The following is a 144,179-nucleotide window of genomic DNA, read 5'->3' on the forward strand; positions in this document are numbered from 1 at the left end:
GAGACCTATAAGGGAAATATACAATCAGATCAGAAATATTTGTGTAAATGCAAATATCCACCCCGGGCAGCAATAAATACTGAGTGTTTCAGTGTTAAGTAAATTGAACTAAACCAATAGAAATGCTTATTGCGTTCAAAAACTAATACAACTTACTGGTATATTTAAATATGATATGTAAAAAAACTTACATCAACACTTGAATACTAAATTTTTATCACTATAACAGATTCAATATTGTATGTCAACAAATAATATATTTTTTATTAGATATAATTATAATATCAGAATTGAAGAATTATTTAAAAATTAAGTAAACATACTTACATTTTGCTAATTCCACATTAAAAATTGTCTTTCAACACATTTCAATATATACAAACACAATTTACTAGTTAATAAATAAGATTCTTACATTAAATGGAATGTTTGACTACCACATACAAATTCTACGTCAATTTACTGAGAATAAACGACTATACCCACAAACCTTAGGTAGGTAGGTAGGTACAAACCTACCTACATTCTCACTTTGGTCGTATCTTCTCATAGAAAAATACTTGTGCTACACTATTCGTCTCTCTGAGTAATACTTTTTTCTTAATAAAATTGAAATGTTCCAATGTGAACTCGTATAAATCATTTTCCATTTTCCAAACGGTTGATTGTTGTATTTTTTCTATTGTCCGTTGCGATGGGTCTATCTTTGAGCTTGTCTGTCTCAGATGTGACTTATTACTGCTTAGATAATGTTCAGTGGCTCCTTTGAACAAGCGCGGTAGACTTGCTTCAAGGACTGATATAAAGTCTAGCATTTCCTCAGTAACTCCTACTACTAAATAGTGGTTGACGAGATTGTGTTTCGCTTGCTGTAGTGCCCAGGGACTGCCTGGTTTCCTGTAATTATTAAATTGAAGATTCTTAGATGTGATAATGATTAGATTTATCTTAGAATATGTTCAATGGTGTGATTGAAAGGTTTTCTCCATATTAACTAAGAAACTATAAATTTTAAATAAAAATATAAATTTTAAATTCATCATTCATTCATTTAAACTCTGAAGTTTGAATGTGAAAAATAATTATACATATAATCATAAATTTTTATCTTTTCGATACCATAGTCTGGTTACACAACAAACAGACATTAATCGAATTTTTAATATGGTTTACCTTTAAGATCCAAAATAATCGTACCATTTTTTGCAACAGATCTATATCTTGTCCCTGACAGATAATATTGTTATCTCAAAGTCAAATGCTCATCATTGTTAGATTATATACAAAATACAAGCTGCCCGGTAAACGTTCTTTTGCCACTAAACGCTATTAAAAAATTGGGGTTTGTGATAGAAGGGTGAAAAATTAAAAAATATATATTTTGGGATGGGTCACCCTTAAGACTTAGGGGTTTAAAAAAATAGTTAACGGCCGATTCTCAGATCTACCAAGTATGCACAAATATTTTTATAACAATCGGTCAAGCCGTTTCAGAGGAGTTTGGCCCCTCGCAATGTGACATGAGAATTTTATATATTAGATTATAGTTAATAATGTAAAACAGAAGTGGAGAACTATTATTTACATTAGGTAACTTGAATTAACTTAATTACTAACTTCATTATTTTAATTAACTGCTGGCTTTGAAACACACGGGCCGAGGACGGGCAGCAGCGTCTTCGGTGCGACAAAGCCCTGCGGTCACCAACCCGCCTGCCCAGCGTGGTGACTATGGGCATGGGCAACACACATGAGTTCACGAATTTTTGGCGCGAACTTGTGAAGGCCTATGTCCAGCAGTGGACTGCAATAGGCTAGAATGATGATGATGATGATGAACTTGAGTTATATCATTACCAGCACTCGGCAGCGTGTCCACAGAAGAAAGGAACCTGCAGCCACATGTTGTTTGGATCACAGTCCGGCTGGCTCTTCTCCACACACTCATCGAATGTCTACAAATAATACCTAAATTGAATATTTTTGTACATAAAAAAAAATAAGTGAGCTTTAGACTACACGACTGAAGTAAAAATTCTTTAGCAATAGGCCTGCACTGTGTCTTAGATATAGGAAACGTAACTAAGCGAGAAAGAGAGGAAGAAAATATGTGCTCGCACCACTCTTTTGCTGCGTTCGCCTTATCCGATCACACTTTTCGTAACGTTCTCGTCAGCTTACTCCCCAAGTCAAGCGTGCATAAAGAAGTTTTACTTCAAAAATGTAATATAAGAATGTATTAAGATAGTTCCATCCTAATGCAAATGCATATAAAATTCAACTACAACACCTAACGACGTGTTGGCGCAGCGGTCAGAGCACTGTCGCCTCACACTCAATGACCCCTAGTAGGATTTTTCTCAATACAGAAACACAAACCACGGCATACATCTGTAAAGGCTGTATAAGAAATGTTTGGCATTTGCGCGGATCGAACCCGGCACCGCGAACGCAACAGCCAGGGCTGTTAATGCTGCTAACGTGTCAACAATACGTGTATTAGGCAACAGATTGTTTTATATAAATAACTAGCGACTAGCTATTAGTATTCCTCCACTATATTATGCATTTATTATACATATAAACCTTCCTCTAGAATCACTCTATTTACTAAAGGAAACCGCATCAAAATGCGTTGCGTACTTTTAAAGATCTAAGCATACAGACAGCAGGAAGCGACTTTGTTTTATACTATGTAATGATAACCATAGATGCGACATGCAATACGTACCATTTTATCGCCATGTTTTTTCCGTACAAGATGTGGACGGAAGTTATCTCCATGTCTTAGAAAATAATAATACGACACTAATCTATCTAGAGGTTTTCTTATTAGATTAATAAAAATTGGTTTCGAAGATGTGCCCAACCTGTAAAAGAAAATATCGTAGTTATTGACTTCCAAAGTTACATGCTAATGTTGACCTCCTGGTAATTATTATATGCTGCCCGGAATCTTTACTAATGCCAAATGAAACAAGTCGCATTTCAAATGAAAAAAGGAAAAATATATATATATAAATAAAATATTTTATGGTTGGTGCACATAATTTTAAATTTAATCTATATTTGAACAAAGCTTTTCAGATGTGTCTATTATTATTTGACTCAATTCTTTTATATGTTTTTTATGCCTAATCAAATCTAAATTCTAAAAAAAGTTGGCTCATTATTAAATACATATATATCCTAAATCATTGTTTAATTAATTTAATATACTTTGCAGAAGCTACAAGTTTAAGCCGACCTAAAAACGAATTTCCCCTTAAAAACATCTGTATGGCCAATATGTATGTCATGTGCGGGAATCGAACATGCAACTGTCAGCACAACTACCACAACCAGTGCTGTCGCGCAACGTGTATCGACAATATAACTGAACAAGCCTAGTAATTTTATAACATAATAATGGAAAATTTCCAAGTACTTCTGTACTTTATTAACATTTATAACAATGTTATAAATTATTCAACATAAGGTTTAAACAGCAAATAGGAATCAATTAATGCCTATTAAATCTATAAAATTTAGTTATTCCACATATCAATAATAATCAGAAATCATTTATAGCACAGTTTTCTGTAAATGATTAACATTTTAATTTTTTTATTTTATCTTTATCAATACATTGAAATATGTTTTACTGTAATGATAATATGTGAAGCAAGAGGATTAGAAAAATATATGAAAAAGTTACACTATACTTATAATTGAGAGCAAAGTAATGATTGAAATAACAATTAAACATTAAATTAACAAAATACAAGGAACTTTATTGTTAACATTTTGAATATTTAATATTTAATTAAATAAACTTTATTGTTGTAATTATAAATATCTAATATCAATCATTACTCATAGTAGGGAATATATCTGCCACTTGCAGTGGAACAGAGAAGTGGAATAAGCTTTGATTCTTCTCCTGCATGGAGATAGAGGCTTATTGTATAATCGTAAGAAAGTTTAAGAATCAAACAAAATAACACGAAATGGAACTAATTTGGAAATGTTAACATGCTTCGACCATCCAAGGAAAAACGGCCGATGCTAGTTCGTAGTTTCTAGTATTTGGCATAATACTTAGCCTTCTGTGAGCCATGTGGTTAGAATAGTATAAATTTATTGATATATTTTTCTAATCTATACTAATATTATAAAGCTGAAGACTGTTTGTTTGTTTGCTTGAACACGCTATTCTCAAGAACTACTGGTCTGATTCGAAAAATTCTTTTAGTGGTAGATAGCCCATTTATGGAGGAAGGCTATAGGCTATATTTTAGTACTCTTTTTTTTCTTAAATTAATGTGGGTGAAACTGCAGGGCACATCAAGTCAATTATACAATCAAGGTAAACTATGAGATCAATTCTTGGGTAACTATATAGAAAATAGAAATCAATAAAGTAATAAATAATTTCTCTTAATTAGATTTGGAGCAATTTTTGTGTTATATTGTATTTTTATTCTCTTTAAGGAAACTGAGAAATTTTGTAAGACTATAAGGTTCTTTAATTGACTATATTTTATTGTTTTATGTTTAGTTTTGTGTTTATGTTTTCTGCTACATTTATTTATATAATATTGACTGTTTTAATTACTAGTAGAAGTTTTATTGATTAGTGCAGGGGTTCCCAAACTTATTTTGTCTACTGCCCACTGAGAGAATAAATTATTTTATAGTACCCCTTTGAGCAAGATTTTAATGAATATTAGTTGATGTTCACAAGTTGTAGTAGTGGGTCCTTATAGATTAAATGACAAATCCTCTACACAAAGGCACCATTTTTTTTCTAGGTCTCTTAGTACTGCAGCACCCACAAGGGGGCATTATCGCCCACTTTGGGAAACACTGGATTAGTGCATTGGTTGTTGCACTAGTGTTTGAAAATGTAACAGAAATTGTATGTCACTAAATAAAAATGAAACTGTATAAACTTTTTTACAATCACACTAAAGCTTATTAATATAGTTGTTATGGTTCTAAATATAGACGCTCACCTCTCGAAATTGAGGAATGCCATATGGCCGTGGTAGAGAGCCGGCTTCAACTCCTGCCACCTGGTCACGTTCTGAGCGAACTTGTACTGGTTGCTCAGTGACATGACGTGCATGTTCGCGGTTATATTGATATGCAGCACTTTAAAGCGATTTTTCTTACACAAATCGTAAGCTACTCCGACAAAACTTGTAGACCCAGTTTTCGGCACTCTATTGTATATAACCACTAAGTCATCGTCATCTTTTACCGCGTCTTTTGGATAGAATTGCCGAGATTCCGAATGCGATTGGACTAGTTTGTACTCTGGAAAGAAAACAATTTTTCATACCACCGATTTCTCTTACGCGCTATTAATTAATTTCGTTCTCATACTAACCTAGTTTGCGATAAGATTCCTCTAATCGTGCTATTTCTGACTGGAAATATAGAACTACAATAACAATGACACAGAGACTTGAAAATAGCCATAATTTATGAACATTCAACATATCGTCGATAAAACATACGGTACTACACTGTTTACGCTACACTGATATTAGTAGTACTGACATAATTTAAATATGAGTTCATTATAAATATAAACATTCCCACTACTTGGGACACCCACACTAGAAAATAACGTAGTTTTGAAGTGAAATCAGTTCGAGTCAATCGCCATGACCATGTTTGTTGACAGCATCAGTGTCATTACAGATACAGAATTACAGATTACATGAACACTGACAGGTACGTTTAGTTATACGAAATCAACAGTTCGCGTTTTATAAGTTTGTAATATTTTACATTAAGGTTCATTAATGTAATACAAACACACAATTGAGTAAAATGAACTCTAATATTTTGAAATGAAGAAACCAATTAAATTATTGTAATTCACAATAGTTGTAAACGCGGCGTTGGCGCAACGGTCACAGCCATGGATTGTACTTGTTGCGCTGGCGTTTGCGGGTTCGGTCCCCGCACATGTCAAATATTTGTATTGGCCATACAGGTGTTTGCCATGGTTTGGGCGTTTGTGCAGTCCTTGTGGGTCTCACCACCGTGCCTCGGAGAGCACGTTAAGCTGTCGGTCCCGGTTGTTATCATGTACACCTGATAACGATCGTTACTCATAGTAGGGAATATATCCGCCAACTCGCATTGGAGCAGCGTGGTGGATTAAGCTCTTTGATCTTTCTCCTACATGGGAAGAGGCCTATGCCCAGTAGTGTTATATTACAGGCAGAAGCGTGTATTACCTGTTGGCTTAATTCACTGGTAGTGATTCTTAACACTTAATTTAAGTTGAAATCGCTAACAACTATTACTTTCACAGTATTTCTCAAGTTTTTCGTCAATTTTAGTTTTGTACAATATGTATTTTAAATTAAAAGTTTAAATTTATTTGTACCTTACAGAAATAGATTGCGTAAACTAATGACGCAAAACACTCAACATATAGATCATCCTTAAAATGACCAACTAGAAATGTAAGAGATACCAGAGAAAAAAACTTTCAACGCTTTCGTTTAACACGTGCAATTGTATTAGTGTATACGGGTTATTTTTTTCATAGCTAGACTGTCATTTTTAGTTTTGAGTGTAGACTTTAATTATATATTTTAACTTGTGACCTGCCCTGGATTCGCGTGGTAATTGTTTATGTCCATAACGCCACCAAAAACATTTATATTCTTATAAGGGTATATCACAATTTGTGATTCACAAACATATAAAATTTAAAATAGACAAGTGTTTATAGACATAGCGTTTTTTTTTATATATAGAAAATGAATATATACTTAATAATATAATTGAATAGAAAAAAAATACTTACAATAAACTCAAAATATACTAACCTACTGGACAAGTAGACTAAAGTACAATCTATGATTAAAAAAATCCAATATTATGCATACAAACTTATTTTTGTAGTGTTTATGTAGCAAAGAAAACAATATTCAACTACTTACAACATTCGTTTTGTTGTTGTTCGATACTAGGCTACGTGATATAAAATTTGTGTTTAGAGTCAAACTTCTCTGATATAGAAACTTGGACTAAATTAAAACTGTCTGTTCATATTTTTAAACAACCCTTTTCATTTGTAAAATTCTTTATGGTACTACGATTTATAAAGTTTTGTTCGTTCGTTAAGCCTTAGTAAAAACTATGTAGTTTTGCTATACATTCTTAAAGTAATTTGATTGAATTAAACATCCGACTGGTCTGCTTAGATCTTTTGGAATCTGTCTAAATTAGATACAAATAAATACATAAACGACTCACACTCAACGGATTATAATCGAGAGTTTGAAATTATACACAACATAAGCACACAAACGCCTAGATCAACATTTGTATGGCCTATAAACACGTTTGTAATAAGCAAGGATCGAATCGAAAGCGCAAAAGCCAACCGTTACCGCTGTACCAACGCGTCGTAAACATGTTAGTTCATAAATAAATGTACATTTAATAGAGTCCAATACGTGCTTTAATACATTTAGATTAACCCTAAGGCCTAGGTATGTTTATTGAAAGACTTCAAGAATGGACGAGGCTCTCAATTCAACTGTATTTTTTATGTGTTATCTCATAACTTCTTACTGGGTGTAACGATTTTTATGAAGTTATTATTTATTAAAGTTAGTTTTTATTGTTTGCGAACAAATATAATGGCATCGTTACAAAAGGCTATATTACTAGTAGAAACCATGCTATCGATAATGTAATTTAATAATATATTAAAACTCAACGTGAGAGTATAAGCACATTGTATAAAATGTGATACAATTTATAAAAGTATAATGGAAGCCGCAGTTCCGACAGATAAATAAATAATAGCAGTTCACGCTTCGAAATAATCAATACGTGACGGCCATGCTTTATTAGATTTACGTATTACGAATTTATTGCTACAGTGTGATTTTATTTTATATAAAATAAATTTTTATTTGTATATGATAGTTTTTATTTTTTAAATTAATCAATTATTTTTGTTCAATAGGTAGCTAAGTATTTAGGTACAGCCAGCCTTATTTATGTCAAATATTAAAAAAAAAATTGATTTTTTATTAATTCAGTAATAAAAGGCTACTAAATTAACAATAAGTTAATTAACAGTATGAAAGTTTGAAAGGAAGAATGAATGTTTGTATATTGGATGAGTGTTTGTGTGGCACGTAGACAGCTCCAGATTAACATACAGGCTAATTTTTATCCCGACATGCTCACCGAATCTGAAATTAAGCGGCATTACAAATTATAAAGATTAATTATTGCAAACCTTCGATTAGAAAACTAATTTATTTTTGCCACACGTAGTCTGTGAAAAATAGTAATAGTCCTAAAAAAATATTTTAATATAAAGTTCTTTCTTATTTGTTAACTTATATCCACATGCCTATATTTATTTACGTAGTATAAAAAATCTGCTTATTCATAGGAATCACCCTTGATCCAATCATTATCTAAACACTGAATGAAACAGTTTCAAATCCCAAGGTAATTCAATTACTTACTCGACAAGCTATATCGAACATTTAGTTTTCGACGTGTCTTCATAGCGAACGCGTGAACAGCGCGCGCGAAATATTTGTGCTATCTGTCGACCGTACACGCTATTATTATCTGTACCCACTGACATTCATTTTCGCGCCAAAATGTGGGTCATTTCACGCCCTATTTAAGTCCGTTCGGAAATAAAATGTTTTGTTGATAGATCAGTGATGTACTCGTACACGCGATGTCGTTAATATGGTATTTATATTAATTTTTGATTACTTTGCACTTCCATTTTTTTTAAATAGAATATAATATACATTTTTTTTTCAGTTTGGCTTTTAAATTTGAATATGTATTTATTTTTTTTAGTCACGATAAATACCTAAATATTTTTTATGAACATGTATACTTTTAAAGTTTTTTTATTTTTATTTTTTATAAATAAACTGAAGGAAACAAAAGTATCGAAGGTACATATGAAGGAGGTTTAGAACTTAATTGCCACAGCGTCTGTATAAAAAGTATAGAATGGGGTTGTATTTAACTTTTTTTAGAATTGTTTGGTCTCTACAACCCGCAAACGTAATTACAAGTCTTTAATGAAATAAAAATAATTAGTAAAATAAAATCAACAAAATAACTTTGTACATATTTACATTAATATTAAAACTTTTTTAACAAAACAAACATTTTGCTCACCTTAAAATGATTTTATATAAACTAGACCGCGAAGAAAAATATTATTGAAGTAATTGTCTGAACATTTATTCAACACTTCGAATTCGCGCATTGTGAGATATAGGTACCTACTTTCATTTAAAACGTACCTACCCACTGATTATATATTTTGAAATAAGTTTACCTATAATGACACAAATAGTCCGTTAATAAAACACCGGAAGGCGCGTTACACGTGTACTGCGAGTACTGTCACCCTCAGTTTAGGGGATATGAATGAAAGGACGACCGAAATAGAACGTCATAATCATTCACTGCTCCATCCTTCAAATATCGGGAAATTGATTGCGACAGCCGAATTACTTTTGAGAGACGAAGTTACTAGAATTTGACTATAGTCTTTTCGCGTTAAGAAAATAGTGAATCATTACTGTCACTTAGCTTAACGACAACCATTGAAACCAGTGTAATCGTAGTGGTCAATTTGAGCACGGCGTGTAAGAAATTATTACATTCTTCGTAATGTTTAGGCTGTCTTTAAAATTATTAAATCTGCATTATTATTGCGCAACTTAGGCTTATTTGGTAGGTTGTATGTATTACTAAGACATTAATGTTTATAATTTAAAATTTGTTGACTAGTTACACATCGCGTAGGAATATAAACTTTTGAAAATTTATAAGCAGCAATGAACTGTATACAATTACACACGCTATTTTCCGATGAAGCATAGCTTCTTCGTTGCAAATCTTAAAATTGTAGTTAAATCATCGAACTTTAATCCGCCAAAAGGCACTAGTCGCTAATTGATTGAACTCCACATCTTTTTCGGGAGATTTAATATCCGTATTTATAGTAAGGCCACTGAAATAACTATAACTTTACTATTTAGCTTCTTTTGCCCAAAAGACGCGGAAATAATGCTCAAACTACTGCTTCGCTAATGTCAAAACTCCTAAAACATTACGATGCTGAAAAACTAATAGTGTTACTGAAACACATCTGTCTATCACTCGATTCCTTATCCGGCCAAGTGTATATAAACGAACGCAATCCACAGATTTGTCCAGTTCATCCCAAACAGTTGTAAAGATGCTACGGTTATTTTTAATTCTCTACATATTTCGACAACTTACGATACTGTTGTAAACAAACTTTTAAAAATATTAAAGATAAATTATACTGATTAATTGGAAAGTTAAAATTTGGGATCTTATATCGATTTTCAAATAAAGTAGAAAAGAAATGGAAGTGGATCGTATTCTTTATATTTTCGGAAGCTTTTCGCGTAAGCGTCAAGAGAGAAGGAAATCACTGGAGCCTTCATCAATCAGCGCCGGTAACAGCCCGCTGAAATGTAAGAATTCAAGGCCAGCCAGTCAGAACCTTTCAGTTGCCAGGACCTCAGTCTATGAGAAAATTAAGCTGAAAGATTGGGAATGTGGAATATGCAGGCGGGAGTTGGTGGAGCCGAGACTTCTTGGTTGTCTCCACAGCTTCTGTACGAGGTGTCTCCAGGATTTGAACCATGCAGATGAGATCCAAGTCTGGGAAGACATTGATGGGGGTAAGTGGCTTCTTTCGTATTTGTTTCTTATCATGTAATGTAATGCAATACTGTATTGTTTATCAATAATTCTTTACTCAAAAATATAATATGTTTATTTCTTTATTATTGATATTTGAAAATACTAAACGTGATTTATTTAAAATAAGATATTTACGTTGCCTATAAATAAAAGAGGCTATCAAAAATCACGTTGCGACTAAAAGAGAAAGGAGGATACTATCTGATGTTTAAAAGTATCGAACAGATTAATAATTATGATATTGTTAATTTTCTTTTTCATCAACAAACTCCACTTTATCCGTTAAATATTTCTATTCGATACCATTAAAGGCAAAAATTTTAGTTTGTCAGTTGACTGTTGGTGTGAAACTGACCAAAGCGCTTATTTTAACTCCTACTGATAAAATATTTGTAAATCTAATATGTATATAAAATTCTCGTGTCGCGGTGTTTGTAGTTAAAATCCTCCGAAACGGCTTGACCGATTCCTATGAAATTTTGTGTGCATATTGGATAGGTCTGAGAATCGAACAACATCTATTTTTCATCCCCCTAAATGTTAAGGGTAGTCCACTCCTATTTTTTTTTAAATAAATTTTTATTTTTTTATTTTTTTATGATACAACATAAAAAAATACACACAAACACCAACCCCTATTTTTAAATAGCGTTTAACGGCAAGACAACGTTTGCCGAGTCAGCTAGTAACTTATAATAAGTGATATAAAGTTTCACATTGATCGATTAAACACACCCTATTAGACATTTTAATTAAATTTAGTTAAAAATCTTGCAAAACATTCCCATTTATTGTTTGAAGAGCCTACAAAATATTACTTGAATTATATACCCCTTTGAAAAAGTACTTATTTACCAATTCTAATGGTTACTAGCTTTTTAAAAGACAAATGAGTCCATATTGTAGGGTGCCGTTCAACACTCCAAAATATACCCAGGTGCCTATGATAGTCAGTATGATAGTCATAAAAGTAAAATTTAAACTTTATGACGACTTCCTAATTGTCTCCAAGATAGTTCCGGCGATTTAAGTAAAACTACTTACCAAAAGAACATCAAACGACTAAGAACAAGAAGCATTCAAATTAAAAGCACATTGAAAACAGTCAAAATGCTTAAGAAATTCAGCGTCAGATAAAAATATTTCAAACTAAGAGTTTATCCGCCAACCCCCATTGGAGCAGCGTGGTGGATTAAGCTCTGATCCTTCTCCTACATGGGAAAGAGACCTATGCCCAGCAGTGGAATATTACAGGCTGAAGCGAAACAAGAGTTTGATTTATAATAAAAATTATAAATTAAAAATTAAAAACAAAATCTTTGGAAAATGTTTAACAAAATTTTAGACACGAGCTTCTCGATCACACTCTTCGAACTGCTGGATCAATCTTTACCAAATATAACCAAGAACAACCGAACAAGAAGTTTTTCTTCAGTGGTTCGCTACAAAATCAGTCCATCCGTTCGTAAGCTACGATGCCATAAATATACACACAGATATTGGCGTCAAACTTACAACAACCCATTTTATGCATCGGGGGTTATAAAATATTTGGGTATCTGGTAATCGCTGACTGTTATCAAAGAGTTATATTTTTTAATACGATTTTAAACAGAAGATCAATAAATTAGCTATAAAATTACTCAACATTGTTATAAACTAAAATGGTTTAGTCTGTTGTCTGTTCATTCAGTGTCTGGTAGAGCCATAAAACTTTAAGTATCTGTTAATAGGTCGATTACAACGTGTGGTAAAGGCCTCTATAAAACGCCTCTTTGATTGTTGTTAAAATATCGTAATAAAGAATTAGGAATGACCTGTATTTTCAAATTCAAGCGATTTTGCTATAATAAAATTTTGGAAATGGGTCTATTAGTGTGAATAATTTAAAAGAAAACTTTTCCTTTCGCAATGGGTAAGGAACAAAATTCACTGGTCAGCTACACGGCCGTTACAGAGTACAGTAGTAGAGACCATAAAAAATTAAACAAAAAAATTTACATTTGATTGAAACATTTTACAAGAAACCGGCCATACAAACATACAAATTCTCTGTTACATTTAGAGTACATAAATATAAGATTTATAGCTAACATGAGGCGATTATTTACGTTGATTTAACCTACTGTGCTGTATACTGTACTGTACCTACCTACAACATATTTATCACCCTATATTATTGTGTGGCTGTGTGGCTACGGCACCAAAGAATATAGACATCCCCTCACTTACCGTGGGTGTCGTAAGAGGCGACTAAGGGATAACAAGGTTCCACTACTGGTGGTGCTAAAGTGCTCTTAAGTTAACTAGTGCTGTGTTCCTGAGGTGAGTAAGGTGACCAAAGCTCCTTGGAATGGCCGGGATAGGGATGACAATTGGCAACGCGCTTACGATGCTTCTGGTGTTGCAGACGTCTATACGCTACGGTAACCGTTTACCATTAGGTGAGTCGTACGTTTGTTTACCGACCGATCAAAGCAGATATGTGATATTTTAACTGAGGTAGGGCACAGCAGGAATTTCCTGCTCAAAATATGGAGCAGCCCGACTGGGGTAGTACCTCGACCTTAGAGAAGATCACAGCTAAATAATACTGTTTTCAAGCAGTATTGTGTTCCTGTTAGTGAGTAAGGTGACCAGAGCTCCTGGGGGGATTGGGGATTGGGTGGGCAACGCGCTTGTGATGCTTCTGGTGTTGTGTTAGGTGTCTATAAGCTACGGTAATCGCTTACCATCAGGGGAGCCGTACGCTTGTTTGCCGACCTAGTAACATAAAAAAAAAATATTTATCTTTACACTGTTTATACTTTTTTGTCTAAGTGTTCGTCCTTGAGACAATCTCTAAGTCTCTGAGTCTTAAAGAATACGGAAAGTTTGATCTTAGTATTTACAGAGCAATATTTTGAAAATTCGAGCTTTATAATATACCTTACTTGATGATCATCCTTAACAGAGATTATACATAAGGGTATATAATATAATAATCCATATAGGATGTTCAGTCTAAACTGAATCTTTTTATGTAATTAAGCCCTTTGCATAAGTAAATCTTGTAATTAATACCACTTTTTAATAATCTTTATTTAAATAATGCTTATTATTATTATTATATTATGATTACTTAATATTTGATAGAAAGGTGAAAGAAAAATAATTTTTATGATGATCAATTATTTGAAACAAAGTTGTTATTGCAAATTTTGTTGTATAATTATGTAATCGTAATAAAGCCAGTCATGATTTTGATTTAAAACGAAAGCCCGTATAGCGTAAAGTATGACTCTGTATAAAGATAACCTATGAATAACATGAACTAGAGAACTTGTGATGATAGATACCTATAACATGCTCGAATGATTTAATTATTTAAAATTAAAATTCTATGTTAAGCCAACAAATTTTAGAAGGGTTTTTGCGTCTCCCACATAGAAAAACAATTAATTTAATGAACTTATATTATTTTACAGAAGGGTAAAGAATCTTCATATACTTAGTTATAAAATAATTCAATCAGTCAATGCTAGCGATATTTAAAGAAGCCTTAGAGAGGCTATTCTGTGGCCTCTATTTAACAGGATTACTTCGGAATCATTTCACGACATACTAATAAATAGGTTAAAATAGTCAATGAGGTTTAACCTTAATGTTATGTATTTAAAATATCTTAATTATTTTCACGGCTAAGCTCACAATATAAATGTCAGCTGATACAAAAAAATTCTTTCATATCCAAAAGTTTGAATAAAAAAATGATAGGTAGTTTACATTTTTTGAATTTTCAAAAAAATGTATATATTCTGTATTATACGTACTGATAACACTCTGGTGTAGTTGTGTGTGCACCGTGTGCCTACACCGGAGATTGCGATTTCGATTCCCGTTCGGGATGGGTATGTATTTCTATTTGTACAAATATTCCTATCTGGTCTGACTGTCTTTCCTTGTGGGTCTTCTCAGCGTGTCTTGGAGAGCACTCTCAGCAGTCGGTCCCGGTTGTTATCATGGACTTGATAGCGATTGTTACTCATAGTATGGAATATAACCGCCAACCCACAGTAAGGCCCCCACTACCTACTACTAAAGCCTTCTACGTGGAGAAAGAAGCCTATGCCCAGAAGTGGGATGTTACAGGCTAAATTATTATCTCTTCTATGAATTATGAAGAATTTCACAAAAATAAACATCATTTTTTCGGATATCCGTTGTATAAGGTCCTATAAACCCTTCAGCCTGTAATATCCCACTACTGGGAATAGGCCTCTTTCCCCATGTAGGAGAAGGATCAGAGCTTAATCAGATCAGATCAGATCAGAGCTTAATAAATAAGGTCCTATACGGGTACATAAAGTTTGTCTTTATTTTCAATCAATGTAGAATCTAGAATAAGATAATTTCTAAAAAAGGTAAATAATTGCCAACTTATTATGAAAACATTGTCAAAACATTTTAATATTTTTGACTTATTTAGCTATAATTTTTTTTTCGCTTAGATTAATTTATTAACCTTTATTTTTTTTAATTGTTGTTTAGGCAACACAGGGGAAATAGTTATTCATAAATAGAAATGTGATTATTTATATAGTACACGTAATTGCGTTTGTATACTATCTCATTGATGCCCGGAACAAGTTTAATGCAATCTAAATATAACCGTGCCACCCGGCTCGCCGCTACGCGATACGGATAGAGGTGACAGTCGTTACCCATACATTAGGAATTCTAAACATTTTTAAATATCATATCAAAAATCTGTTTTTTTTATCTTTTTTTAGGTTTCAATTAGAAACTTTTAATGTATATACTGTTTGGATAACGTTTATCATCATCATCATCATTATCACCAATTAAATTCAGTATTGGGAAATGTTTAAAAGTCTTATGAACTAATAAAGGGTCAAAAACGTGCCTAACCTAAACTTTACCTCATTCACTTATCATCTATTTGTGGACTATGTTCTGAATTATTAGGAAAGCTTATTGTTTTGAAACAATTACGCCTTTTGTACTTATCTCCCGTTTTAATTTTTGTAATTTTGCACACTCTTGGTATACAATAAAGAGTTTTTATTATTATTATTATTACTAGCTGACCCCGCAAACGTTGTTTTGCCATATATTTTACTAACCTTCTCAATCCCCCCCCCCCGCCTTATAACTTAGGGGTATGAAAAATAGATGTTGTTCGATTCTCAGACCTACCCAATATGCACACAAAATTTCATGAGAATCGGTCAAGCCGTTTCGGAGGAGTTTAACTACAAACACCGCGACACGAGAATTTTATATATTAGGTTACATAACGTGATAAAATCAATAATGGAAAACGCAGAAACGCATCAAAATCACAGAACCAATAAACCATCAATATGCCGTATTTCTAGTACATATTTATAAATAAACCTTTTAAAAAGGAAGGTCGGTAAGCTGAAGTAAAACCGACAGCGGTTTGTATTACAAAAGTTGTGCAATGCGTGAATCGATTTAAGAATTGTTGACATACATATTTATTCTTTCATCTTGACTTGAAATGTCAAATAGTGTACAGTTGTTTGGCAGTTCGGTCTTTAAAGTTTTCCGGGAGGTCGGGAAATGTGTCCGGTGGTGGGAATTCCGGGAGGTGGAAAATTATGACATCGTGGTGGTATCGTGGTGCGTGCATTGGGGGTTCGATTCCACTTGGGGTAGATAATTGTATTTGTACAATTTGTAAGTTAACAAAGGCTATCCCAGTAATTTCACGCCGATACCTATCAAATATCTTCGTTTATAATTTTAAATGTTTCCTTTAGCAATGTAAATAACGTGTAAATCATTATATACGGTCGAATTGAGTAACCTCCTCCTTTTTTGAAGTCGTTTAAAAATTGTATTTTTATCATGAAAATACATTCTCTAATCTGAATTGAAACGGCTAAAAATCATATCTTTTCCCCATACATGAAAACTTTTCCTTTGTTTGATTTCCACCTATTTTGTACCTATAATAGTTTAACTCTCCTAGAAGCTAAAGTTACATTAACACAATTAGACATGCAACCATCATTAAAAATAATAATAGTTCGCGGTAGAGAAATAAAAATTAACAATAACAATCGTTATGATATAAAACAGAATACGATTTCTGTTATTATAACAGTTCCGTGAAACGCAGTAAACGTTCAAAGAGATCCGATCGATTCAAATATTAACTCATGCTTGTAAAAGTGAATTTGTTTATTTTTAAATGATCTTAAATGAGTAAGCGCGTAATATTGGAAGACTTGTTAAATTTAAAATTGGAAAAAAAAACTCAATGACTGTAAATTTAGAGATGTTATGTAGATTTTTCCTTAAAGATGTGTTGTTATTATTCTATATTTAGGCATTATTTATCAAGTAAAAGGGAATTTTAGGTATTTTTGACTTAGGTACATGAGTAATTTTGGTGATGTGCAACCTAGATACCAACAGATAGAATAACAATAATTGTGTTCGCAGGTAAACGAAGAAAAATCGACTTCAATTATATCGACAAGTAATACAACGTAGGTAGACAAAAAAAATGTCAAGTAAATACGCATTATCAAAGATTACTCCAAAAGTTGTAATCAGATCTCGATGAAATTTAAATATGACCACATGATAAACATCGGCTTTCGATTAAATTAAAAACCATCAAAATCGGTACACCCAGTAAAAACTTATGCGGATTTTCGAGAGTTTCCCTCGATTTCTCCTTTCCAACAAAAAAGAATGATCGAAATCGGTACATAAACGACTGAGTTATCCCCGACAATACATAAAAAAAACATACGGTCGAATTGAGTAACATCCTCCTTTTTTTAAGTCGGTTAAAAATAAATAAATAAAAGACTCACAATCAACGTCTCTCACTGGGATTTACTTCTGTGTCGGGGGTCCGGAAACACACAATACACAAGCACAAACACCCAGACGCGTGAGCGACGATCGAACGTCGTCAAAAATTGAAGAAAAAATGATATTCGACTCCAATATTAATTATAAAATACCCCCAAAAATATTAAATTACTGTATTTTATTGATTTTAGATATTTGTTGTTTTTAAACATATGTATATAAAGATTGCACATGTGCCTAGTTACCATGATATACTTTTAGTCGATACTTAAGACCATTTACTTTTATTATTATTCTTGAATTTAAAGGCTTTTAGTTGTGGAGCCCGGGAAACACTGTCGATTTCGGAAATGTCATCAATCAATCGTCAATGCTATGTGACTTGAGATTGCAAGCTAGATTGAGTATTACAGATAAAAATAGGAAATAGTCAGGCTTTCGTTGTTAAGTCACAACCTGAAAAAGACCATTTACACTGCTTGCGTTCCTGCGGAGCGATCGGTCGATTGTCAAGTGTCTAGAATCATCTTCCCTTCCATTTGTAACTTAATTTTTAATTAGCTGTACCCGTGACTTCGTTCGCGTGGGAGATTGTATCTGGGCATTCGAAATTTTTTTTATGGCGTGATCCCCGTGGAATTAATCTTTATTTTATTTTGCATAGATATTATAGACGTATACATGTTATGATGTACAGATTTAGTGAGACTACTCCGCTTAAAAACATGAATGGTAATAATTTCACCTTTGAATAAAAAAGAGATCTTCTAACATAAGTTCGGTTACATTTAGGGCTCGTTTGACAGCTGGAGGAAAAATGGGCTATTAGGGCCTGTTCCTCTTCAATCAATAAACTACAACACATACATTATATTTCCGAATAGACATATCTCACAAATATAGGTCGATAATCGATAGTAAAAAAGAATAATATGTCAAATACTATCTGTTAGATACCGTTACCCGTTAAATAAAGTTATCCAAAAATGGTGAAACAGGCTCTTAATTAAAATAAGTGATCAATTTTAAAGGTATGATAACCAATAGTATTTTCTTAAAAATTAATGCGCGAAAGAATGCTTATTCTCATCTATTTAAACAAATATAATAACTAAAACAATTTTAACATTAAGACCTGCTAATATGTGCTAATTGTGTTCAGTGAGTCAATCAGCCGAGGTCGGTTTATTTAAAGACTTCGCATCGGATGTAATGAGTAAGCGGCACTCGACACTTCCGTTAGCTAATATAATAATTACTGAAGTATGATTTATGATTACAAATCGAAATTGATCTTTCACATTTTTAATCATTTAGAAAAAAAACAATCATTCTGTTGTAGGTACTGTTTTCGAGAAATTATGATACAATTCGATTTCGATTCGATTGCCTCTCGGACCTATACGAATATTTCGTAATTCGTTTTATGTAAATACTAGCAACCCACCCCAGCTTCGCAGGGGTGCAATGCTTAATAGAAATTAAATATTTGCAATGTAAGCGCAAAAAATGTTTTTATTTACGACATCGCATTAGAAACCTCTAAAACTATCAGTGTTCCTGTACTATATTATGCATTCATTATACATATTTAAACCTTCCTCTAGAATTTCTCAATTACCTTCTAAAGAAAACCGCAACAAAATCCGTTGCGTGGTTTTAAAGATCACACGTACAGCGGATACAGACAGCGGGAAGCAACTTTGTTTTATACTATGTAGTGATTTGTTTCAGGTTTTGATTAAATGATTGTAGGTACTTCCAACGTATCTCGAAGAACACGTTAAGCTTTCAGTCTCATTTGTTACAGTAGATAAGATGATCCCGCAATCGTCCTTCAAAATCAAAAAATCACAATACATTTATTCAAATAGGCTTCAAAAGCACATTTGAATCGTCAGCTTACAAATTAAAATATTAATTATCGTTAAAATTTCGATTTCGTTTCATGTTCAGGAAATTTTATTTTCCAACTTATAGTAAACCAGCGCTGGGATAAATCACACACGCCTCAAATTTTTATTCGACCTAACATTTAAATCAAATAGGTATTGCGCAATTCGTAGTCTTTTTTTTTTTTTTTTTTTTTTTTTTTTTTTTTTTTTTGTTGTATACAGTAATAAAATTACAAACCCATTAATAAATGTCGATATCCTGTTTCGATTAATATTCCAACTCCTGGCAGAAAGTATTTCATAAATAATCTATTGTAATAATATGACGGTATATATTCAGGGTCTAGTCACCATGATCCAGGAGGATCCGGCGGAGGATCAGCCGGTTCAGGTTACGAGAGCGACGTACATCATTCTGACTCTGAAACGAGCCTTGAAAAACCTCGCAAATATGGAATCATCACTAGGAAGGTGAGTTTTATAAATAACGAACAAGACCAGGTTTATAAGCAGTAGAATATAAGTTACAAGAATCTCCAGAAATTTTAACTGTTCCTATTTCTACATTTCTAGTTTGTGTAGCAAATAATCTTTATACCTATATCGAGATATTTAGGCCCAGTTACACTTCCTTCTAAGTACAATAATTCTAAACACGCGGTTTTATTTATTTAACTATTGTTTTTAAACAAAATAAAATAAATTAATTAAATTAAATATCTTTCGTGTACTTAAATTAAAAATTAAAATTAAAATCATCAGGCATTGTAATGGACCCGCGTGATCCAGACTATTCTGATCTGATAGTACCTATAACCGACTACGCTATTTCCCTACAGGTATCAGGCAGAAGCTGTCATTTCATTCTATGTCCGATATGCGGATCTGACACCCAGCTGCCCCTGGGCGGAGTGTCCGCACTTCCGCTCAATTACGTACTGCTGAGAAAGATGGCGAATCGCGACAGTGACAACTCGGTATTGTGTGACCTATGCTGCAAAGATAATAAGGTAAGTTACATTAATCTGAACATACATATAGGGGAGCGAGGGGCTTGTTGTAACATTTTTCATGAAAACTAATATATCTTGAAATCTATTGATTATATTGCTACTAAATAAAGATGAATGGATGCTGTAACTCTTCCTCTACCCAATAAAGTAAAAATAATACCATAACTATTAGTCATTATTCAATTATTATCTAGAAGAAGTGCGGTGTTACAACTTACCTCGTGCTTGGGGCAAGTTGTAACATCTACCGGGGCAAGTAGTAACGACAAAAAAAAACGACACTAATACCTGTAATCATTTATTCTTTGTTTATTTTTAACAAAATTGACACCTTTTTAAAGTAGGTATTATGTAATTCTTATCAAAAATCAACTCAAATAGACTTTTAAGTAATCAACGCTTAAAAATTAAACACTACTTATAATCATCATTGCACTTTTATATCACAGTAAGTAATTAAATTATTTATATCTAAGGTATGCTTCGTAATTATCTCTTTTTAATATCTATCTAACAAAGTATTGTACTTATATAAGAATTAACATTTGGTAGGTTTCATTATAATTAAATTCAGTCTTCATCTGAGCAACAATCAATACAAATAAAAGAAATAGTGCTTCCTGTAACACATCCTACATGTGCCCACATCTTACAAATGATACACTCTACCCAATCTTCTTTATTTGAATCTGTGTAAGCTTCACCACATACCAGGCAATATGTATCTATAAAGAGATACGTGACATAATCCGAAAGTCTGACTAGCTTTCCGAATACCGCATTTTTTTTTCTAAAACTTTAGCTGCCGCTAACTCGTACACTTCTTGGCTTTGTGTTGCCCGCTCTGACTTTCTTTTATACACCCTCATTCTAGAAGAACATAACTTGGGGCATATTGTAACACGTTACATCAAGCCTGGAATTTTGTTACAACTAGCCCCGGGTTTTTGTTACAACTAACCTCAAGGTATGATTTTTAACATTTATCAACATAACTATTTAAACAATTTAGCAACCTTAAAAACTGTTACACATTATCAAAGATAGATAAATTTGTAAGTAAATAAGATATAGAAAGTCTGAAATTAGTCGATATTAATAATGCAAACCAAAATTTGACGACAGTACAATTTTATATTACCTGGCAAAAATGATGCGCGTGCACAATTTCGCTCATTGCGCCGGCTGGCGGGACACTGGCTATGGCAACATGATGCAGCGCAGTTTATAGGTTAAATCGAGTCAAAGAAATGCGTTGATAAAGTTTAAGATCCTAGTGAAAAGAGCCTGTTACTACTTACCCCGGTTATAACAAGCCCCTCTCTCCCCTAAATAAAATTTAAGTGTCTGTTAGTGATATCAAAATAAGAATTATAAGATTTATTAAACGCTTCACACTCAACGGATTCCCCAGTAGGATTTTCGCCTGTGTTGGGGGTCCGGAAACACACACAATACACAAACACAACGCCCAGACCACGACTAACATCTATCATCAAAATAGTTGTGTATTTCAAATGCATATAGTTAATCATCCGATATTAAAACACAAAGACGATTTTAAAATTTTGATCTGTCTGTCTGTCTGTTTGGACTAATCTTCGGAACGGCTGAACCGATTACTATGGGACTTCACGATAAAAGACGTTGTTGAGCAACTTATTGGCACTTTTTATCACGAAATAGCCCAAAGATTGGGATTTATGCGGGAAAAACCGTCTTTACCGCACCCGAGTACCTACCTTCCAGATAAATATGAAAGAACCAAACGTTTTCTATTAAATACGACAATTTTTGCCAGTTTTCTACATCTATACCACTATTATAAAGCTGAAAAGTTTATTTGTTTGTTTAAGCGCGCTAATCTAAGGAACGACTGGTTCGAATTGAAAAATTATTTTTGTGTTGGATAGCCGCCCATTTACCATATAGTTTTGACTAAAAAAATTTTCGAATTCCTTCTATGATGTTAATGTTGACAGTTAAGAAAAAAATACCCTTTGATCTTATAAACACCTTTTTTTACAAATATAGTTTTAAAATTTTAGAAAATTTGCATAATATTTAGGATCAGTAAAACGAAAAAATATATAATAATTTTGTCATTACCAATAAATCAATAATATCACATTAATTTTGAGGAATATCCTCGAAAATTACATTGAACAAATATGACCAAGTCCTTCTAATCTAGGTAAAAACCAAATCGTGACAATTGACAAACATCGGTAGCTCAAAATACCGAACCACACGTGCGAGCAACCGACGCGCGACCAATTGCTTTCCGAACCACAAGCGATTTCAGAAAAATGCCATTTACACTGTAACGCTACATTTACGAACTATTCCGTGTCTTTGTAAATCTAATTTACGAAAATGTTTCTGTCTTTTCTATTTTTATTGGCCACTTACCCTTGACACATCTGTTTGTCGAATATAAAGAGGATGACTGTGTGCCCTTGCGTTGTTTTCATATTTGTTTGTTGTTGTTTATAATTAGATCATCTAAATTTACTCTTTCCTATTATTATTTTTTTTTACAATTGTCTGTTACAGTTTTTTTTATCAAAATAATTTTATGTATTTACGCCACGTAACGCCAACGGCCACAGTATTGGGTTGTGGCTGTTACGCTGGCGGTTGCGGGTTCGATCCCCGCACATGACAAACATTTGTATTGGCCATACAGGTGTTAGGCGTGTTTTGGGTGTTTGTGCAATCCTTGTGGGTCTCCCCACCACCGGTCCCGGTTGTTATGTACACCTAATAGCGATCGTTACTCATAGTAGGGAATTATCCGCCTACCCGCATTGGAGCAGCGTGGTGGATTAAGCTCTGATTCTTCTCCTACATGGGGAAAGAGGTCTATGCCCAGCCGTGGGATATTAAAGGCTGAAGCGAACTTTATCTATTTAATGTCATTTTTTAGTGTATGTATATGTATCCGCGTGGAACAGAGGCGCGCGCAATGCTTGATCATTATTTTGCTGCGATGTTATTTAAAACTGCGATATCTTCTGAGTACTCATTGAAATCGAATTATGTAAAAGGCTATTTTGTTTTAAATTAAATACTTGTAATGAATAACGTATTTATTTAGATAAGGATTAATATCATGTTTATAAAAACATCTTCGCAAATAAATAATGCATTATTTTAGAACGAACTTGGTTAGCATAAAAAAGGTTATGCGCGCGGTAGGTGCGCCAACCTTAAAAGATAGATAAATGCTGTCGCGAACTTTTTTTAGAACTTTTAAAGAGGATCAATTCTGTCATACATGATTTTTGCGAAACTATTTTCACAGCGCACGCAGCGGAAGCTCTCAAAAGGAAAAAAGAATCCCCGATTTTGAAACATTCTTCATTGGTGCTCCGCTCCTTTTGGTCTTAGCGTGATGATACATAGCCTATAACCTTCCTCGGTAAATGAGCTATCTAACACTAAAAGAATTATTCAAATCGGACTAGTAGTTTCTGAGATTAGCGCGTTCAAACGAACAAACAAACTCTTCAGCTTTATAATATTAGTATAGATTTCTTACAGTCACAAATATTTTTATTTTATTGAGATAGGATTAACTTTAAGATATTTTTTCTACCAAGAGTAACGAAGACGCCTTCATCGAACATCGATTGTCAATTTTGCTAGTTGATGCATCACTAATAAATTAATATCTTCCATAACGTCAGGCAGAGAACCGTTGCACCCAGTGCCTGGTCAGCGTGTGTATGTCGTGTGGAGAGACTCACACGAGACAGAAGGGAAACGCGACTCATTTGCTACAGCCGCTGGGACCCATTTTAAGGTTTTGCGGCCAACATCCCAAGATTGAACTCAGTGTTTACTGCGCTACTTGCCAGCAGGTACCGTTTAATAATCATGTATTCAAAATAGAGAATTAAGAAGATTATTCAATTTACTATACACTTATTATTGCAGAACTATTTTGCCGTGATCTTCTTATAAGGTCAAGGTACTAGTTGCCCCAAGCGGAAAATTCCCTGCTGTGCCTTACTTCAGGTAAAATGTTGTTCATGTCCACCTCGGCCAGGTGGTTTGCAGAGACTGCTGCCTGATATCCCACAGCGGGCACGCCGTGGCCAGCGCGGCGCGCGCGGCGGCGGAGCGCGCCAGCGCGCTGCGCGACGCGTGCGAGCGCGCGCGGCACGTGCCCGGCAACGTGCAGCGCGCGCTGCGCATACTGGAGGTGCACGCCGCGGAGGTGGACGTGAGCACTTGCCTTATCGTGTCTCGGACATCTATCTAATTATGTTGGGAAATAGGCACATGCAATACCAGATGATAAATGGCCGTAGTGTATAGTGTAAGGTTATGTCATCGGAGATAATTATGAAACGACTTGATCTATTCAAATCTGATTTATTATTGCTCCCAATCTCAAACATTACGCATTTTATATAGGAACTTATTTAAACACTATTACGCTACTGTTACATATAACATCTATATAACATTTACTTACACATTACAATGGACAGCTGCAAGAAGATTGAGAGTGTGCTGTCGACTGTTTCTCTCCCAGAACCTTTGATCATTTTACTCACCACAGAAACACAATACTACTTGATTTACAAGGTTACTATAAATGTCTGAAATACCAGAAGCAATGAGCATCACTGATCCTATTCTGTCCCGCCACCAAAATCTCTATCTACCTTTATTCAATACAGGAATACAATTCTTTTTTGAGTAAGTAGTCAGACTGCACCAAAAATAGAGCAAGATATTTTGCTGTTGAATCATTGCCACTTACGCCAGTGGTCTTATAAAATTAGTTTTAAACAGGTAAAATCTAAACCTCAACCTTTTCTTCATAATTGGCCTTTATGATTTATATTTCATTCTTGTTTTTGAAGTGCTAACTTCTTATGGGAGGGTAAACCACTTCACTTAACGCGTTACGGTGTCAGTCTGTCTGGCTTCCTTTTCTCTCACGCATAGGCGATAGGCACGTTCCTCCTCTCTCATTCTAACCCACAGACCTAGCCGTATTTCAGACAGGCGCTTCCCTCTCTACTTTATCACTTCTGTCGGGCGTCCCGAGACGCACACTTTATTTTATTTTAATTTTTTTCCGTGCTCTGTACCATCCTTAGTACATAGATAAATAAATAAAAAGTGACCCGCACGCCACTGACTTAACTGAGGTAGGGCACAGCAGGAATTTCCTGCTCAAAATATGGAGCAGCCCGACTGGGGTAGTATCTCTACCTTACAAAAGATCACAGCAAAATAATACTGTTTCAAGCAGTATTGTGTTCCTGTTGGTGAGTAAGGTGACCAGAGCTCCTGGGGGGATTGGGGACTGGGTCGGCAACGCGCTTGCGATGCTTCTGGTGTTGCAGGCGTCTATAAGCTACGGTAATCGCTTACCATCAGGTGAGCCGTACGCTTGTTTGCCGACCTGGTGACATAAAAAAAAAACTCCCCGCGCAGACGCAGGCGGCCCGCGTGGAGGGCGAGATCCGCTCGTGGTCGGAGCAGTACCGGCGCGCGGTGGAGGCGCACGCGCGCGCGCTGGCCGCCGCCTGCTCGCGCGCGCGCGCCGCCCAGCGCCGCCGCGCGCGCGCGCAGGCCGCGCAGCTGGAGCGCCGCGCCGGGGACGCGCGCGCGGCCGTGGGCTTCGCGGACGAGGTGCGTGTCGGGGGCGCGGTGACTGACCACCACAGCTGTTCCCTTTACGTTTGTTACCCACCCAGCTGCTGGCGTCGGGCAAGGAGGACGAGCTGCTGTCGCTGAGCGCGCCGGTGCTGCGGCGCCTGGAGCGGCTCACGGAGCTGCAGCCGCTGGCGGAGCCCCCGCGCTGCGAGCTGCGCTTCGCCCCCGCGGCGCCCGCCCCCGACCGCCCCACCCTGGTGGGCCGGCTGTTCACCTTGGCGCCCGACCCCGACCACTGCGTGCTGGATACTGAAGGTGACTCACACCCGCCTCCGATCGCCCCACCCTGGTGGGCCACCTGTTCACCTTAGCGTCCGACCCCGACCACTGCGTATTAGATACTGAAATTAGACGCTCCTTTTCAATGGGTCAGAACCGTAGCTATTGAAACAATTAATCTTCTATAAAACTAGCTCTTCATTATGACACTGAATCAGGGATTAACTCCTTCATGTAGAAGATTTTTTTTTAATACAATTAATTTGGTAAATATATTTAAAAAAATCATATTTTTATTATTTTTTTTATTATTAAAAAAAAAAAAAAAAAAAAAAAAAAAATAATAAAAAAATGATTTTTTTAAATATATTTACCAAATTAATTGTATTAAAAAAAAAAAAAAAAAAAAAATGCACGAAACATGATTTAAAAAAATCATATGTTTCGTGCTTAATTTTTTGTCGATTTTCAAAGGCATTCTCGTATTTATAGGATTACAAGATCTTCATGTGAACATTCAACACACAGTAATATTAGAGCTAAGAGACAGCAACTCGGAAAAAATTTGGTACAGCGGAGAGAACGTAAGTACCGAATTTGAAAAATTAAATTCTGTATATAGTATTATTTTGAAATTATTTTGAAATGTGCATAAAACGTTAACTGTCAATTATATTACTCCGAAATGTACTTCGAACTCCAACGTCAAACGATTGATGGCAGTTGACGGTAAAAACTACGATTTTCTTAAAACCGCATTAGCATGACTTGAGTATATATTTAATTATTGAGTATATAATTATTGAGTATGACGCCGCGTTGCGTATGCGCAACGGTTAAGCCATGGATGGATGGATGTAGGGGAACACCGGGCAAGATGGGGTAGTTAAGGTTTAAAGCTCCAGAAATCGTAGGGGTTCATGGTTTCATAATCATATTTATTCTTAATCAGGCTTGTAGTTATCAATCTTACATATTAAATTTAAATCAGGAACACAGCACCATAGAATTGTTAATAATATAACAAAATGTCAAATATGACATATCACCCCATCATGCCCGATAGGTCGGGTAAGATGGGGTGGGCCTAATGGGCAAGATGGGGTATAGCCATTCTCTCGACTATTCAGGAGTGCAGAACTCGCAAATGAATGTTGCTTCGGCATCATTATCATCCACTCCTGCGCAGCCATAATGTAACCATTTACCACAAGAAGAATAAGCAATCCAACCTTTCTTGGAGTCGAAAAATAACCCTGTAGAATATAGGCATGGAGTGTTTTCGGTTTCAACATCACTCTTTTCAGAAGACGACTTGTCTAATACGTTTCTTTGGATTATATTTATTTGTGGCTTTAATCTTGAAATAGGTTTTGTTTCTCTTCCTTTTTTCTCTGTCTGATTTCCTTGTTTTGCTTTTTTAAACTTTTCTGTCACATTTTTTTTTTAATAAATTCTTCTAACTTAACTCTTAACAACTTCTGTTTATAGGGTGAAGAGGTTATGATAGTAGTTTTACCGCGTTTTTTCGTCACTTTTAATGTCTTCTTGATCACTGGAGGCAATAGTTGCTTTGGGCTGGCTAATGCACTAAATTATGCCAATAATAAAATCTAGGGGAAGGACTCAAATTTAAATATGTGTTAATTTCAGTTGTACTAGTTGTCACAACTGTTGAAGTAGCAGGATCTGTAACAACAACTGCAGTGCTCGTTGCTGTTGTTGTAAGAGGTGCTGCCACAGTATCTACAGTTTAAAAAAAAAACCCGATTTCTATGTCTAGTAAATAATCCATCAAGCTCATCCTCTTCTTCTTTTTGCGAAAATACTGGTACCCAAAGGTATCTTTACATTCTTTTTTAGCCTTTTTTAGCTTTCATTCCAGTGTAGTTTGTGAGACTAAGAAAATTTTTGCAGCCAACATATATCCCATTTCTCGCTTCAAAACAACTTCTATCGCCTTATTCAGTGCTTCCCTTGACCGTTCATCGTTCCTCTTCCTGAGTTTCTTTTATAAACATATATGACTTTTTTTAAATATAAACCATCCTAAAACAATATATAAAAAAAATATAAATAATCAAAATCGTGTCAGGCAATATGGGGTATCAGATACCCCATCTTGCCCGTTGATTCGTTTCAAAATTAATATTCAAACAAAAAAAAATTGAATAATGTTTCACAACAAAACAAGTTATTACCTGTTACTGCAATGTACTGTAGATAGGATTAACCGAGGTGCCGCTTAAAATTCACCAAATACAAGTTTCATGCACTATGAAACGTACATATAAGAAATTTTAATACGAACAAACGAAATCTACTTTTCGACGATAACTAAAACAAATGAATAGCTGCCGTGTTAGTACTCGTGTGACTAAGAGCTGTCGTGGCGGCAAGTAGCGAGATGGCAGAGCGAATGAGATTGATCAATTTAAATCACCTAAAAAGCCCGATGCCCCGTCTTGCCCACCACCCCGTCTTGCCCGGTGTTCCCCTACCTGTTGCGCTGGCGGTTGCGGGTTCGATCCCCGCACATGACAAATATTTGTATTGTCCATACAGGTGTTTGCCGTGGTCTGGGTGTTTGTGCAGTCCTTGTGGGTCTCCCCACCGTGCCTCGGAGAGCACGTTAAGCCGTCGGTCCCGGTTGTTATCATGTAACCTGGTAGCGATCGTTACTCATAGTAGGGAATATATCCGCCAACCCGCATTAGAGCAGCGTGGTGGATTAAGCTCTGATCCTTCTCCTACATGGGGAAAGAGGCCTATGCCCAGTAGTGGGATATTACAGGCTGAAGCGCATGACTTGAGTATAGAGTATGAGTGCTTGTCCGGCGCCCACTGCCCGGCAGGTGGCGGGCTACTTCCGGCGGCGCGACTCCAGCGCGCGGCCGGCCGCCGTGCGCGTGCGCGCGCGCGCCGACGGCACGTGCGCGCTGGCGCTGGCGCCGCCCGCGCCCGGACACTACCTGCTGGCCGTCACCGTGGACAACACGCCCATCAAGGTGACCCCCCTGCCTCGGTCGGCTCTCACTAGAAGTCATTTTCATAATGGATCATGGTCAGTGGTGGCTCTACAATGGCTCTGTAGGGGCTTTGTCCCTAGCCATACTAACTGTGGTCTTCTTCTTTTGGAGTTGGAGAGAAATAACGCTGTTTGCTGTTCGGATCGGAATGTATTTATTTCAAAAACTTACGATTATATATACAAAATCTTAATGACATTACGAACGTCTTAAATTTTAAACAATTGCTATTTTATTAGATTGGTAGAGGAGTGGTAGACAATTTTATTTTTTGAAATATTGAAAATTAGAGATCACAGCTAAATAATACTGCTCTCAAGCAGTGCTGTGTTTCTGTGGTGAGTATAGTGGCCAGAGCTCCTGGAGAGGAATTGGGGTTGTGGTCGACGACGCGCTTGCGATGCTTCTGGTGTTGTTCTATAAGCTACGTTAATCACTTACCATTAGGCGTTTGTTTATCACCTTAGTGGTATCATCATCATCATCATCATTACAGCCTATACAATCCACTGCTGGACATAGGCCTCCACAAGTTTACGCCAAAAATAACGTGAACTCATGTGTTTTGCCGATAGTCACCACGCTGGGCACCGCACGTGACCGCAGGGCTGGCTTTGTCGCACCGAAGACGCTGCTGCCCGTCTTCGGCCTGTGTATTTCAAAGCCAGCAGTTAGATGGTTATCCCGCAACCGGTCGGCTTTTTAAGTTCCAAGGTGGTAGCGGAACTGTGTTATCCCTTAGTCGCCTCTTACGACACCCACGGAAAGAGAGGGGGTGGCTATATTATTTAGTACCGTAGCCACGAAGTACAGTTAATTGTATAAAGACCTCAATATAAACAAGATAGTTAACGAGTGCCGGCCTCGCCCACAGGGCAGCCCGTTCTCGTGCAGCGCGCGCGCGGCGGCGCACTGGGGCACGTTCCACTGCTGCGCCTTCTGCTCGTCGGGCGGCCGCCGGCCCTGCGGCTGCGGCGCCGCCGTCGCCGGCCACAGGGGTGAGCGAGCCGGCGAGCCGAGACGGTAGCACGGGTGCAGTACAAGCTGTGCAGGGTGCGGGCACGGCACGCGGCCTGGCCGGGCGCGCGCGTGTGTGTGTGTGTGTTGTGTGTGTGTATGTGTGTGTGTTGTGTGTGTCTATGTGTGTGTGTGTGTGTGGTGACAGTCAGTAGTGGTGGTGCAGTACAAGTTGGGCGTGTGTGCAGGGTGCGGGCACGGGCACGCGGGCTGGCCGGGCGCGCGCCACTGGTCGTGCTGCGGCAGCACGCGCCGTGAGCCACCCTGCGCGCGCCCCGCGCGCCCCCTCTACCAGTTCTCACTGTAAAGAACTCGACACGAGACACTACTTAAATAAATATCATACACTTGACGCGTTTTTTTTATTTGTTACCTCTTATCACATCCTTATATGAAAAATCCTTGTACTTAATATCTGTTCCCCTAAGAATTTAATTGACTATTTTAGATAGTTTTTAATCGTATTAGATTTTTAAGGATTTACATTAAATTTAGAGTACTGACCAAGCTATCGCACTAATTAGTTGGATTGATCCTAAAAAAAAAAAGAAAAAAAAGAGATAAGTACTAAAGTCATCACAAAATAATCGGCCGGCGGCCCGTTTTGACATTTGTCATCGGGATATAAATAGTGAAGTACCATACGACTCGTAATTAGATACTCACGATAAATCGATACACGTTTGTATGAGTATTTGATCGATTTGATTATGTAATATAAAGTGCATTGGATTGAAATTCTGATTAGTAAATTTAACTTAAACTTCATTATTATAGGTAAATTGAAATGATACAATGGAGAGAAAGAAGAAAATTGTACCATTTTTCTCTCTCTTACGAAAGAGAAAAATGTCTAATCTCGTTTTTTTTATGGTTTTCTAATGTTTATGGCAATTTCTCTCATAATCCAAAAAAGTTGTTTCATTAATTTTTTTAGTTACAATACCCCCCCCCCCCTCCCCCGGAAAAAAACAAGAAAACGCGAGTGTTTACATTTTAATTTAATAATTTTTATCGGATGATGAGCCAAAATAATTAGTTGTGTTCGTCACCAGTAATTATAATTATTTAATTTAAATTATATTATCAATATTAATGTCTCTATCATAACCTTCTTTTATCATTATTTGAGTTTTTTTTTATGCGTATTTGTGAGACGTTGCATACTTTTTCCCAAGCCATCTATTAGATATCCAGTAAAACTACTTTGGTGAATTTCGATCAAATAATTTTACATTTAAGCTGTATTATCCACTAGAATAGCAGTTAATTCTTTATAAATAATTTTGATGATTCTTATTTTAATCGAAACGTGATGTTTGTCTTGTGATCAAATTCTGTACTTAATTAGTTACAACACTACTATAAAAAAAAAAAAAAAACTTAGAACGTAACTGTTTATGAGACGTTTCGTAATAAGTTGGTAACTAAAAATAGCATGCTACTAGCCTTGCGAAGTTCATATCACTGAAAAGAATAGAGAGATATATATCATTTTGATCTTTGGATATATATCACTCATTTAGCTCTTCAGCTCATTTAGCTCAGTGAAATAATTTTATAATGCAACCAAAACGCAACCTTATGTTGTAGTAAAAAAAAAAATACTTTTTCACTTGTCCTAAGCAAGACGATCAAGTGAAATATGAATCGAAAAGATACAGAGCCATAGGTAACTATCTCTCTCTTTCGCATGATAAACGCCATCGTCCGATCGAGTGGCTCACTAGCTCAGTCTCGTTTACTCGCGCTCAGTACGTCAGTCTCTCTAAAATGAATCATAAACCTATTGAGCTGGAGATATATTTGAAACGCAAGTGAGCTGGTGAGAGACTAGCTCTCTTGAAAAGATATGTTTCATTTGTATCACTCACTCATGAGTTACCCAAGTCTGCATGCTACTATAAAGTAAGCGCGAAAAGAATACTCCCAATATATTCTATCATATTATTTAACGCGCCAAAAATGTCAAAACGGGCCTATTGTTTTGTGACGACTATAGTAACAGAATTGACCTTTTTTTAAATAATTATACATGCATTTATATTTTACGTTTTAATTTTATACCTTTAGAACTTTTGATAAAATCTTATACTTGTCAAGTTTAATATACTTAAAATTGTTTTGGAATCGTAGTCATAAAAAAAATTGCTTATTATAGTAATATTTGTACCTTCATAGGTAATTATTATGAATTATGAAATTTATTACTTTATGTGAGTTTAAATAAAACAAAAAACAGGAAATACTATTTTAAATACCAAGAAATAAAAAAGTATGCAGATAAATAATTTTATTATAAACATAATAATCCTTTTAAAAATAAACAAAATGGCGGTTCTAGAAAATTTACACTTATCTTAACAGTTGCCGATGTAACTTATACCTTTATTATTATTTTTTTCCAATAAATTTAATATATTTCAAGTCTACAGTCTTAAATTAAAACCATCGATGTCGTCGTTCTTTTTTTACTTAAAATACAAACACATTTACAATTTAAACATATTTTATTAAAATGTTACAAACTATATTTCAGGTTTTCGCTGAAGAAAATAATCAAATACGCGACATTCTATACTTATCTTATATCATTTATACTCTTATGTGTAAATTACAATTAGAATATCGAAAGTTCGAGAGAAAATATTACTACAACCTTATAATACTTACTAGTAAATATTTTTTTTATATAGCTTTATTCCTCAAACTACGAAAAATATTGGATATAGTTTAATGACACTTAATAGGCAGTGTTAACGAGTTTTTGTGCTAACATCATATTGTAGGGAAGACAGAATATTACTTTTAATATCGGTAACAAAGGATGAGTGAAACTCGATAAAAAAAACACAGCCGATTTTTTTATCTTGCATTTTGACTAGTCCAACTGTTCGACTAGCCCTTATCTATCACATTTTTAATGTATCATTAATTAATTTCTGTAAATGGTAAAATAGGCCTGACTGCCTCTGATCCGTGCACTTTGCTTTTATGATACAAAACCAATAGATATTAATTCCGTTATTCTAATAAATATGTGACAAGGAAACGCAAACAAAATAGAAATACACAAATTATAAATAATATATTATCAGATGATGTAAATTAAAATTCGAATTGATTAATGTAATAGACATCTACATATTTATCTAGAAGTCATATTGTTTTATAATTTAGACGATTATAATAAAACAGAGTAAACGATAAAAAAAATATTTACCAACTACATAATTACTGACATATTTAATATTTGAGTATTTGTCTATTGTCATATTAATTATAATATTGTCATTGCTTCTAAAAGCTCGGTGACTGGAAGACGGTCAACAAAATCTTCTCAATATTTAATCCTTGTTAAGTTAGCTTATTTAAACAACATAGTTAGAGGCTAATACATTAAAGGTGTACTCGATTTTGATTAAAAAGGCCAAATAAACGAAAAAACAATATTTTTAAAATTTAATTTAAAAAATAATTTCATTCAATATTAATTTAACTAATGGTTTTAACTTTTTTTTTCAATTTGAGTATTTTTATTTATTTCGTTTCTATTTTTTTTTTTTTTTTTAATAATACATTGGTGATAAATACAGATTTCACAACTAACGCTTTGAATGTTTGTCGAAATTTTACTAAATTATCACAGACAAATATCACACCAGCAAAAAAACTTATTATTCTTTTATTGCCTACTTGTATTTATGTAATGTACTATTTTTCGAAGTCTTTCAAGCTATTCAGTGTCAATATTCATTTAAAAGGGTGTCAGAAATGTAACAAAAAATTGTAGGAATAAAAAGCAAACAATTTTTTTCTTGACATTTCACAAACAAGTATTTGTCAACTAAATGTTTTATAATTGTGACAACTTAGAAATTCTGAATGTTTGTGTTTAGACTTAATTTTATTTAATGAACATTAATTTTAAATAAGATATAATTGATTTCAAAAGATTTGCACAAAAATATAAAAAATTATAAAACCAAAATTCTTTACAAATATTTCTCTAACGTTGCTATGAAGAATTTTTTTAAATTTTTTTTTTTTATACTTTCTACAAAAACTATTAAAATAAAAACGATCTAAAACAACAACTCTTAACAAAATTATAACATTAAGCTAGCTCCACACAACCTTATCATTAAATTTATCATCCAAACATCTCATCAAAATCTACGATATTATAAAATTTGATAATATCTTTCCTAATGATTAACAGACATAGAGATCTTTTGAATTTATTTTAATGATTTTATACGTACAAAACCAAAATATCAAAAAAGAAGAAAAAAAAAAATTAAAATACAATTTTGTTGCTAACCTATTGTGGTATAAACATAGTACGTATACATTCGAGTGCAAAATGCTGAGAATATTCCTTAACTACCCTACTTTATAAAATCAACTTTGGAACAGTTTTAGGTAGATAAACTTTTGCCTATTTTTGAGAAAAAAAAAATTATTGAAACATTAACAATTTAAATAAACAGTTAAGAATATTCTTATTAATTTTTTAAAGGTAACATTCGAAAGAGTCACAAATTAGTTGATTGTATGTTTTTAACCAAAATTGAATAAAAAAACGTAATTTATAAGTAAATAATTACAGATTAAAAATAAATCATTAATTCCTAGATATAATACTTTAACTATTTATTGCTTTAATTATAGCTAAATTTTCTTAAATATAACTTCTTAATCTAGGTCCTCTGATACACGAAATATACTAAATAATTGAAAAGAGGATTTTTATTGACTATATATTCTTTATTATAGCCTAAACATTTTAGTGAAATGCTGCTTTTCAATAAAATACAAAAAACTCACTTAAAATAAATTGACAATCATCTCAAATATTTCGTCCACATGTCAAAGATGTCAATTTAAATGCAACTGTCGAAATATTAAAAAAAAAAAAACAATTAGGATTATAAAACTTTTTTTTTAAGTTTTTATACTTCATCAACATTATAAACGATATTAAACCTTATACTATACGCTATGGTCCTATTTTAACTTATCTTGTCTTTGAACTAGTCATAGACCTAAGAGGAATAAAAAAGTCGGAGGCGGCACAAGTTCTCAAACAGCCTGTGACGTTCGAGTTTATTTGTTCACAGTTCGCTTACAGCGAACTAAACTATATAATCGTAAAAATAATATAATAGTTTTGTTATTTTCATGAAATAGGCGGTATCGAGTTTTAACCTCGACAATAGGAGTACGCGTATGCGATAAAATAAACATTTTGCTATAATCTGGCTGATCGTTTGCTAAATGTCAAATACAACCACTAGAAAATACTATTTTAAATGGACAATATATTTGACAATTAGCGAGGGATCAGCAATTGCAGTATCGCGTAACACAGATATGTTGATCTTGCGATAATTACACGATTGCATAATTTTAACTTACATCCGCTGTTTCTAGAAAATGAGTAACATGTTACATACGTACTAATAGGCCAGCGAGAATCACTTGACACATAGTTTAATGTTCTCGTATGACTTTTATGTATAGATACTTCAAACCACTTCGACGATCGATTTTACATATACATTACCAGTGTGTGCGTTAGAAGACTCAGAATTAAAAAAAAATCTTTTTTTGTTTTAAAACTTGATAATTATTTAACATACTTTTCTGGTCTACCCACTTTCAAACAATAATAATTATGTACATGTCAAAATAAGAATTATTATTATTATTATTTACTGTACTTGCACAACGTGTGAACACGTGTAGTTCGGACGACGGCAAGCAACCATCTGAGGACTCATTATGACACACGCCTCACACACACACACATAAAAACTACTTACACACATACAGTGCGTCGAGATGACTTGAAACATACACTGCAGTGCTTATATGAAAGGCAGTAACCGTTTTTCACTGCTTTAGTAAAATTTTGACAGTAATACATTGCTTTTATGATAACAATTTTAACATAGTTACCTATGTTAATATTGTTACGAACACACACAGAAACTAGCGCCATCTAGCGGCAACCATTGAAACCACACAAAGACAGAGACCGCATGAAACTCTCTACTCAATACTAGATGGCGTTAGAGGAACTACTGTGGAACTATATAGAAGTATAGTCTCGAAAACCTGCGCGAACTTTCCAGAATGGTCTGGGCCTCGTCTCGGCCGATATAAATAGCAGCAAGGAGGCGAGCGAGTTCAGTTCAGTTTGAGCGATCTTCGAGGCGACTCCAAAGTGAAAACTAGTGATGAAGAGTGGTACCAGCGAAACCTACGACAGTGGCTACGACTTAGGACATCGTTAGTGCTTAGTGTTTGAACCTAGTCCTTTGTGTTGGATCTAGTGCTAGTAAATAAAGTCTCCCAAAGAGTCAGCAGGTTTTTCTCTCCAAATCCTTCGAATGTCCTAATCTTCCATAATCAAATTTTCTAGCTGCTATTCTGGGCAGACCAATGTCTGCCGGGTCCATAATATAAATTTAGTTCAAACAAATACAATACTTTGCACTCAATTTTCTCAGATTCCAATATTATTATTAACCGCCAACGCACAGTGGAGTAGCTTGGTGGATTAACTCACTCCAAACCTTGTCTTACATTAAGAAAGAGCCCTTTGTCCAGCAGTGGGATGTTACAGGCTTAATCGTGATCGTATGATATCTATACAATACTGCCTTTTACCTAAGCATGGCGTACAATATGATAGACGAGGGTCTCTTTGGGGGGTAAGTGTGAGCCTTTAAGTAGCGGTTTAAAGGCCTAGGGCTGGCACGGGAGCGTAGGCGACGGGGCTAGGGGCGCAAGCCTGCCTCACGCTCATCTCCCACGCATCCAAGAGTTGACCCACGGAGCAGCTCTTCGGTAACCTGTCGATTGATAAATTATTACGTTAAAATTATAATTAATTGAAACTGTTTACATAAATAAATCAACACACTGATATGTTAGTCTGATTTGAAAATTCAAAGCGTAGAGGGGCAAAAGAGAAGGGTGAATATTTCATATTGTGCCTAAAAGATGACCACCCATGATGTAGTGTTCGTGTCGCAGCAGGTATTGCTTTGGCTAGAATGCGTAAGAGTAGAATAGGTGAAGAATAAATGTATTACTTATTTTGAATAACAGTTAAGAGTACCAAGTAGTTTTTTTTATTTTTTATTTGGTAGTATGCGTTCAAACAAGCGCAACAAAGTAATCTAAGTATATAACATACGAGAATTATATATTACTATTTTATCTTCCGACCCCGCGAGGAAACAGTCACTGGACGCGAACAAGTACGGCGTGTACGCTTGCCACATTAGTAGTATTAAAAAATAAGTAATTAGTGTATCACTGACCGCGCGCAGCGTGCGTCCATAGCTTTTTCCACCCTCGCGAGGAAGCAGTCGCTCGACGTGGAGGCGTTGGGCGCAGCGTGCGGGGCGCCGCCGTGCGGGGCGCTGCCGTGCGGGGCGCTGGCGTGCGGGGCGCCGCCGCTGGAGCGCGGGCGCAGGCGGGAGGGCGCGGCGCGCGGGTAGTCGCGCGGCACGGCCACGTGCACGGCGGGCACGCACGGCAGCCGCACGTCGTCCAGCTGCGCGATGAGCGAGATGGCGCCGCCGCCGCCCGACAGCTGCATCGTCTCCAGCGACACCTGCACGCCGGGCGCACGAGACACTTGATTGAACTGGACATCTCTCGAATGCTTTTTTATAATTATCATCACCGGTGACTGCTGACTTTTAACCTATTTTATGGATATAGATCCAGGTAATTAATTAAAGAGCAATAAATACTTTCACGTTTTATTTATTTTTATTTCTGTACTAAACGAAACTATTTTCTGTTTGTGACCTTTCACGATGCGTAAAGCGATCCTGTCCTGTGACCGTGTCCGAGTACTGCACGCTCAATTTCTGTGCCAATACCTATACCTTATACACGCTTTTATTGTACACCTTATCTGTACATATATCCAGCCACTGCCTGTTTAAGGCGAATGGCCTCAACTCATTGTAGTCAGGTGACTGTACCAGCGGTATAATTACTAATGAGTGTATACTCAAATAAGAATTACAGTCTACTGACGTGAATAAACGACCTATGGGGCATAACCTTTGTTAAGAATATGCTTAAGCCAACCTCCAGTCCCTCCAGACCTACTAGACAGGAGTAAACTAAAAAAATTGGAACAGTAAATAATATATTTTTTTAGGAGTCCTAAGACGCTTAGAAAGTAATTTTATTTCAGTCAAGCAATTAAAAGAAATAAATATTTTCTCTTACCTTAAACCTTGAATCTAATCGTGCAATTTCACCTTGCAATACATCAGGAATTTCCAGATTTGGCTCATCCATCTTTGGAATTTTCTGAGGTGGTGGTGGTAAATTCCTAGAAAAAATTATCAACTATATAAATACAAAAGTTAAAACAGCATGAGGTAATCAATTATTATATTATATATGTGTATAAGTTTCATTACAATATGGTATGTTACACGTGGTTTCGTCCACTTTTAAAACGTTTGCTCTGCTTCTGTACAATTGTTACTTGAAGCAGGAAAGTTATTAGAAAACCCAAAGTTGAGTAGCGTAGCGGATCAAAGTGTAATCCCTGTCGTTGCCCAGTAGTGGGACAATAACAGGCAACATTGTATCATATCTTGTCTGTTTTAAAACTTAGGAATTTCCAAAAGATAACGGTAGGTCCCGTAGAACGAAAATTATCATATCTTACTTGATTTCAGGCCCATTCAAAGCGTTGAGGGTAGAACCAAAGGTACGTTTCAGGGTGTGGTTGGCCAAGGGCGACATCAGACAATTGTTCACCACTTCCAGTAGTGGATTGAAGATTTGCTCCTAATGGAAAAAGATACACACGTTTGAAAGAGTAACTGATGAGTTTCTTACTGATTTTTCCCTCTAGAATTCACATTCAGAATCGGTGGTAGCTTCACGTTTACTGCTTAAGTAAAAATGAGTATGATTTTTAAATAATAAATATGTACAACATACACCCACAATCATCTGATCCTAAAGTAAAAGAAACTTTCTTCTAAGGAAAATTCTTGTGTTATAGCAGCCTAGGTAACAGCCGACTGGTATCGCTACATATATATATTTTTTTCACTAAACACATATAAATAAAACATATATAAATAAATATATATTACGCCCAAACTCGGGGTGGGAATTGAACACACAAACCCCAGAGCAGAAAGCGGGGGTTACTACAAACTGCTCTAAAGGGCATCTTATCTAATATATAAAATTCTCGTGTCGCGTTGTTTGTAGTTAAACCCCTCCGAAACGGCTTGACCGATTCACATGAAATTTTGTGTGCATATCGGTCTTAAGAATCAAACAACATCTATTTTTCATTCCCCCAAGTTATAGAGGGGGGGGGGGTCGATTGAGAAGATTAATAAAATATATGGCAAAACAACGTTTGCGAGGTCAGCTAGTTTTATTATAAAAAGTGCTTTTGAAGATTACTTGCATATTGCAATTTTTTTATTTTGATTTTTTTGTTAACTTCGAGTATAAAGTAATAAAGTGCCATAACGTAAATAACAGTTTTATGGGTGCCTATCACAGTAAGTTGTAAACTCATCTTCCAAATTTTGGTATCTTCTTAGCATCGGATTTGGTATCTTCTTAAGATTTTTTGTTTAAACCTAAAATTCAAACGCGGTCGCGGTTTACTACGTAGAGATGACTAATTAAAACATTGATGTACATATATAGGGGTCTGACACTTCAGTCCTCCCGACTATTTACAGCAAGTAAAGTATCCGAAACGTCGGCATGTAAAGAACCTAATAACCCGCGATAAAATCCGAAAAAGTTGTTTCATTATAATGAGTGAATTTTGCGTAAACATTAGATAACAGTATCGAAAAACAAAATCAAAATAAAAATAAAATCTTTTTTAAATATAATTGTAAATTTAAAAATTAAAATAATATTTGTTATAATCAGTATATATAATTAAAAGTGAAGCTACCTACGAATATAATTAAATTAGAATGTTAATCACTACCTTTGTATGATGATTAAATAGGTCAAAAATGGTTTTGCTTATAAATTCTGCCATACCTTGCCAGTAGTGGGTAGCCCCAGTCCCAACCCAACGCCTTCGCTTCGCTTAAAATCGAGCTTTTCCAGCACCACCTCGCACTTGATCAAAGTTTCTAGAGGCATCCTTTTGTTCGGGTTAGACAGAATGTCCAAAAGATTTTTCATTTTGGTCAGTTTTTCCACATCTGTTACAAAAAGTATAAGGTTATTACTGAAGGTTAATGACCTCTTTTTTATGTAATATTTTTAACCGACTTCAAAAAAGGAGGAGGTTACTCAATTCGACTGTATATATATATTTATGTATGTTCGGGGATAACTTCGTCGTGTATGAACCGATTTTGATAATTCTTTTTTTGTTGGAAAGAAGATTTTCCCGGTGTGGTACCATGATAAGGAAACTAGGATCTGATGAAGGGATCCCAAGGAAATCGAGAGAAACTTTTGAAAATCTGCATAACTTTTTGCTGGGTGTACCGATTTTAATGATTTTTAATTTAATCGAAAGCTGATGTTTATCATGTGGTCACATTTAAATTTTATCGAGATCTGATTACAACTTTTGGAGTAATCTTTGATAATGCGTATTTATTTGACTATTTTTACATCTACCTACTTTGTATTACTTGTCGATATAATTGGAGTCGGTTTTTTTCGTTTGCCTGCAAACACAATTTTAAGTATTTTAAAAATGTTATTGGAGGTATGTGTAATGCAGTAAACTTGGAATATAAAAATTAGAATAGAATTTAAATCTAATGCGTCAGTGTTGAACTAAAAACACAATTATTGTTCATTTGTGATAAATAAAGGTGCTACTGAATACTGAAATTATGACAGCAATTTAGGCATGAGAGCAAAACATTAAAAACCTACATTTTCCGGAAGATATCCTCGAACATTAGCCAAAACTCTAGAGGCGAGACTTTAGCCCATTATGGGGAGATAGTTATATGGGAAACGGCTTACTTTCACCCTCGCTGACCATACGCATGACCATCCTCCGAAGCGGCTCGATGTATTTGGACAGCTGGCGGACCTTCTCGCGGTAGGCGGCGTCCTCGCCGCCCGGGGACGCGCCGCCCGCGCCGCCCGCCCCCGCGGGCGTGTTCAGGGACGACGGTGACGCCACCATGCCCAAATTCACTCTGCAACAATACCATCGCAATTTCGAAACAAATTTTTCGCATTTTATAGCGGTTTATTGTTTTATTTTTTAGATGCCTGGCATTTCAGATACTTTACAGCAACCACGGTCACGGGAGGACTGTTGAGTCATTCGGAGTCCGAAAAAGTTGTTTCATTATAATAAAAGAAAGTCGCGTAAACATTAGAGAATAATACATAACAATTTAATAGCCATAACTTTATTTTAACAACCGCTGTGTATATTGGTGCGTGTAGGCGCCTACGCCTCGGCGGTTTGCGGGTTCGATTCATACATAAAAGAAAAAAATTATTACCGTTGCTGTGTCGGTGGATGGTGTCCAAGATGGTGGCTGGCTGAAGGCGAAGGACTACCGCCGCTGCAAGCTCCCAACCCACCCAGACCGGAGAGGGGGGACGACAGCGCCCCACTTAACACCCCACCACCTGCATTTGACAAAAATGCAAAATTAATATTACTAAGATCATAGCTAAATAACACTGCTTTCAAGCAGTGTTGTGTTCATGTCGTGAGTAAGCTCACCAGAGTCCCAGGGAGGGATTGGGGGAAGGTCGGCAATACGCTTGCAATGCTTCTGGTGTTGCAGGTAATCTATAGGCTACGATAATGGCTTACCATCAGGTCAGTCGTACGCTTGTTTGCCGACCTGATTATATATAAAAAAAAAGTAAATGTCGAGATATCGAGCTTCGCAGAATGAAATATCCCAATTTAGAATAATAATCATGTTAATTTAAAATCTTATATGTATGTAATGATTGATGTCTTTTTATATAAATGATATAACTCAATGACAATATTAACTAGTCAAAGTTAAATATTTATTTGTAATTATGTTTCTAATTTTTCTTATTTTTTTTTTTTATTAAATTATTAATGTTAACCATCTCTTATTGACTCTGTTATTAAATCTATTGTAATCTCGGAAAATGTTTTTGGTTCAAACAAAAAATGTTACTATCTATATTTTTTGTTTCTTATTTTATACACTACTACTTACTGTAATATCGTTTGTTTTCAAAATAAAGAACAATAACATAAATTTAAAAAAAAACGCAATAAAAAAATTTCATACGAAAATAAAATATCTTCCCGTGTAAAAATTTTAAATATAATTTTTTTTATCATCAAGTAGTCTTCATTTTTAAGCTTCGAAAGAGTGAATAAACAGCCAAAACAAAATTAGAAACTTTACCTCTATAATATTAGTATAGATTTATATATGTTTTATTATAAATGAAATGTTCTAAATAATTTATTTAAAATAAATAATTGTTTATTTTATTGATAATGCATAAAATGTCAAAACAATTTTTAATCCAATAAAAAATTTGATGATTTTGATCGATTTGATGGATATTCTTACAGGGATAGTGACACAAAAAGATTGCGTTTCAAAGAGTGCCCAAAAATATATGGAATAGAGATGAGGCGGATGTATATTGCCGGCTTTTAGGGAAAAGATGTCTGTTTGTACACTCGCTTGAAATCCCCTAAACTATATCCCCTAAACTAACCTATAGCATACAGGGAAAACCTTATTATTATTACTCCTGATTCGATTGTCTATATCAATAAATATGAACAGAAACATGCATAAATAAATTCTTTTTTTTTGTCTTTTGTGATTGAATTATGATAATGTTAAATTTTTTATTTTATAAGTATGAATATGGAAGAGCGGGACATCCTGACACAGGTAAAACACTTACTTAAAAGGATGTCCCAACAACGGTATCATGTATGTAAACGTTTTTTCTAAATAAATAATTTTTTATTTATTTAAAATTTATTATCAGTAGTCATAAACAAATTACACTAATGGGTAATTAGAAATATTACTCAGACATTTTCCCACATCTTTATCTATTGTAACGACCATGACTTATTTCTTTATTTAGATGCTTTGCATATTTACATTTCATTAGAATGTTTATTATTAATTAAAGCTTGGAAATACAATTCTATTTCATCACTCATCATCATCATCACTAATTAGAAAAATTAATCAGAAACCTATTTTCGAGATAGTAAATTAGTTTCTGTTTTTATTAATGGTGATAAGTTACAAGAGATATATTTTTTATTCAAATTACTAGCTTCCAAGACGTTTCCCAAACTGAAATACGCGAAATCGTAATAATCGTAATGTTTTCTGAAATTTTACAAGTATTTCTATTATCTTTTATTAGGTAATACATTACAGGTACATTTTAATATATAAAAATTTCGTTTCTGATTAGTATAATTTTTTTTGCACATTTGGTAGGTCTGAGAATAGGCTGTATACTATTTTCAGACTTACTAAACTTACTTTTATATATCTACGTGACAATGGTGTCCCAATCCGTTTGGCAGTAACATATGGGAGTAACATTACCGGGATCAGCATAGATATATATTTAAAAAAAAATAGCCAAATTGGTCAAGCTATTCTTGAATATTTACATTTAGCAACATATTTAAATATTTCATATAATTATTTAAATAAGATTAAAACTCACCCATAGAGACTGGACTCGGTCCGGGCATGTTGGGTGATGAAGCGGACGGTGATGGACTCTGTCTTAAGAACTGATTGTGAGGTGGACGGGGAGCGTACCCCGCTCCCATCACCTCCTTGCCAGGATTACGATGCATTTGTAGCATGTTCATATTGACTAGCTGGTTACTGCCCATGCATGGGGTTCCAACTATAAATCAAAAATATTATATAGGTACATATTCTTTATTGCACTGTTGTGGTAAAATGGTCAAAACTAAAAAGAACTTTGGCTTGTAATTTTGTATAATGTATATTTTATGTTCTGTAGTGTACATTTTGAGGGGAAGGTTTTTTTTTTAATTCTATGTATGCAATATCTGTGCATTTTTGAATTATGTTATGTATTTATTGGAAATAACTAGTTTTGGAACAAAATAATAAAATACATTATGTTGAAATGTTTGTGTGTACAGGCAGATTTATCTCTAAAAGAGATCTTTTCCAACTAACCTATGGCGGTGAGGTGGCGGTAATATCATAAAGCCAGCTAAGAAGTGCTGTATTGTTACTTTAGTAGTTATTGATTGAATTACATGTAATAAAATACTACATACTACACCCCTTGAAATTATTTATATATGGTAAATTGATTTAAAGTATTCTAGAATTCATTAAAGATCTATGAAGATAATTGAAATAGAAAAAAAGCAGAAAAGTTGTCAGTGTCCAAGATATGGGCAATGCAATGTTATATGTGTTTGGACTACACTTGAAAAAAATTGTTTTGCACTTGTTCCAATTTTGGAGTGACACGGAAATCCTAAAGATATCTAATAACTGATTTTTAAAATACATTAAATAATATGAATAAAAATGACTAAGCTTAATAAGTGGAAATTACTATGCAAAATTAAGTTAAAATAAAATAAAGCTACAGTTACTAGTCACATAAACTTTTGAACATCATTTAAACATACGACAAGTGATAAATATCAAGTACTTACCCATTTGGTTCGGTATTTGTCCTTGAATTTGATTAGGGGGCATTTGACCGCCCATGCCTCCGACGACTTGATTACACTGCATCTGCCCCACCATGGTGTTAGCTCCGGACATCGGAACTTGCATTGTATTAGACATTGACATGTTTGAGATCATCTGCCCCTGCATCCCGGAGGCACTCAGCTGGTTCTGTAGCTGACTACCCAGGGTATTTCCCATTCCCATCCCCCCGACCATGTTAGCACCCATTTGTCCCTGATTAGCGACCATGCCAAGTTTATTTTGCAGCTGCATATTAATCTGTGGTCTTTGATTTAATGTTTGCAACAAATTTGTCGCTGTTTGAGCTTGTGGACCTTGAGATACAATCGGACCCTGTTGGCTCATCTGCCCCTGCATTCCAGCCATGCCCGGATTGGGACCTAACACCCCTTGTTGCATCTGCCCCTGGCCCATAGTCATCATTTGGTTCCTTGTACCCTGTGTGGCCATGTTCTGTAATGCATTAATAGGGTCTGTAGCCATACCGGGCTGGCTGTTGGGTCCTTGAGGTGTTGGAACTTGCTGAGCTTGGACTTGGTTACTGGGACCCGGCTGAGTTTGATTCGGACCTTGCATGTTAGGTGCAACTTGGTTTTGTTTTGGTTGCGCTAAAAAATAATTATCATCTTAGAGATAATTTATATTACAGCTATATATCGATGCCTAACAGCCAAAAAGGGTTAAGCGACATTTTTTGAGAAACTGAGTTATATATATAGTTAGAATCGAATACAACTATATATACAACTATATACTCAGTTTGTCAAAAAATGTCGCTGAACCCTTTTTGGCTGTTAGGCATCGATATATTTTTATATATAAACTAGCTGTGCCCTCGACTTCGTCTGCGTGGACTTTAACAAAAAATTTATTGTTAAGTTCACAGTTAAAAAATAAATAAATTTCTAAAATAAAAGTGTCCTAAGTTACTCCTTATTACATCGGCTATCTGCCAGTGAAACTGCCGTCAAAACCGATCCAGCCATTTCAGAGATTAGCCACAAAGACATAAATTGTAAAAAATGATATTTTGGTATATTATATAGCGTGTTATATATCCATATGCATTCAGTAAAAAGCTTTTAATATTACAAACAGACACTCCAATTTTGTTGTTTGTATAGATATAATAATATCATTACGTTTTAAAATACCAAACAATATTTTTCCTATATCCATATTTGTATGTTTTAGATTTTTTTAGCACAAAAATTACACTTTTTAAAACTATGAAAATACAACGAGCGTAGATATAGACTTGTGAGGGTATTTGAAAAAAAAAATTACGATGTTGTCTCCGGCTAATTGAGCAAGTACCCTCGCGTTAAAATAGAAATAAAAAATAGACGTTGTTTACATCCGATATAAAGCGCAATCATCGCATTTCGTCTAGAAATGACACTTATTCAAGTGGAATAAGAATTAAAGTGTCGGGCTTTTTATTAAATTGTAGGACTTCCATTATTGAGTATTTTATAAATATTTACATATCTTTCTATTTATTTATTTTTATAGACACTTGTTTTATTACGTATTACCTTTATTACGTACTTTTAAATAAAAACATGTAACGCTTTAATTGATTTTCAAATTTTTAAAGAGCATCAATTTCTTGTATACTTATTAGATAGCTTGTTAGATAGTTCTGCTTTCTCGTAAATTAGGTTCATTTTCCAATAACTTGTATATGTAGGGTATGCAGAGATCGTTACGACGTGTTAGTATATTTTATGGAACTGATATTTTTAATAAAATTTGTGATTAAAAAATGGTTTTACCTAATATTTTTTTAACTAAATTGCAAGAATTGCATACATGTGTCTGTTGGTCATAATTTAAGCTGTATTGTATAGTTTTTCCAGTTTCTGATAAATTAATGAATATAAGTTTTACTAAGCAGTCGTAAATAGTTCAACACACCCTCAAGAGTAGGATAACATGAGATATTTCGTTGTGCATAAGAGAATATATTCTTGATTTTATGGAGTCAAAATTGTCAACCCACCTGAGGTGAGTGTCTAACTTGAGTTCAAAATATATTTTTGGTTGTCCATAGCCGCAGTTAAGCTCATCGGCGATCTTTAGGTATTTTATAGCTTTACTAGTAGCTCCGTAAACCTAACATCTTATTATTCAAATTATTAATGACTTTATGTATTTTGCTTACATCAGCTGGAGACAACCCTAGAAATATTTTCTTAGAATTTTGTTGGCTTAAACAATTTACTTAATTCAAAATAAACACTCTGGTATGAATTGTGCTTGTAGGTGACTAAACAGAGGCAGCCACGTGTTCGATTTATGCGTAGGGTGTATATTTGTGTTTGTACAAATATTTCTGTCAAATCTGGATGTCGGTTCTTATGGTCTGGCCCCAATTCTTATCATACACACCTTATGACAATTGCTAAACGTAGTAGAGAATATATCCACTAATCTACAGTGAAGCTGCAGGGTGAATAGACCTTAGACATTTTCCTAGATAGAGAAAGATGTCTATGCCCAGCAGTGGGATGTTACAAGCTGATCATCATCATCATTACAGCCTATACAGTCCACTGCTGGACATAGGCCTCCACAAGTTTACGCCAAAAATAACGTGAACTCATGTGTTTTGCCCATAGTCACCACGCTGGGCAGGCGGGTTGGTGACCGCAGTACTGGCTTTGTCGCACCGAAGACGCTGCTGCCCGTCTTCGGCCTGTGTATTTCAAAGCCAGCAGTTTGATGGTTATTCCGCCATCGGTCGGCTTCTTAAGTTTCGAGGTGATTGTTATTGGTACCTTGTTATCCCTTAGTCGCCTCTTACGACACCCACGGGAAGAGAGGGGGTGGCTAAATTCTTTAGTGCCGTAGCCACACAGCACACACTGAGCTACAAGCTGATACAATCAATCAATCAAACTAAAAAACAACTTAAACTATTATACTTACACATTTCCCTAACATGCAAGATGAGCTTGGCAACCATGTTCATGTACTCTTCACGATTCTTCGCTTTCATGAAGACATGATTCTCCATTTCACTGCTGTTTCGAGCAACCTGCATACCCGACCTCTGGATGACCTCTTCACTATAATTAAGAGATAATGTTCATTCATTGTTCTTAACCAAGTTAAACACTTCACAATCAACGGCCCCCAGTAGGATTTTCTCCTGTATGGGGGTCTGGAAACACACAATATACAAGGACAATGCCCAGACCACGACAAACATCTATATAGCCGATACAAATGTCTGTAGTGAGCGGGAAGCGAACCCACGACTGCCAGTGCAACAGCCAGTGCTATGACCGCTGCGCCAACGCGTCGTCAGTTAGGTATACCTAATAGTATTAATGTTGCAAATATTACATAAAATACTTTACTAAAACAGATTGTACACACACACAGATACAGTAATGTTTTTGTTTTAAAACTATTAACACTATCATTGCAATTACTCAAATCAGATAATCTAATATATAAAATTCTCGTGTCGCGGTGTTTGTAGTTAAACTCCTTGACGGGTTTCTGCAACTTCTGAAACCACTTGACCGATTCTCATGAAATTTTGTGTGCATATCGGGTAGGTCTGAGAATCGAACAACATCTATTTTTCATACCCCTAAGTTATAGGGGGGGGGGGGGGTAAGAGGGTTATTAATGTATTATAAAATTTTGTGTGCATATCGGGTAGTTGCGTTTTGCAGGGTCAGCTAGTCTTGATATATAGTTTGAATATTCTGGTTAATAAAGAATTTATATATGTAAATATTCTTTATTGCACCTAAAATAGGAACAAGAATAAATCATATTTACAAAGAAAATTGGCAAGGGCAAACTTATCTCTATAAGAGTTCTCTATTAGTCTACACATGGTGGTGAAGTGAATTAATAATATAAAATACATGTTTACTTGACTAAATATACACTTACATGAACATGTACGTACATACATACATACAAACCAAGGATCAGCTTAAGGGTCTTATGTAGTGGGAAAGATAAAAGCTTATGAACACTTGTATGGAGTAAAAAGCTTTAGAATTGATAGATTTCAATAATTGAGGAAAATCAATGACATTATTACTAGTAAAAGTAATAAAATTAAGTTGTGAATTGATTATGTGCTTATCCTAATATTATAATTTGTATATATGCGTATAATGAGTAATTATGTAGATATTATTTTGTCTACAAGAATTAGAAATGAAATTAACACAACTTATAAGTAATGTCTGTGTGTGTTTTATTAAGTTTGGATTCTAAACCTCACCAAACAATCTTTTCAGGGTGACTTCTTTATGCCACATTATTTGTCTAACTGATACATACATCTAAAAGCCATACAACAAATAATTGGATTTAATTTGACATTATTATAAAATTTGTACAAGAAAGATAACTGCAAAAGCTTACACCTATAACATAAAGAATGCCTTCCTATGGAAATTCTTTGATAATACAATGTTCCTTAATTTCTTACATAAAAATATGAGATGTAATATTTTAAAATTGACCAAACTGTAATACACAAATTTTTAAATGAATGTTAATTTTCGTGTAAGATATTTGAAGCAGAAATTGGCATAAAAAGGCGCCAAGCAACTAGTTTTACAATTAAAATAGAAAGAAAGAATCAATGCAGATTATCAAACTAATTCTCGTATCTCTCGTTGAAAATAAATCTTAATCGGGTGTAATGTTGATTTGATATGTACAAAATACATTTTAGTTTATACAATATTATTATATTTTAATTTATGATTTGTTGTATATTCAAATAATACATGATTAAATCCATACTATTGAAAGAAATAACACAAATAACCACATTGTCGCAGCATCATATAATTGACTTACTTTGCTAGATAAAACAATAAGTTAAAGATGTTAATGAATGATACAAAGATCTGTATGAATGTGAAACAGTACTTACATCTTTGATACAACCGTTTGTCTAACACTTTGGGTTCGCCAGTTATTGTCGTCGGAACCCATCGCGTTAAACTTTAAATTATCCATGATAACAAGGAACCTGTGTGTTATAAATGAATTACAACACTTATCAATCAACAAATTAGTATTATTTTTATGGTAGAGCTACGTTCACGAAAGCGACGCACAATATTTGATGATTGATCATTAATTTGTCAATGTCAAAAAGCACAGACTTAAGACTGCTCTGAGAATCTGTCTGAAATGTTAAAAAACGGGGCTTGGTAATTATTATCGTTACTAATTACCATTATAAAATACCAACATTAATTTTTTCCGATAACTTTTAAAATAAAATTAATAATGGAGACGTTTTTTAACATTAAGTTTTACCGGTAAATAGAATAATAACGATATCGATAACGTTACCTCTGACGTCATACTATAAAGGGACATTCATTAATTACGTGAGCTATTTTTCGACCTGTTTAGCCCCTCCACCTCTTAGGTGAGATTTAGTGAGATTTGTCTGGACCCCCCCTCCAACGTGAGATTGGCGTGAATATAATAGAGATTGACACCAAACAATAAACTGTTCAAGTATACTAGAGTTAACTTATTTAAATTAAATAAAATTCAAAGCAAAAAACTAAATGATTTTAATAGCCATGATTTTTATTTTAGAGGGCAAAATGAACACTTAAAATATATTTTTTGTAATATCTATAATATTTTATATTTTTGAAGTTGATGTGAGATTTCCAATTATCCCCCCTCGGTTTAATTATGATTTGATGAGATTTCATTGGACTCCTCCCTACCCATTCTGAGTTCGTGTAATTAATGGATGTCCCCATAGCGATATTTTACTGATACCTCTTCAACGTTGCCGCTCCGTACAAAAGTTGTCAACTCGATACGCAGGAATCTTCACACTCCGCGTTACGCCACTGAGGATTAATGAGAGCGGCAACAACATGTGGCATTCAATTATTGCATCGAATTAATCTAAATATATACAAAACTAGCGGACCCGGCAGACGTTGTCCTGACCTAAAAACAGCTACCAAATTTTATAGCTTACATACCGATAGCAGCGCCACCTACCGGGTCCAATTGAGATAAAAACTACCATATCTTCCAAGTTAGACCAAATTACAGATGCTTACAAAAATTGATAAAAATTGATTCAGTAGTTTCGGAGCTACATACAGATAGCAGCGCCACCTATCGGGTCCAACTGAGATAAAAACTACCATCTTCCAAGTTAGACTAAATTACAAATGCTTATAAAACTTGATAAAAATTCGTTCAGTAGTTTCGGAGCTACGTACCAATAGCAGCGCCACCTATCGGGTCAAATTGAGATAAAAACTACCATATCTTCCAAGTTAGACCAAATTACAGATGCTTAAAAAATTTGGTAAAAATTGGTTCAGTAGTTTCGGAGTTACATACATTTAAAATGTTCATTGTCAACACCCAACACCCAACCCCGAAATCCTTATTGGGGATGAGTTATCCTAAAATCCGCTCATTGATCATTTCTGTGTCACATATATAGGAGATTCGTACCAAATTTGGAGTCGATAGAAGCTATAGTTTAAAAACGGGAATTTTCCATTGTTAACGGCCCCGCAAGAATATAATAATGTGAAATAGCTAGTTGATACCATTTTTACTGTATGTAAATTAAATTAAAATGCGGTCTACGATTAAGATCAATTTAATCATTAATAACTTACGTAAAATGCGCCCTAATATATTATTTAACATGAATTTTATTGAATAGCAATAAAGTTCAAATTGACTCTACATTTTAGTTAGAAAACGTTTGTATGGGAAAAAGAAAAGGGCTGTTTTTAGGGTTTTCCCGGATATTATTCGAATTTTTCTCACCTTTTAAACCTTCCCTAGACCTCCACGAACATTTCCAGACCAAGATAAGATAAATCCGGTCAGCCGTTCTCGAGTTTTAGCGAGACTAACGAACGGCAATTGATTTTCATATAGTTATATAGACTAGCAACCCGCCCCGGCTTCGCACGGATGCAATGCTGATACTAAATATACCACAGAATGTCTTTATTTAAAGTGTGAAGCTAGCTTATAGCATGGTTATTAACATAATAACAACAACATTCAAATATGCGTCGTTAGATTACACGTTATTACAGAATGCGTTGAAGAAATAAAGGTTCACAGCCCGTTCCCCTTAGGTGATAGCGTGATAATATGTAGCCTATATGTTGACCAGACTTCTTATTAATATCCGTGCCAAATTTGAAGTAAACTCATGCAATACTTTTTGAGTTTATCCCGGACATACATACAGACAAACAGAAGAACAGAAAAATAGACAAAAATTCTAAAAACTATATTATTGGCTTCGGTATCAATTGTAGATCACACCTTAAGTATTTTTTTAAAGAAATATTCAATGTACAGCTTTGATTTTCCTCCCATTTTATTATATGTATAGATAGATAAGCGTCACGTTGTTTGTTCGCGATGGACTCCTAAACTACATAACCGATTTTAATGAAATTTGCACACACACCGTGTCCAGTTTGACCCAAATTAAAAGATGGGCTTTATATTATTTTGATATATGTAATTTATAAAATAATATTTAAGTGTATAATACAAGATAGGTTAAAAAATATGCGCCTATATAAAATAAAATTTATGTTTCCCATCGCATTTTTTTCTTTATATTCGTATGGTATTTACTCTTTAAGTAACGATTCATAAATATAGTCCCTGGATGACGGAGCTTAGCTCGATATTCTTAGTAAATCGTGTTTTTTGGATATTATTAACCGACTTCCAAAAAAGGAGGAGGTTCTCAATTCGACTGTATTTTTTTTTTAATGTATGTCACATCAGAACTTTTGACCGTGTGGACCGATTTCGACAATTTTTTTTTAATCGAAAGGTGGTGTGTGCCAATTGGTCCCATTTAAATTTATTTGAGATCTAATAACTACTTTTTGAGTTATATCTAATAATGCGTTTTTACTTGACGCTTTTTTCGTCGACCTACGTTGTATTTATACTGCATAACTTTCTACTGGATGTACCGATTTTGATAATTCTTTTTTGTTGGAAAGGAGATATCCCTCGTTTGATACCATGACAAGGAAACCAGGATCTGATGATGGGATCCCAGAGAAATCGAGGGAAACGCTTGAAAATCCGCAATAACATTTTACTGGGTATACCGATTTTGATAATTCTTTTTTTGTTGGAAAGAAGATATCCCTAGTTTAGTACCATGATAAGGAAACCAGGATCTGATGATGGGATCCCAGAGAAATCGAGGGAAACTCTTGAAAATCCGCAATAACTTTTTACTGGGTGTACCGATTTGAATAATTTTTAATTTAATCGAAAGCTGATATTTGTCATGTGGTCACATATAAATTTTATTGAGATCTGATGACCACTTTTTGAGTAATCTTTGATAACGCGTAGTTACTTGAGTATTTTTTCGTCGATCTACGTTGTATTACTCGTCGATGTAATTGAAGTCGGTTTTTTTTTTCGTTTGCGAGCAAACACAATTATATTTAAATACCAATTACATATTAATAAAATATGAATACTATTTTTCGATCTTACTGATATAATAATAAAATGAAAAAACTAACTAGATAGGATTAGAAATAAGACTATCCGCAAGAGAACAAAAGTAACCGACATAGCCCGCAGAATTAACAAGTTGAAGTGGCAGTGGGCTGGTCACCTGTGTCGCAGAACCGATGGTCGTTGAAGTAGACGGGTCCTGGAGTGGTGGTCGCGTCCCGGCAAACGCAGTGTGGGACGTGGATGCCCGTTAACCGACGATCTACGTAAGATTACCGGTGTAGGCTGGATGAGGATTGCGAAAAACCGAGATGTCTGGCGCGAAATCGGGGAGGCCTATGTCCAGCAGTGGACTGCGATGGCTGCGCTGACTGACTGAGGTACGGTCTTAACCTAAAATGGAGAGATAGATCACCTTTTTATCACCGAACCGCAAGGCATCGCATGAATTGGAGTACTCTTCCGGCTTTTTTTCAACTAACTATAACTTAGGTATCTTTAAATCAAGAGTGAATAGGCACCTTCTAGGCAAGCGCGAACTATCTTAGGCTGCATCTTTACTTTAAAAAAATGGAAATCTCCCTGTCACTACTACTAGTATAACTATGCTGCGAGTTGATATACTCCCTATACATCTGCAACATAGCTCTCTACCATCCCGTTATATTCATTCCATCTGCCGTGTCATTGGTTTGTAAGACAGCAAATTCTCTCTAGCCTACAGTTCTCCTTGCTCCTCAAGTCGGGGCGACCTGCGATTCTCTTGAATATTGCTAGTTCATCGCTCCCAAGCAAGCCCAAACGTTTCCTCGTGTGTATAAAATAAAAGTATAAAATAAGGTAAAATTAATAATGAGACTTCCTATATACACTTTCTAAAGTCTATTCTTTTCGGTGAAATTTTGACTTTTCATTGTTAATAAAAACAAAGTAAACTAAAAATATTAGCGACTTCTACAAAAGGATCAAGTTTCTGATATTTTTTAATTACTTTTACTCTAACTTAATAAGACCATTTGTGATCATATCATTTATTTTATCAAATCATTTGACATAATTTTGTGCACGAAATAGAAAACATTAGTGTGCTTTAGATCACACGACTGAAGTAAAACTTACGACACGTAACTCTCTATATTCACTAACTTATATCTCCTTTTTAACTTTCGTTCGGCACGCCCAATCACACTTTTCGTAACGCTCTCGTCACGCATCGCTCGCGTCGCTAGCTTCCTCCCCAAGCCAAGCGCGTGTAAAGAAGCTTTACTTCAAAAACTAGTTTTTCCTCTTTCCCTATTTTGTGTATGACCACCATATTAAAGTAATAGGTAAGTATGTAAGGTCATCTCAGAATATGAGCTTGCCCATGCACCGTACAGCCGCTTTTCGCGGTAACTTTAAATATACTGCAACTTAGTGTTGGAATAACTTGCCACCACCGCTATGTAATTGAACAATCAAATCAAGTTTTAAAAAACTGTATAAAAGAACCTTACTTTTAGGGCAATAAAATATTTAAAATTATAGTCTGATCATTGTAATCGTGATAAATTACATAGATTCGTTGTCAGTTTAGGAGCATTCGTTGATTTGGTCACCTGTTTTCAGTACTACTGTGTGTCATCTTATTATATAATTGTATGTGTGTGTGTGTGTGTGTGTGTGTGTGTGTTCATGAATATGTGTTGTCATGTAGGTAATATTTTGTCTTTAATATGTCACATATTATAATTTATTGTATTCTTTAGTGTATTTATATATTAATATAATTATTAATAATTAATATTTGTTTAATCTCAATTTCACATTATTTTTTATTATTCTTTTTATTATTGCCGCCAATATGGGAAAACTTATGGTGGTCCTGAAAACCATTGTCAGGGCTGTTAGTCCTGAATATAGCTGAGGTCCAACCTTTTTGTGAAACACACTGTTGCCGCGCTACCATCTTCTTTTATCGTCTATTTTTTATTTTGTTTTCTATTTCTCACATATTGTATTAGACTTAAGACTTTGTTTGTAATGCTTGCCTCGGATGTTATATGTATATGCATATATTGTGTGTATTAGGATCAGTGTGTTTAACAAATAAAGTTATTATTATTATTATTATTATTATAATAAGCAGTCTAGAAGTAGCTTTTGTGAATCTTGTTTAGTCAAACTGTTAATTATCAAAAACAAATGAGATTTGAAAATATACTTCCAGAAGTACTAGAACATCATAAAACATACTTAAAATTACCCTTTATTTTAGGGAAGTTTTTATAAGTAATGTGGCAACACTGGAAATCATCGCTGCCAATATAACGCCACAGGTATTATTCGTTGAAAAGCACCGCAGAAAAGGTGTCTATATTTAGGTAAAAACGCTCTGTAGTCTGTAGTGTTAATTTGAAACTCAGTTCGTCCGCACATGTCATTATAACAACAACTGTTAGTTGCTAGTTGTATTTGTGTACTTCTCGTGTCCTGAATAAGCTCTTAAACGAAAATTAGTTAATTATTTCTAGATTAATATATTATCGTGCAAATAACCTTTTAACAATGTCTACTTCCACTTTTTTGCGGGTAAAACGTCGCCAGGAAGATAATCCTCAAGATGCATTGGCGCTTACGCTGTGTAAACGCCAGAAAACAGACGCTGAGGAAATTTCACCTTCTCTTCCTGTACTTAGAGGTACTGTAGAAAGTCAGATACGTAAGAAAATATTCTCTGTACAAACTTATCTCAAAATTTAGAACGATAGTACATACAGTGATTTACATGGTATTTTTTTTTTGTAAATAAAAATTAAATAAAAAAGCTTAGGATTTAAAAATAACGACAATGAACACGTTTTTCACACATCTTTCAATCACACATTTTTTTCTTAATAGGAGCCTACACGTAAATAAAAAATACATAATAGAAAATACACATAAAAGAATAGCACCAAATTCTATTGAACACAAAACTTTTGTCAGTGATATTAGAAACAATAAGAATGAAAAAAGAAAGGATTTTGTGACAAAGAGGCGTTACAAACGCCGCTTCAGCATGGGGGTAAAAATTGTGACTGAAAAAAATAAAAATTGTGATATATTAGATTTACAAAATTTAAATCTTGTTACAGAAGAAAAAAAAGATTCGGAGAATGGGCAAAACACAAACGACCTTAAAACTTCTGCTAAAGAAGATTCTCACATATCTATGTTGGATAATCTTGTAAGGTGAGAATATTACATTTGTTATACACATCGACGGCCGTCAGGTAAACTAGTGCTGCAAAGTAGCCTAAGCACTGGTAAGTTTTGGATTCGATTCTTTTTTTAGACTTTGGAATCATACGTTTCAGCCTGTAATATACCACGGCTGGGCATAGGCTTTTTTCCTCATGTATGAGAAGGATCGGAGCTTAATCCACCACGCTGCTCCAATGCGGGTAGGTGGATATATTCCCTATTATAAGTAACGATCGCTATCAGCTGTACATAATAACAACCGGAATCGACAGCTTAATGTGCGCTTCAAAGCACGGTGGGGAGACCCACGACTACTGCACAAACACCCAGACCACGGTAAACATCTGTATGGACAATAAAAATGTTTGTCCAATACGGCGAATTTCAAACCCAAGGGTTTGAACCCTTGGGTTTGCAATTAACCACTATAAGTAAATCAATATTTCAATACCACTTGCGCCAGTCAAGTTCATGATATGCTGTTTATGCCACTTGTATTTCTTGCCAATCTATTTTATATGTGCAAACCTTTTTCTAAAGTAAAGTAATATTTCAGACCCCGTAACAATATTAAATTAAAATTCCTATCTCCTAAAACAATTTTTTTTAATTTTTCCTATTGATGCTAAGACTTCAAAAAACTGTTTTCATACCCAAGTGTTTGAAATTAACCAATATGGGTAGATCAATATTTCAATACCTATTCACTTGCGCCAATCAAGTTCAGGATATGTTGTTTATGCCACTTGTATGTAGGCTATAATTCAATTTTAGACTTTTAATTGATTTCAAAATAGAAATTATAATGTTTTGTCTCTCCAGTAAAATCATATAAATGTATTTTCATTATATAAAAATCTTTTCTTCAAACTATTTGTTTGGTATATAATTAAACTAAAATCCTTCAAAATTGTTTTTGTTTTTTATTATTTCAGTATAGAGAACTATGAGACAGAATTAATAGACGGATCAGCTAGAGATAATGGTTTAACGGAATCGGATGTTGAAGATTGTGATGACTCAAATGTGGAAAACTACTGGAAGAATGATTATGCAGATTTCGACATAAGTAATATTGGTAAGGACGATAATATAGGTAATTATTGATTTTAATTATGTAAACAAAGTTTGGTTTATAATTGTTATTCGCTTTGTTGGGAGAATTTAAAATAGTTTTCACAAATATTGTATGAGTAAGAGAGAGAGTATGTTCAGCAGTATAATGTTACATGCTCAATCTTAGTTATATTGTTTGTGCAGAGTACTTTTTTTATTACTTTGACCAAAAAAAAAAATTCACTATTTTGTCAGTCTTCTAAAATTTTTCGAATAAATTATCTCTCCATTTCAACTGTCAAATCGAATTTAAGTTTAACAGGTTGAGTCAAAAAAAAAAAAACATTTTTGTAGGCTTATTTATGCAATTAAAGAAAATTATTTTTGGTTAGGAAATCGTCTGTTTGTACCTGGCTGGTTTTGATATGAATAGTACGTAAAGAAATAGAATAAATTATAGTAAAAACACTTTCCCGCCATTTTTTAAATGCTTTTCAGTCTATCACAGTGAGTGAGTAAAGAATAAATTTGATACATCCTAAATAAGTGGCATTAAGCAATTTAAGTGTTTTCAGAATATGAGTGCTTAAGATTTTTAAAATACAGAAGCTTTTTCACCTATCTAATATAGTATTTTCTGATGCTTTCTCATTTAACAATAATTGTATAGCTTGGTTAAATAATGAAAAGAAATAAACATCTTATCAAAATGGTTATGAACACTATCTTTTTATTTTTTTATTATAGAAGATGATGTGTCAAGCGACATAGATGAAGACATATATGATGAGACAATGAAGTTTTCCGATGAAGGCATCAGACTTTATGGCACTGCTTACATTAAATATAAGGCCAGATTTCTTACAGAACGGCCCGATGTAATTGATTTGAATAATAACGTACTTTAACAAGGATGGACGACAAGATTCTTAACAATTTAGGGAACAATATGCAGATGACTCGATGGATCCAGATTGAGATATTTAGTGAATTATATAATTGAATATATATTTTTTATGAAAATTCTGTCTTTTTTAAATATTTTACACCACAATTGAAGTAAATACCTTAAATAATGTCTACAATAATAAAAAACCAAAGTATTCAGGAAATTATTATAATACTTACAAAATGACATATATAGTTATTTTAGATTATGTGAGAAATATTACCCTCTTGTTTAATGTTTAAATATTAATTCAATGAAAGTTTTAGCCTTAGTTAATTGAAAGACATTGTTTTGGTGTAGTTGTGCGTACAAGGTTCCAATCGGGTTTTATTCCCGCTTCGAATGGAATATTTGCACAAATATTTGTTTTCGGCCTGGGTGACTATCCTTGTGGGTCTTTACCGGTCGATACCTAGGTCGGTTGCGTTTTTGATCTTATGGAATATTTCTCGGATAGCATGTTCAGCATAGAGACTTGATAGCGATCGTTCCTCATAGTAGGGAATATATCCGCCAACCCACAATTGAGCATATCTACATATCACGTCAGGCTAAGTAAAGAACCACTCCCCTGCCCCTTCTTTACCTGATAATCTGATCTTTTTTAACTATACGTATTTCTTTGACTATTTTTCGTCAACCCTCGTTGTATAATACCTTATAACTTTTTACTGGGTGTACCGATTTCGATGATTCTTTTTAAATCGAAAGCTAGTGCTTGTTGCATGGTTCCATTTAAATTGTATAGAGACCCGAGAAGCACTTTTTGAATTATTTCTAATAATGCGTATTTACATGATTATTTTTTCGTCTACCTATGTTGTATTACTGGTCGATATAATTAAAGTCGGTTTTTTATTCGTTTGCAAGCAAAAACAACTGTGAACGTATTTTATAGAAAAACCATACGTTACGTTGTCCATGTGACTGTCGGTTTTGGTTTCTGCCGAAACTGAGACCAAGGCTGTTATTTCGGTTTCGGCTTCAGTCAAAAACCTGTTTTCGTCGGACATTAATTATTATAGATATACTCATTAAATTTATTTTTATATTCTTTATTGTACTTTAAAAACAAATTTAAAAATCATTTTTACAAAAGATGTTGGCAAGTTAACTTATCTTTATAAGAGATATCTACCAGTCTACCCATAGTTGTGAGAACGGCCGCACCACCCATGTGTGCAAAGTGTGCGGTGCTCACAGGTACCAAGACAATAGGGGCGCCGCCTTCGAAAACATTCTACTTACACTTACACAACAACATATTTTTTTTTTGTAGTGGAGTATCGATAAGTATGCAGATACAATAGAAGCAACATAATTATGGTTTGTACCTAAATAACAAAAAATTTATGGCGCCTATTGTACAAGTCTCCCAAGATAAGAGAAAGAACCGTTGTGAGTTTGTTTAAATGAGTATGAATGCATCACGATGCGATGCGTATGACGCAAACAGGGTGTGGTCACGATTCCCCGACTTTAAGAAATGAGAGAGCCAAAATAGTTGAACAATCACTCAATTGAAAGTGTGTGCAAAGTGTGCATTGATCCTTTTACAATAAGAATAAGTTATAGTACTAAAAATAATATATAATTATGTATAGTTTGTGTGTTACTGACTCTTTAAACGTGTTTTCACGATGAGGAAAAACGAGAGTCCTTTAGATATACCTAGACTTACAATTAATCTTTAACACTACTTTACGAAATAGGACACATGACATGAACGAAGTTTTACTATTACTATTCAATTTATTAACAATATACTTAATTTCTATCTTATTGTGCTTACTATATAGGTTTATTTTCTTATAGCTAAAGTGAATTTGTAACTACGTTCAGAAAAAAATAACTTTTAAATTTAATTTATAGTAGAGGCTAACTTAGCTAAGAGTAACCCGCACTTATAATCAATACTTATCACTATTTTCCCTTCCTCTCCTGTGTTGACTATGTACCTAGTTACCTGTTATAATGTCCTTGGAATATGCACACCAGTGTATCTATTTCTGCTCAATGAGTGCAAAAAATATTTGTTTAAACCGGAACCGGAACTGACGGTATACGCGAAGTCATTTTCTGCAACACTATGCTACGTCATATTTGCTGTCAATTAAAATTTTCTCTTTCAGTAAACCAACTTGTTGACGTCACCGATGCCTCATATGTCTACACCCCCACAGCCTCGATACCATGAGTATTACTGCCGACGACGGTTTGCCACAGTTGCCACAGAACTGGTTCTTGTAGTGGCATTACGGCATTTTTCTAAATAAATTATAGTTAGTAAAATAAGAAATTGTAAAATGAAAGATTATGATAAGATAAAAGTAATAATGAGACTTCATAAATAAACTTTTTGAAATCTATTCTTTTTGGTGAAATTTTGTTTTTTCATTGTTAATAAAAACAAAGTAGGTAAACTAAAAAAATAGCGAATTCTACAAAGGGATCAAGTTTCTGATATTTTTTTTAATTACTTTTATTATAACTTAATAAGACCATGTGTGACGATATAATTTATTTTATCGAATCATTTGACATCATTTTGTGCACGAAATAGAAAACATTAGTGTGCTTTAGATCACACGACTGAAGTAAAACTTGTGTAGAAGTAGCTTTTGTGAATCTTTTTTAGTCAAACTGTTAATTATCAAAAGCAAATGAGATTTGAAAATATATTTCCAGATATACTAGAAAAAACATAAAACATACTTAAAATCATTCTTATTTTGAGGAAGGTTTTTATAAGTAGTGTAGAAACACTGGAAATCATTGCTGCCAATATAACGCCATAGGTATTATTCGTTGAAACGCACCGCAGAGTACAGAGTAGGTAATAAATATCTAGGTAAAAACTAAAAAACGCACTGTACTTCTGTAGTGTCAATGTACGTTGTTAGTGTACCTCATTGGTGTACCTTGCTATATATACTCTTTGGTTGGTGTCAATTTGAAACTCAGTTCGTCGTCGTTCACGCATGTTTGTTATGTTGTTTTGGACAAGTCATAACAACAACAATTAACTGTTAGTTATTAGTTGTATTTGTGTACTTCTCGTGTCCTGAATAAGCTCTTAAACGAAAAGCAATTAATTATTTCTAGATTACAAGTCTTCTCTACGATAATAATTAAAACGTTTTCTTGCAAATAACCTTTTAACAATGGCCACTTCCACTTTTTTGCGTGTAAAACGTCGCCTGGAAGATAATCCTCAAGATGCATTTGTGCTTCTGTGTAAACGCATGAAAACAGACACTGAGGAAATTTCACCTTCTCTTTTTGTATTTAGAGGTACTGTGGAAAGCCAGGTAAAAAAATACTCTATACAAACTTGTCTTAAAATTTAGAACGATAGAACATACCTACAGTAGTTTACATGGTATTTTTTATTGGGAGCGCGTAAATTAAAAAGCTTAGGATTTAAAAATAACCACAATGTACATTTTTTTTATAGGAGCCTACACATGTAAAAAGACTAGCACCTAATTCTTTTAAACTCAAAACTTTTACTAATGTCAATGATATTATAAGCAAAATGCGAAAAGAAAGAAAGGATTTTGCGACAGAGAGCCGTTATAAAGTTGTCAACTGCAGCAGAGGAGTAAAAATTGTGACTGAAAAAAATGATAATTATGATATAGTAGATTTACAAATGACAGATTTACAGAAGAAAGAAGAAGAACAGGAGAATGAGCAGTACATATACGATCTTTACACTTCTGCTAAAGAAGATTTTGACATATCTATGTTGGATAATCTTGTAAGGTGAGATTACTACTTTTGTTACACACATCGACGACCGTCAGGTAAACTAGTGCTGCAAAGTAGCTTAAACACTGGCTATTTTCAGATTTAATTCCCTTTTTAGACTTTGGGATCATAGTATATGTACAAATATTTGTTCCTGGTCTGGCTGTCTGTTATTGTGGGCCCTCCTCACACTGGTCCTGGAGTACATTGAGCTTTCGGCCTGGTTGTTATCTTAGATAAGATAGATAGGTAATTATGTACAATCGAGGAGTGTAATTTAACCCTAACCTATCTAACTTAAGAAGTACAACGTTTAACGACAGTTTCGTTTAACAAAAAAAAAAATAACCCTAACCTATCTAACTTAAAAAGTACAACGTTTAACGACAGTTTCGTTTTACAAAAAAAAAATAACCCTAACCAATCCATACACTCCTCGATTGTACATAATATCCGATAGATATATTAGATAAATAGCGATAGTGGGTCATAGGATGGAATATAGCTACCAAACCTTAGTGGAGCAGTGTTCAGGATTAAACTCAGACACTCCTCCTACGTAGAGATGCTTATGTCCAGCTGTGTGATGTTACAGACTGAATCACATATGCACACATACATTGATGCTTGTGTTATAACAAATAAACTGATTGTATTTATTTGGGCATTTGCCAAACTATTTACTATGTGCAAACCTTTTTCTAAAGTAAAGTAATATTTCAGACCCCGTAACAATCTTATATTAAAATTCCTATCTCCTAAAATAATTTTTTTTTTAATTTTTCCTATTGATGCTAAGACTTCAAAAAACTGATTTCAAACCCAAGTGTTTGAAATTAACTACTATGGGTAGATCAATATTCTCTATTCACTTGCGCGAATCAAGTTCAGGATATGCTGTTTATGCCACTTTAATGTAGGTTGTAATTCAATATTAGATTTTTAATTGATTTCAAAATAGAAATTATAATGTTTTGTCACTCCAGTAAAATCATATATATGTATTTTCATTATTATGTTATATATGTGATAAAATTTCTTCTTCAAACTATTTGTTTGGTATAAAATAAAATCATTCGTACTTTTTTCTTCAAAATTGCCTTTGCTTTTTATCATTTCAGTATAGAGAACTATGAGACAGAATTAATATACGGATCAGCTAGAGATAATGGTTTAATGGAATCAGATGTTGAAGATAGTGATGACTCAAATGCGGAAAACTACTTTAAGAATGATTATCCAGATTCCGACCCAAGTAGTATAGATGAGGACGACATGGTTGAGGCAGTAAAAAATTGTAATATAGGTAAAATTATTGATTTTAATTATGTTAATAAAGTTTGATTTGGGGGTTTTTATTCATTTTGTTGGGAGAATATAAAATGGTCTTCACAAATATTGTATGAGTTAGAGAAATTATGGTCAGAATATAGTGTTACATGCTGAATTTATTGATATTGTTTGTGCAGAGTAAATTTTTTTAATAACTTAACAAAAAAAATAATAATAATTCATTAATTTGTCATATAGGTAATTCTAAAGCTTTTCAAATAAATTATCTCTCCATTCCAATTGTTAAATTTAATATTAAATTTAATAGATTGAGTCAAAAAAAAAAAAAAATTAATAAAACAAATTGTTTATGTAGGCTTATGCAATTGAAGAAAATTTTTTTGGTTAGGAAATCATCTGTTTTAATATGAATAATAAGCATGTAAAGAAATAGAACAAATTATAGTAAAAAACACTATCCCGCCCTTTTTTAAAATGCTTTCCAGTCCCTCAAAGCGACTGAGTAAAGAATAAATTTGATACATCCTGAATAAGTGGCATTAAGCAATTTAAGTGTTTTCAGAATATGAGTGTTTAAATATTTTTCAGCTACCTAATATAGTGTTTCCTTATGCTTTCTCACTTGGCAGTAATAGTTATAGCTTGGTTAAGTAATTAAAAGAAATTCACTCTATTTTTTTCATTAATATGTTTTTTAATTTTTATTACAGAAGATGATCTGTCAAGCGACATAGATGAAGACATGATATATGATGAGCCAGCGGAGTTTTTCAATGAAGACGTCAAACGTTATGGTATTGCTTACGCTAAATATAAGGCCAGAGTTCTTTCAGAACAGCCCGACCTAGCTAATGGGAATAATTATGTATTTTCTACAAGGATAGATGACACTCAGGAATACAACAGCGATGAAGGCTTCTATTATGGTCAAGAACAAGATTCTGAACAGTTTAGGGAACAATACGCAGATGACTCGTCAGATCCAGATTGAGATATGTATTTAGTTAATAATGTAATTGAATATATTTTTTTATGAAAATTCTGTCATTTTTAAAATATTTTATACCAAAATTGTCAATTGAAGTAAATACCTTAAATAATGTTTACAATAATAAAAAGCAAAAATATTCAAGAATTTGTTTTAATACTTACAAAATGACATAAATAGTTATTTTAGATCATTTGAAAAATATTACCCTCTTTTTTAATGTTTAATCAATTATGAATGTATTATAGTTGTGCGTACAGCGTGTGGGCGCTCACACACCGGCGATATCTGGTTTGTTTTCCGCTCGGAATGGGTATTTATATTTGCACCAATATTTGTTTCCGGTCTGGGTGACTGTTCTTGTGGGTATCCCCCCGTTTTTTGGAGAGCACGTTAAGCAGTCTGGCCCGCTTGTTATCATAGACACTTGATAGCGATTGTTACTCATCGTAGAGAAAATATCCACCAATCCGCAATGGAGCAGCGTTGCGGTGCAATGCTGTGATCCTTCTACATGGATAAAGAGTCTGGACTCAGTCAAATCATGAGATTTTACTGGGAAACGCAAAAAAAAAATCCCCATGACGCTATGAAATGAAAATATTGAAATTAAACTTCGAAATACGTCCTGCTCTTGAATATTTTATTCGCAGGTGAAGCTGTAAATGCAAACAAACTTATTTTTTGAATAGAAAAGAAGATACTACTTTAGAAAAAAAAAAAAATTGTCTGTCACATTGGAAATTGCGAGAGTCATTGTAAAATTACACATAACCTCTAAATACCTAGGGTAGTCCATAGTTCAGAAAACTGTAACTAGTTTTTTGGCATACTTTTAAAAACTTTAAAATTAACCGTATGAGCCTCCGGGTTAGTTCAAGAGATACATGTTATCTTAAGACTTGTAAACACAAAGGCTATAAGCATCTAAATGAGTGTTGTTTTTGAAAAGATTAAAATTGTTATTGTAACAAACCACATTAACATGGATTGACATTATTAGGTTTCGCACTCGTCACTAGATGGCGCTGACCTCCTTTAAATCGCGCCATCAAAGTTTATTATTTTTTCAAATCATCAAAGTTTATTATTTTATTACACTGCATAAGATTGGCATTGTTAGGTTTCGAACTTAAAAGTAGAAGGCGCTAACCTCCGATACATCACGCTATCGGGTTTTTTTTTTTATACATATACATAGGCTAGCGTTTGACCACTACTTCACCTGATGATAAGTGAAAATGCGGTCTAAGATGGAGCACGCTTACCTAGAAGTAGTCTTGGGCTTAATCGGACGTTGTTGCACTCTATTCGAACAATTCGAAAAATGTACTAGTACACCTTATTAGTACTATTAGTACTTAGTAGTAGCCAGATTTTTTAACTTAATGATAACTAGCTGCTGCCCGCGACGTTGTCTGCGTGAACGCTATACACCACAAAAAATACCTACGAATATACCTTTTAAAATAACATTCGTTTACCCGTTTATTCTTTACATTTCATATCTACAGAAAGTGCAGTAACAGAGGGAGACTGTCTTTTGTAAAATTGACCTTCAAAAAGAGCTTATTATCAACCTACTCTGAATAATTGTCTTATGGTGATACTGCTGAATTAAGCCATAAGTTGTGACTGAAGCAGATGGAGAAAATAATGAATAAGGAATACAGAATAGGGTAAAATTACATACTTATAGGACTTCTCGAAGACATAGATGAAGCATCTTAAAACCTATATAAACACTTTTTTTTTTAATTGTTTTGCTCATCTCTGAAACGAATTTTTAAGAAGAGAATGCACAACTCCATCTATGACTTTTAAAAACAACTATTAACCTCGCCAACATGATCAAATTTAAATTATTTATATCCAAAAAGGGATTGATGATGATGTTTTTGAAATCTCATAGATGGCGCTGCTTTAAAATTGTCTTGGTACTATTTATAATCATTTAATTATGTTTATCGGCCTAAGTTACTTATATTGCGTGATTTTTATAGTGTTAAGCTAGCTTGTAGCATGGTTATTAACATAATAACAACAACATTCAAATATGCGTAGTTAGATTACACGTTGTTACAAAATGCGTTGAGGAAATAAAGGTTCACTGCTCGTTCCCCGTAGGTGATAGCGTGATAATATGTAGCCTATATGTTGACCCGACTTCTTAATAATATTCGTGCCAAATTTGAAGTAAATCCATGCGGTACTTTTTGAGTTTATCCCGGACATACATACAGACAAACAGACAAAAATTCTAGAAACTATATTTTTGGCTTTGGTATCGATTGCAGATCACACCCCAAGTACTCTTTTAAAAAAAATATTTAATGTACAGTTTTGACTTTCCTACCATTTTATTATTATTATACGAGTATAATGATATAATGATAATAAATAGTAGATACCTGGCTACAAAACAGTGTACAGGTCGAAATACTTTTTTTTTTTTATTATTTTAATATATTTTTTTCTCTTCTAGCACTAAAGATACGATTGTGAAATAACAAACCTCATTATACACGTTATTAGATTTCCATAAATTTTAACGTAAAGAAATTCCTTTTACGTAAAAGTGTATTTAAAAGGTTTTTTAAATCACTAAAATTCTCAATTTTTTCTTACTACGCTAAACAAAAACTGTAACAAAAAAATTACTTTTACGTAAAAGGAATTAGTTTACGTTATGTTTATAAAACTTTGATTAATAAAATAATTTTTAACAAAAAAAAAACCGACTTCAAAAAGGAAACTAAAAAGTGAAAAATAAATTTAATTAGTACAAAGTAATTCGTATTTTGATTTAGTTAATCAGAAATGATTAAATAAATATTTTATAATTTTGAAGTCGGTGCCAAGTAAAACAATAACTACTCTAGTATCTACTCATAAGTTGTATTCAGTTTTCTTTCATAATTTGTTTCATTGACTATTAGGTTGAATATTGTTATTATTCTGTTATTGTTTTGACATATCTAATAATATTTTTTTACTTGTTTGTTGTGTGTGTGTTGTTTGTATTTGTTTTTGTAGCCAGGTTGTTGTAGTATTTACTTGGCACCAACTTCAAAATTATAAAATATTTATTTAATCATTTCTGATTAACTAAATCAAAATACGAATTACTTTGTACTAATTAAATTTATTTTTCACTTTTTAGTTTCCTTTTTGAAGTCGGTTTTTTTTTTGTTAAAAATTATTTTATTTTACAATTTTTAGTGATGGGTAGACCTAATAAGGATGCTTTTTCTCTTATGTCGGGGATTCGGAAACATACACAATACACAAGCACAAACACCCAGATCATGACAAACATCTATATGGCCAATACAAAAGTCTGTCGTGCGCGGGGATTGAACCCACTAACGCCAGCGCAACAGCCGGTGCTGTGACCGCTGCGCTAACGCGTCGACATACTATGAGTAAAGTTCGCTATCAGGTGTACGTAATAACAACCGGGACTGACAGCCTAGAGTGTTCTCCGAGGCTAGGTTGGGGGAACCACAAGGATTAACAACTAGACCGAAAATAAATATTTGAATAAACATAAATATCCACTCCGAGCTGGAATAGAACCCGCGACCGTCGGTGTTTAGGCGCCGCCGACACGGCACATGCACCATTATATCAAAGCGGTCGTCAAATATCAAAAGGTAACTGCTGTAAATTGTTGAGAAATTCCCTCGAGTGTTTATGGGCTCCATCATCAAACCTGGTCCTGCGACACAGACGATCACACAGCAGGTAATTGCTATAAATCGTTGAAAAGTTCCCTCGACTATCTTTCGTCTCCATCATCAGACTTTAATGGCACTTGTAACTCATATAGGTGCAAGGTTCTTATCAATAGAAACAAATTAAGTTCAAACAGCAGGTAATTGCTATAAGTCGTTGAAGAGTACCCTCGACTATCTTTCGTCTCCATCATCAGACTGAAATGGCACTTATAACTCATATATATGCAAAGTTCTCATCAATAGAAACGAATTAAGGTCAAACAGCTGGTAATTGCTATAAATCGTTAAAGAGTTCCCTCGACTAACTTTTGTCTCCATCATCAGACTGTAATGGCACTTGTAACTCATATAGGTGCAAAGTTCTCATCAATAGAAACGAATTAAGTTCAAACAGCGGGTAATTGCTATAAATTGTTAAAGAGTTCCCTCGACTATCTTTCTTCTCCATCATCAGATCGACTCCAGACCTTTATTAAATAGTAGTGCTTTATAGTAATTAATGAAAACATGATGAAATTTACTAGTCACCCTTACGATTTTTGAAAGTTTCCCTCGATTTCTCTGGGATCCCATCATCAGATCCTGGTTTCCTTATCATGGTACCAAACTATGAATATCTCCTTTCCAACAAAAAAAGAATTATCAAAATCGGTTCATAAACGAAGAAGTTATCTCCGAACATACATAAAAAAAAAAAAAAATATATACGGTCGAATTGAGTAACCTCCTCCTTTTTTTTGAAGTCGGTTAAAAAAGGGGCAATTGAAACGCGAAATAGAATGCGCAACGCGATGTAACTCGTATGCATTTTAGAGCTAATGAACGTCGTACGAATAACATCATCTCGGACAGTCGGACAGTGTGATACTCGGACCCATAGACGTACAATACAAACTCGTCGGACCGCGGTAAACGTAGATCAAGTAACATAGCTTATATAGTTGATAGTACTGTCACAGTGTACGATTAGTCCAATTAGGTCCGAATAGCGATTGACGTTTGGTACTATTACATTTCGTACCTAAGTAACGTAACCTTTTAGTACATCGTACATGTGCTACTCAAGACTACCTAGAAGTAACCTATTCACTCGCGACTTAAAGATCCCCAGGTTATAGTTACCCAGAAATACAGACGCTAGTAGAGAGTTCCATTCTTTGGCCGTACGCATCAAGAATATACTAGCGAATCGCGAATTTACGAGAAATGAATATACCTTGACGGTTACCGATTGTAGGTATGCACTTCTGGTGGTACACTAGTCTCTAGAGCTGAATACGTGCACGCTCTTAATTGAGTGTCCCAAATGTGCCTTTTGACCGGTTGCTTTCAAAGAGTCTCGCTGAGTCACTTCTCTAATGCCTCCTCCCTAACCGTTCGCCGTATCTTCTTGCCATCAATTAATGAAAGTATTTTATGGACTTTAAAATTTTATTTAAAACTGGTTGCGATTTCTGCCGAAACTTAGAGCAGGTCGAAATTTCGGTTTCGGCTTCGCCTTCAGCCAAAAACCTGTCTTAGACCGACACTAATTATTTTAGATATACTTATTAAAGATCAGTGACGTATCGAGCTTAACTCGCGCCCAAGACACAATACCTTTTTAGCGCCCCCTTTGAAAACCATATAATATGTCTAGGATTTTTTTGTTTTGCAGACCATTTGGCGCCCCTTTATTAGTAGCGCCTGAGGCATGATACCCCCCACCCTTGCCCTCCCCTCGCTACGCCACTGTTAAAGATATATTGTCTATCCAAGGCCAGGTCAAGAGTACCCTAAACCGAAGAGCATGTATGAAGGGAATAATGAAAGTGGACGAAGTGAAAGAAGTATGTAAGGATCGTAGCAAGTGGAAAGAAGTGGTCTCTACCTACCCCTACGGGAAAGAGGCGTGATTATATGTATGTATGTATGTATGTATGTATGTATGTATGTATGTATGTTTTTTTTTTTTTTTTTTTTTTTTTTTTTTTTCCTTCCCCAGAGGTATGGAAGAAACCTCTGGCGTCAACTTCCTCTTCCCCCACGGAACCGCCGCTAGGCATTACTTCGTGGAGGGAGGCTCCAGCTACTGCTCTTCCGTCATGCTGATGTCACGGGTTTTGTTTTCCGACCGCTTTCTTTCCAACCGACGGAGCTCCTGAAGAACTTCCGTCGCAAAAGCGCTTGTCGCCTGCCATGCTGCCTCCGACGATAGCATAGCTTCTATCAGAGACTCTGGCTGAATTTTCTTCGTAAGGACCTTTGACCAGGTACTACGTAACAGGTCGAAACGAGGGCATGCAAAGAACACGTGCTCCGCATCTTCACTGACTCCTGGGCAGGATGGGCATATCGGAGACATATCCCGCTTATATTTATAGAGGTATTCCCGATAGCACCCATGTCCTGAGATCATTTGTGTCAGGTAGTAATTGACCTCACCATGATTACGGTTTAACCAGACATCAACCTTTGGAATAAGACGGTAGGTCCATCTGCCTTTTGTACTGGTATCCCACTTCAATTGCCATCGTCGTATGCTATTTAGTCGTTCCTCCTTGCCAAGTTCTCCAGGGCTCAGTGCGGTCGTTACTTTACGGTGGTATAGGGCTTTCCGTTCTTCGGCTAGTACTTCAATTGGCAGCATCCCAGCAATAACGTTGACAGCATCGTCAGACACTGTGCGAAAAGCACTGGCAATTCTTAAAGCGCTCAGCCGATATACTGGTGCAATTTTTCTTCGTGCTTCCTGTATTTTAAGCGCATCGGCCCAGATGGGGATTCCATAGGTGAGTACAGATGTTACTACAGACGTCAGTAACGCCCTCCTTCTCTGCTTCGGGCCTCCTATGTTGGGCATTAGCCTTGATAATGTCGCTCTGACCACTGACGCTCTGGCACCCACGTGCTGCGCCTGCTGCTTGAAGTTGAGTCGGGCATCAATCATAACGCCCAAATACCGAAGAGACGGCTGGGATGTGATTTCATGAGCTCCGACTTGCAGTGTGATGGTTTCTAGCCGCTTCCTGCTAGTGATGAGTACTGCCTCAGTCTTGTGCTCCGCTAACTGCAGTCCAACTGTGTTCATCCAGTGGCTAATTTTTTCGATGGTAGCGTCAAAAGCGAAGGTTGTATGTATGTATGTATGTATGTATGTATGTATGTATGTATGTATATATGTATGTATGTCTATCCAAAATGACAGTTTGAATCGCGAAATTAGTCGGATTATTCTGAATTTTAACGGTGAAATAACTGGCTCAATTTACTCAAATTCTGGAACAGAACGACTTAAAAATTAGAAGGTCACAGACAAATAATACTAGGTATTTTCAAATAATGTTGTGTTTCTGTGACGAGTGCGAAAGCCAGAGCTCCTCGGCATGGTAGAATGATATATTATATTAATTTCGTGACAGTCATTGAATTATTACTTCGATATAAAGTCTGCTGATAGTAAATATATTTGGTTCGGCTATTATTTCATGTAGTCATTTTTATATTTACTTTAAAATTATGTTTGATTGAAATAATAATTATTAATCAAAATTATTATTATTATAAAACGCAGAGACCGTTAACGTACCTGTTTGTATGTGGCCACCCAATTTAAGGGGGAAAAATAGGCAACCAATTTTTCACATCATAAATAATATAATATTTTAATAATAAAATTATTAATTAATCTATCATATATGTATTGATAATTTTATAATCTTGCATATGATTGTACTGGATCATTATCATTTGTCACATCCGGGTATATATTTATTAACCGGATTTTAGACCAAACGTTGTATTACTTGTGGATGTAATTGATTTTAGGTTTTTTCGTTCACGAGCAACCACAATTATAGTTGTTTATATGACTTCGTGATTGAGTTATGAGATTTAAGTATTTTCGTATATAAATGCGAAAATTCTTGGTGTCCTTGATATATTATAATGATATTTTATGTAGTTTTAGAAATTTAAAAATAAACATATGGTATAGGGAAAGGAAATTAAATAAATAATGAATAAAATAAGCACAGTCTTAATATGTGATAAATAATAATTTATTGTCTGGCGTATTTTACAATATCAATGTACGCGCGTACCGCGTAGTATGTATTATCATTTTAATAACATCATATGGCTACATTATCGTGGCCTATTTTAACGTTAATATTTGGCCGATGTTACTAGGCGACATTAAAAATTTTATTGTATTTTAATTTGATTAACAAACTTTAGCCGTAATTATTCGAGAATATCACCTTACGTTAAAAACTATTTTTTAAACACTGATTATGGCACGACACATCAGATGCTATGTTGCTTTATCGGTACAATGTCATGATACTTTTACGTAGTCTGTTTCAAGTCGTAAACAATTTTTTAAGATGAAAATGATATTTATTTTTCTAATTTTCAAAGTAAAAATTGAGTGTATAGAGGGTAGAGTGGAGGAGAACCATCTCATATGGGAGAGAAGTTCAAAAAGTGTCCAGTTGCATGCTATAAATTACAGTTAAAAAACCTTCGACTATCGCGGTGTAGACAAAGTGTACGGTATGAATGTAGCACTTATAGATGAATTGAAGTATATATTATGAATATATATATACATATTATATACTAGCGGACCCGGCAGACGTTGTCCTGCCCGGAAAACAGCTACCAAATTTGATGGCTTACATACCGATAGCAGCGCCACCTACCGTGTCCAATTGAGATAAAAACTACCATATCTTCCAAGTCAGACAAAATTACAGATGCTTACAAAATTTGATAAAAATTGGTTTAGTAGTTTCGGAGTTACATACTGATAGCAGCGCCATCTACCAGGTTCGATTGAGATAAAAACTACCCTATCTCCCAAGTTGGACAAAATTATAGATGCGTACAAAATTTGATAAAAATTGGTTCAGTCTTTCAATAATTCAGTGAACATGTTATATGTAACAACTGATCCCCAAAGCGCTGGAAGCGGGCGGCCTCGACCCACGCCTGCGTCCGTCCATCATCATCTACTAAGCGCAAGTAACCGACATGCACTCGCAGCGATCATGCTTAAAATACGTACAAAAAGGCTAGCGGACCCGGCAGACGTTGTCCTGCCCGGAAAACAGCTACCAAATTTGATAGCTTATATTTTTGTTGATAGCAAATATTGACATTAATATTTATACGATACTAACGTCACTCAATTGTTTTGCCTTCCCGGAACCTCTCCACTAACACAAACTTTATCGTATGGTATTAAAGTTCAAATTGACTTTTAAGTATTATCACAAATCTTTTGTATGGGAGTATAGAAAAGTGTTGTTTTTAGAATTTTTCAGGAAATTTTATTTTTTTTTTTTTTTTAGAATTTTTCTCTCCGTAAGAACCATCCTCGTACTTCATGGAATATTTTAAAAAAAAGAATTAGCGAAATCGGTCCAACCGTTCTCGAGTTTTGCGCTTAGCAACACATTCAGCGACTCATTTTTATATTATAGATATGTAGCTAATTATTGAAAATTTCAACATAACGTAGTAAATATAACCTTAAAGAATTTTTAAAAGGAAACGTGCACCTAGCTTAATTTTATTTCGTAAACTGCGAATAGTACGCTTATTGATTTATTGACATTTAGTTGTATGAAAAAGTATGTGAATAACAGAAAACCAACTCTATTAATTTTTGGCGCTTCCTTTAAGATTTACCCCGATCATACTGTGGCACTACCATAATTTAATGCATTTCGACGGACACTTTCTGATATATAAAGATAATTCTCCTCCCCTCTATCCTCCATAATTGAGTGTTAGGATGCAATATTAAAACTATTAAAAGTAAATTATAAATAAATAAATCTCTAGTCCAACTTTACTGTTTTGTCAACGACTTAACAACAAATGATTACGTCACAAACGACCTGTATGTTTACGTCTGAAGAACAACGTTACGGCCATTCACCTGAAAGTTGGAAAATTCGAGACTTATTCCAATTTTAAGACAAACACAATATGAATACACAAATTTAATATGTATATCTACGGAATAAGTCTTTTATTCACTTAAATTCTATTACTATAATTAGTGAGATACCTATAAATGCAAATTACAATAATCTAGCGATGCTTTGGCATTGACAAAACATGGTATTTTGCGTGAATTTCTTACTTTAAGAGAGGAGTCTCTTTACGATTATCTACTATTAGAATGACGTTTATAGTGTTGTAATATGTTTCTTTTATTCAATTATATTATTACATTACTAGCCAGTGTTAATTATAAGACAAAAAAAAGTTTGGGGTACGTAATGATAATCATTCATCAAGTCAAGTACCTTTTTTGTAAAATACTACACTATGACTGTACCTCTTTCGTAGTTTTCTTATCTTAAGTCATTGCTGGCCGTTTGTCAAAGACTTGAAATGCCAAATTAAAAAGTTATTAATTTGAGAGAATATTTTTATCATTAACGTTTTCTAACTTAATCTTAAAAATTAAAAATGCGATCCAAAACTCCAGTAGAGATTTAAGTTATAGAGTCAAATAGTATCCATTTCTTATTGAATTTAACCGTCTAAATATTTTAATCTACGATAAGCAATAGGTACTCAAATATTTAAAACCATGTTTTTTGTATTTTCTGTGACATAATTAAAAAGTCGATTGAGAAATAATATCAGAACATTAAAATATTATGAATTTTTTTTTTTACAGAAAAAGGTGAATTATAGTGTAGTATTTCTTTAGGTTCTTCTAAGGACACGTGAAGGTGATTGACGTTTAGAAGAGGAGATTTTAAATGTTTAATGACACTACATTTATGTCAATTTGTTATAATTCTTCTTAAATCTAAATATTTAATATAATTTTGACTGTTCATTTAGGATGTTACATTGGCCTAACATCCCAAATCTACTAATACTAGTAAATGATTACTAAGGAAGAACTGTGTCAAAACCAACAATATATGTTGAAAAGAATGATTATTAGTAGATTTGGTATCCTGGGCAGTATACAATACTAATATATATTATCAGTTACAATATACTTACTATTTTCTGTAATTTTGACATTCACGTATTTACTTTTAAAGAGGTTAATTGTAAGTAATGTAGTGTCATTAATTTATGGAAAATATTGTAAAAAACACTGGTTAATACAAACGTAATGAGCATTCGTTTGCTTACCAAGCAGATACAGAATAAAGTTCACCTAAGATTCTATTAATAATAAACAAAAATTAACAACAAAGAAAGAACAATCACTTAGAACGAATGGTAATAAAATTTAGTTACAATGCGATAATATCTTTACATATATTTACAATTTGGTATTTTAACGTATACTAATACAATGACGAAGAGGTTAACTTTTTAACTATCAATGAATTTACATAACAAGATAATTATAACAAATCTAGATGGGCCCTATTTACATTAGCCGAGATTTCATTCAATCATTCACTCAATGATAATATTAAATGTCAAAACATCAATTTGGCTTTGATATGCAATACACGTGGCTTATATAGAATTAAATTTTATATTTTATAGATTATTGCACATTTTATTAATATATTTCAAAAAACGAGTGGATATATTTACTTAATAACAATTTGGAAGCAAAGTAAGCCAAGGGTACTCAGAAAATTTGTTGGCATGTAAGAATAGCGGCCATATTGTATGAATTCTGTTTTTAAATTTAAATAACCGATTTCGAGATTTTAATATTTTGGTGAGAATCCAATATTCAATTAGGACCGCTAAATATTTATTTTATCCATTTCATACAACTGGCGCGTCGTTGACCCTCGCCGGGATATTATTGTTAGCGGCGGCGTCTTGATTGGCAGCGGTGCAGTAGAACTGCTTGTGCGCTTTGTACGTGTTTACGTACTTGAAGGATATGTTGCACGATTTGCAGAAGTTTGGAGTGTCTTCTTCGATTTCTGGTTCCTTTTTAATATCAGCGGGAGGAATGGGAGAGGTTTGCTCCTCTGGTTCAGGGTCTTCAGTGGCGTGGACGAGTCGCGCGTGTCTCACGACGTTGCCGCGGTATGTGGAAGTGTAGGCGCAGGACGCACATCGGTGCACTCGCTCGCCCACGGCTGGACTAGGCGAGGTCGTCTCCCGATTATCTTCTTCCAGCACGCATGAGATGTAGCTCTCCTCCTGTAAATGAAAAGTTATATTTTATATATTTGGGCGTTAAATACTTCTATTCTATTCTATATTTATTTAAGTTTATTACTTTAAGCAAGGTATATTGTAAATGGTTGCAAACGAAAAAAAACCGACTTTATCGACAAGTAATACAACGTAGGTAGACGAAAAATTAGTCAAGTAAATACCCATTAACAAAGATTACTCCAAAAGTTGTAATCAGATCTCAATGAAATTTAAATGTGACCACATGATAAACATCGGTTTTCGATTAAATTCAAATTCGGTATACCCAGTAAAAAGTTATGCGGATTTTCGAAGGTTTCCCCTCGATTTTTCTGGGATCCTATCATCAGATCCTGGTTTCCTTATTATGGTAACACACCAAGGATACCTCCTTTCCAACAAAAAAAGAATTATCAAAATCAGTTCATAAACAACGAAGTTATCCCTGAACATACATAAAAAAATTGAGTAACCTCCTCCTTTTTTTTAAGTCGGTTAATAAATACGGTTAGTAAGACAAGGTTCAAGGGAAATATTTATTTTATTTGCTTTATAATATGACATTTGTAAAGAAAATTTGTACCTTCGTTTTCTTAAAAATATAATGCTTTTAAAATAAAATACCAACCTGAAGGTCGGCCGGTTTCTCTCGGAAGTGCATACGTATATGAGTACGCATACCACGAAGAGTGTTTCCTCTGTATCGGCAAATCGTGCAGCGGAACGCCTTGACCCCAGCGTGAGACTCAATGTGACGCTGCGCCGCCGCCGCCGTCGGGGACACTACCTCGCAACAGGGACACTTCCACCCACCGTCCGACCCTGAGGCAGGTCGGGGTACCTCAGGAATACTCCGCGGCGATCGCGTTTCCCTTTTCGTACAGTAATATGACTGGTGAGTCGTCAAATTGTCTAAGGAGCTAAAGTGTATTCCGCACGCCAAGCATATTAGTTGACGGTACTGTGGTGGAGGACCAGATTCCGGAGGCACTGGACTAGCTCTTTCTTCTCCTCCACCAGCGGAGCAGTAGTGACGTTTATGTATACGATAGTTTTCAAATTTGCAAAATACGATATTACATTCTTTACACTTTGATACTCCTTGTTTAACCAGTACTTGCGGTGACGCTGTTGAAACAGGTAATTCCGTCGCTAGTCGTAATGCCAAAGCTGGAGGTAATATTGGTGGTGGAATGACTGGTGTGAACTTTTCTTCAGGGGGTGAGGGTACACTAGGTGGTTTAGGAGTGGGCCCTCTTGAATTACGTCGACGTCGCTTCGGTGAACTTTCTGCACTTGGTGAGGAAGATCTTCTCGAAGGTGAAGGAGTACCAGGAGAACCTGGTAAAGAAGGAGCGCATACTATTTGTTCCGGAGTAGTAGAACGAATTCTGTTTTCTTTCTCATGTTCATCTGTAGTGACAGATTCCGGAGTGCGGCGGACACTCAGATCTAAAGGTGTGGCTCCATCTCGAGATGGCTCCCGTGGTCTATTAGCCGATTTCAGAACCTCAGTTTCTTTCATTTCAGTATTAATATTTGGCAACGCTCGACTTATAGGTTGAAATGTTCCATTTGGTAACAAAAAACAGGGAGTGTTTGGATCTGGTAATGTAGTACCTGGAAGTGTACTGGCACTTCTTAAAATTGAATATGGAACAATAAGAATCGGATTCGTCGGTAAAGCTAATGCATATTGGTTTTGAGCAGGTGGGGTTGCCCCAGGAGAAGGTGGAGCAGAACCCGACGTAGCGGATCCGGCTCTCGCCGCTGCTAATGCTTGTTTCACTACTTGCCTCGTATTACAATAATGATCTTTATGAGCTCGGTATGTTTTTACTGAGCTAAAATGAATATCACAATCTACACAATACCGATCTTGAGCTGGTGGACCCTCAACAGATTCGCCGTTTGATGTGGGAGGCGGTACCGGAGTTCCGCTGCTAACTGGTGAAGAGGAGTGCATTCGCATATGACGATTCAAACTAACTTTCTTATCAGCGCTGTACGAACAATAAGTGCAAGCATATTGCTTGCCAAGGGGCCGTGGCGTTTTTGAGTCACCGCTCGACTCATCGCCTGCAGTATCTACTGGTGTTTCTGTTCCGTCAGGTTTCGTCCTACGTTTTGAACAATAGTGTTCTTGATGTGCTTGTAGCGTGCTCAGTGAAGAATATCGTATTCCACATGGCTTACACATATATCCGGGTGGAGCAGTAGGAAAAAGGGCCGGAAAATTAGCTGCAGTAAGAGTTAAGCCGTAATCTCTCGCTTGTTGCGTTGGAGCAGCTGGTGGCGATGGTGAGGGTGGCTCATGTTTGAGTGATGTAGCTTGAGGTGCAAGAGCCGGATCAGTTGCTAAACTAGCGTTAAGTCTAAGACGAGGCGGAGATGCGGTAGTCGATCCCTCGGAAGTAGGCGAGGCTCCACCACTCGAAGCAACTCGCTCTCCACCCGAGCTCGGCGTGCGAGGTTCTCCTGGCATCGCCTCGCTCTCGTTTCCCCATTCCTCGTCCTCACCTGTAAAATAAAGATAAATCTTAGACGTATGCTTCGCGGCGTAGTTATTATCGCACTAATGGAATTCAGAATAGTTCACTTAAATAAAAGAAATCAACTATATCGGTTCCTATTAGTGTTGTTAATAGTAGAGCGATGCTAAGTTGGCAGCGGTTTTCTCGCGATAGTCGTCACTCGTCACGTTTCACCCGCTATCTGTCGACGTCAGTCAGATCAGAGCTTCGGTCGAGGCATACATTAGTGCTCCTAATTGAGACGTGCTCGCGGTATGTAAATGTTCGGCGTGGGTGGGGTGCATGGTATTGAATTATGTGTGCAATGGGATGGTTTAAAAACATTTCCGTGCATTTAGGAAATAAAGCCTCCGTTTCGTCAGCTCTAACCGGTCGCGCGAACCTCGTCCGTCAACACTGCGCGTGAGTACGTTTTCGATCGTCGAACAAACAGAACAAAAAGTTAACGGACCTCGTTGTAATTGGATCTGATTTCCAGAAAACGCTCGCTCACCTTCCTTTTTGAGCGACAACGATCTCGACCGGGCGAGGAATTAACCTATCTTTCGCGCAGCGATCTCAACTCAAAACGCCAATTAATGAGAGGCTCAACTTCATTCTCCTGCCCCTGTGAAGATCATTATATGGGCACGACAGCGAGATGGACGCGACGATTGGCGCGCGCTCCGACCGCCATCTCGCGGTAACGAATGCAACCTGAATCGGATCGCGTTCGGGTCACGCTATCCTAGTCACAGCGCTGCTCGATTGGCCGTTACGATTCCGCGGTGACGCGCGATTGGTTCGGTTCGAAGTCGGTTTATCAGGCAGCTTAATGTCGGCGTCACACCGAATGCGAGCTATCGCAGTTCGTTAGTAGCGTTCGAGCTCCCGTTTTTCCTTAAGTAAGTTATAACTTGTGATTGTTGAGAGAGGTTGAATGTTCAATCAGATAGATGGCGTGACTTGGTGTCGTTTAAACGACTCCGCAGAACCAAATGTCGATTCATTAAATGATATTCATCAGCATCCTTTTGTCTTTATAAATACGTCAAATAATGTGGTTGAAATGGCTTTTATATGAGAGCACGGGCATGCAATTCGCATAACTATTTTGTATGAAACAAGTACCCGCATTGCTTTTAATAAAGCAAAGAGACTAAAGAGATACCGTGTCAGCGTTTGAATAACAAACGCAAAATTCCCACAGTGGAAGACTCAGTCTTTCCGAACATATACAACACAAATCTGACATTACACTAAAGGAAAATGGAAATAGGCAGCAATTAAAATTTTAATTTTACCACAAGAAACTGACACATCATAGACATTTACAAGCACCATTAAAAGACCATTCAAATTTTATAACCCGTACAAACATCGAACACGTGCCTACATGCTTATAAAAAAAAAAAACACAAAAGCCGCCATCTTGTCCTTACATTTATCAGATCGGAGATCAGGGTCCAATTAAAATAGTCGTGCATCGAGGCAGTCACAATCGTCGCGATACCGATCTGTAACTGTGACGCCGGTGACCGATCACCTAGAATACGTTATCTGATATCACTCACTACCTGTGATTATAATTTTTTTTATAATCGAAATTTAATCCATCGACGGATAAATTTTATTATGTGCATTTAAGTAAATGTGTACTTAGTAATCTTTAGAAAAATACATAGATATTATTTTTAGCTAGTTTTTGCCCGCGACCTCGTTCTATACCTGTAGAATATAATTGTTACACTATCCTTCAGGAACCTCCCATTTTATTGGAATATAAATGTGCCTACTACTATCCACAACCATCATTTTCATCATCATCATATGCTTGCTTACCTTGCTATATCTATAAGAAATTATAGGTCCAACAATCTGGGGTAAAAAGTATTCTTATACTATTTTAGACTATAGCCTATATCCGCTCAGTCACTCTGACGTGAGCAACAAACATACACCCAAAATTTCTCATTTCTAATAATCATAATTTAAGCCTACCAAAAATAACTGACCAGCAAAAATACCGCATTCAGGAATAAAACAAACAGTCCCAAGTAGTATAACGTAAAATTATTCTAAGATAAGCATTTTAAATAGATATTCTTCAAAAAGGCTTGTAAAGCAAAGATATTACAAATTGATCGCGTAAAGCGATAGCAATGGCTTTTAATGCCAGCATCGTTTTGCGATACCTACTCACGAGGAGAGATTAATTGTGTTAATGTTGCCCTCTGCTAATTTATCCTATACTATTAAATCACTGTTTTCTATACATAGTTTATTTATTTATTTATTCCATCATACATCTAACATTACAGGATATTATCCTAATGCGTTAGTGTCGTTGCCGTATACATGTCATATGAAGATAAAAATACAAAAATTCGCATCACATTCAATTACATTATTTCATTTAACAAAACAAAACTAAGTTATTACTAAAAATTCACAATAAGCTATTAACGCGGTAAACGCGGTTTAAATTTAAATTTTTAACGTTAACGAAAACGGATCTAACTATCAAATTCCTAATACCTAAAATACCATAAAATTTTGGGGATTTTAAGCGTCGAGTCGAGCAGATGTCTATGGATGACCATAGTTATTTAATATCAGATGGCTCTACCCTCTCGTTTGCCTCTTTTCTTATAAGAAGAAAAAAAGATGCAACATATTCGTCTACGGGGGCAATAAATCAACCCAGTTATGTCTTGTATTTATGAAACTTCTACAGATTTTTGTTTGCCTCCGAACTAAAGTGTAATTTATAATAGCATATAAATCATTTTTAATAACATTACGCATATACTCGTATTATCCTGCTGATTTCGATCATAATATTTTATTCGATATTTAAATTTAAACATACTCATATTATAACGAGTAAGACTCCGCGTTAATAGCTTATTGTTATTATATTATTATGTATCTATAAAAATAAATAAACAGCTATTTCAATATTTTAGCAAATTTTGTCTAAGTTCGCAAAAACGTCATAGCGAATAAGTATTACCGTAGAGGTAAGGTTTTAAGCATCATGAAAAAAAAGCTAAATATGTAACATTATATTTTTATTTTAGTTAAATGAAATTGATGTTTTTAAATTTTACTTTATTTAACTTCAGCAAAACTGGCTATTTTTTATCTGTAAAATAGCCAATGACATTGAATTATAAATCTCAATGAACAAATGTTTGTCGATCAGGTTTTTCAAGTTAACGATTTTAACTAGATAAAGATCCATTTATCATAGAGACAGTTAACAGTTTATCGGTTTAGACATCGCGAGTGGGCCGAACATGAAATATTACGATTTAGTTATGTAAATTAAATTACGTTACTGATGTTTCAGTCAAGACGTTTTTATGAATTGGTAATACTCGTTTATGTTATCTGTTATTTTACAGTAATTTGATAAAGTAGTTTGTTTATTTTAACTTGAGGAGTTTCCGAAGCAAGAAATAAATGTGTATAAAAATATTTTTTTGTTACAAACGTTTAAGAACATAATGTTAGGGAATGCAATAAATCTTACAAACTTTTATTTCATTAAAAAAATTGTAATAGAAACGGCTTAATTTTGCTTGATACGCTAAATGTTATATAATACCACAAGAAAACACGATGTCTTTCATGAAAAAAAACCTTTTCCCGTCATTATTCAATGACTGACAAATATTAGCTACAAATAAGATAAAAAACCTTTAATTTATGATTAAATTTTACTAAAGACTACTTATAAAATTTAATCAGGAAAAAAAAAACAAAGAAATGATCATTGTACGGCGTAGTTTTTATTTATTTATAAATACGTATATGTATTGACAGTCTGTCAATATTCTTTAGAATCCAAAATCAAAATCAAAAGAAGTTTAAACCTTTCAAAAAATTTTGATCGAAAATCGAACACCAAAAAGGTTCACAATGAAAAAGTTTTTATACGTTATCTGAAGCTAAAAAGTAAGTAGGTGTACAGAACATTACTTCAGCCGAATGTCACCACGTATTGTGATAAGTTGTCTATCATCGTCAGTGATCTCTGCAAGTGTCTGCAGGACGGACGTCGTGCGTCACGATCGGACGGCCATTTGCATATCGCGGGTTCGATTCCGCTATCGAGTTACGCTATTTGTAAGCTGTATTTTAATGGTTCGGTTTCGAGTTTACGATTAACGTTTGTGTTGTTGTTGAAATTGTTTTATTTTTTTAATCATTATTAAACAAGTTATAGATATTTTTATTTTTTATTATTTTTGAAATGTAGAATTTGGAATGTGTAATTAATTATTTGTAACGATGGTTTTTTTAATAGTTTAACACTTTCAACTAACTTATATTATATTTACCTTTATTAAATATGCAATTGTTATGTATATATTTTATGAATGTGTTATAAGAAAATGGTCTTTACATATTAAAATTACGTAAAGATATCCATCTAAGACATCAAACACGTATAATAAAATTACGAAAAAAGATGTCACCTTTTGCTCGAGTAGCTTTGATTTGATAAAAAATAATACATTGCTTTAAAAGATGTCGCAAATTATACTAAATAAAAAAATCTAGTAATTAAGATTCATTTGATAATACAAAGGATAACATTTTGGCAGTGCTTTATCAAACAGCACAAGAACAAGGAAGGCACAGACGTGGCATCTAGCAAAAACTACGCCTCGCGAGGGTAGATAAACAGTTCTACCGCTCTATAAATCTTAATGTCTACAGTACATAACAGTCGAGGCTTGCTATTTAATTTATAATAATGTATATACATACCTATATACTCATATCATCCGTGACTGAGGTAGACAACGTCGCGAAATACAGGGAGTATTAAAATGACAATAGCTCCAAACCCCAGTACAAATAAAAAATTATTTCCGGTTTGGATATCTTGCCTTATGAATCTTTCCACTATGCATCGGAGAGCATGTTAAGCAGTCGTTATCATTGCGGTTGTTATCAGTTATATTATAGACACCTGATAGAGATATTTAATCGTAGTAGGGAGTATATCTAATAACCCGCAGTGAGGTGGATTAAGCTCTGATCTTTCTCCTATAATGGAGAAAGAGGTATTTGTCTAGCAGTGGGATGTTTCAGACTGAATTGTATTTTTTTTTATCCCCACTCCAAAATATAATTATATATTTTATTTATTTATTTATTTTGACTAGCCCGTTGGCGCAGTTTGTAGTGACCCTGCTTTCTGCTTCGGGGGTTGTGGGTTCGATTTCCACCCCGAATCTGGGTGTAATATATATATTTATTTATATATTATTTATATATGTATTATTTATAAGTATATTTATCGAAAAAAAATGTAGCTAAACCAGTCGGCTGTTACCTATAACACAAGCATTAAGTTGCTTACTTTAGGAACAGACGACCGTGTGTGTATTGTGTAGATATTTATTTATTTATTATTTATATATAAAGGTATAGGCTGTTCGACTCCTGACTGCGTTCCGTCAAATGGTGGGTTAATATTCATAACAATACCTACTTCATATTTAAAGCTAATAAAAGTAGTGGTTGTAAATAAATTAAAAAATGAGTAATTATTATAACAAAGGCTTGAATTGTTGGAATTGCATGCATTCAGCTAATTATTGTTTATACCTACATACATTACACTCTTAATAAAGCCTGCTATAAATTATTATTTTTTAAATGAGAAAAGTAATATTTGTATCTGTATCATATAGGTACTATTTGGTACAGTTTATGAATTAAATAAATTATGTCAGATAGTCTGATATAATAATAAATTGTTGCCGACTCATCATTCTATTTAGGAAAACAGAAGGGTCTGAAGATCTGCAGCCAAAACAATTATTTTAAGAATGCTTGTGTTTCTCTGTGCTTTTGTTCCAGCATCACTCGAACTTTCTTGCTCAAAATGGAATGAAATTTTCTCAGTTATAGTATGCAGGTTTCATTTTGATACAACGTCGAGAAGAAGAGTAATATCTATATAAGCATTTTTTTCGTCCTATAAATAAAAGCCTACACAGGCGCTCTATTTCCATATATATAAAATTTTTGGCGACATTAATTTTTGTTCTTTGTTCTGGCAACACTAATAACCCACATACATTCGAACTGAAACGTTGAAACAAACCCTTTTCTTAACGAGTGCTCGCAATCTCGCGTATAATCTACACGGTATGATTGATGTAATACGTGCTAATATAAGTAGTGTTGCCACAAGTAATATTTTAGGATGTGTAAAAAAAAATATTAAACTCAAAAAAATCTTTATATTTCCTTATCAATATTCTAAATAATAACAAGTAGTAGGTTACATGGAGCCTCCTTTTGAGTATATTGTGCCAAAACTTGTAATAATTTCTTTTAATTTAAATTTTATGTTGGTATCATTTTGCCGCTTCACTTGTGTTTAAAACTCGTACAACTATACATGAATTTACTACCTACATTGATGAACAATAGTCAATTAAATAAGCATTATTCGGAATAACCTAAAAAGTACTTGTCAGATCTTAATTAAATCAGAATTGACACATTTGGACCACATTACAAGTACCAGTTCGATTAAAAATACAGTTGTCAAAATCGTTATGCCAATGAAATACGGTCGAATTGAGAACGTCTTACTCTTTTAGAAGTAATTTAAAATCTATTCCTATGACTTTTATTTTGAAAAAAATAACTTGTTTCAGTTAATACCGTATCCATGCCACAATGTGTTCCACATTCCGCTCCCCGGCTGGTATTGCGTTGTAATTAAAATACGAAAAATCCTGAGGCACATGTGAGATCGACGATAACACGATATTAAAGAGTTTCTCTAATGGATTCTATTACATGGACGTTATAAATTATACTATATTACTTATGATTTTAATATTTATAGGGTACATATAGGTAGGTACAATATAATAAGTGTAATTAAGTAAATGTTAAATTTTGAAGCTTCGTGTGAGTTATAATAAGTATAACACAAAAAATAATACCATTTTTAATAAATATCATTTTCATTGAAGTACAGCAGGAATTGCTGAGAGAACCCTATTGAGTTCCGATAGATGGCGTTACGAGAAACGTAATGCGGTCATTCTTTCAGTAAATTTTACTCCTCATATTTTTTTCATACAGGGACCGAAGGGGCCTTATATTAAAAACGATTCTTAAGGAATAAGTTTCAACTTTTGGGACTATATAAAAAAATAAACACACACACACACACGCACACACATCAGCCTATTGCAGTCCACTGCTGGATGTAGGCCTCAACAAGATCGCGCCAAACATTCCGGCCCCAAAACAGCCGGGAATAGTGGGGCTGCTGGGAACTAAGGGCCGACATTTTTGGCACGTACTCATGAGGTTTGCCCGTAGTCACCACGCTGGGCAGGTGGGTTGGCGACCGCAGTGCTGGCACCTTAGACGCTGCTGTCCGTCTTCGGCCTGTGCATTTCAAAGCCAGCAGTTGGATGGTTATCCCGCCATCTGGCGGCTTCACCGGTTTCACGATGGCAATAAACTTTATTATCCCTTAGTCGCCTCTTACGACACCCACGGGAAGAAAAGGGGTGGCTATATTCTTTAATGCCGTAACGTCACAGCACATAAACGTATGATTTGACTAAACGTAAACGAAAACGTATGAATGATTTGAATTTGAATTTTAATTAGGAATTTAATTTTTATAGCTGTCAAAATGATGCACATTCTTAATAAAGTATAATTTATAATTATATACTCGTACTTAGATTTAATGTTCGTTTTTGTTCTACTTTTGATTTTTTGACGTACCTACATTGAGACTAGAAGTAATTTTATGTTTGACTCAATCACTCAAATCTTTCAATATAATAATATAAATCTAAATAAATAAATAATCGCAAATATCGAAAAACAAACTTATCACAACATTTCAGAAAACACTAAAAAAGCAAAGATTTAAATGCATCACCCATGTAGAGTCAATAACTTAGTATTAGTAATATCCAAGCAGCACACAATTTGTATGCAAAATAAATTTCCTGTAACTCCGCGCAGCGGTCATGCGATCACCGATCACACAATCGCAAAAACCCTCATATTCTCTAAAAGTGTACTCCGATAGGCGAGGCTCTATTACCGAGGCGCGCCGTAACTCAGAAACAAGCAAACACGGCAGTCGGCCATTTGCATATCTATCGACTTTTTTAATCTATGCAAAACGCGACGATACGCCCGCGCCGCTCACGAGCCCGCACTTAAAAAACACATGCGATTCCATTATTACACGTGGACGATTAATAACGCTAAATTCACGAGCCGTGGTGTTTTATAATCGCAAATTTGATGAGGAAATAATATTAAAGAAGCGGCGATATCGTCGCCGATCGCGATAAACGGTAAAAGTTGCGTACACGCAGCGCTGGAGGCGTCGAAAGTGGGCGGGGCGCGTGACGTGACCGAATCCGCGCCCAATCGAATCGGATCTCGATATTAATTATACGAATCGGGTACATCGAGTCGGCTATATCGATTAATATTTCGATGGCGAACGAGACGATAGTGTGCGTCTTTGATTCGTTCGTACGAATTTCGCGTGCGCTAAATGCGTAATTCGTCGGAGGCGACATTCCGCGAACGATCGGAGATAACGTTCCGCAAAAGATCGCAGATAGTTAACTGGGAAAAATGAAACAAGACATTACCTATTCGTTTCGTATTCGTACCGAACTTTCTGTTACTATAGGCACGCATTTTTTTTTGTTTTTATTCTGTCGTCATTTTATACGTCACTCTTTGTTATAAAAACTTACGTTTATCCTTGAGACGGTCGGTCTGATAAAAAGTTCGATTTCAAAGTAGTTTTTTTTTTACGTTTACGCAACGTATATTTTGAAGAAATTTCAATTATTGTGTTAATTATAAAGAAATTTGTACCTAATGAAAATTAAGGAATGATTCCTAATCAAATAAAAAGAAAACAAAATAAAAGTTTTGTTTCTTCGACTGCAGGCGCGAGTCACATCAATTGACAATGCTATTTCAAAATTCCTTATTAGCTAATTTATCTATTGAGTTGGATTATACGTTATAAAATGTTATGTTATAAATTATAGATGCGGAGCAGTAGCTATAAATGTCAACTGATCTCGCAACTATCGAATTTCGAATAGAAATTATCCACTTTATTATAGATGAAACTGCGTGGGACGTGTGGTAGAAGACAAAACATACATTGTGAAAAAAATGAAATATTCATATTTGTAGTACATATGTAGTTCTAATTTTTAGTTATCTAAATATATTTTTGGCAAATCATAATTGCCTTAAGTTCTACTTGAAATCAAGGTAATTAAAATAAATACTTCTTAAGTGCGAGTCGGTATTTAAAGAGTAGGTACCTACTTACAATACTTAGTACTTCGTATATATTTTTTACTATAAATATGTATTTATCTACAATAACTATTCTGTAAATATTTCAAGAGCCTATCTACAGCAGTAGCAAAGACATTCTTGTGACAGACCCACAGTTTAGTTTAAGTAACTAAGCATAACAAGTAGCAACCCGTAAATAACAACAATTTTAACTTTATTTTATTCACTTAGTGTCATTTTCATGTTTTAAATGTTTGTTTTAAGTCTCTTATTATTTCTTTAGGTGCATTATTTTCTAGAATATTACCTGTATCTTGTCTATAATCGAAATCAATACCTATAAAACATTACGAACATAGCGAGTGAAGTCACAATACAGCACTAGTGATTGACAAAACGCTACATCAGCATAACAGAACGGTCACGTCAAACGATCTCTGTAACAACACTATCTCGATAAAGGATAGCATCTCGAGTGCACGCCTACGACACGAAAATAATTAACTCGGCTCACCGTCAAACACCGTGTTCGACATCGGCTACTCCCATACCAATTACTACCGACAATCGATCGACTAAAAAAACGGCTCAACACTATTCTCGACTTGAAAAAAAAACATGTGAACGCGTTAACAAGCCTTTGATGGATCGGACTTCGACCTAATATGATTTGTTCGCTTTGTTGCCCTTTTAAATTGTTTATTCAGTCCGTTCTTACTCTAAATCCCAATGAGAAATAAAATTGTACCTAATTATTCACAAGGCTATATCGTTAACTTTTATTTGTTTGACGAAATCCAGTCAGACTCGTATGGAGTTGACTGTTTATAAATAGTTTTTACAAGACTTTATTACTCGACACCCTTCATAACGCGAACTTATTGCAGCGGACGACAATAACAGATCGAGCCGATATCGAATAAAAGAACTCTCGAAACCATGAATAAATCACTAACGGCCGAACCCAATATTCAATCTATCTCTGGTTATGTCCTACTAGAGACAGAAATATCTATCTATCATTCATTTTACTGACCCAATAAACTTGTCGACGATAGGCAATCCTATCCTTCAAAGCTGTCTATCGACGAGAGGGAGGATAGCTTACCAGAGATAACAGTTCGTATGAAAATGACAGTGTAAGCGTCCCAATAATAATAGAGTTCTATCTGTCAGTAGCGTTGGTTATCTTTAGTAACAACAATATCCGATCTATAGTTTTCGGGGGATAACTAAGATTTATTAATTGAAAAAGTATTTTCTTTGTTTAAAATAAAATTAATTTCGAGTGAAAAATAATGGCAGACTCAAGTTCAAGTAGCAGTTCAAGTGATATTGCTCTTTTGCAACAATTAATTGAATAAAAATAATAAGTTTCTTGTGAAATAATACTTACTTTACTCATCTTGTGAATAAAACAAAAAATTTGGTGAATGATTGTATAATTTGCAATGATTTGTATAATTTGAATTTTGATTTGTAAAAAAAAAAAATACAAACGAAACGACGATTCAATAAAGCGTAATGGCGTCGTAGCGTCTTTTCGTGTCGTGTTAAAACGTTCCGTTACTAGATTTACCATGGATTCCATATTAAAATAATATCATTTATTATAAATTAAAAAGTCTATGTAAAAATTAATTTGTCCATATTTTTATAAAACAAGATTACTTTAATATGAATAAAATTTGTATGACAAATTTAAATACTACAAAACATCTGTGTAACATAACTGAGGCCGTCTGTGACGCTACGTATACTGGAATGTAAGGAAGAGCTCAGGTAGCCGGTCTATCTACAGCTAACTGGAGATAGTAGTCCCTTATGCGAATTATTGGGACAACTACAAAGGATAGATAGTTAGTTATTAGCAGTCGATGATAACTACCTATCTCTATCTTTAGATTGAATATTGGGTTCGGCCGTAAGTCACCTGACGTTTATGGACATCAAGTTTTTTTCTTTTGCAATCGATGTAGCTATTTATTTTTAATAAATTCGAATTTAATCGCTCGTTGGACGCTATCGCGAAAATTGCTAGTGCTCGCCGAGAGATGGCGCTGATACCGCGCAACGGCTTCACAATGTAATTTGTATAATTAAAGAAAATCGCTCGGATTGCGATCGAAATCGGACACGATTTAATCGAGATGAGGCGATACGTGCATTAATTTTGACGTTAAAAATTAATAGCGCAGCGGGAGATTGAAGCTCGGATTTTCATCGGTGGCCCGCGTAAAAACTTAATTTGACGATGATGTTATTTTTATTATGTGTAATTAATTATTGAAGTAATTTACTTCATATAGATTAAACTATAAAATAACCTACTGTTTATTTCATAATAAAAAAGTTTCATTTTTGAGAATGAACATTTTAGAGAAATTAGAAGTTAGTTTAGAAACCGAATGCATAGTGATGTGACTAAAGTGAGGGGATAAACATCGAATCCTAAAAAGTTGTCGAGTACCGATTGTAGCGAGCAAAGTTCGAGATTTGAAAATTAGCATTTTTGTCCTATAACTCTGCGGCGGTGTCTCGGTAAGCGCCCGATACCGGGGCAGCCGGGCCCGGGTTTTTTTTCAACGTTTTTTTAACCGGATTGGACTTTAAAATATTTCTCTATCCGTTGCCAAAGTCTTTTAGTGTTCGGAAAAAGAACACTGAAATATTAGCTTTTAATTTTATTGGTGACTATTAACATTTTATTGCACCAATTACCATTCAAACGTTCGAACAAAATATATAATATCCCACAGCTGGGCATAGGCCTCTTTACCCATGAAGGAGAAGGATCAGAACTCAATCCATCACGCTAATCCAATTCGGGTTGGCGAATATATTCCCTACTATGATTAACGATCGCTATGGGTGTATGTGATAACAACCGGGACCGACGGCTTAACGTGCTCTCCGAGGCACGGAGGGAAGACCCACAAGTGACTGTTGCGCAAACGCGTCGTCGTTTATTATTCTGATACAATATATAACAAGTATATACTATAGTGAATCAATTAAATGAAATAAAAAAGTGAATTCAGTCTAGTTTTCCCTAACACAATTTGATGCAACATCATAGACACACAACATACGTAATTGACTCGAATCCAATCAAATATAGCAAAAAAAAGGTTTGAGCTCTAAAAATCGTTGACCCTTTATCTTCGATGGCAGCTCGCTCATTGGACGAGAGCCGAATTTATGTCGTCGAGTAATCCGGACCCATTTGTATAGATAATTTTTATTATTGCCATCTCTCTGGAGCCGGCCGCGAACGATAACCGCCGGGAAAGAGTTCGTAATGACGATTTAAATAAGGAAGATGTATTCCTTTCGGCTGTCGATAAGTTTGAAAGAATTTGTGGGTGGAATTCGATTTTTAAAAACTGAATAGGGCTGCGGTAATTTATCGGTGCTCAGTGGTGGTTACGGTTTTTGTTTTTTTAATCTATCGGAGTACCTACTTTTGAAAGATTTACTTAATTTAAATACTACAGAAAATCTTTACACCTTAATTTATTTTCAAAATGAATGCGTGTAAAATGCAAAACATTGAAGTACATGTCATAAAAAAAAATTAATTTACCATTCGTTGTTTTTTTATATATTAAAATATTATCTTTTTTTAATGTAAATTAGACTGCACATTTTCGACTAGAGTCATAAATATCGTATGATCATGATAATAATGATACGACACAGCCACCATTTATTAAAAATAGATTTATTTAACATGTTAATTATTTAAAACACATTATCTTTCGTATTTCAATATCGTAATGATATAAAGACTAATATGTTCACGATAAGAGTATATAGATAGACGAAATCATTTATATTTAATTATCACGATAAATTAACTAAATGTATTTCGTATGGCTTCAATTATAATATTAATGACTGCTTCTCGATACTTTAGAACTAGGAATGAGACAACTGTCAAAATTTTTATCTTTATTAGTTCAGGTTGCTTATTTATACCGAATACCAACGTCATGTTTATAATTCTTATTAACTTTATAATTATAATTTTTTTACTAATTATTAGGCATAACAATGTAGAACGTTAAGATATTATGAATTTCCCCCCCACACATGACACAACATAACATTTTAATAAAGACGTCCACTTGCAACCCTACATAGACAATAAACTATGCGTGTAAACTATTTTTAACATGGCCACACTGAGTTTATCTGCCCCCGCTCTTATGGCGCGTTATCTGCGCGAGTGCATTAGTCCTTGATAACGAAACGATAAAACAGATCGGCCGGCGCCACGCTCGATTCCGATTGCTCTCTCGATATAAAAGAAAAAGAATCGATTCCCCGCGATAATGATGTCATGCCACGCTGTCGCAGTTAAGTGTCTTAATTGTGAATTCCTATGTAATGTACCCTCATGATAAGCTTCGATCTGTCGAGTACGTTATTAATTTACAACAAAAAAATCCTTTTTAATGCTATGATACGTGTCGTAATGTTAATGTTTTGTTTATATATTTTTTATATAATTTATTATACCATGTCGTTTTATTTCTAAACTGTTATACGTGATACGTCAAAATGGCGGTCTAATTTCCCGCCAAAATTAGGTGCCCGTATCGTACGTCGTTTTTCATCAACCTCGTTTGGTGCCTTTATTTATCATGTTGCCCTCGAAATTTCCTTTACATCGCATTCATTATTTTGACACTGTGAAAGACTCAAAATTTTGTCTATTTTGCAAAATAGTGTCATAACTGGCGCTAATGATCACGGTCGCCATTTTGTTTAGGCCATTTTGTAAATGTTACGTTTTGTTTGGAATGTACAATGTCATGGGGTTGGATGCTCTGACTGCTAATGTGACCACTGGTTGGGTTGATTTAAGTTTTTGTGTCGTTTCAAGGGAGCTAAATGACTAGTTAAGGGATAATATTAGCCATAGATATATTATATATATTACAGATTCGGGCAAATATCTTTCAATGAAAATGCAATTATTTAAGTATCTTATCTCTTACACACGATAGTAAATTATATGTTAAGTTGTGAAATTTAATTAAATAAATTTAAAAACTAAGTGATTGAAAAAAAAAGAGAAGTAACGTCAGTAAAGAGTAACAGGTACTCTAAGTAGTATATGTAGTTGTTAGCTATGAAGTGAAAACTTTAGATCTAATTTCAGTTTTGGAAGTTTTGTCTCAAAATAATAAATCAACCTGTAAAGGCTTATGACGCGAACCTAAAGACAATGTGTAGGAACTTTAAAAAAATAAAGGAGTCACCCGAGATCAGACGGAGCGAGCCGAACATCGGCGCACAGTGGGCCGATCCCAGCTATCGGCATCTCGGCTTGTTCTCACATCATTACCCGCGCCGACGGCTACAAATTTACATCCAACACAATGGCTATCCGCCATCGAGGCATCATTAAGGTGATTCCGATAGCGCCACCGCCTTCGCCACACAAAAGAGCTTAACCTTCTACACTTCCAAGCCAAATGCAACCTTAACTATCAAAAATACGACTTCAAATTCTCTTAGAACCAAGTTGCACTTATATTACTACAGAAATATTATGATCGTGACAGAACGTCATATAAATTTCCTCAGTGTAGTCGATTATGGACGTAGTTGTTTTAGCGATATGGTCGGAAGCTGAAAGTACAACAGGAGAATGTTAGGGAAAGGATCAGTCTGCTTCAGTGCAGGCTATCGCGGGCTACAATGGAACTTATAATAGGCGATCGTGGAAGTTTGCGACTAAAAAATTGCACACAAAACGACAGTTGATGCTATTCAATTTATGAAGCTAAACATTTCCATCAATTAGTTAAAAAGAAGTTATGCCTAAAAATTGCCTAATAATTTTTTTACAATCTTTGATTTTTCACGATGAACTTTAAATTTTCAAGTTAAATGAAATATACCATGAGGTAGATTGATTTAGAGATGTTCTGTCATCATTTCTTCTTGTCTTTATTTCTGTCATCTAGATCGAATTGAACTTTTTTTAACTTTCTTAAATTCTAAAAATTTTAGCTGTTAAAGAACAATATTTATCAATCATCTAACAAGCCGTGTGTTGCATTTTCCCGCGTATAGTCGGTCTCGAGGCGATCACATGCGGATGCACTTTGCATACAATGCGCTTCGTTATGGTGACGATCGACGCGCTGCGCTGACGCAGATGACGTTTGATCACATCTCATCTTGAATTTAAAACATCAACGAAATTTATTGGAGCAGTTTTTTATATTTTTATAAATTGGTTACAAATTCTTACACTACTAATTTTATGGAATTAAATGATTTGTTTGAATGCGTTAAAATTTAGAATTATGTTGGTGAATTAAAAAATATTTATGCTTCTGATAGTTTTTTTTTTGTGGTTTTGTAAAAGGAATTTCATTTGTATTACTAAATATTTCGGTCGGACTCATACGTGCGATATGTCGCTTAGTTTACGACACGAAATTTGCTATGATACATGTATGATGCTATACAGCCTGTTCTTTCCATTATGAAAGAACGTATGAAAATATTTTTTTTAATTGGATCGAGAGTCTAAACTTTATAGTTTCGTTAATAAGTAAAGATAAAACAAATAAGTACCTAAACAATTGTTACATCACTATAAACGCAGTCACTTCACATGTTCAAACAAGATCGCACTCTTGAAAGTATGATATGCGATCGCATCACTCATACCATCCAGTGTGGCTCGTCGTTGACATGAATGTTAATGTCACCGTGTGTCATCGGTTTGTGTGACTTTTTGCAATATGGAAAAAAATGCGATGTGTTTCCGATCTCTTGTTACGTTTTTTACAGATTGAAATTGCAATAAAACTATTTCGAGTTTATTCAATGTTAATAATAAGTAGCCCGAATCTGTCCATATTTGTACCGTTACAAACTTTGGTTCTAGTTAGATTTGGATGAAATTTAGCTGAGAGACAGCTTTACCTCCATTACAAATTTATACAAATCAGTTAAGCGATTTCGGCTTTAGTAACATACATTTATCCACCCAAACTCTTACAATTAATTATGTCTTAACCAAATAGTAGCAACATCACCGTCCGTTAATTAAATAAACAATCTCAAATTCCCCTAAACAGAGTTAATGGGTTGATTGTTTATAAGTGAAATTAATCGAACAATACCGGTTAAAACAATATAATACGATACAATCGCAATCAGATCGAAAACGATTGGACAAACAATAACAAGGCGATGACGAAAACCGAAACAATTGCCCGTATTCGGATACAGATAAGTGAAAACACGAGGCAAAAATAAGGAGATAATGCTGATCGCATCTGTAAACAATGGTACTTGTATCCGCGGTCTCATTAACTAGTTTCTGAGAACGGGTAGGGTTCCCGTCTAAATTGCTAAAGCCGGACTAACCTAAAGAGCCAGACATTTCAATGAAATTGAATTTTATCTTGGAAGTGTCACAATGCCAAAATTGAAAAATATACAAATTTTGTTTTTAATACTTTATTATGAACTTTGGTGTGGATTTGTCCTAATTAATCACTTAATTTTCTTGGATATTTTACTTTACATTTTAAATCTCCGCAAGGAGTCTTTATAATTTTAATTACAAATTTAAAGAACTTACCCAACCCAATCAAACTAAAGCATATGATAACCCTAACAAGAGGCAGTAAACACAAGCTTATATCTAAAGAAACTAGCTACAAAGTATCATGATGGGGATAGACTAACCTATAAGACTCATCTAACCTATCAATAAAGAATCCATTCAAGTGGACAAATCTGTCCAAAAATGTGTAAAAGAATTTACATAAAAGATGTGATAAGCCATTTCATTGTACTCGAAAAAATACTTTCATTCCCAAAAAGTAGGTACCATTTGAGAAAGAAAGGCTATAGGTAGCCGAGTAAATTATAAGTTTTGATACTCATTGTAAGTACTTATAAAGACTTCTTTTTAAGTCTTAAAAACCTGTTGGCGTATCCTTGTATCGTTTTATAATCACGAACTAGACAATAATGTGAGTATTTAAATAGTGAATTACTTATTTACATCAATTTATTAATTACAATTGCTGTGTGGTTACGGCATTAAAGAATATAGCCACCCCCTCTCTTCCCGTGGGTGTCGTAAGAGGCGACTAAGAGATAACACCACCACTACTACCTTGGAACTTAAAAAGCAGACCGATGGCGCGATAACCATCCAACTGCTGGCTTTGAAATACACAGGCCGAAGATGGGCAGCAGCGTCTTCGGTGCGACAAAGCCAGCTCTGCCGTCACCAACCCGCCTACCCAGCGTAGTGACTATGGACAAAACACATAAGTTCACGCCATTTTTGGCGTGACTTGTGGAGGCCTATGTCCACTACTGGTAGTGGACTGCGAAAGGCTGATGTGATGATGATAATGATGATCATTCTGTAGTAGGCTAGATCGTAACATGATGTTTAAAAAAAAATTAATACCTAAAATAATGTGTAAAATGAACTCTGCATCTAATTCAACAATAATGTCATTAAAACATTCTAATTGATCCAGACTGAAGATAAAAAAATATTATTGATATTATAGTACGTATTACTTATATACAGGTACCCAGAGCAGGATTTATATATAAACACGTTCGCTCGCTTCAGCCTGTAATATCCCACTGCTGGGCATAGGCCTCTTTCCCCATGTAGGAGAAGGATCAGGTTGGCAGATATATTCCCTACTATGAGTAACGATCGCTATCAGTTGTACATGATAACAACCGGGACCGATGGCTTAACGTGTTCTTCGAGGCATGGTAGGCAAACATCTGTATGGCCAATACAAATGTTTGTCATGTGCGGGGATCGAACCCGCAATCGCCAGCGCAACAGCCACAAACCAGTGCCGTGACCGTTGCGCCAACGCGTCGTCATTGCACCAACGCGTCGCCATATATTATTATAAACACAGTGACATTTAACTTAGTCGTTTCTTATTAATAAAATTATTTTAAATACAGTACAAAATTTTTACATATGTCTACCTATATATTAAAATGTCGATTACTACTATAGTTTTAACTTAAAAGGTTAACAAACATCCATCCAGCCGTCCATACATAACATAATTAACATATATTTGAATAGAAAAATCATGAGTATTTTAAAACAAATGTAAATACGTGCGATATCAGCGATACAGCCGCGCTATCGCATCTCCGACCGCTGACTCAGACGCGTTAGCACTCAACCGATACAAATTAACTCTAATAGAATTTATTTCTGTCTTCGATCAGACAGATCAATCGAGTGTGGACTGTGGACTATGTACTGAGCTGTTGTTTCTTTGCCGTTTTTGTTTAGTCTTTTTATGTAATGTATTTTGAGATCCCTGATATTTCGGTGATATTGCAGACGCCATGGTCAACGGATAGCCTTGTTTAAATATTTATTTTACATAATTAGCCTAGCTACGATCTCAAGATTATTTTTGGGTTATGACTAAAGACAAAATAAAAGAGTACGCAAAAAATAATGTCGCACTTTTTACCCGACTGCCAAGGAAGTGTTTAGATTTAGGTAGTTAGGTTTTAGGTATTTAGATTTTTACCAAATTTACAAAATTATTCCAAATTATTTTACAATCAAAAATAGTATCTTACTAGCACAAACCTAAGTCACACAAACTGTACGACGCTTTCTCAATTGAATTATCTAAATATTATGATCTTTCAAACATGCAAATGTTTGTTAACATACCTAAACATTTACAAATTATCAGATTACATCATCAATATTATGAGAATCGTAAACAAAGTAAAATTATCAGAGAATAATAAAGCGGACCCTTTAGAATCGTTCGTATAATTGTTAAACTCGTTCGAGGCGATAAAGTTAGGGCTGAGTAACTTGTCAGTTGAGTCCATCGCAGTAGACCCGTAACTTGTGAGAGTCTACAAATGGCTACAAATCAGCGCGCCGGCCATTCGTGTAAACATCTTAGCACACGTCGGTGACCAAATGTAAATAGAATATCTATAATGTTACGATACACAACGAAATCCGTTTACATTGCATCAAAACGATTCACAAAAAAAAAACCTAATTATATTGTGAATGCGGAATTTTGTGGGGATTGATGGAGTATGGAGTTATATGGAGTACTGGTTACTCCTTTTTCCGACGTCCAAAATTTTTTTCGATTTTTTCGATTCGATTGTACTTTTTATGTATGTTAGTTACCTCAGAACTTTTGATTAGGTGGATCGATTTCGATGACTTTAAAATCAAAAGCTGATGCTTGTCACCTGGTCCCATTTAAATTTGATCGAGGTCTGATTACTACTTTTTGAATAATATTTAATAATGCGTATTTACTTGGCTATTTTTTCGTCTACCTACGTTGTATTACTTGTGGGTGTATTGAATTCGGTTTTTTTTTGTATTGTATTAAGTAAATAGGATTTTATTCCTTTTCCTCAATATCGGATGAAAAAGTTACAATGGACACTTGGTCACGGGTTAAAGATTGAATCGTGTGGTGTAATCTTAGATTTACAATTAACTATGAAATTATTAAATCTGTCGTTTAGATACGTGTTGATAAAATGAGATAAAACGATGATTTATTTCTTGTTTGTGTCTGTACAACAAACAGTTCTTAATGTTTGAATACAAAAAAAGTTAATTGAATAGCTATGCTTTTAATTTTTTATAGTATTGTTCAATACAAAAATAAGTAAATTGTCTATTGGTATTTATCGTATGAAAAATTAATTTCAACGATAATTTATTAGAATCGTACAACACGACCTACATCAACGTTCGAAATTAAGATAAAAAACTAAAAAAAGCTAGTACGTAAAAGAAACACACATCATCCTTGTACGGGCGTAGATAAATGTGACAGATGGCATTACTGTAGTACTGCCTGTCCTCGCTTTCGATTCGCGAGTCGCGAATTCGCGATCGGTCGCGCGATACGCAGCGAATGACAATAACCGGACAGGCCACCGATGTCGGCGCAGATACCGATGTGTGGTCACCCTTACTTTTTACTCGATTATAGATTGTATTGTGTTATGAATCGATATTTATTTCGGTTGTCTTGTAAACGTGTTTTTATGCGCATTTTCTGTATTATGCTTAATATCGTGTCGCCGGCTTTGCTTTGTCGATTAATGGTGCATTCTCGAAGGCTATTGAGAATTTAAAACGCGTTCTCGGGTCGTTAAGGACGTGTGTTCCGGACGTTTGCGGAGACTTTGCATAAAATATACCTGCGGTAGTTTTCTCGAGAGCTGTTGCTGGACTTACCTGAAAAGAAAATAAACATCTCATAAGCTCTAATGTCGAAGAAATATATCTTCATACCTAAATATTACCTGCGTAAAACATTAAAAAAAAAAAAAAAACCTAAGATAAACGAATACAAACATATAAGATTTTTCTTTCAAAAATAATCAATTTATAATGATTCTGTAATGCAATAAATAGAAAAATTAATAACATTGAAATACATTATACAACAATATTTTATATACAACTAAATACAGTCATTATACATATATATTAAACAGTAGGTACAATATTAAAAAAAATATATATATAATAAATAAAGGCCCGCCCCTGGTGACACAATTTCGCCTTGTAACATTTTCTATCCACGATTAACATTTATATACGTTGATATGTCGCCTCTGTCGCTATGCATAAACAGTATACAGGCCAATCATAGATGTGTGCGATCTGTATCTCACGCATGACGCTCCCTGTTTACTGTTACGCGTTTGTCAACGCCGGACCCATGAAAAGTGAATTTTTCAAATGAAAAAATATAATGCATCGGTGGAAAATGTACTATAATACTTGTGTTTACTATCGAATATACAGCAAGGATGCAACGTTTGAGTTAATAAAACACCCGTTAGACATCTGGAACCATATCAGAAAATTAAAACTTGTAGAAAAAAACCTCGTAGTTCAGTCGTATTAGGGGTTTCACTTAGAATGAGCTGGTAACTCATACTAAACGTTCATTTTGGTGTCCTAAAAGTTGTTGCTGACTTTTTCTTCTTCATCATCGTCATCTTATGGTGACTACCATTATAACGTTTAAGTCCCCCAGCGTTGGAGCCTAGTGTTTGTAGGCAATCTTAGCACTGCTGAACTAAAGTGCCATTATAAAACGCACGCGGAAAAGAAAAAATGACATTATGTATACAAAAAGGCACTGGCAATTAAAAGCCTGTAGTGGTAGTCTCTTAGTAAAAAAAAGATATACTGAAAAAAAACATGACTGACTAGGCTGTATGGTCTTAGATCTTTGCCTGTCCCGAAAGGGGACAATATCAAAAAACAACAACAACATAAAAAATAGAAACATTCGTAAAGCGACACATCTCTATTTATTATCTTCAATGGAAGAAAAAATTAAATGTCAAAATATGATATAGAACTAGCGCATGTCGCGTGATGAGCTAAAGGTATGTTATCGTGAGCTTAGTTCGAGGCTGGCGACGTCGTTTACAACTTTCGGATATATTGCGTTACGTTTATTGACGATTCGTAACTTCCTACTGCTTTAAATATAACTTAGTTATATTATAACTGAGAATGAATGAATGCTTGTTTTCCAAACACGACGAAACTGAAAGGATTTGGTTCAAACGTGAACAGAGATAGGTAATAGGAATAGCAAGGCTTCTTATCTTACCTACATCATTGAAAATTCGTATGTATCCCGTTTCCAACCAAGGAAGGAATCGAAATCGTTTTTTTGCACGCTATTGATTGTACGCGACTTACCGTGTTGGTCATTTTTAAATTACGTTATTATTGCTCGTGTGTGAATAAGGAGCTTGTCCTCTTCTTTCTTTTCAAAATGAAAATTGTGGTAAGTATTGTACAGTAAAACGTGTCCATACTGACCTTGAAAGTTTAAAAACTTATATCATCGCCTATTTTTTATTCCAGGAAAATGAATAATATCCGTAAGAGATATTTCTAAACACTCACAACCACAATCACAAAGAAGTAATCCATTAGTTTTATCACATATAACTTTTCATTCGTATCGTTAGCTATTCATGAATTTGTGAACTTATGAATAGTTGAGGGTGAGCTCGTTGATATTGTTATATCTATCCGTATATGCACGTAAGAAGGCGCCTTAAAAAGTGCGTACCAGCACGCCACGCATAGCGTGACATCCACTGATAACAGACAAGGGAAAGCCCGCTGTCACGCTAATTTGACGTAAGCTGTCTTTTATGAAAATATAGATTAAATAAAATATAAATGCATCCTGTGAGCTTATAGCGTTTTCTTTTTTTCTTTTCTTTATTTGTAGAAGAGGCTTTGGAGCTATTATTATAATTGTATTAAACTTACTTTGTTATTAAAGGCTTTAGACGTTTTATTTTGCTGTTATCTGTAGCTAATTTGCTTGACACATATGTGTTTCCGCATCTTGACTACTTTACTTTTAACGATTTTATAATAACGTTACAACTAAAAATATTTTAATACCAAGGAGCAATTTTTAAATAATACTCACTTATCTAAAATGATGAATAAAATAACTACTTTTTGTAAAAATACATTAGTAGTTTCATACATTTTTATCGCTAGTTTTGATAATGACAGAGCGCGCACACCTAGGCACCGCCTTGAAATACCGTGTAGTACAATAATTGCAAATGTAAGGTACGCTTGATGATATTCATAAATTACACTTTTGATGTCATACAGTTATAAATAACCATAACTTTTATATCACTAATGGAATAATGATAAGTGATTTATTTTATTGTTTAAAATTACGATATAAGCAAAATAGAAAAAAACATATTATTCTCTATATATACCTATTATCGAAATAGTAAGCCCTTAAAGTATTATCTAAAACAAGTAATAATCGAAGTGACATCTCTTTAAGTCTTGTGTTTAAGCATCTTAAACCACCACAGGTTAAGCAATAAAAATATCTATTTTTTATTTAAATTTATTAAACAAGGAGATTGCCTAGAAGTTAATCCGCTCTACGTTCATTTGGTCTACGGTAGGTTTGGTCTAGGTTGGAAATCTACATATAGCTAATAGACGAATATGATCATGAAAACAATATATCTGTTAAAAAGGAGATTTTAATGTATTCAAATAAAGTCAGTGCGACGTGGGTGCGGCTGATAGCGATCTAGGCATTGTCGACGTGCCTAGGTCTTTCGTACTCAGTTAATAGAATCCCTGTTGCTTGTCGTGTCGGGATTTATTGAGTACCATCGATCTCTCATCTCGGGGTATCCATTTTGTTTTTTTTAATCTGTTTTTATGTTGAAAGTTTCGTAAGACAGTCTAATGTTTTTGTTAGGTTTTTTTTATTTGATATTCATTGACCTTTGACATTGATTTTTTGACATTTAATGATATTAATTTTAATTATTAGAATTAATTACTTACACTTGCAATTATATACAATATAAAAAAAATATTTTATGTAATAATAAAAATAATAATATTGACAGCAATTATATTGCGTCTATGTAATAAGTATATTTTGTTTTCTAATTACTTGTTCTTCAATTAATTTGACAAAAAAATAATCCAAAATACCACCATTTTGACACGCATCGCCTTTTTTGCATTGTTTAATAGTCGAGATTTGTTTGCGATTAAATGTTTTCCTTATTAAAATTGTGATAAAATATGAATGTTTCATAAATATATTTCAACGGATGTTGCTGTCAATCTGGTCTCCTGTCAATATTCATCTTGATAAACTTTTTTCTTTTGTCGAATCATTTATTATTATTTTTTCAGGAAATGGTTAATAAAATATGATATTCATTTAAAACTAGTGTATAATAATTATAGTACCTAATCGAGTAAATGAAAATATACTTATATAATACCTTAATAAATATATTTCGTTGTTATTTTTTTTATTTCAATGACAATTTTAATTATGTTTATAAACAAAATTAGTTAGTTGGTAAGAATCTCACTATCTTGTTTAGAAAATTAAAAGAATAATAATAATATTTAGTTGTGATAACAATAAAATATTCTGATTTAAGTTTCTTTACTTACAAAAAGAGGTTTCAATAAAACCAGTCCAAAAAGATAAATACACTATAAAACTTAGCTTTATTTAACAAATAAAACCACAGATAACCATAACGTTTTATACAGATTACTATAATACCTATACGGTAACGTAAGCCTGTGTTAGGTTTCCTTTGCTGATTAGATCTTGTAATACAAACTCGATCAGTATATAGAGTAGACTCGATCGGCCATTGAGCGATTGAGGATTTATGTGTACTATCTCTGCGCGTCTTAATTTACTGCTAAGGCTGACGTCACATGGTTTAAATCATAACGAACATTTTCAAATTACTTTTTTTTTAGATCTTTAGATAGTGGTGGTTTTTTCTTTATTGTTTTTTTTTTAATTGTGAATGATTTTATTTAATTCAATTACAAACATTAGGTTGTTAAATTTATGTGTTTATGCGTGTGCGTGTGTGCGTGTTTGTGTGTATGTATACGATAAAGTTTACCTAAATATTTTTTGAGTTAGAAAGTGTAAAGTTTTTGAAATTGTGCGCACTTATGTATGTGTGTACGTTTGTGATTGTACACAATAATGTGGGGTTAATTATTTCCAAAACTACAATATATCACACACGTATCTAGATTGTGACTAATTATTAATAATATTTTAAAGTCTGTCCGATTCAATCGTTGTTAGCGATATTTATTAAAAGATAATATTTAGATTTGATAAAATAATTCTTAGTAAAAGATAATAATACTACCTAAATAATATTATCGTCACCATCAAATCGTTTTATCTTGCACATGTCTGATGTTATCATTAAATAATTAATTATCTTTTACATAAAAAACATAAGTTTTACAAGCCACTTGAAACATAAAGCAGATAGTAACATGTCCTTATCGAATTACCAATACAGTAGGTTTAGTACGGGTTTTGGCAGGCGTTATGTGTCAGATGTAAAGATATAGTTTGGTCTCGGGTCCCACATTGGATATATGAATACAAAATAGTGGTATTTTGGAAATGGTATTAGAATTTAGGTTACTGTAAGAATTTCCATAACTATATTAAAAAACAAATAGTGTGCTTTAAACCACACAACTGGAGTAAAACTGCCTTAGCAATAGGCCTGTACTTTGTCTTAGATATAATAAAATAGAAATAGGAAACAAGTTTTACGTAAAAAGTATATTTTTCTAAAACAATATGCACCAAAGCAAAAACTACGGTGTACGGTTGCTGCGTGGGTCTATCCGGCGATCTCGTATAGGCTCAGATATTCAGACGTATCTGCGCTGTGGGCGACAATGCCTACGTATGATTGAGAGGTCCCAGGGTTAGCTCGGAACACGCTTGTTTGATATCCGCGCTGTGTGAAACTTTGTTGATATGTCTGTCTGCTTCGTTTTCACGGTTAAATTAATTTGATTACAGATGAAACTATAAGAAATATGCATGTGTAATGTATGTATGTGTGTATGTATTCTTATTTGAGTAGTTTCTTAGTGATCAATATATGGTAGTTTACTTTTTCCTTGTTTCCTTATTTCGTTTATCTCGTTTACAGTCGAATTTGTTTGAACGATTGTGTGATTGATTCTTAAAACTTTATTACACTATTTTAATTTTTATTGCTTTAACTAATAACGTTTAATTTTGTAATTATAAATAGTTATGTCTTTAAAACTTAAATTGTTCCTATTTTAATTTTATTTAATTATACTGTTAATTTGAAATTCGGTTTTATAAAAAAAAAGAAAAACAGATATAAACCCAATAGGAGAAGTTAGTTTTAAATATATATGTAACTCGTTTATAGTAAAATTTAATAGTCTTGAACATTGTCATTAATGTTCATAAATTAACCCATAAATGTATTAATAGTTGCGTAACACTAAAATTATATTTGGTAGAGATCAGATATTAAAATGAATGAATTGCGATATCTATACAGATAGTCGTGGCATCTGTGGGCGGTTTTATAATTATTATTTAATCTTGATGTTTGAAAGGTTTAAGCCAAAAGTTCAATAAGAAATCAAATATGTGTCGTAATGTGGACAATAGGGATGGGTTACGTACGATAAAGTTACGCAAGTGGTGTGTTTTGCCAATAAACAATTCGATGATTGAGATTGGTATGGTATTTATATGTAATGATAAATGCAAATTAACACGTAATAACCAACGTGGGTAACAATCATCAAAAAAAAAAAAAGATGTGAATAAAAATGTTATAATTTTCATTTGAGGAAATAAAATACTATCAAAATAACGCTACTTAGATAAAAATCCTCCTGTTATCTGTCAGAAAAAAACTGTATATCAAAATAGGAACGACAGGTTAAAATAAACACTACAGTGTAATGATTACACTATTCAAAACAGAAGAAACAACACGTCCAATTTGTTTCATAAGCATCCAACATCGAAAGGGCACTCGTACCACACGCATCTAACGAGGCACATTTCTCGATTCACATCAAAGCAGTGATACCAGACGTGGATACGTCGACCACTTATAGATAAACGAACGAACGGACAGCGCTATCGCTAATGTGAACCTAATCTATTCGCCAGACGTTATCGAAACTAAATATAAAATTGAAAGCATCTTATCGTTATGAGTACGATTGCATTGTTTTGATTGCGCGGGTTATGTTTATACCCGGCAGCAGATGGAGGGTTATATTCTTGAGTCTATTTGTTTGTCACGGTACGTTGATAAGGTTGACAGGTTTTATAAAAAGAAATAATTTTTGAAGAATCATATACCCATTATATTATATATACCCATATTATGTTCAGATGGATCAAAAACCATCAATACCTAGATATCCCGTTTTACATTACAATAATTAGCGAGAAACATGATAGATACGCTGGTTAGGCCATAAAATCAAAAATCAAAAACGATTTTGATTTTAATGATATCATAGTTTGGATGTTTTAGATCGTCTTTAGCGTCGGATTATCATATATCTACTTTAAATATATATATTATTGTTGTTAGCCGTGTAAAAAAAAAAAAAAAGAAAACGAGACACGATAATGAAATTAAAAGTTGTACTTAAACTTGTCATCGCTTTGATCTTCAGAAAAGTGTTGTGCACGAGTCCACAAAGGTTTCTGAGTTGGTACGACAAAAAAAAAGCGTAGCAACGCGCGCAGGGTACAGCTAGTATTTTATAAAATTTAATACTAGTGGCATCCCGCTGTGACTCACAGTAGCTAAACAGTAGTCACGAATATCAATGAATACTTATAAAGGCGATTTTTTTCTCGTAATCCAATGGAAACGAACACCCATAGCACTTATAAGCGATCGGTTTCATATCTCCAATATCGTATTTAAGAATTTATATCCTAATTACTGGATCTTATTGTTAAATATATATTATTTATAAAGTCGGTCGATCTTTTATTGCTCGAGATAAAATTCGAGTTAATATCGGCCGATACAAATGAGTCGAGTTTATGAAATATCGATGTGTCTGTTGTTGTGTGTGTTGTTCTGTTGTGTGCGATCGAATGATCTCGATTGTCGTTCGAATGGAATATTTTAAAACTTATTTTATCACCTGTTTGTTGTTTGTGTTTTTATTATCGAGTTACGCGTTGAGTTTTTATTAACGTTAATACCAAGGTAAGTGAACTGTTTATGATATTACTGTCGAGATGACCCAGTGAATGAAACAGGTGGGTCGATTCTGATATTTATAACTTGTCAATTAATTAATATGTTTAACATGCTCAAGGTTGTATTTTCTTAAGTAGGGAGCTTCAGGCCAAGGACCTATAGGTCCTATAGCTCAACATATTATATTATATACATCTATCTAGATATATTTTTATTAATAAATGTATACGTATACCTACTTACAAATATTGGTATAAATAACACGCACAGACCCGGGCGGGAATCGAGTTCTCGAATTTCGAATTTGATTTACCATTGAAATTGAGTGGTTTTAAAAAATCATTAAAAATTATTACATTAATTAAATCAATTTAAATAAAATTTACAAATTTAGTAAACTCGTATCAACCGCACAACCAAAATATTTCATGACTGGTTTTCGGGGAAAAAAATAAATACCTAAAACGTAGTATTCCTTTGACGTTTTGAAATGTATTTTTGCCTTAATCTTAAACTCGTTTTTCAAACTAAACTAGTTATTATTTTAGGTTAATATATCACACTTCGATAAAAAAAAAAACAGCATCGAAAACTTCAACTTTTAGTACCAAAAAAAAGCAACAACAGTCAAAACACGACATCATCTCAGCTGAAAACAGATATAAATTAAAAAAGCTCTTTTAAAAATAAGATTAGAAGTCATAAATTGTATATAAATAGCGGCGTCCATGCTTCATCGTGCACTAAGCGCTAAGGCCGGGTTTATACACGTGAAATAAAACGCGCAGTGCAGTGTGCGGCGGAGATAGCCGCCTGATGGATGCTCTGCGCCGATAACGCCTTTCACTTACACAACAAAAAGGTAAACAGTGTATTTCTACTTTGTTATATTTTAATGTTTAACGTCTAAAGTTGTATTAAATATAATATTATGTTTGAGGCTTATAATTGAAAAGTAGATTCGTGTAGTTATTAGAGATTGTCTTCCTTGAAATTTTTTAGTGCATTTTTTTCTGTATATTTAAACGAGGTGTACATGTTATAGAAAAAGACTTAGTTTCATTAATTTTAGCAAATAGTAAAATAAAATGAATATATTGCCATGATAAGCGGATAAAAAACACATTTTTATTTGATTTTTAAACTTAAATAATAATGACATTACTTTCTTTCTATTCCCTAAAACGTTGCAAATATTGTCCATTGATTGGTTTGAACGGACTAATCTCACGATACTGTTACGACTTTATATTATATATTTTAAATCAGCGTAGCGCCGTAGCAACTATTTGGTAATCTGTGGTAGCGCACTAATCACCAACGACTCAGATTATTATTTTGAGTAAGATGCCTTTGCCCAGCAGTAAGGCGTTAATTTGTTTCAGTTCGGTTTAGTTCAATTCCATACACATCTTATTCATAAAAAAGTACATATAAATATATGATGGTGAATTTAAAACTGCGGTTTACACAGCTGTGTGAAATAAAAATGAACGCTGTGCGAAAGCGATAGCGCCGGTCTGATGGATACGTAGCGTCGATATCACCTTTGACTTGCACTACCTCAACTATGTATTTAATTGAACATATGTTATATTTACCTTGGCTAAACGAATTAGGCTATGGTAATTATGACTTTATAAATTATATTTTTTTAGTAAAAATAATATTTTTGTGGTTAATTTTATTGTTTAAATTATAGCGAAGTATTGATTTTATAGTGTTTAACTTTATGCCTTAATAAATGCTAGATTTTTACCCCGTATTTAGTTTTAGTAGATAATGGTAGGTTACATTAATATGACACTACATTATCCTTTTGCAATTCGAGTTCATTCATGTTCTTGTCACGTAAATGTATCACAAATAAGTCCTATAGTGATTAGCAATTTCAATTTGTAGTTATTAAGTTACTAGCGAACCGCCCCGACTTCGCACGGTTGCAAAAACTATCAGTGTTCCTCTACTACATATATCATGCATGTATTATATACATAGACTTTCCTCTGAAACCACTCTATTTACTAAAGAAAAACAAAACAAAATCCGTTGCGTAGTTTTAAAGATCTAAGCATACAGACAGTGGGAAGCGACTTTTTTATACTATGTAATGTACTATGTATGTATTTGATAAGTTTGCATATACTTATACAAATCATCAAACAATTCTTGAAATTAACAAACATCTCGTTATTTATATGACTGTTCAAGATTATAAGCTATTGTGTAGTGTTTTTAAATGAAATAAGCATTTCACTAACATAACAACATTAAAAAACATAACATTATTATATATAATAAAATATAAAGGTGTGTATAAAGCAGTAGTCTAGCCCGCATGCATAAAATTTAAAATAAATATTTAGTAACGGACACACGTAGAAAAGAAGTGAAGGTGAGACGCGTGCAGCGTGCGTCGGTGCGATAACGCGACCTTTAACCGCACTAGCTTTATACCGGAGATTGATCTATATCAACTAACTAGGGTTTTATTTTCATTTCTTTTCACCTGCATAGCCTAGATATCATTCAATAATATATTTTTTAACAACAGCCATTAAATATAAAATTGAGAAATAGGCAGTTTTATGATAAGGTCAGAAAAGTAAATAAAAATAAAAATTAAGTAAACGATAATCGTAATCACTTTTTTTAGGTACAAATTTATGTGTTTTATACATAAGTTTGTAACGACGAGACCAATGTAACATTAAATTTCTCAGGTAAAATATACGAAGAGTCTGATTTCTTCTTTCTTTTTGTTACTAGCCAAGCAGAGATAAACTACAAAAATTCGTATCAACTAAACTCGATATGTTTATCATCAAACAAAAATAAAAGCACTTATAAGCCCCGCCACGAACACTGGACCACTTAAAGCCTTTTCCACCTCGTTCCGAACGAACATAATAATCCAAAAAATTTAAAAATCGATTCGTAGCCGATATGCTGTTTAATTTTCTTATAACATGGCTAACACGAGATAAACAACGCGTACAATTTGAATCATACGCCGATTTAGTCTCCTTCGTATCTCTGAAAGCACTCCCCTCTATCGCCTGCGACGTAATCTTTGCGGTAAGGCGGTCGACACACAACGCGACTTACTGACGATATTTTAATCTCTGCATACTATTGTGATAGTGTTTCTTAAGGTTTAGTTAATAAGTTAAGTATGTTAAATATGTATAGCGTGATATCATATTAAAAGAAAAATTAAAATATTATAAAATGGTCAGATAAAACAAATGAATTACTATGGTACAAATCCGGGCTAGTATCGCTGAGTTCAGGACTTTTTTTAATCTCTTTTGCGACTGGACGTTTTGGATGAATACATTTATTGCATTAATCTACTATTTATCAATGTGACAGATAAAGTTTTAACCCCCTTCTAATATTTAAACCTATGACACATGAGATACATGGAGATAGAGGCCCAGCAGTGGGATATTATAGGCTAAAGCATAGCAACAACTAAACTCTTATATGCTTCTGCTATAGAGTATAGAGTGGAAAATCTTAAATTGAAATAATAGACATTATTCCTAAATAACGTTAACGCAGCATCAAAATGCACAAACAAAGTTAAACCATCTTAAAACTAGTTTAAGATAACAATATCTATATATTAATACATAAAGCAAAAACTTTGTACCCCTTTTTACGAAAATGGTTCGGACGAAGGAGTGTGAAATTTCGCACACTTATAGTTTATAGGCTTTTTTTTATTTTTTTTATAGTTTATATAGAGAAAGAGTGCAGAATGCTAATATATATTTTTTAAATTATACATAAAATATACATTAAATTATTTAAAAAAAAACATTACACACACTATCATGTATTTGACACACGCACGCATATATACTACTCTTGTGTTTATTGTCAAAGTCTGAGGTCAAATTGAGAATAGATTAAACATTAATATTATTTGTCTATACTGAATGTCAAACATAAACATAATAAATTCATTAAAACCTTAATAATGTTATGTGTCGCCTAGAGGCCGAATTTCAACCAATAGGCGACCACAAGTTGAAGTAAACACTCCAATAATGTTGTATACTATTTTAATATCAGACAGATAGACCAGTATATTAATAACGCATATCACTTACCGATAAAACGAACCGTCCATACCCGCCCTTATACCATAATGGCAAAGTGATTCATTTGTCTCACGGCTATCCAAATGTTTTAAGCTTATCCCGCGATAGCGATGGAGTCCGGAATGAATGTTCCACTGTTACCGGCAATCGTCTGATAACAGATACCATTAGGTGCTATACGAGAATGTCGTAATGTTGATAATTAATAACAAATATACATACTTATAATGCTGATAAATGCAGGTGAGTGTGGCCGAGCGATTCTCTACCATGCTGGCGGTAACATATAAGCTATTATTCAATAAAAGTGGCTCAGTGATACGTAAAATACGATACATTTTAATATATTATCTTGGTAATTAATAGGATGAAATTTTGTACTAAATGTTAGTGCATTGATAGTTACAATTGTTACGTATAATTGATTAAGACAAAAAATAAGGGATAACGAAATATAAATAAAATAGTACACTTTTAACAGTCACACACCTTTGCCAGGGATCCGGAAACACAAACGTAATCCAGACCACGATAAACATCACTATAAAATGTGCAAAATTATAAACCATATAAGTATAGTATATGGTAACAAAACTTAAACGTTCATATTTCAAAAAGCCGTTATCAAAAACATTAAGAACATTCAAGTATTCATGCATGCACGAATTCCGAAGCAATCTTATCGGGACACCGAGACATTTTGCTCGACATTCGTGCAACATTCGCGCGACATTGCCGCGACAACATTAGATGCAACTAACATAACAGTTTAATTAGAAGAACATCTAAAGCGTATTAGTTGGAACGTTTGCGTTGTGCCTTATTTTATTGGTGACAGCGGAATATGAATTATCTACAAATTTTTAATTATTTTTAATCCATCATTTTTTTTATTGATTGATGAAAGAATAGATTAATTTCTTAAGCATGCCAAATATAAAAATATTTATTTATTATTTCTGTAAATACTAAAAAAATCGAGCTACCATTAGCGTAAGCGATGAGTAATTGAATTATAGTGTTTTCTTTAAGCAGTTATATTTCGTTTTAATATAAAAACTTCTACAATATTTTAATTGTGTCATTCTTATCTAGTGGTGACTTGGGGTAATCATAATCGTGTTACCTCTGGTTATAATTTAGAATATTTTTTCGCTAACTTAAAATCATTTGCTACATTGTTTTCAGAGTCGAAGCGTTGTGTGATTGTTATTTTTGCAAGGTCTGTTATAAGGCCCATTAGCTCAGTTGGTTAGAGCGTCGTGCTAATAACGCGAAGGTCGCGGGTTCGATCCCCTCATGGGCCAAGATAAATTTTAATTTTGTTTTAGAAATTATTATTTAATTTTTGCTTTCACGGTTTTTAACTTCAGTAAATAATATATAGAATAATTTTTGCTTTCAATGTTTTTGACTTCAGTAAATAATAAATATAACCGTCCTCCGACCGTGTTCCGAGTGAATTATGATTTGTTTACACGTCATATCTTTGCATAAGATGTTATTTTTATACAGGATATCATCTATATTTTTAGTAATCTCTACAATACGCAGAGTTTTCTATTTATATCTTTTTTGACTTTAGTAGCAATAGTCTTGTCAACTGCACCAAACGCTGAAATAACTTCGGTTTGTGCAGTATTGGGTATGGAGGTCCAAAGTTGTTATCGCCACGTATCGTCGTCTTAGAGCACGTACTTGCTCGTACTGCGCTGTTTGTACTACAGTATTAGGTAATTCGAATGGGCTCATTTCCTGACGTCGATATTTAAAAGCACGGTCACAATTATTCGTAAAGAAATTACAACAGAAAATTTGTTAAAATAGATTTAGCCTTCTTACTTGATTTATAATCAATTTTACAAACGCTGCTCAGGTGTTCGTTCAAGTAACAGACTATTTTATGTAACTTAATTACTATATACAAATATGAGTTGTAATTTTTTTAATTAGGTATATGTACATCGATGTCACCAAATAATACATGTAGATAACAATGGTATCTACATAAAAGTTAAGAAATGTTTAAAAGAATCATATAAACGTAGATAAGACACAAATGATTAAGGTAGGATTATGTCTATCAAGGCTGAGACTACTTCGAGAAGGAAGCCGATAGCAGGGTTCAGTTGGGCTGGGCGACGTTTGGCAGGCTTCGTCGACTCTTCACTTCGAAGATTTCGCAATGCTTGAAGACAAAAGTCTTCGAGCAACACACCCTGACGTTTTGACATACAGTGCCGTTATGTGGATACTAAGGAAGGAACTGGTCCGCTAGTTCAAAGTCACTCAACGTGCTATGGAACGGATTATGCTTGGGTTCTCTATCAAATATACAATCAGAAATGAGACTCCGCGAAAGAACGAAAGTAACCAACATAGCCTATAACCAAAATAAGCAAGTTGAAGTGGCAGTGGGCTGGTCACCTGTGTCGCAGGACCGATGGCTGTTGGAGCAGACGTGACCTGGAGTGGAGACTGCGTGTTGGCAAAAATAGTGTGTGTCGCCATAATAACATATGAGTTCTCCATTAATAAATAGATAAATTCATTCATCATCGTAAAACTTTCAATTGATTTTATTTTAAGTAAAATTTTAGCGCATAAAACTTTTTGTTCAACTATTTTATACATAATAATTTTTATCAATTATGTACTATATTATTACACATATGTACACACGAGAAGATATTTATTTAAAACATTTCAAACAATCGGGATAGCACTAACTTCTGAACTATCTGCTACGAATATATCACGGCGTATCTTCGGAAGCGGGCACAAAGTAAAACTTCGCGAGATAGCGACGTATCTCTACTGAAATTTTAAACTAAAACCGACTATAAACTGCTTGTGAGTATTTTTGTTCGAGATAACGTTACGTTAACCGAACGAGACAAACATTTAATTTTATCGATCATGTGTAATATTATTGTATTTGCTGTCATTTGTTTTAAAACTGGGTAAAAAGAGAGTACTATCTGTAATTTGTATTAGTACGAAAAACCCGTAAAAACAAGAGTTGATACAGTTATCAAATTAGTTGTCAGTCATATGTGTCATTGTTTAATGTATTAGACTTATAATATTCTTATTTAACAAGCTTTCTACTTCAAAGAACTGATGATATGTTTTTGTATAGTATGTATATAACTATCACCAACGTTACCTTATTTTTTCTACCTTTGTTTTCTTTTTTTCCTTTTAATGTGAATTTTACTAATACTCAATTTTTCACACCTACAAACGTCCGCTCTTGTACGTTGGTTGGCTGGTAGAATTCTTTTAGCATTAAGCCCGCCTTTTGAACAATTCTTTAATGTATTGTTCAATAAAGTAGTAATAAAAAAATGACATATTGTAATAGTAATTAAAAAATATTTACATAAATATCAACCAGTCTCCTGTTACAATTATAATAATCAACGTGCAAAACCAAGAAGACTGTATAGTTAAATAAAATAAACAATAAAATTTCACACAGTCAAAAAGTTTATATCACCATTAAAAAAAATTTAACAACTTTTTCGCTATTTTTGGTACTGAAATAGGTCTTTTAAACGTAGAGAGCATTACTGACCTACTGCTCGCAGGCATCACACCTTGAAACCTATCTCGCTTCTCTCTGCCCAGCGATCTATTCAATCTCAGTTCTCATAACGGAAATAGACTTGCGTCAAATTCTTACACACGCTTTTTTGACATTTTCATTTCAAAGTAAATCAGTATATAGTATAAAAACAAAGTCGCTTCCCGCCGTCTGTATGCTTAGATCTTTAAAACTACGCAAAGGATTTTGATGCGGTTTTCTTTTGTACATAAAGTGATTCCAGAGGAAGGTTTATATGTATAATACATGCATAATATAGTAGAGGATACTGATAGTTTTTCTATCCGTGCTAAGCCGGGGCTGGTCGCTAGTAAGTGATAATATAATACAAGACATAGGAACAATAAAATCGTCCAAGAAAGTTTTTTGTAGGAAGAAAGACTTCTAAAAAAGCTTGGCACATAAATGTTTATCATTGAATTTTAGGATTTCAATTATATTTTTTAATTTTTACGGCTTGCTTTAATAGTTGCTACTATGACACAGCGGTATTTAGTAAATAAATGTTAATTATATATTATTAGTATTATCATCGAACTGCACTTTATTTGTCGAATAATTATATTTGCAATCTGTAAATTCAAAGTAATAAACTACAGTTTATGAGATGAGGTAAAATTTGTCCGAAGCGCATGCTGCATCTAAATCCTATCACTAAGTTAATGCAAAATATATTATAGTAGTAATCGGTAAAAAGGCTTTAGAGTATAACAATCACAATATTAATTAACAAAAGATACATAAGTATAGTAAGTCTTAATAAGTGCTTATCAAATAAATTAATATAATAATAAATAAATATCTACACAATACACACACGGTCATCTGTTCCTAAAGTAAGCAACTTAATGCTTGTGTTATAGGTAAGAGCCGACTGGTATAGCTACTTATTTTTTTCCTTAAACATACTTATAAATAATAAATATGTAAATACATAAATAAATATATATATTACACCCAGACTCGGGGTGGGAATCAAACCCACAACCCCCGAAGCAGAAAGTAGGATCGCTACAAACTGCGCCAACGGGCTAGTCAAAATATTAACACATATTTAAAAAATCATTACCAAAACATTTTCTAAAGAATATTAAATATAGTATTAAAAATTCTATAACAAGTGCAATGAATAATACATTCCATAATAACTAAAACTATTTTTTTTTTGCTCTATTAAAAGCAAAGAAAAAAATCCGATGTTAAATTTAAGTACTAGATTATATTAAGATAACTCTCGAAATGTCAAATAAGTCGACAATAACTAGTAAAAATTGATGTAATCTCCAAAATCGCGACCTTCCAGAGCGAAACTCACCCACATATAACCATTACGATGATTTGTTGTGGCAATTTGTTTTACGTTGTCGGACGGTAAGGGTCTCCACACGCGTACGGGATATAAGATCTTAGTTTATGCATTAGCCAAGCATATATATTGGTAAACGTAATATTATCCTCAATTCTGAATAAATTATTATAAATATTGAATAAGTAAATATATTTATACCGTGTGGTGTCGGCCGAGAAGAATAGCCCCACCCCCTTTCTTCCCGTGGGGGTCGTAAATGGCGACCGAAGGATAAACCTGGCTCAAAATCATCAGGGTTCTGGAGAAGGAAAACTTCAGTTGAAACCTGGAATGGGGTCTCCGTCAAGCATTCGTGGCATAGCTCTGAAATGCGAGAGAGTCCTGCAGTAGAACTGGCCACACGTATCGACTCGTCGTTCCTGTGGGCCTAGCCAGTGATGTTGAGAGGGTGGCGCACAGCTTAGGCAACTCTGCGTTTTCCTGAAGAGTGACTTAGGCGACACAGTGTCTTTCTGACACTGTCTAAATCGTTTGCAATAGATGGACTAAGGCCAATGAGATGAGAAATATATTTAATACTAGCTGTACCTCCAATTTCACCCGCGCGGAATTTAACAAAAAAGTTTTTGTTCAGTTCGTAGAGTTATAAAATTAAATAAATGTCTTAAATAAAAGTAGCCTAAGTTACTCCTTATCACATCAGTTATCTACCAGTAAAAGTCCTGTAAAAATCGGTCCAGCCGTTTCAAAGATTACTCGGAACAAACAGACAGACAACAAAGATTGTAAAAAGACACAAAAATTGTAAAAATGTTATTTTGGTATATGTACCGTGTATATGCATCCATATACATTTAGTAAAAAGCGGTTATTTTAATATTACAAACATACACTCCAATTTTATTTATTTGTAGAGATACATACCCGAACTTTCCCTAAGATATACAACTTAATGCCTGTGTCTTAAGTAATATACGACTGACATAGCCATTTATTATTCAAGAAATATACCTATAAATAATACATACAATAGTATCCATTCATACTCAGATGCAAGTAGGCAGGCATTCATACTCAGATGAAGGGCAGGATTTTATTATTTATAAAACGTTTGTTGGTACTGTATTTCCCTGTGGTACTACCACTGACATCCAGCACCCATACATAATCCCTTCAGATAGGATTCGTAATTATTCAACTATTGGTTTCGACGCTCGTTTCGTTCGATGAGTTAGGTTAGGTTATATTGTCCTTTTCGCGACGCAGACGACCGTGTGTGTATTGTGTAGATATTTATATTTATAGGACATTTTATTTCAACGTGTGTGTACTTCTTTAAAATCACAGCGTTTCTTTATAAAAATGGATACACAAAAAGCAATTACTGCTGGCTTATCGCTCCTAAATCTTTACTCGAATGGTTCAGGGAAATATATCAGGCTAGACGTACTAATAGCTGATTCTATTGTGATAAAATGTATATGTTGATTAAGTATTCTTTTTTAATGTTTTTATATGATATTTTTTTATTATCTAAGCTATTACAATTTAAGAGATAGAAACCAGACTTAATTTTTAAATAAGAAATTTAATTTAATAATAAATGTGTCTCACTCGACATTGAAAAAACAATTTAATGGCATGATTAACTCAATTAACAAAGAATTTAACTTGATTAAATAAATATAATATTTCATATTTTTAATATGTTTCGTAACATGAAAAATAATGATCATTAAGAACGTTAAATCGCCGATCCCGTTCAATAAAGTACCGGAAGCGTGTCCTGTTTTTCGTTTGAATATGTCCCTCCAGATAACCATCAGGAAACATATCAGGCCGTAACTCGGGAATAAATAAGTGCGGATGCATTAAGGCGGGCGGGACGTTAGCCGCAGGTGGCCTTCCGCCCGCCCTCGATCGCTGATAGCCGGCGTTAACAGCCGTTAGCCGGCGTTAGCGGTCGTAACGACGCCGTTAGAGCCGGTCCCCGTCGTTGATAGCTGAGATCGTCGCTAGATCGTAAATCTGTTGTTCATTTATTGGGTATCGGGTTGGGTTTACTGATTCCGTTAATAGATTACACTTTATTCTTCAAACGCTCTATTGACTCATATTTTTGTTCATTTATAAAACTATTTTTAAATTGCATAATGTGGTACTAATAAAATAATTTACAGAATACGTGATACATACAAGCAGGTCTTGTTATTAAATCTAATACCTTTAAACAACAAAATTCTTGTATATATAATCAGAACCGAGGAAACGGCTCCAACTAACTGGGATTCATTTTTAGAAAATGTTTTATCCGTATTTTTAGGCAATGAAAAATTGCTACATATCATTACAATACGAAAGTAAATTTCCCCACCATTATAAGATTATAATAGCTCAGGTGGAAAATCGGGCAGTCTCAATGCCAGAAGGCCCCAGTTCGAATCCAGATGTCTCTAGTTCGATTATTTTTCAAGTTCCTTCTTTTGTGAGAAAAACTATTATTGGGAACCCTTTATCAACGCATCTAATTCGTATCTAAGTATATAAAAAAATATTATTCACATTACATCAGTATGTAATTCGTATTTAAATATAATTTCCAAAACACAAGAATTACCAAAAAAAAAAAGAATTACCGAGCTACGTTCGGTCATCCAGGTACTTAATTATTAACAGACTATTATAATTTCGTAAAATATGTATAAACACGTACCTACAAATATTTCCTATGGACATTAAACAATGTTATGCTCATGACGAAAATATTTTTTCACAAAACATTTAATAACTGAACAATTAGCACGAATCGGTTAGTAATAATTTGATATCATAATTTAATTAAAACGCTGACCTCTTATGAAAGCATTGTATTACTAAAAGAATTTTAAATTCAATAAAAGTACAGCTTAGTACGACGAAGCTTTACTGGCGTCTAGTAGCGAGCGCCTGTTGTGACGTATTTAAGTACGGTTAATACCATCGATAGTTGGCCGGGGTGTTAAATGTTTTGTCTGTCATTTAGTAACTGATTTTATTGAACTTGCAAGATATTTTTGAAGTTAAACTTTTTGAGGCACATGAGGGTAAAATTTATACGGATGAAATGGTAACGTTTTTGTCAGACTTAAAAATTAGTTTGCCAGAGAAGTTTCACTTCTGACATGTGTATTTTGTACGCACGCACTTTTGATACCACATAAGATACATTACAAAAAAATATAAAAAAAAGTAAAAGATTGTGTCATCATTACATCATTACAGCCTATACAGTCCACTGCTGGACATAGGCCTCCACAAGTTTACGTCAAAAATAACGTGAACTCATGTGTTTTGCCCATAGTCACCACGCTGGGCAGGCGGGTTGGTGACCGCAGTACTGGCTTTGTCGCACCGAAGACGCTGCTGCCCGTCTTCGGCCTGTGTATTTCAAAGCCAGCAGTTGGATGGTTATCCCGCCATCGATCGGCTTCTTAAGTCCCAAGGTGGTTGTGGAACCTTGTTATCCCTTAGTCGCCTCTTACGACACCCACGGGAAGAGAGGGGGTGGCTAAATTCTTTAGTGCCAAAAAAAAGATTGTGTACTACAATATTTCTACAATTCATTTGCCATTTTTTCAACAACCACAACCCAATGAAAAAACATCGAGAACGAGACAGATATAATGAACTCACTTTTATATACGGAATATATATGTGTGTATGAACCGATTTTTGCGGGGGTACCGAGGTATTGAAATGGAGACCCTTCACTAAGTTGTTCACACTGCACTGGGAGTCGATAGCTTTTAAATCATCCGCGGATGGGCCAAGAAACATTGGTGATCCATGCAGAAATACATCCAGGAACGGACATACCCCCCAGAAAATTTCGCCCACCTTAAAATGTATTAATCAACGTATATTTTCTTTAAAAAATAACAATTCTCTTTCACCTAAACCATGTCAGGTCATTAATTAAATCAGAATTGGTTTACAATACATAAAAAAAAATACATGAACAATAACGCTAAACCCGTGCCTAACCTTTATCAAGTAAACAAAAGCAGCGTTCCATATTCGCAACAAAGTATCATCAAATCTTAGCTATCGCGCGATAAAAACGCAACTACCACTGACGTGTGTCGTTGGTCGAGCAAACGTCGTTACGGCGTCGCTAAATAAATCGTTAGCGCCGCGTGAGCGCCGCGCGAGATACGGCACGTCCGCGTCGACGTAGAGCCGCTGGATGTGCGTGTGCTGTGTGTTCTCGGACATAAGTTACATTGTATGAAGTGATTTTGTTATAATAATAATATAGTAATAATAATATTTTATTTCAGACTAGATTTTAAGGTTAGTACAACAAAACAACAGTTAGAATAAAAAACAAAACAAAATTAAATTAAAAAATCAATAAGTAAAAATAAAATTAAATAAAGTAAAAGTAAAATCAAAAATCAAAAAATTCAAAAATTCAAAATTCAAAAAATTAAAAAAAAATTAAAAATGGTGTTAGTAGACAAAAAAAAAACAGAAAATTAGGAAAATAAAAAGAAATAACACGAAACTTATACTATATGAAACTTAACTATACTGTTATACAGATGAATAGTTACGTAGGTGTAGTAGTAGGTTCAACTGCTCGAAATAATTGGTTTTTTATTGGTAAGAATCAGGCGAAAGGCCAGGGTTAGTATTTTTCACTCTAAGAAATCAAACTTTCATACACATGTAAATATTTTTAGGTTGAAATTCCATAAAGTTATGTTTGATTAGTTTTTTAGTTCACTTGGAAAATTATAATGAAATAAACGCGGAAAGGAAGTATGACGTAGCCTATAAATAAAAATACGTGATGACACGCAAGAGATTTTTTTTTCATATGTCGAATTTAACATTTAAACAGTTAACCTTTTAAAAAAAATAGAAAACTCGACTTAGAGAAAATTGTTGTTCTATTCTCCTAAGTGTTGTGGCGATGTTGTGTACATATAAGGCTCTGAGCCGATTCCAGTTCGAATACATCTACGTAACCTAAAACCGTGTCGAACAAACAAACTAATACAAAGAATTATTAGTTATTCTCGCGGTGCTAAATGGTATGTACGAGTAGCGGTTGTGATAACAGAACAAAGCTGTTTGATAAACGACCTGTTGATACTACGGACAGCTGAATTATTGTGACGTCACTTAAAAATATACACTTACATGAAATATTTATTGTCATCAAATCACTGTGTCACTGGTCAATGTTAACAATTGAATAAATTTTAAGCTATTTTTTATATATTTATCTATTTAAAAAAAGAAGACTGGCCAATTAATTGTTTTTTTTTTGGCAAATTTATCGGAAAACCGGTAAGGCTTAAGTTTTTGTATTAAAACCCAAATAAAGTAAACAATGTCATAAAAATCCCATGTTTTTTTTTACATGTGAAAAAGCGTCTTATGCACTTTTTCATAGAAAGTTGCAAGCGTTTGAGCCTATCAAACAGCAAATGTAGCTGGCGTTTCACATTTGACAATTGCGTAGTCATATTTTGTTCTAGAAAAAAAAATAAATAAATAAATAAAAATAAATACCTGTGTTTGATATTTGAACAGATTTATTTTGGAACTATCATTTAAATGTGTACTGTAATAATTTTTATTGACAATAATGAAGCAGGCGGAAACAAAAGGAAAAACTCGCTAAAGAAACGCAAGCTTAGAACATCGAAAGATTCAAAACAAGTTTAAAGTAATCTCGAAACTGACGACGATCTGCATTATCGTGCATTACACTGCTAGTTTTCTTATCTCGACCGGCAATTGTGACAATATTCAGCGTCAATGCACCCGCGGGATGCGATGCTCTAGTCGCCTTTAAGATCAAGGAAGCACTGGTTGCCAGCCTTTTGTTTCGCTTTTGTTTCTTGAACATTGTGTGAGTGTTATAAGTTATTGATATTGTATGCTATTATTTAGGTATTTCGTTTTTATTTCTAAGTTTTTATTCTAAAAGCTTTGAAAATAAAAATAAAAACTTGTATAGTTTTAACTTTTAATTTAAATTTTAAGATCTCCAGTTAGATTTAATCCTTCATTTCAAAAAAAAGTTTTAGATAGAGTTAATCTTTGTTATGTACGATAATCTGTATTCAAAAATGTCAAATATAAAACACAATACAACGCTTTCTCCGAGCCCATATTATAGCTATCAATTGAGAATTATCAGAGCGATGATTGTGCATATTATATTTCTTATTATTTTTGTAGACAATATAAGGTTCATCGATCAACCGATGTAGAAGTTCGGCGCACAATGGCGGGCCCGAGGGCAAGTTTGCACGTATTTAGTTAGCTTCATATCGATGTTATCGCCGGCGCTCAGACCTACGGGCCCGTGGAGGCGTTATACCACCCTTAACCTAATAAATAAACTCACGAGACGAACTAAGCGATATTCAATTGTACATCCGAAGCTATAAAGTTGAAAATTAATCGATTCAACTGTTGCGATTACAAATTTTTGAACGTTCTGTGTGGGTATGTTGCAAAAATAATAACAGTTGATCCTCAGCTTAGTTCAGTTCGTCTAGAGTCGACTTTCGAACGGTCGGTTGAGGAGTGACTTTCTTTCGGACAGATAACATTGTTTTACAATTGAGATGTAAGCGTAGATTCTTCGCGCGGCCATAATAAGCATTTCATGACTTCGCTCCGTCGAAGATCTAAGTCCGGTTCTCGGTCTACATTCACTGACTGCAAAATATGAAACAAAGTATTATTCCATTCGAAACATAACATTTTTATATCAAAAAATAACCGTTAAAAATATATAAAACTTAAAAATAGTAAAACTAAGAACAATCGTTTCGAACAATAGAGGTACGTTTAAAAGAACGTGGAACGTATAAAAGTGCATAAATCACATTCTCGACGTGATAGAGTCGTGATATGACAGTGGGCGGGCGTGATAGCGGCTAGCGTGATAGCTGGGCGGGCGTGATAGCACTGCAGCGGGCGGCGTGTTGTTATCGTTCGCGAACACTCGCCTATCGCGCCGCGTTGAATCTCTCGGCGAGTCGATAAGCGTCTTTTACTCCGAGCTCCGAGCAACGTGTTGCAAACTGTGTTGTCTGGGGACTGGGATTTTGCGCTTCAGATGGATGTTCGTAGGAGATACGGTAATGTTTTGATTAAAATCGCTTCAACGGCTTAATGAAAGTCTCTATTTATGTATTCCCGTTTTCATATTTGATTTTCGGTTTTAATTACGTTTTTATGAAACATTCTTTCTCGCTTATTCAATTAGAGGTTATATTTATTACGTTGTTCATTACAAGTGTGTTCGTCGATACTGATGTTTTAACGGTTCTATAAACTCAAAAATCATCAAAAATCAAAATCAAAAATAACTTTATTAAAATAGGCTTCAAAATGACCTTTACTCGTCATTTTACGAATCAATTTTCTTAAGTGATTTTTATTTTGAAAAGTGAAACTACCATCGATTCGGAATGTAGATTTTGCAGAGAAGAAACTCCGCAGTTACTCTTTTGAAAATAATATGTAAACTGTGACAAATATAAAAAAGATGACAACTAAATATAACCCTGTTTTAAGACGTTATTCGTCCGGCTGTCACACTAATATTCGACGCACACTTAGGAAAAAATAATATTTATGTTATAAGAGTACAATTTAACATAACTTTCTATTATGTTAAATACAAATTATACGATCCAAAACTCAAAACGAAGCCAATAGAAATCGAATTTTCAAAAAACAATGCAAATTTTTAAAACATTCACAGAACAGCGTTTAAAGTATTAAAAGGCAACAAGATGAAACAGATAGCGTTACAAAGCGGATTGCAACAAAAAAGCGATATTTTAGCGACAACGAAACAAAACTGCAGCAACAGGACTCACAAAGACAACGTGTGGGTGTCTGCGCGATATCGCATTATAAGCCACGCTTCAGTATCATACAAGTATAAACACACGAGCAAATCCGAAGGCTATTGTTTATCATAATCAAAGTTTAAGCGAAGTCATACTTGTCCTATTATAATGAAACAACTTTTTTGGATTTTATCCCGGTTTATTGAGTTTTTTAGATGCCCGACGTTTCGGATACGGATAAATATACAAATGACTGTCCCTTCGATAAAATCCGAAAAAGTAGTTTCATTATAATGAGTGAAATTCGCGTAAACATTAGAAAACCATACTAGTTCTAGCTTCTTTAATACTTATTTAACAGCCTGGTGCGATGGTTAAAGTATCTAGTTGTTTTATTTGTTGTATGTTTGAGATTCCCGCTCAAGAAAAAGATTGTATGAACCACATTTGTTTGTTACATTTGTGTTTTTGCTCTGTAATTTAAGACACGTATGGGTCACGCAGGTTTGTGTTTTGGGCATTTGTGTTATGTATGTTTTAGAATATATGAATTCAGTCTACACAGATAGTACATTATCTAACTTTGTATTTAATTATGTATATTAAATAACAGTTCAAAGATAGCAAGTTTTGAATTGTTAGTTGATTTTACTGCCATACACCGATTTTTTTTTTGAAGTGTAGATTTGACTGGATTGATGAACACCAACCGACTAGAAATTTCCATTAAAGGTAAAATATGAAATATAAGCAGGTTCGAAACGTTAAGTGTTTACGAAACTAATATCGAGTGTATTTGTGAAGCCGGCGATAGCTGAGTGTTCGCCGTGATAAGGTGCCACGATACACCCGGCTGCGGAATTAATCGAGATGCATCCGTGCGTTGCGTTTAGATGAGTTTTTTTTTTGTGATGTAAAAGTCGTAGTATATGTGAAGGTACGAATCATTAGAATTGCTTTCTAGGTTGATTTAGGATCTGAGGGCAATCGGAAATCGGTATTCAAGGACATTTATTTATGATAGATTTCAAATTGTTGATGGTTTATAAAAATAATTTTGCGTTGTGCTTTCGTAACTTCGATTAATTTTGTTACAATGGTTATTTATTTATTAAATAATATTTAACTATTTGATTACTAAAATAAGAGAAAAAAAAATGGTCATCTTTAAAATGAGAATTCCAATTGTTGCTATTAAAATGTAAATATTTGTAACAATAAAATTAGAACTTGTCTAATTACATTGAAATGTCCATATAATAAGGTGTCAAATTATTCTTTTAACAGGGGCCACTTCAGTAGGAATTATATAAATATTTGATCAAATATAAGGTGTCGGTTCGAGGGTGGTTGAATTATCCACATAAACAATTTTGGTCTTAGTAGAAACGTCGTGAAAACTAATAATTAATTTCACGACATTGTAAAGCTCGATCTTTACGAGTTATGCACGAAGCACTTCGGAATCGCTTTATTAGTCTACCGATGTTAAGTCTAAAATATAAGAGCTAGCTTCGGTGTGGTGCAAATTAGAGGTGAAATATATTTTTTTTTTTAAATTTAATTTATAAACAGCAGATGAAAGGGTATTTTTTTAAATTAAATAAACATGGATTTTATTTGTATTACTGTCTGTGCTGAAATGTTAAAAAGCTAGCAAAATGATAACAATTGTTGAATATATAAAAAGTTTTAGTTTAAGTAGTCCGTGACTATTGTAGCGTTGGCAAAGGATCGTTGTGTAGGAAGGCGTCCGATACCTAAAGTATTGTTTCTTACGCGTGTTGTAAGGCGCTTTTATCTGGAAATTTACAAATTAAAATATTACTACGCATTTGGTAGAATTTTTTTATGTTTTTGATTAAAACTTACGACCGGAAACAATGAAAAGCTAATAAATTACATTTTTTTTAAATTGATTCACGTTTTGTCTATACTAACAACCATAAAGTTTGGTAGACCTTCAAGTGTTTATTTACTAAAACTTCTAACTTTGTTTTACATTATCATACAATTATCAGTTTTCTACCTTATAATTTTACGTCCAATATTCTTAATCGCTTGTAACTTGTGACTTGCGATGTGAAATATACGATAGGTGGGGCCGCGTTATCAGTGGCGCGCACGCTTCTATCTCCGGCCGCGATAACGCCGTGTTGACTAACAGACTACCCTCGACTACCCTCGCCCCTGCGGACCACTGTACGTTTTAAGCTTTCAACTCTTAAAGAATATAACGCTGCTTTCAATTGAATACGGTATATATTATCTACATATGTATGTGTGTGTATATATGTATGTACGTTTTGAGCAATGTCAATCTCTTTATCTTTGTATTTACGTAGAGTATTTTTAAATTATTTGATCTAAAAAATATCTCGTATTTCGTCAATTTTAGAATGGACTTAAAAGCCATTTAATATATGTATTGTTAAGTAAATGAATTAATGTGATGCTCTGGTGTAATGGAGCGTGTGCCGTGTTATGTTATTATTAGTTTTAAATAAAAAATGCATATTCTGCTTTTAAGTTAACGTGTGTTATACCAAACTTATCCGCCAATCCGCATTGGAGCAGAGTGGTGGATTAAGCTCTGATCCTTCTTCTACATGGGGAAGAGGCCTATGCCCAGCAGTGGGATGTTGCAGACTAGAGCGTTAGTAAATGAATTCGATATATTTTAAATTTGTCGCAGCTAAAATGTGTTTATAATGTAATTAATTTTTTTTGTTGTTTTCAAATTTAACTTCTTAATTATTAACTTTTCGTATCTATATATCGTTCTATCTTTCGATCTGTTAATATTTAACCTATATTAAGGCAACTAATACAGTGTGACACAAAGTCACATTCCCCTGCACCTGAGTCACGTCGGTGTAATGGGACGTTCCATCGCACCCGGGTGCACCTGATATCTGCTAACAGCCCCTTTGTTGCTTGAAGCGTTCTTGATCGACTTCCTAATGCAATTACTATCTATAACACTCTATTATGTATGTACATGTATTTGTAATAATTCTGCGATTAACATTTTAAATAAAAAAATAAATGTGCTGCTTTTAAGCTAACATGCGTTATGCCAAACTTAGGAGTTTATAATTAAAATTAATTGGGGAGCTTTTACTGGTGTAGGTATATATAGTGTTTGTATTCTATTTAAAGAAAAAATAAAACTTAAGGGTAATATAATCAACTTAGGGTTTGTTCAAATTAAGTTGTATTTAACAATAAAATTAATATTAAAACATAAAATATTATAATTTCAATGAAAGCAAATGCAAAAGCAAACGCATAATCTTCGAAGTAGAAAGCAGGATCTCTGCAAACTGCGCCAACGAGCTAGTCCATAATTACAATTAATCGTGTGTAATTTAATTAAGTTGTGAGTTTGAAAAGCAAATCGTCTCAGTGTTGTACAGAACACAGTCACGACGCGCGTGTCACGCCGTGTGACTCTGACGCGTCACCGTCGCGGTCACAATCACGGCCGCCCATCGATGACCACACGCGCGAATCGTGATCGGTGACACGGTCCTAGGTGTTCATTTTTGTTAATTACGAGACAGGCTTTACTTATACAGCCATGTTTGTTTTATTATTGAAATTTAGATTATTTAAAGTAAACATCGTCTGTTACCTTATTTCGATGCCTTCAAGTAATTCTAGGTTAACTAATTTTTAGGCCATTTTTTTCTTTTTATGAGATAATTACGCGTAAATGGCTTACTGTTGCTTCTGACACAATTAGCACACTTAACTTGTAAATTTTGATTCAGTTATGCAGCAATTTTTTTTTTTTTGGTGTAGTATTCTCGCCTTCCTTCAAACATTATTATTTTTTTTTATTTAAGAATTTTATAAGTATCTAGATTTAAGAGAAGCAGTATAGTTTTACTTCTAAATATCTGACAAGATATAAAACAAAATCTGACACAACTCTAGTACATATTATATAATTTTTAATTCTAATTTTAAATAAAACACATTTTGTTTTTTTTTTACGTTGAAGTAAGTGTAGTAATTGAAATATTTTTTAAAAAGTGATAATATCAATTTTAAACATTAACAAAGCTTAATTAAAAGTTTTTAATTTCTTTATTTCTGCATAAATAATAATACGAACATAAAACGTACAGATGATTAAAAATCGTTATTTTTACGTTTTACGATATAGAGATAATATTATCTCTCAAATTTCACAACACCAAATAAATTAATTACTAAGTACAGAACATATATTTGGACACTTTAAGTGAAATAAATAAAAATTTCAAAGTACTGTCGTAACATATGATTTTATGTAATTTTTCTTTGTAACTGACACCAAGAGTGTTTTGTTTATAAAAAGGGGAAATAAAGTTACATGTCAAGTCATCGCTGTTATTTGGCTTAGACATGCCCCTTGATCAATTAAATCATAGTAAATTAGAAAAACCCTGTTCAAATATACAAGTTAAAGTAAGATTTTCAGATGCAAAGTGTGAAAATGAACTGTCGGTTGGTTTTTTTTTTCAGAACAGACACAAATGTTTTTTTTTTTTTGGTATTTTTTGTAGCTATAAAAGTTTTATTTGAGTTTCTATAATTCTTTTTATATTAAATAATTATCAAAATATACAAAAATAAGTTAACATCGGCCACGACAAGAGTGATGAACGTCCGCCGGTACGACTACACGACAATTATGAGATAGCAGTCGGTTAAATGAATTACTGTGGGCGCGGAATCGCGGCGATCTCGTCGTGTACGACGACGAGACGATCGCGAGATATCGTATGAAGTATGAGGGCTCTGATAGCCTTCAGACAGGGTGGCCATGTTGGCGCGGGCTTTTTGTCCATTCGCGAATGAAATGGTGTGTGTGTTATTGGTTGTAGGTGAAGTTCGAACGGTTCGGAAGCGTTCGAACGTCGTTTGTAATTGTTTCTTTTGAGTTTTTTCTATTAGTTTTAATTAATCTGAGTAATAATTTAAGTTAGTCTTTAAAAGCATAAAATTTATGAAGAAATATTGGTCTGAAGTTGTCTTTTAATTTTTGTAAAAAAAAAATTGTCATTCTAGTGTCTTTTTTATATTTTTTTGTTTAGCTTAAATGTTTGTAATATTTATGCGGAAAACTTAATAAAATACTAAAATATTCATAGTATATAGTTTAATCAAGAAGAGTACTGAAACGTATTTTTGTACGCTAAAGTTTATCTTCGAGCTTTAATATTAACGAATTGAAAATAAACAGAAGCACTACATACCTGAGTCCGCTTGGTGTGGATCTATTCACGATCCGGGAATGTTTCGAGCGATCACTTTGGCCGAACTAAGTTTTTTATCCGGACATAACTGGCCACCCTATCAAAAATTCAACAATGACGCGGGAGCTGGCCGGTAATATTTTAAAATCGATGTTTTTATGAATCGATAATTTGTTCGGTCCGTTTTGGTGCGACGTTTCGCGAGCCAATCGATCCTTATCTCGATGTCACAACGCTTTGTTCAGATTCGGACCCAACGAGCGATGTTTCTGTTGAAATGTGTTTCTTGCTGACGGCCGAATGATTTTTATCTATATCTTGCAAACTTAGTTATGCGGTTTTGTAAATTTGAATTATTCGATTTTTAATCTTACGTATACGGAATTAAAGTGTGTGTGACTGAGATTTTTCTCAAGTTATATCGTTGTTTCTTTAGAAGCGTGGTGCTTGCACACATGCCAGGCTGTCTGTCCTTAGGTGTGTTCGGTTAATATTTGATACTTTCTTGCGTCTCGGGAGAATTTGGGATAGCGGAGACATCATTACAGCGAGCGGTTTAGGTCATTCGGAGTATAGCAGATTCGTTTTTGTCACCTTTAAGGTATTTTTATTGATGCACGTGTCGCGTTTGATGCTTGGTTATTATTTTATTCAAAATTTGTGTATTAAAAAAAAAAAGCGTCAACCGCGACATATAGTTGGGCTTTACGTTTGAAGGATTTACACATCTTAAACTAGAATAAACAATAAGTCTGTATTGGTAATAAAACTGTGACAGGAGTATTTTGTAAATTACTGATAATTTTAATTTTTTACACTGAAGCCAAAACTGTGAAGCTTTGTGCTTTCTCATATTCTGTGTCTCGTGTAGTGTTCTTTTGTAGTGAGTGAGGTAGCCAGAGCTCTGGGGAAAGGTGGGAAAGGATTAGACAGACGTTATGATTGTTTTTGCCACCTTTAACCAATAGTTGTGGTTCTTGGCAATTGAGCAAAGTCATTGAGTTATTATAGCGGTAGACTTAATTCCCATTCATGACGAATATTGTATATACTATGCAGATAGATGTTTGTCATATTTTTTATTAAAAAAATTGTGTTTCTATTGTGTTTGCTTACCAACACAAATTTTATTTGTTCTTTTGAGTGTAAGCCAATCATTTATAATATTGAAATATGCACGCCAAGTTGAACATTATTCATCGATGACTAATACGAAACATTTCAACGGTACGGTGCTTTTCGTGGGCGTATGTTAATATATGGCCTATCTTGATAACTGATAGCAATAGATTCGCGTTATTTATACGACGGGAGATATCAGCTAGACGTTATAAATAAAAACAGAGATCGTTATCTCCGCCGAAATTGGATGAGGCTGGGAACTAGTTGTCACACGCGGATTTGTCTATTTTGGAATAGGTTTCTGAGTGTTAGGTTACGACATGTATTTTGAATGTTATCTTATTTGATTACAATGAAAGACAAGCAATCTTTATTAATATTGAAATTTGAACAGTAATGTTTTAAACATTTTTTTTTGCGAAGTAATATGAAGTATCTAATGTTTTATTTGTTAGAACGCGATAATGTAAGTGTTTATTGTTCACATCGATTTCTTTGCGTTATTGTAAAGCCTGTATTTCAATGAAGTTTATAAGATGTATTGTTAAAAGCTATCCGAACGAATTAGGAATCGAACATATTAAGGGTAAAACTAGGCAGTAGCTTATAAGTTTTTAATTATTACACAATTCAAGCGAGTTTATTAGAAATATAATTAAAACCAAGATGAAACAATAAAATGTATGCCTTGCTCATAAATTTTAACTTGGCAAACCTTTTTAGACAACTGTTTGTTTAAGGTCGTGAGATCTATGATAGCTTTCATTAGACCGGAAATTATAACACATTGTAGGATATTGTAAATTTATCATCTGTGGATCAAGCGAGTTTGCCGCGGTCGAATGGTCACCCTAGCTCGCTATTGTTTATTACTTTTGACAGTAATAAACTAAAGTCAACCTGTCAATATAACAGGTTGACTAATTTTGTTCTGTAGGAATAAATTTATTAGTTATAGAAGTCTATTTTATTTATTTACTAAGTATTGTCAGCGGTCATTACATACCTTATTACATATTCGTAGCTTCACATAACACGTTGTTTAAGCAATTTATATATTTTTATTTTATTTTTTCTTGACACTACAAGAGAAAATGTAAAACTTTTTATTAACTTTCACTAAGAATGTGTTAAGCTTTTTTTTTAACAAAAAAAAACATTTGGAAAAAAATTATAACGTTGGTAACTTTTTAAAGTTATAATAGAGGCAGACATTTAAATTTGTGTAAATGGTATCTTAAGGTAAGAAACCAGTTTACTGTATTTAGCCTGTTAAATATTAAGGTTCCTTAATGAATAATAATAATAATAATAATATCTTTATTCATGAAATCTGTTTACAGTATAAGTTACACTGAGTCTTTTTTTTTTTATGTCACTAGGTCGGCAAACAAGCGTACGGCTCACCTGATGGTAAGCGGTCACCGTAGCTTATAGACGCCTGCAATACCAGAAGCATCGCAAGCGCGTTACCGACCCAATCCCCAATCCCCCCAGGAGCTCTGGTCACCTTACTCACCAACAGGAACACAATACTGCTTGAAAACAGTATTATTTAGCTGTGATCTTCTGTAAGGTCGAGGTACTACCCCAGATGTCCCCGCAATAAGTTATCGTAGATACTTGTTGTGGGAATGACTCGCAACTTCCCAAGTCTTTAACTAAGATTTCATACAAACGGCAACAATATGACACGATTTTACAAAAAATAACAGAATTGTGTTAGTAATTAAACTGCACTTTATAAGTGAGTGAATGTGATCAAGAATGTGTTTGTGAATTGATAATGTGAAATTCAGGTTGATTATCAAATTGGATTCTACGCTCAGTCAAACAATAATAAAACAATTTTTCGAGTATCACAAAAAGGTCACATCCCACCGACAGGTTAACTAACGTTTTACCGAAGATTAATGTAGCCCGATATATCATTCCAGCGTCGAGGTGTGCTAACTTCAACGATAAACTTTTTAAAGACTCAAGTTGGTACAGTCGGTTATATCGCGTTGAAAAATTGTGTACCAAGGGTCGCCCGCCCTGAGGCGGCGAGATAAAGCGACGGGCGAAAAAAATCGCGACCGTATTTGTTAAAGTTGACTAGATATTTGTCACGGCGTGATGCAACTTCGGTAATTGCTCTCCTGGTCGATTTCTGTTAAGCTATTCGCGATAAGCGGAAGTTTTATCGAGTTTCATGTGGAGTATTAAGTGCTTTTTTCGTGAAAATATTTTTAAATTATATTTTGATGTTGGTTAGAGGAAAATTTTAATAAAGGACATATTGAATTTATATAATTAAAAGCGATTTGATACATTTATTTGTAAAATACAATACGAATAATTATGATAATTGTAAGAAATAAAAAAAATATTTAAAAACACGATAACTAAAAAATGAGTAAATCATACCTACGTTAATTTTATTTCAATACTGAATATAATTATGTAGTTACAAAAGTACTATCAAAAGTTCATAAGTAATTTTTTACATCTGTACCCAAGCTTAAATTGTGTTTTGCATTAAAAATATACTTTAATATCTTATATAAATAAAAATGAATTTAGCTAAGTGACCAATTCGACTAATTTATTTTTTTGTATGTTCCTTAAGGTCCACGGAAGGTTTTAATACCTACTTAAAAATATATATTTTTACTATTAACTTTTGACAGAACGAAGTCTGTCCGGGCAGCTAGTTAGTTAATATAAGTCGTACTTGAAACATTTTTTTACGTAAAAGTTAATTCAAATCTAGGTTAGAGGTTCCGTAATCTACCCCAGCGTATGTCTTGCGGCAAGATGAGTTTATTAAACTTTTTTACTCTCCGTAACAGTGGTGGGATAAATTGTCGGGCGATAAGTCACGGCTAAACGAGGCTAATACATTAACTAGAGTTTAAGCGACTTCCCTCCGGTGGTGTCGGGCTGATGTCACTTTAAAGTTTGTCTGTCAAAAGTTTATATATTTTTTAAATCATGGTTCATTTTGATCAATTGGTTTTAATCTATACAAATAAATAAAATTGAAGTGTCTGTTTGTAATATTAAAATAACCGCTTTTCTATAAATGCATACTTACGGATGTATACACCGTACATATACCAAAATAACATTTTTTACAATTTTTGTCTGTCTGTCTGTTTGTTCCAGTTAATCTCTGAAAAGGGTCGACCGATTTTGACGGGATTTTCATTGGCAGATAGCTGATTTCATAAGGAGTAACTTAGACTGCCTTTATTTTAGAAATTAATTTATTTTATAACTCTGCGAACTGAATAATAACTTTTTTGTTAAATTCCACGCGAACGAAGTCGCGGGCACCGCTAGTAGTAAAATATATCTGTGGCCTCAAGGAAAAGGGAGATACCAAAGAGAGAGCCAATAAATAAAACTTAAAAATGAGATCTTTGCACATATTGATTAAAAATATCAATATGTCTCATTGTTATGAGACACATGAGTTGCTTTCTTATCGATTGCCCGTTGTGAAAAATTTAAGCATATGACTTATCTCCTTTTACCTTAACACCACAGATAATATATGGGTAATTAAATTAATCCAAGAATTGGTGTAAGCAATTTTGAATTTTTAGTTACGAATTAAATAATAATTTAGTCGATGTTTTAACTAACGTTTCTTTTCCTGTTATTATAATACACTAAAATTGTTGACTCAATCGTACACCTATTTTAATATCAATTTCATTCATATGTTCTTTGACTAATTTCCAAGGCAGTCTGTACTTTCCCCCGCATTATGCTTCTACATACCTAATGTGTTCTTAATAATTCATCTTATTTGACACCGATTGCTCTAATGGCGTAACGCATTACTTACATTTTCGCGCTTAGATAACTTTGATGTATGCTCACTTACCTGGAAAGAAATAAATTTTATTAGAACATGAAAAATGCTTATTTTTTCACTGTTGTAAGAAAATATTTTTGCATATTAGATATACTGGACTTTACACACGGTTTTACCTATCTAAATATTTTTGTTATTGTACCACTACTGTGATTCATTATTTCTTAATTAGCACATTAATAGAGCCAGAATTATTAGAACCAGTTAAACAAACATACACAACATACTTTAGCTGAGGTAGCTGAAGTTTTATTGAGGCACAGCGAGAAATTTCCTGCTCAATATATGGAGCAGCCCGACTGGGGTAGTACCTCGACTTTACAGAAGATCACAGCTAAGTAATTCCTACTGTTTTCAAGCAGTTTTGTGTGCCAGCTGGTGAGTAAGGTAATCAGAGCTCCTGGGGGAATTGAACATAGGGTCGGCAACGCGCTTGCGATGCTTCTGGTGTTGTAGACGTCTATAAGCTACGGTAATCGCTTATCATTAGGTGAGCTGTACGCCTGTTTGCTGACCTTAAGCTCTTGATCAAGATCACACAATTTTATAAGAAAACAAAGCACAACTAAAACAAAATATTATTTTTTTAAACTAGCAACTCATACTTATTTATACCGTTACGTTGTATCATTACGGATTACGCAATTAAAGAAAAAAAAAATACAAATTTCACAATAAATTAAGCCTGAAGATTTTTTTTAACATCGCGGTGACACGTGGTTTAATAAAAAATTGATAATTATATAAAATAAACTCAGGAAAAAGGTCGTTACAACGATGACACTCGAGGTAGCGTACGCACACGTCTCCTCTTCAAACATCCGGCTCAGACCACCTCCGCAGATACTATTATAGTGGTGAGAAGTAATTATAGACTTATCCAGCAGTTTTTATATTTATCCAGTAGTTTAAAGACACAAAATTTTTACCTTCAAATATTAGTACAGTAAGTAAGTACCTGTATTATAACATGGATATTTGTAATTGTATTAATATTTGTTTTTTTCTGATTTGGATGTCTGTGTGTAGAATATTTTTATCTAGTTATTAAACTTTTTAAAGTGAGATAATTACATTTTTTTTTATTTGTTTTAATGACTTCAAACCGTGTAAAGCATTAACATCGATTTCTAGGAAATGACCACAATTAAACTTCCTATTTTTGACAACGAATCTAATCTTTTGCCATCTAACGGTCAATAATGGGTTTACTCTACTTATTCTATTTGATCGTACTCTTACTATAGACAAAAAAATCAATCAGATATCAATTATTTATTCGTTTATTCAACAATGAACATTCTAAACGTAACAAACAGTAAATTAACAAAAGAAAGCGATGACGTAATATATTATTAGATTCGAAAATTAGATTTTCGTGGAATTAGTACAAATACGCTACATACAGAAACAATTAATTATCATTTATCGATTAACACTAAATCAAGTCGGTCGCTTTAATAACGATTAAAGCCAAAGAGAGTAGATTAATCGGATAAGTGAAATATTCGAAAATAAAACAACGAACTCAATATCGATTTTTATATCGATTACGATTGAATTATTCGGGTGGGTATCGTAATGGCGGCGAGACAAAATGATTGAGAATTAGTTAGGAAGCGTGTGTGCATACCTCGTGCGTTCTTACGATTTTAAATACGATTAAATTGTTCAATTGTTTTGTTTAACTTAATAGCTACTTTAATTGATTAATCTTGATATGATTTTAACTAAAATTAATTTCTCCTCCCTTTTAGTCCTCCCGTGACCATGGTTGCTGTGAAGTATCCGAAACGTCGGGACTCTAAAAAACTAAATAAGCCGCGATAAAATCCGAAAAAGTTGTTTCATTATAATAAGTGAAATTCGCGTAAACATTAGAAATCAATATAACATTAATTTTCTTATATCTAGTGTTATATCGGTAGCAAAACCATCTGCGCCTATCACAACTCATACTCGACCTATCACCGCTGCCAACATAGCGCATTCCTAGAAACTGGCTAATTTACTCGCCACTGGCTCGCAACACAACTTGAGTGTATTCTTTGGTTGTACACAAATAACAGAAGACCTGTAAGCACTTTCGCTGTCGGGCTGTTCTAGATTCGAAGATGCTTCATATTGTTCTGATTTTTGAATGAGTAAAGAAAGGATGCAATTTGTAGTGGATAAAATTTAAAAAGTACTAACTCAAATAAAAAAAAAAATTAAAGCATTTCATCGTGTCTCCTAATATCATTAAAAAAAAAACTTCCTCAGTAACAAATTAAATAGCAAACTTAATTCCTATAATTATATACAACACCTTTTTAGTAACTTAATTACAACCAGATCTTGAACTACACGGACAAGTTTTCCAAATTTAATATTTTTTATGGTAAAACATAGTAATTAATCTTATACTAGATTACATTTAAATTTAATTATTTCTATATTAAACGTGTATGCGTAAATGGTATATAATAAATAATCACAAGCAAATAAATTAAATTATTTCAAAATAAGTTGACTCCTAATCGTTTATTGCGTTTATTGATAGTTTAACTATCTCCACGAATGTGTGAAATGTATTTTTTATTTTAATGTGCCTATAATTTATTTTGATTGATTAGAAGTATAAAAATATATTGAAAAAAAATCTTAATTATGATTACATTTCCTGGGTATAAAGAACAACGTACTAAAGCTGACTGGTGGAAAATGGTTTTATTGTTAAGATCGAATTTTGTTTAATTTAATTATGTACCAATAAAACACAAATAAATAAATATTTTGTCAATTTTTGGAACATAAAAATGTATTCTGTTTATTGCATCAATAATTAATTACTAAATTAATTTAATAAGCAAATTTTTATTATCACATGCACATATTAATTTATAAATGCCTTAAATATTCCAACGTAAACACACACACACACACACAAACAATTAGTAAAATATCAACAGAATTAATTTAAATTTCAAAAAATCACACAAATACACTAATCGCTTCTAAAATCAGAACATATTAATCGTCAAACACAAATCATTCGGGTAATTGAATATTCGTCGAATCTTGTAATATCATTCTTGATAGACAAACATTCAATAAAACATGAAATCTGATCGTTATCAGCGTCACCCAATACGTCGCCATCGATAGAAATTGTTAAAACAGCTTGTAAATTTGATATTATGTATCGGGAGGCGTTAAAAGTTCCAACGTAACAAACCACGCCTCATTGACATCTGACTGGTACGAAGAATCGTATATTTGTCAGTTTCGTATAATATTTTATCGAGGTAGAGCCCAGCTGGGTGAATCTGACTCGAAATCTTCGGCTTTGCTTTCAAGCAGTGTTGGTTCCTGTGTTGAGTACGGTAGCACAGGAAGAGTAAGAAGGTAGAGTCGGCAATACGCGTTCATACGCTACGGTATCCGCTTATTTAGGCGACCCGTACATTTGTTTCTCACCTTTATAAAATAAAAAATATACCACCAAAATATGACGTATATTCGTTAAATAATTGCCAATGCTAATATGAATGTAACGCGTAACATGACTTAGCATTGACTTGTTAGCTAAATTAGTCCAGCCGTTTTAGGGTTCTACAGTAAGGAATGTACTACTTCTAAAACCTTTAGTATTTATAATAATATTATTAATAAGAATTACATACTAGTAGGTTCATGTTATGTTGTTTGTGTGTTCTCTACAAAATGCATTATTAATAAAACATCTCGATTCTAGACTTATTATTAATATTACTCGCTAAAATAAGTGACTCACTCTTAATAAAATAATATAATTGTTTGTTATTTAATATATAAATATTGTTAAAGCAATAATTTCTTCGTAATTATATTTTCACGGTTCTCCTTTAACGACCTAAAAGAAAAAATGTACCAACTAGTACTGCCCTACGAGGTAACGGATTTTAGTGTTTGAGTTTATTAAGCTACAACTTAACTAAAAATAACAGTTATTAATATTTTTAAATTGTAACCGGAATTTTCGAAGTTATACTTCTTTTGGTGCGGTAGGGAAAAATGATGAGAGTAAATTTACGATGCGCGCGCACCGTCACAAAAAAATCAACACCCGGAAGTTAGCTAGTCAATGAAGAAAAAGTTAGCAACGTGAAGCTAGCTAGCCAATGAAGTATAATAGTTAGTATATATTTTTTATATGCCCGTAGAAACATATTCGTATTTTTGATAAGAAATATGATATCTTTAGAAAACTATTGAACCGACAGGTGACCGTACCGTTCCATTTCAAGTGTCGTTAAGATCACAATTTATTTGTTAATCGATTACAATCTGAGATAACTCTCTATCATCTCCTCTAATCACGCGTTAACACTTCGCGAATAAATTAAAAATATTTTTTTAAGGATATCTATACAAATAAATAAAATTGGAGTGTCTGTTTGTAATATTAAAGTAACCGCGTTTTACTAAATGCACATGGATGTATACACGGTACATATATAGAAATAACATTTTTTACAATTTTTGTCTGTCAGACCGATTTGGATCGATTTTGACGGGACTTTCACTGGCAGATAGCTGATGTAATAAAGAGTAACTTAGGCTACTTTTATTTTAGAAATTTATTTATTTTGTAACTCTGTGAGCTGAACAAAATTTTTTATTAAATTCCACGCGAAGGAAGTCGCGGGCATAGCTAGTTATTTATATAAATAGTCATTTTGTCATTTCAACCTTGTGTAAATAACAGAAAACGGGTCGATTTGATTTTATCTAGAATTACTGAATACATATTTATATCAAAATATTTCTCTGTTATGATTTTTTTATTCTAAGTGATTGTGTATATTTTAATACACTAGACAAACCTCGTGGTTTTACTTGCTGACGTTTATGTTTATTATTACTCCTCAATAAATCCTTATATATAGATTAATAGGTACTATCGTAAGAAACATAAATAATTAAGGTAAAGTACAGTAAGAAAATATTTTGTACAATATCTGTAGCAGCCTGACTGGTGAAGTAGCGAAAAGTTAGCGGAAGATCAGCAACGCGCTTGCGACGTTCCTAGTTTGGCAGGTTTTTATATGGTAACCCTAGGCGTACAAATACGATTGTTTTCAGCTCTAATGGTATAAAAAAGTAAGCTAGCAAATATCAAATTCGATGTCACAGTCGTACCTAATATTTACTACATGTGGGTATGGTAGGGAACTTCATTCACAAATAATGTTTTATCTACTCTGATACTGGCAATTCCGCAAGGGTGCTAAAGCCAAAGAAGAAGAAGAAGAAGAACAAATAATGTTTCTTTAACTGAGCAAAAAGAAGAATCATTATATAAGAAACCTGCTTAGAGTTACAGAGCTACGTGTTCTGTCTTCTTGTTTCGTCATCGAGCACTCTCTAGGGAACCACAGTGAATTTCGATTTGAATGTTAAAAGTGTTCTATCCTGTAGAATAAAAATCAATCACTCTTAGTTTTATAATATAAAGACAAATAGACAGAAAAAGTTATAACAACATTTTTTTGTTTAGGCTTAAGTGTCGTCGTAGAGAGCCTAATCTGAAAAAAAAAATTTGAAATTATTTATAATCCAAATTGGATCTCTTACCTTTAATTAAAAGTGTAAAGTAAAGTTATACTATAAGCAAATATTTATAATTAATATAAATATGTAGTAAAAAATAATGTAATATTATATCTGTGACACTTTAAAAAAGTGCAATCAATCGAATGATATTGATTAATGTTGATAGTAATCGATATTTAAACATGTAATATTTAATCATATTTGTAATATTCAAACATTTACTATATTTGATATGTGTTACATAAGTGATAACCATCTTTTAATGAATGTATTGAGTGTATAACTACTTTAATTATACATTTAAATGGATAGAATAAACCTGTACAGTAAAACAGTAATTTGCTAGAAAACTCTAAGACTGTAATTTGCTGTGTAAAGCTTTGTAAGAGGCAATAATTAAATAAATATTATCAATCAATTTCCTACTACTTCAAAGAATAACAAAAGTACAGCTTGTGTAATTAATGCGAATTTACATATCAATACACGTTAATACATTATTACAAAACCCATATCACACGATAAAGATTATTTTGTTAAAAAAATTCTGATAAAATAATAGATGCTATATGACATTGATAAGTTCGTATCATAAAATCCACAATGTATATTGTTGATAACGAAAAATCAGCAGAGATCATCAAGTGATTTTAAACTCTAAATATCAGCGATACAGGCCATATTAAGTGTTAACGAAATAATTTTTCGTTTGAGTGTAGTTTTTTCTTGTGTAACATTCCTGACGATTTACGATTGGGTAATACGATATGCTTTTAGCAAATAATAAAAAATGTTGTTAACAACTTCGTTTATATCTAATATATTTGAATATATATTATATTATAACAACGGAATGTTATGTTATTAGCCTGTGAACACCTTAATTTGTATAATTTTCGACAGGGAAGCCTTATCTATAATATTTATCTAGTTTTGTTTATGTATAATTCGTTTTATGTATAATTTGATAATCACCAAAAAAAATTAGTTAAATTATATATACATAAACATTAAATAAGAAAATATTTTAATATTTGACCTTAATGAAATAAGCGCGACATTTACGTTTTGTAATAAAATTATTATATAATTATATTTTCACATATCACTTAACAGTCTTATATATAGGAAGAGGCTTGAGTCCAGCAGCCGATGTAACAGGCTGATTTAATCAATCAATCATTACAAATTGAACAAGAATTAAGTACCTATTAAATTATTTTCAATGTCTTAGTATTCGAAGATTCTCCCAGCAGTGTTAGACGAAAAATGTTTAAAAGTTGAAAATTATATTATGAGCGAAGAAATTAGGTATCGAGTTTCAATACATTTAGTTCGATTCCCGCTGCGTCTTGATTACTAACATTGAAATATAACATGTTAACACAAAATAAAATATTACCGCCCAGATGTATATTTTTTTCATTTGATAGAAATTGATCGATATTATTACCGAGGATTGTATTTGTTATTTAATCTCGTATAGGATATATTTTGATACATTTATATCCAAATGAGGGAGTTTATGAAAACTAATTTTATCATTAATCTAATACTTATATAAAATTAACTCCTCCGAAACGGAATGACCGATTCTCATAAAATTTTGTGTCCATATAGGTCTGAGAATCGGACAACATCTATTTTTTATCCCCCTAAGATATAGGGGGGGGGATCAATAGCATATATAGCAAAATAACGTTTGCGGGGTCAGCTAGTACTAATATAACATTTAAAAGTCTTCTTTGAGTTGTTTGGCAGAGAATCTTAGTCTTATGTACGTAAGTATATGTACTTATTACATAGACAAATACATATATTTAGGGAGCTATTAAATATGCGTTCGTTTTACAACACTGATCTAAACTATTATAACAAAGTTTAAAATGTTTTTTATTTGAACTATTTAATCATTCCGTGTTCAATTTGTAAAACACTCAATTCGTAAGAAAGCCTGTACATTCCCGACTAGAAAAAAGGTCAGGCTCAACCAGATCATGTATCGGGACCAGATCAGGATACAATGAGGCATGCCAGATCCGGCGAGCTCTATCAGGACCAGGTCTGGTCCAGACAAGGATAGTCTGATGTAAATTATAATCAAGTATGATAAGGCACACTGGATTAGGACCCGGTCCGGTCCAGATAAGGACAACCTGATGTATAATATAAAATTGTTTGTAAGGCATACTGGATCAGGACCAGGTCCGGCCCAGATCAGGATAGCCTGAAAGAAATTACGCGAACTGAGCCTGAATCGCGCTATCAATGTTTTTAAGCGCACTTAGTATGTACGAGTTTATACAGTTATCAGGACGGTCTAGGAGTCCATTTCTACAAAGTGGAACAGTCGTAAGTAGTAGGAAATAGTTAATTAGTAGTTAATTATTAGAAGTTAATAAATAAAATTTAATTAATAATAATAATAATTAATTAATAATATAAAAATAAAAAATAAAGTGCTGTGTGGCTACGGCACTAAAGAATTTAGCCACCCCCTCTCTTCCCGTGGGTGTCGTAAGAGGCGACTAAGGGATAACAAGGTTCCACAACCACCTTGGAACTTAAGAAGCCGACCGATGGCGGGATAACCATCCAACTGCTGGCTTTGAAATACACAGGCCGAAGACGGGCAGCAGCGTCTTCGGTGCGACAAAGCCAGTACTGCGGTCACCAACCCGCCTGCCCAGCGTGGTGACTATGGGCAAAACACATGAGTTCACGTTATTTTTGGCGTAAACTTGTGGAGGCCTATGTCCAGCAGTGGACTGTATAGGCTGTAATGATGATGATGATAAAAATAAATAATATTTAAAGTAAAAACATAAATAAATAATACATTGGAAAAAATAAACAGAAATAAATATCATAATAATTATGTTAAGTAACATATTTATAATATTCGCTTTTTTTTATTAAACAATTTTTCCAAGAATATATACATTCGTGTTTTTTAAAAGGACCGGACCGAACCGGCTGATAAGGATGAGATGAGATTTCCTGATCTGGACCCGATCAGGAAATCTCACCTCATCCTGATCAGGTCCAGACCAATTACCTGCGTTACATACCTTATCCGGTCCAGATCAGGCATGCCCGGTCCGGTCCTTCTAAGGAACACGAAAAAATTTCTACTTGGGTTTTTCGGATTTTATCGCGGTTTAATATTAAGTTTTTTTTTAAATGCCCGACGTTTCGGATACATTAAAAAGGTCGGCTCTAAACCGCGATAAAATTCGAAAAAGTTGTTTCATTATAAAGAGTGTAATTCGCGTATACATTAGAAAAAAATATATACTAACCATGTTATGTAGGTACTTGTAAAGTAATGCATAACAGTTATAGCATCGTTACGATTGAAAAGCAACCGTGGAGCGATAAGAAGCGATAAGGCCTTATCAGCGCTGGCGAAAATCGGAAAATGCACAAGCGAATGATTTATGGAAATGAAAAAGATTATAAACGTTTATTGCTTAGAAAATCGTTAGACATTTATGATGAATGTTTAAATTTTTTAAATACATAATAGCAGTCGGTAATTTTAGAGAACGACTTTTGGACGGAAAAAAAACTGATGAGATTTTCGGGGTGTATCATGGAAATCAGTTAAAGCTGTATAGTAGTGGAACATCTTCTTTCCACATTATATAAACGAAAAAAAAAAAAAATAGATGTGGTAATGGTTAAAAAACGAGCGTGCTTTAGACCACACGACTGAAGTAAAACTTCTTTAGTTGCCCCTACAATAATATACGAAACATAGCTCTCTCTCTTTCTATCTTCACTAACTTATATCTCCCTCTCAATTTCCGTTCGCCTCACCCGATCACACTTTTCGTAACGCTCTCGTCACGCGTTCACCAGCTTACTCCCCAAGTCAAGCGTGCGTAAAGAAATTTTACTTCAGAAATATTTATAATCTGTAAAATATAAATATGTAGCTGTAATAATTGTCTGTTACATTGAACACACGCATTAAATTGTCTATCTTAGGAACAGACAACCCTGCGTGTATCTCAAACATTTTTTTTAACTTTTTCAAAATGTATGTAC

The 144,179-nt window shown here is 33.9% G+C and overlaps 6 protein-coding genes and 1 non-coding gene across 7 annotated transcripts; 4 read left to right on the forward strand and 3 right to left on the reverse strand.

The window, feature by feature from the left end:
• Positions 1–287: 287 nt before the first annotated feature.
• LOC123668905 (heparin sulfate O-sulfotransferase) lies at positions 288–5,486 on the reverse strand. The gene is made up of 5 exons (XM_045602599.1): positions 5,375–5,486; positions 4,998–5,301; positions 2,732–2,870; positions 1,858–1,955; positions 288–897 (listed from the first exon to the last, which is right to left on the reverse strand). The coding sequence occupies exons 1-5, from the start codon at positions 5,484–5,486 to the stop codon at positions 528–530; spliced, it is 1,023 nt and encodes a 340-aa protein (XP_045458555.1). The 3' UTR covers positions 288–527.
• Positions 5,487–10,408: 4,922 nt separating this feature from the next.
• On the forward strand, positions 10,409–30,817 carry LOC123668915 (tripartite motif-containing protein 45). Its single transcript, XM_045602609.1, has 11 exons — positions 10,409–10,730; positions 19,846–19,976; positions 20,345–20,515; positions 24,211–24,384; positions 24,573–24,749; positions 25,979–26,176; positions 26,242–26,455; positions 26,912–27,003; positions 29,275–29,427; positions 30,323–30,446; positions 30,654–30,817. Exons 1-11 carry the CDS (start codon positions 10,409–10,411, stop codon positions 30,770–30,772), a joined length of 1,875 nt encoding a protein of 624 aa, XP_045458565.1. The 3' UTR covers positions 30,773–30,817.
• Positions 30,818–37,213: 6,396 nt separating this feature from the next.
• Positions 37,214–50,231, reverse strand: LOC123668925 (mediator of RNA polymerase II transcription subunit 15). The gene is made up of 11 exons (XM_045602619.1): positions 50,143–50,231; positions 48,156–48,295; positions 45,182–45,829; positions 44,197–44,385; positions 41,988–42,117; positions 41,494–41,672; positions 40,543–40,709; positions 39,182–39,303; positions 38,731–38,836; positions 37,803–38,098; positions 37,214–37,328 (listed from the first exon to the last, which is right to left on the reverse strand). Exons 1-11 carry the CDS (start codon positions 50,226–50,228, stop codon positions 37,214–37,216), a joined length of 2,178 nt encoding a protein of 725 aa, XP_045458575.1. The 5' UTR covers positions 50,229–50,231.
• Positions 50,232–56,276: 6,045 nt separating this feature from the next.
• Positions 56,277–58,918, forward strand: LOC123669702 (probable RNA polymerase II nuclear localization protein SLC7A6OS). Its single transcript, XM_045603292.1, has 4 exons — positions 56,277–56,409; positions 56,846–56,942; positions 57,890–58,050; positions 58,758–58,918. The coding sequence occupies exons 1-4, from the start codon at positions 56,277–56,279 to the stop codon at positions 58,916–58,918; spliced, it is 552 nt and encodes a 183-aa protein (XP_045459248.1).
• Positions 58,919–61,826: 2,908 nt separating this feature from the next.
• Positions 61,827–65,137, forward strand: LOC123668933 (probable RNA polymerase II nuclear localization protein SLC7A6OS). The gene is made up of 5 exons (XM_045602626.1): positions 61,827–61,987; positions 62,065–62,270; positions 62,417–62,727; positions 63,834–64,018; positions 64,716–65,137. The coding sequence occupies exons 2-5, from the start codon at positions 62,124–62,126 to the stop codon at positions 64,994–64,996; spliced, it is 924 nt and encodes a 307-aa protein (XP_045458582.1). The 5' UTR covers positions 61,827–61,987; positions 62,065–62,123; the 3' UTR covers positions 64,997–65,137.
• Positions 65,138–76,436: 11,299 nt separating this feature from the next.
• Positions 76,437–80,713, reverse strand: LOC123669703 (zinc finger protein ush). The gene is made up of 3 exons (XM_045603294.1): positions 80,701–80,713; positions 77,498–79,389; positions 76,437–76,872 (listed from the first exon to the last, which is right to left on the reverse strand). Exons 1-3 carry the CDS (start codon positions 80,711–80,713, stop codon positions 76,486–76,488), a joined length of 2,292 nt encoding a protein of 763 aa, XP_045459250.1. The 3' UTR covers positions 76,437–76,485.
• A 32,043-nt stretch (positions 80,714–112,756) lies between these two features.
• On the forward strand, positions 112,757–112,830 carry Trnai-aau. The gene has a single exon. It is a non-coding gene; the product is annotated as a tRNA-Ile (tRNA).
• Positions 112,831–144,179: the final 31,349 nt, after the last annotated feature.

Source organism: Melitaea cinxia, chromosome 3 (assembly GCF_905220565.1).
Source record: "Melitaea cinxia chromosome 3, ilMelCinx1.1, whole genome shotgun sequence".
Classification (NCBI taxonomy): Eukaryota; Metazoa; Arthropoda; class Insecta; order Lepidoptera; family Nymphalidae; genus Melitaea; species Melitaea cinxia.

Coding starts and splice junctions, on each gene's coding strand:
- LOC123668933 (XM_045602626.1), top strand. CDS start 62,124: ATGGCCACTTCCACTTTTTTGCGTGTAAAACGTCGCCTGGAAGATAAT. Junction 62,271..62,416: donor GAGGTACTGTGGAAAGCCAG/GTAAAAAAATAC, acceptor TTTTTTTTATAG/GAGCCTACACATGTAAAAAG. Junction 62,728..63,833: donor ATGTTGGATAATCTTGTAAG/GTGAGATTACTA, acceptor TTATCATTTCAG/TATAGAGAACTATGAGACAG.
- LOC123669702 (XM_045603292.1), top strand. CDS start 56,277: ATGTCTACTTCCACTTTTTTGCGGGTAAAACGTCGCCAGGAAGATAAT. Junction 56,410..56,845: donor TTCTCTTCCTGTACTTAGAG/GTACTGTAGAAA, acceptor ATCTTGTTACAG/AAGAAAAAAAAGATTCGGAG. Junction 58,051..58,757: donor TGGTAAGGACGATAATATAG/GTAATTATTGAT, acceptor TTTTTATTATAG/AAGATGATGTGTCAAGCGAC.
- LOC123668915 (XM_045602609.1), top strand. CDS start 10,409: ATGGAAGTGGATCGTATTCTTTATATTTTCGGAAGCTTTTCGCGTAAG. Junction 10,731..19,845: donor CTGGGAAGACATTGATGGGG/GTAAGTGGCTTC, acceptor GTATATATTCAG/GGTCTAGTCACCATGATCCA. Junction 29,428..30,322: donor TGGACAACACGCCCATCAAG/GTGACCCCCCTG, acceptor CCTCGCCCACAG/GGCAGCCCGTTCTCGTGCAG.
- LOC123669703 (XM_045603294.1), bottom strand. Junction 76,873..77,497: donor AGAAACCGGCCGACCTTCAG/GTTGGTATTTTA, acceptor TTTCATTTACAG/GAGGAGAGCTACATCTCATG.
- LOC123668905 (XM_045602599.1), bottom strand. CDS start 5,486: ATGTTGAATGTTCATAAATTATGGCTATTTTCAAGTCTCTGTGTCATT. Junction 2,871..4,997: donor GCATTCCTCAATTTCGAGAG/GTGAGCGTCTAT, acceptor TTTCTTTTACAG/GTTGGGCACATCTTCGAAAC. Junction 898..1,857: donor GGACACGCTGCCGAGTGCTG/GTAATGATATAA, acceptor TAATAATTACAG/GAAACCAGGCAGTCCCTGGG.
- LOC123668925 (XM_045602619.1), bottom strand. CDS start 50,228: ATGGATAATTTAAAGTTTAACGCGATGGGTTCCGACGACAATAACTGG. Junction 42,118..44,196: donor ACCGAGTCCAGTCTCTATGG/GTGAGTTTTAAT, acceptor TGTCAAATGCAG/GTGGTGGGGTGTTAAGTGGG. Junction 40,710..41,493: donor TATGGTCAGCGAGGGTGAAA/GTAAGCCGTTTC, acceptor TTTTTGTAACAG/ATGTGGAAAAACTGACCAAA.